We start from the raw sequence: 144,179 nt of genomic DNA on the forward strand, positions 1-144,179 counted from the left end.
GAATCGGTTTCATCTCGGGTTTTCACCCATTTTTCACTTGAAACCTCATTTTCTCAAGATTTTGGAATTAAAAACCAAGATTAAACCATAATAACATGTTTATACCTTATGATTCTTGCTTAAAAACTTGGGTTTTTGGATGAATGTTGAAGAGTGTTGAGAGAAATGTGGAGTTGGAGTGTTAAAAAAAGAAAATGATATGTGTGTATGCACCAAATGGACCGATCGGTCCATGTATGGTGTGGGGTGGGGCCCACATCTCAAACCTTGGCCACACATTTGGATTGTGTAATCCGGATAATGTTGTGGATAATCTGGTTCAGTTCGTTTTTCGGTTAAACACTTAATTCGGCTTAAAACGAGGCTAAAACGGTCGTTTTTCGGCTTAAAAATAAAATTTATATAAAACCGATTTAAAAACTTTAAAAAACTTAAACCATGACATTTATTGACTCAACACATCATATTGTCGGTCATTGTGCATCTTTTTCGGCTTGATCGATCTTCTCTTGCTTGGTTTGATGTTAAAGGTTTCGTTTATCGTACCGACGTACCAATAAATCGAAATCCTTTTTCTGTGCTATAATTCACTTATCCCGTAGCCTTAATACTTCGTAAACCTTACTAAACATCATATATTTCGTCTATAATGTAATCCCCGATTCGATCGGGTTTCAATAATCGTTCATCGGTTAATCGTAATTCCAATACGACTAGCTGTACATTCGAGTATAATTCATACTTGTGAATCTTAAATACTCGTATAAACACATTATAATTTATATATTCAGTATTAAATAACACATAAATGGTATATTCCGGCTAGGGTATACCTGAATCTGCCGGAATCGTTACAACAGATCCGGGCGGCTTTACGATTTGGAGATGAGACGAGGGATGACCCGACAGATTTTGTGGCTCCTTTCCGTGATGGAGCGTTTTTGAGGATGGGATACTCTGGTCCCTTGGGGGATACGCAGAGAAGGAAAGGGTTTTTGCTTGACCAGTGGCGCTTTCTCATGCATGTCATGATAGTATGCATGTCAGGGAGAAAGGCTGGAACTGATGGCATGGGCGCGACCATGCAGTCGGCGATGACTGCTCTGACTTACAACAAGCGATACAGCTTTAGTCAGATGGTCTTCTATGAGATTGATCGTCAGAGAAGGGCGATGGCGCGTGAGAGATTCATCATGTATCCAAGATTCCTACAAATAATCTTGAATCATGTTGCTCCAACGCTACCTCAGCGCCGTCCGATCAGATACGTAGAAAGTGTGAGCAAAAGGATCTTCGCCCAATGCATATCCTCCAGTGCGAGGAGCAAACCTGAGCTCCGTCCTCGACATACTCCACTATTCGGGTACTTGATCAACCCGGGGTATGTGCCTGCTCGAGGGGACGAGTTTCGGGACCCGGCACCACAACAGGCAGGAGCACCTCAAGCTATGCCTTCTGCACCTGTTGTGTCACCGGAGGAAAACGTGGACCTTGATGCTGAGTCTGGAGGTCAAGGCTACTATGATATGGAACGGGTGGACCCTGGAGAGTATGTGCAAGTCTCGGTTGAGAGGGTGTCGACTGTGAATGTTACTAGGACAGCTGCTACGGTGGCTGGTTCTGATGAGGCAAGAAGGATTTTGGTAAAACATGAACGGACTCATGGGAAAAGAAAGAGAACTGATGATGATAGCGAGTCAGATTACGAGCAAGAGGTACAACAGTTGATTCGGAGATCAAGAAGGGAACGGACAGGTACATGATCGGGAGCCGGTGAGAGCTCGAGGGTGGTACGTTTCATTCCACCCGCACTGTCTGGTATGACAATGGTTCCCTCATCATTACAGGTTACAAGCCAAGCGCCACGGACGTTCCCGTGGTAGCTACCTCATCTGCCTTTGGCCTCCCACCAACTTCATTCCAACTACCGACTCCGGAGATCGTTTCGTTGCCGCCTCCGACTGTTACTCGAACGGAGGTCGTGGCACACTTTATTGAGTCGACTGTTGTGGCCACTGCAGGGTTATCGGTGACGATACCACCTGCGGTTACGTCTTTGCCTACTTCTGAGGTCCCGGTGACATCAGAAATCCCTCCTCAGTACACTCAAGATATATCACATATGAGGTTTGATTTCGATGCAACCTTATCAGACTCAGAACCAATAGCAGCACTTGAACGGGTCGTGGCAGAACAATCAAGGATTAATCTTATCCAGACCCAGGCTATTCAACGCCTAGTTGCAGAGAATCAGATGCAGTCGTCCCTGCTGGTAGAACATGGAAAAATCATAGATGCTCTGAAGGAGTTCTTGGCATCTCAGGGGGAGACGAGCTGTAAAGGCGATGAGTTGAGGACCAAGAAGTGCAATGATAGAGACGATGATCCCAATGTATCGAAAGGTGCAGGTGGTGAGTTGCCAAGAACTGTACAAGCTCTTGGGACTTCCACAACTCAGGGGGAGTCGACAACTGCAGCTGGTGATGATGATGTGGTGGTAGTGGACGTAGAGGAGATGGATGATGAGTTGGTTGGTGATGATGATGTACTACCGAGTGATGAGATAGAAAAGATTGGTGAAGAGATAGTTATTGATAATGAGATTGAAGAGGGAGAGATAGTAGAGGAGAATGTGGAGCATGAAATACCAGAAGTAGATAAGGCAGATATGAGTCAACAGATTGGAAGTGATGAGACTGAATGGGAAGAGCAGCCTAGATGGAAAGAAGGCTATGCTCAATGGTTTGTAAAAACGAAGAAACCGGCGGTCCCTACAATGTTTAAGAAGAGTTACAACATTAGAGGCTATGCTGAAGCGAGAAAGGGGATTATTTGCTGGATATACGATGAGTAGTTGAGGCTCTTCGTGATTAAGAGATATGATGGCGTTCAGTACTTCAAAAGATTGTTGAGATCATTGAATACATTGCCAGAATGTGAGGTGAAAGACTTAGCCAGATTGGGATTGATAAACTGAAGTGATGATAATATGGCTAGAGTTATTGGGAAGATTGTTTGGAAGGAAAGTATAAAAGAGAAGAAGTTTGAGCTGTTGAAACCACAAAAGGGAAAACTTATCGAAGACAAAGATCGTGGATTGAGAGCAGATGGTAAACCTTGGATGATTATGAAGTATAAGCCGATCCGGTGCCTTAAAGAAGTGCCGATGAAACAGATGCCCAAGGATGTGCTCAAAGATCTAAAGTGGTGGTATGTTGATTGTGAAACAGCTGAAGCAGTGATGGAAGACGAAGATGAACAAGAGCTGCAAAGAGTTTATGATCCGATGCATCTAGTGAACTTGTCGCAAGCTGATCTGCAGGTGCTGAATGAGAAGAAAATCTTTTATATTCCTGCTTGGAAAGACGAAGCGAAGAAATATCAAAGAATTGTTTCAGTTTGTGTACGCGAAGGAGTTCTTGCTTGAAGATGAAGATGCAAGGTCGTTGAAGATTACAAGACACGTGCTTGAAGATAAAGAGATGAAGCTACTGCCAAGGGGGAGTCTGTTGGTACATGATGTCAGTAGTTCAGTGTCTAGTGTCTGTAATCGAGTCGTTTGGATTTGAGTTCGTATGTAAGCGAAGTTGCTAACAAGTTCGCTGATATAGGCGAACTTGTTAGACAAGCGAAGTTAGGGACAACTTCGCCTGAACATGCCAGGCGAAGTTGTTGTGATTATATAAACTTAGGTTACGGCTTAAGTTTAATAATTATTCAACGAGTTTCAGTTTTAGTAACGAGTCAGAGAGTCCTGTAATCAGTGATTGATATCACGTGTTTAAGGTTGCAATATAACGAGTATTTGTTTATTGTAACGTGTGTTCGATTGTGTTAACTCGTATCGTTTTCTACGCTCGTAACGTCTTACGTAGGGATTCCGCACCTACGTAGAACGAGATATCTCGTGTAGATCCGGCTGGGAACCTACACAAGTAATTTATTCAAGAATCCAATAGACACTTTGATGATGTATTCTATCATAATTCAAGTTAGTAACTCATCATCTATCAAGATCATATATGTTAAGCGTTCATATCAACTTAAAAAGCTCAACTATGCACCCAACAAAGTTTCCTTTATTAGAAATTTAACAATTCTCAACAATCTAACTTTAAGCATTGTCTTTAAACTAATAGATTATAAAATCTCTAAGATACAACCTATCATCAATATCAATTTCCAATTTCATCAATAATCAATAATCATCAACTTCTCCAAGTTATTCAAGTAAATCCCTAAATTGTAAAATTTCCAATTTATGAACAAACCCTTGCCTATTTCCATTTTAATGCTAGAAATTTCATAGATTATGTTCCTATTAACAATCTCATTGATCATCAACTACATAGAATCCATCCTAACATCAAGCTCATTTATCAAATTCATCCATAATTTCACTCAGTTTATCCAATTACTCAACAATAAAATCCCTAATCATTTTCAATAATTCAAAGGTGATCTTTATGATGAATGTATGCATGCATACATACGACCATATACACACACATGCATCCATAAACTTCAATCTCCAAGATCAATCTTAACCCAAGTACACACAATCTCACCTATTCAAACATAGAAATCAACCTTTAACTAGAACTTACTTGGATTTTAATGATCCTAGGATGACGAAATGGATGATATTTGTGTGTGTGATGCTTCCTTCTACTTGAATCTTCATCCTAGATGCCTAATTCCATCTTTGATCTTGATATAACTTATGTGTGATTAGTGAATTTGAATTTTGAATGGTGTGTCTGTGATTTTTCCGTGTATATATAGAGAGTGAAAGGGAGTAGAGTGATGAGTTGTTAAGTTAGAGTGTAACGTGGATTAGGTGATGGGTTTACACATCAATAATCTAGAGTTTGGGGGGTAATGATTAGAAGGGAAAGTTGGTGATAGGTGATTGGAAGAAAAAGAGGTGGAGGGGGTGAGGTGGCACAAGGGCTGGCCGGGGGGGGGGGGGGGGTGTGGTTAGGAGGTGAAGGGTTGGTTATAATGTAATTTGTATGGCGATTCAGTTTAACGTATTACGAGTTTTAAATAATCAATTGGATCTCGTTTTTAATAACTTTTGTCAGACTTTGAACGAAATCAAATTCCTGACAATATAGACTATAGAAACTAGTTTTCTGAAAATAGTTTGTGTCGGGTCCTTTCAATGTCTTGTACTGACTTTCGTTTGCTTATTTTTCAGTTTTTGCAATTCAACCCTTATAAAATTATGTTTATACATTACCTCTAATGTTTTAACATATATTTTGAATTTTCCGGGACATTTAATCATATTAGTGATTTATTTATTTTTTGGCCTGCCACCCAAGGTCATTCCACGTAATGCTCGTTACGTGGCAAAATTTGGACTTTTTGTTGACTTTGCAAAATCTTGAACCTTAATAAGGAAAAAATTTATTCATATAATGATAGTTTATTGCAAATTATTGTTACATTAGCGATAAATTTGTGCCAAGTGTTACATTCTTCCTTCCTTTAAGAAATTTCGTCCCGAAATTTAGGAAGTGGCACTGGTTTCAGATTCTACAGGAAACAGATGAGGATATTTTCGTTTCATCTGGTCTTGTCGTTCCTAGGTGAACTCAGGACCTAGCCTTGAATTCCAACAGACTTTGACTAATTTGATTCGATTTCGTCTAAGCCTTTTTATTTTCCAATTCATGACCTCTACGGGTTCTTCAACGAATAGAAGCTTATCGTCAACTCGGATATCCTCAACAAGAACAATCAATGATTCGTCGGATAAAGACATCTTCAAATTAGATACGTGGAACACATCGTGTATTCCGCTAAGCTCTAAAGGTAATTCGAGTTGATATGCTATTGTGCCAACTCGATTGATGATTTTGAATGGTCCAACATATCGGGGACTCAATTTTCCTCTTTTTCCGAATATGATTACTCCTTTCCATGGTGAGACTTTTAACAGCACATGATCTCCTACCTGGAATTCTAATGGTCTCCTACGATTGTCAGCATAACTCTTCTGTCGGTCTACTGCAACCTTTAACCTGCTTTTAATCTGAAAGACCCTGTCGGTGGTCTCCTGAATAATTTCAGGTCATGTTAGTTGTTATTCTCCAACCTTGGCCCAACAGATAGGGGATCGGCATTTCCTCTCGTGTGAAGCTTCAAACGGTGCAACTTTAATACTAGAGTGGTAGCTATTATTATAGGAGATTTCAGCTAACGGTAAATGGGTATCCCAACTCTTGTCGAATCAAGAACACATGCTCGCAAAATATCTTCCAACGTTTGAATGGTTCTTTCGCTTTGACCATCGGTTTTAGGGTGATATGCGGTGCTCACGACTAAGCGTGTGTCTAAGGATTCGTGCAGGGATTGCCAAAATTGAGAAACAAAACGACCGTCTCTGTCATAGATAATTGAAATGGGTACACCATGTTTAGCTACAATCTCTTTTAGATAAAGCCGAGTTAATTTCTTTAAGCTGTCTTTCTCACGAATGGGAATGAAATGAGTGGAGTCGGTCCAAAATAACCCAAATGGAATCATGGTTACTAGGGGTGGTTGGTAGTTTGGTCACAAAATCCATGGTAATATTTTCCCATTTCCATTGTGGAATCTCAGGCTGTTGTATCCAGATGGTTTCGGGTGTTCAACTTTCACTTTTGAACATGTAAGACATTTGCTGACATAAACTGCTATATCTCCTTTCATATTTGGCCAGCAATAGAAGTCTTGAAGATCCTTATACATCTTGGTTGATCCTGAGTCAATCGAGTATTTGGATTTGTGCGCTTCATCCAATACCAAATTATGCAGGTTCCCATATCGTGGTACGCAAACTCGGTCGATCAAGTATAGTGTACCATCAGAATTTTCTATGAATTCACACTCAAGACCTCACTATTTCTCGGCTTTTATGTTCCGAGGTTTCAAAGCTTCTCGTTGTGCATTGCGGATTCGAGTGGTAAGACTTGTCTGAATTGTTAGTCCCAATGCACGGACACAGAGTGGTTTTTCTTTTTTCTTTTGTACTCAAGGCATCGACTACAACATTTGCTTTACCCGGGTGGTAGCGAATGTCGCAGTCATAGTCGTTGAGCAGTTCTACCCATCTTCGTTGTCTCATATTCAGATCTTTTTGATCAGATATGTGCTGGAGACTTTTGTGATCGGTGAAGATCGTGCATTTGGTGCTATAGAGATAATGTCTCCAAATTTTGAGAGCAAACACAACAGCTCCTAATTCCAAATCATGGGTTTTGTAATTCTTTTCATCCACTTTGAGTTGTCGTGATGCATAGGCTATCACTTTATCTCGTTGCATAAGCATGCATCTGATTCCTAGTCGTGAAGCATCGCAATATATTACAAATCCATCTGTTCCTTCTGGAAGTGACATGATTGGTGCACTACACAACTTTTGTTTAAGTACGTGGAAAGCTTCTTCATGTTTCTCGGTCCAATCATATTTATTAACTTTCTGGGGTTATTGGGTTAAAGGTTGAACTATGGAAGAAAAGTTATCAATGAATCTACGGTAATAACCAGCCAAAAATTGTCGCACTTCAGTGGGTCACCTTGGTGTCTCCTAGTTCTTACTTGCTTCAATCTTTGTGGGATCAAAATGGATACCGTTCTCATTAATTACATGCCCCAGAAAATGGACTTCTTGAAGCCAAAAATCACATTTAGAGAATTTGGCATATAATTTTTCTTTCTTCAGCAACTCCAGGATTAGTTTCAAGTGTTGCTCATGCTCTTCCTTGGTTCGTGAATAAATGAGTATATCATCTATGAATACTCTCACGAATTTATCCAAGAATGGCTTACAAACTCTATTCATAAGGTCCATAAATACAGCATGTGCATTTGTTAGACCAAATGGCATGACTAGAAATTCATAATGGCCATATCGAGTTCTGAAGGCAGTTTTATGGACATCTTCTTCTAGAACTCGTAATTGATGATACCCAGATCGCAGATCAATTTTTAAATATTAACTGGATCCTTGCAACTGATCAAACAAATCATCAATTCTCGGTAGTGGGTACCGATTCTTAATGGTGAGTTTGTTCAATTCTCGATAATCGATACACATTCGAAAAGAGCCGTCTTTCTTCTTTACAAGTAAGACTGGTGCTCCCCAGGGTGAGAAGCTTAGTCTTATGAATCCTTTATTTCATAATTCCTGAAGCTGATTGGACAGCTCCTGCATTTCCGATGGTGCTAATCTGTATGGAGATCAAGCTATTAGAGCGGCATCTTGAACCAGATCGATTCTTAATTCAATCTGTCGCGGGGGAGGTAATCCAGGTAATTTTCCGTGAAAACTTCTTGAAAATCTTGAACTACTAGAATATCGCCTACCTTCCATTCTTTGGCTTCTGTACCAACAACGTTAGCGAGAAACACCGGGTATCCTTTGTGTAGAATCTTACGGGTTTTCATGATACTGATTAGTTTTAATTCAGAGTTACATTGATCGCATTGGATAGCCAAAAATTCATCATTTTGGATTTGTAAGCGAACCAGCTTTTCTGATCATACTATCTCAGCTCCATTCTTAGACAACCAGTCCATTCCCACAACTATATCAAAACTGTCTAATTCGACGGGTAATAGATCAATATTGAATTTATAGTTTGCTAATAGAATATTACAGTTACGGGCGATTTCACTGGTTTCATTTAACTTTCCATTAGCTAACTCGATAGAATATTTGGTATCTAACTTACTGGTTTTTATTCTTAGTAGAGGTTTGAATTGTTTTGAAACGAAACTTAAGTCGACTCTGGTATCAAAAGCACATAAGCATAATGATTATTGACAAGAAACGTACCGGTGACCACAGTTGAGTCCTTCCGAGCCTTTTTCGCGTTCATCTAAAATGCTTTGCCTTTAGTGTTTTGACCCTTGAGTTTAGGACAATCTTTCCTATAATGTCCTATAACACCTTGATGTGTGTCTTAAGAGTGTCTTTCTACAGAACTCACAACTAAGCTTTAAATTTAAAACGGAAACTCCTAATAACATCACACACAACCGGAAAATGTATCGGTCACAAGTAGCATAGACCTAAGAAGTCCGAGTATCAAACACAAGGACACGTGAGAACGCCTATGATCACTAAACCCTAGACAAGACCTTCCTAAGAATAATACTTTTTAGTTGGTTTTTAATAAATTAAACTACGTGAACTAAATTACTATAACTAAATTAATTAACTTAACCTACTTAACTGGACTTAACTAACACACTTAACGAAACTTAACGACTGTGACTAACAATGGAGAAAACGTCTACCTAGGTAAGAATCAAATTGACGGTCTAACAAGCAAATGGATTGAATGATCTCACGACACCGATACCTAAAGATGACACAACTAAGGCTCGCTCAAGAAAGCTAGATCACCTCTCGGTCTGACTAACAATCCCTAACTTACACTTAAATGATTTTAAGAACAAACCGTGAAACGAATGCTAAGGTGTTCTAATGTCGACTCTCCTTTATGACTCACCGACACACGAACCTAATGGAAACAAATAATACGCAACCAAGTATAGAGGACCAATTTGGTTTAACATTAACTAGACCAACTAATTGCTCACGAACCCAAACCCGACAATAACCGAACCCGCTCTCGCGCAATCCTAATCCTAACAAGCAAGAGCTATGAGATGACTTTACTTCCTATTACCTCTCGGTCTCAAAGAAAGTGCTTACCCGATGAATTATATCAATTAACAATCTCAACAAAACCCTACGGTTGTACCTACCGCAAACAAACTCTAAACACAAAGTAAAGACTTGGACATGCAACTATCAATCAAAACCAATTCTATTAATCGAAGCATGAGATTATGAGATAATATCTAAAATATGGCACCCACTAAACACAACCTAATTCATCATTGAACCAAACTTTCAATAGCAATTCAAGTCATATTAATCAGACAATCCATTTAACTAATAAAAAACGAACAATAATCATCTAACCTAGGTAGAACAAAGAAGTTTAGCCAATCATAATTTTTGGACAGCAGCAAACACTTAAAATAACAACCATAATGCTCAACCAAATCATAATTAAACTCAATCCACAATCAAGTATAATCAAACATGCCTCAATCCGTAACTCAAAGGCAAAACAAATAACTTTAAAAATCAAAATCAATATAGTTATGAACATAAAAAAGAAAGAAAAGTTTATTAGTGTTATACTATCGATTGGGGCCGAAGATAACTGATGAAAAACAACCCCGAGGTGCTGTCCCGACTCCCCTTGGATTCCTTCTTCTTCCTTTGATCTCACAACACTTGAAAACGAATTTCTTTTCTTGTGCTAGGGGCTGTCCGATCGGAAATTTAGTAAGGGTTATGGTTTTTATTTTTTTCTTGTTTGCTGCTGCTGGTTGCTACATATAATCAGCCCTTTTGCTTTCTTGTGTGTTATTGTTGCTGGCCGCTCACCAAGTTTGACTCACAAAGTAGGTTTTTTATTTCTCTTCTTTTCTTTTTTGAGATGATGCTGCGCACGGGAGTTATTTAGAGGTGCTAGCGTTTTTTTTGTTGTGTGTAATAATGACACATGTAAGGCTCACACAAATGGGCTTTTGGGTCGGGCTTTAAGTTGGTTCTTCAAACATTGATTATAAATGCCGATCATTTTCTCTTTTAAAACCCGTAACCTACGAAACATAATAAACTTTGTAAGATCATGTTAAAACAAGCCAAAACCATTATTTATTAGATAATTAAGCAATAACAAGATGATAAAAAGGTGCGGAAAACAAGTGTGTTTTACAACACATAAAACATCCCCACACTTAAGACTTTTTCGTCTCTGAAAAAGAAATCTACATAGGATCATAACCAAGTGAAAGAAACAAACCCCCAGATTATTTAACATTATCAAAACAATAGAAACTGTAAGTCCCCGGTGCGATGGTGATCGATACGAGATCCGCACGAGGTCTAGGAGTGCGGAATCCTTGTAGGCTCGTTTATGGTGTTAGAGACGAAGAACACGAATAAACACAAACATACACACGAATGGGATAACACAGATCTGCATATCGCTTTATATAATAATCAAAACACATTACATACCGAAAGAGAAAACAAATTACGGCGACCCGAGGTGAGCTCTACCTCGGGTCTGCCCACTCGACTCTCACTTTCTGTTTTTCTCTATGCAACTAAACAACTGAACAACTGAAATACCAACTTGAAACCCTAAACATGACACACATATATATAGATAAACAAACTCGCGGGCTTGGGCTTGGGCCTATAGGCGAAGTTTCTTAACTTCTCCAAGACAACTTCGCCTACGGCGAAGTTGTTCTAACTTCGCCTATGGTGAAGTTGTTCTAACTTCACCACATCACCTCAGCTGGTCGGAATTGCATAGCGACGGTCACAAAATGCACCAACAGACTCCCCCTTGACCGTTGCTCTCAATTCTGACTAACACTAAAGATCATCTGTTACAAAACATGCACCAACAGACTCCCCATTAACTGATGATCTTCTGTGTTCTTCTTCTGGTAGGACCCGATCTTCAAACATTGCATTGTGATCTTCAAGGTTGAACTTCACATATAAATGCAACATCAATCCTGTCTTCAATCAACAGTGTTTGAATCTGTCTTGTAGCTTCACAAATCTACCAATCACCTGACGTCTTCCATATCAGATCTCCCATTCAGTGTAAGCCCCTTCGAATTATATCAATCGAGATCTTTGACCTGCATCCCGGTGCCTAATCAATCATCTCAATCATTCGGTTAGTAATATAAGGTTCAATCTTCAACTACTCAACAATGAATGGTTAGTTTCATCACAAAACCATCTTGACAGAATCTAACACACATGCCCTGTAATAATCATCAAAAGCTTAACCAAGCCTCCATGATCTTTATTACCCGAGCATCTTCAATTTTGAAACCCCCTCATTTCCTTGCAAAACATGCCCAAATAACCAAATATTTGTCAATTTCCAGCTTCAATTAATATCCCATTCGCAACTTGAACTCCATATCCAAACGAGTCCATAAATTCATTTAAATGGCTGACTCGTAGTTGTTCACATGTAAGACCAAGAGATACCAAGTGTGACTCTTTGTCGGAACAACGTTTTCGGCCTAATAATAAACGTATAAACCAGGCCATTCGGACGGAAACTCCAGGAAAATATTATCACCAAATTTTTCCTCAATGATCCTCTTTTCATATGAATAACATATGAAAATTTTCGTTTAAGAAAATTTTTCGAAAATACTCTGATACCACTTGTAACGTGCCAAAAACACCAAAATGCAGATCTGTAACGTACCAAAAAACACCAAAACGCAGATCTCGAACCATAGCATAAGAGCCTAAGGCTCTGATACCACTTGTAAGTCCGCGGTGCGATGGTGATCGATACGAGATCCGCACGAGGTCTAGGAGTGCGAAATCCTCCTAGACTCATTTATGGTGTTAGAGACGAAGGACATGAATAAACACAAACATACACACGAATGGGATAACACAGATCTGCATATCGCTTTATATAATAATCAAAACACATTACATACCGAAAGAGAAAACAAATTACGGCGACCCGAGGTGAGCTCTACCTCGGGTCTGCCCACGCGACTCTCACTTTCTGTTTTTCTCTATGCAACTAAACAACTGAACAACTGAAATACCAACTTGAAACCCTAAACATGACACACATATATATAGATAAACATACTCGCGGGCTTGGGCTTGGGCTTAGGCCTATAGGCGAAGTTGCTTAACTTCTCCAAGACAACTTCGCCTACGGAGAAGTTGTTCTAACTTCGCCTATGGTGAAGCTGTTCTAACTTCACCACATCGCCTCAACTGGTCGGAATTGCATAGCGACGGTCACAAAATGCACCAACAGAAACAACTCGACATATTGACCGCTATTTCTGGTATATTGTCCACTTTAAACCCAACCACTAACCGATCAATCCCCCAATTGCATTAAGCGTTTTAAGTTCAAAAGCTATGGCTACGCCTACCCCAACTCAGACAAAGAGAGCTAGAAGAACTAGAGCCAAAGCTGACTGGTTCGAAAAATTACCATAAGCCAAGAACTCATTGATGGTACTAAGTGGATGCACTTGGTGAAATTTGATGGATGAATGGTCTTGTGGAGGCCGTACGAGCTATTCTTAAATATTATTGGACTTTGTCCTATAAATCCCTAATTTGATATTTATTAACTAAGAACCTTGAGCCCCAATATCGATAACCTCAGAGTCACCATCCCCTTAGCAACGTGTAAACTCTCAGCCCCGTCTAGTATGTGCAACTTTGGCATCTTTTACTATTTTTGGATGCTTTGTTGCATCTTTTATTCGTACCTTTTTTAATGTTTTTGCAAGATTTTTTTTCACTTAAATAAATATAACTATTTTCTAAGCTCGTAAAAAGATGGACATGTGGTGGTGTGCTGGTTTGTGTGCATCTAAGTCTTACCATCTAAAAGTTTTTAGATTATGGTAATCCTCCCTAAGCATCGAAATTCGGTTTCACCGTTTTTTCTGATTATTAGATATATAAAATTTGCTAAAGAAGATTATGAAAGCTAGTGGGCCTACCGACACATCCCAAATCAGATATGCTAACCATCTCTTTTTTTAATATTATTATATTTTTCAAAAGTTCTGAGAGCTTGTTAACACAACGGTAATAATATCATTTGCTGCTTAACGTAGAAGAAAAACAACTTTCAAGGGGTATTTTTCTTTAAAACTATTTAATTTTTTTTTTCAAATTCTGCTGCCCCAGTCACTTTCAGTTTTCGGGCCAATGGCTATCCCGTATGTCTACAGGTAGATAACAGAACCAAACATATACAAGTATATGTCCCTCGAACTTAAGTAGCCGACATAATTTTCTTTCAGCGAAAGAATTAAACAAAACACACAACAGTCGTCCCGTCACTTTCAGTTTTCATGTAAATGGCTATCCCGTATGTCTACAAGTAGATAACAGGACCAAACATATACAAGGATATGTCCGTCAAACTTGAGTAACCGACATAATTCTCAACGAAAGAGTGCAAAAATGTTAATATTATTCTTTTTTGTTTTTTAAAAATAATTTTTTTCTACAATTAAGTAAAATAAACTCTCATCCCCACACTTAGAACGAAATCATCCTCGATGGGAACAAGGAAAAGAAATAAAATAAAATAAAAATAAAACTTAATTTTTTCTAGAATAAAACAGAGAACGAGTTATTCCCCTGGTATATATGCAGAATCTTCACCAACTGTGTATCAATCGAATGACCATATAGCATTTTATTCGCGGCCACAACCTGGGGAGAACCAGTTCCAAAACGCCATCAGAGCTACCATGCGCATAATAATACCTGTAATAACTCAAACTCGCTCGCATGTAGCGGCGCACAAAACAGAAAACAAAAAATATAAGAAATAAACATATTTTTGTGTTTTTGTATTTTTTAATTTTTATTTATTTATTTGTTTATTTATTTGTTTTTTTTTGTAACTAGTGAGTGAGTCAAGGTAGAATACCTCGACCGTCTGATCAGCAACCGACTTGCCTATGTAGTGCTTTAACCTGTGACCATTTACCTTAAACTTCCCGCTCTTATCGTGTATTTCAATAGTGACATACGGGAATACCTCAGTGACTGTGAACGGTCCCGAACATCGGGATTTCATCTTTCCTGGGAATAACTTCAACCGAGAGTTATACAATAAAACCAGATCCCCACACTTGAACTGCTTATTACCCTTCAACTTTCTATCATTTAGTTCCTTCGTCCGCTCCTTATATCTGAACGATTGAGCATACGCGTGATCCCGTAGCTCCTCTAACTTGTGCAACTGGTGGAACCGAGTACCTTATGCGACGGATAAATCAAGATTAACCCTGTGAAGGGCCATGAAGCACGGTGCTACAACTCAACAGGAAGATGACAGGCCTTCGCATAAATCATCCGAAATGGTGTGGAACCAGTCGGAGTTTTGTAGGCTGTAAGGAAGGCCCACAAAGCGTCATCTAATTTGTCGGAACAATCCCGATGATTCGAACCAACCGTTTTTTCAAGAATACATTTGGTTCCAAGATTACTCACTTCCACCTGCCCACTAGTCTGTGGGTGGTAAGCGGTCGCAAGCCGATGGGTGACCCCATAGCACTGCAACGCCTTCTCCATCTGCACATTGCAGAAGTGATCACTGATTAAGGCTTTTAGGACACCAAAACGAGGAAAAAGACTCTTAAGAAAACAGACTACAACTCGGGCATCATTCGTGGGTAACGCCTTGGCCTCAACCCATATTGAGAGATAATCAACGACCTCGAGTATGTACTTGTTCCCACACGAAGATGGAAACGGTCCCATGAAATCAATGCCCCACACAAAGAAAACCTCACAAACCTGAATAGCATTTTGGGGCATTTCATTTAGCGATGAGATGTTGCTGACATACTGGCAACGATCACAACTCCTCACAAATGTGTGCCGCGTCCTTAAAAACCGAAGGCTAATAAAAGCCAGAATCAAACACTTTCTTCGTCGTCGAAATCGCACCTTGGTGACCTTCTGTTGGTCCTACATGATAATGGCTCAGAATTTGCCGTCTCTCCTTAGCATCTATACACCTCCTAATCAGCTGATTAGCACCGATACGGAAAAGATACGGGTCGTCCCATATGTAGAACTTAAAATCAGCAAAGCATTTCTTCTTTTGCTGGTAAGGCATCTTCGGAAGATACCCGTTCGCAAGATAGTTCGTGAAGTCAGTGAACCATGGAAACCCTCCTCTTGTGCCGTAAGAAACATGAGACTCTCTGTTGGAAAACGATCGTCGATCCTGACAATCGAATCTCCTAACTCTGCTCCCTCTAGATGCGAAAGATGATCGGCGGCCACATTCTCGGCCCCTTTTTTCACGGATCTCAATATCAAACTCTTGAAGCAACAGGATCCATTGGATAAGACGAGGCTTAGCATCCTGCTTGCTGAAGAGATATCAAATAGCAGCATATTCCGTGTACACGATCGTCTTGGACAGAACTAGATAGGACCTAAATTTATCGATTGCAAACACCACGGCTAAAAGCTATTTCTCGGTGGTCTTATAACTCTCCTGTGTACCATTTAAGGTCCATCTAGCATAGTAGATCGGATGGAAGTGTTTATCCTTCCGCTGTCCTAGAACCTCTCCGACTGCGAAGTCGCTCGCGTTACACATCAACTCGAATGGTAACGACCAATCGGGAGCAACCATGATCGGAGCGTTAACTAGTTTGTCTTTCAACAGATCAAACACCTCGATACACTGTTCAGAAAAAACGAATGGAGCATCCTTCTCCAGAAGTTTGGTCATGGGTCTCGCAATCTTAGAAAAATCTTTGATGAAGCGGCGGTAGAACCCGACATGACCTAGTAATTTCCGGATGGATCTCACAGAAGTGGGCAGGGGAAGATTAGAAATGGTCTCGACCTTCGATTGGTCAACCTCTATCCCCGCACTCAAAATCTGATTCCCCGGAACAATGCCCTTGCGAACCATGAAATGACACTTCTCCTAGTTAAGGACTTGGTTGGTGTCAACGCAGAGGACCATCATCGTCTCAATATTAGAAAGACAATGATCAAAGGAACTCCCAAATACATAAAAACGTTCATAAACACCTCCATGGAGTCCTCGATCATATCATGGAAAATAGCCACCATGCATCTCTGGAATGTGGCTGGAGCGTTACACAGTCCGAGCGGCATACGTTTATAGGAAAACGTTCTGTGAGGACATGTAAAAGTAGTTTTCTCCTGGTCATCGGGAGCTATAAGAACCTGGAAATACCCGGCGAAACCGTCTAAGAAGCAGTAGTACTGCTGACCTGCTAAACGCTCCAACATCTGATCAATGAAGGGTAAAGGAAAGTGGTCTTTCCTGGTGGCATCATTCGGTCTGCGGTAGTCGATGCAGACTCTCCATCTAGTCACAGTCCTAGTGGGAATGAGATCGTTCTTCTCATTGGTGACGACAGTTATTTCACCTTTTTAGGAACCACTTGAAGTGGACTCACCTAAGCACTATCAGAAATGGGGAAAATGATCCCCGCATATAGGAGTTTTATGATCTCCTTCTTCACAACCTCATGCATCTTCGGATTAAGCCGCCTTTGAAGCTGAACGACAGTTTTGAAATTATCCTCCATGAGGATTTAATGAGTACATAACGAAGGGTTCATCCCATTAATGCCGATAATCTTCCATACAATTGCCTCTTTGAGCTCTCATAGCACCCTCAACAACTTCTTCTTCTCTACCTCCGTCAAACCAGAGGAAATAATAACCGACAACTTCCTCTATTCATCTAAAAATGCATACTCCAGATGGGCAGGTAAATCCTTAATCTCTAAGGAAGAAAGAGGACTCTCGACGGAAGGTCGGTCCATCGGATCGTCTCGTATGATCCCACGACTGATCGGCCATGGAAACCATCTCAATCTCCAGAATCTCCATATTGAGAATCTGGTGTCGGAGGAAGATCCTCCACAGATCTCTCTGAAAAATTCCCCAACATGTTCCATGATGGTATCGATGAAACATAAGGAGTCAATAGCATACTTGGGGTGTTTCAGTGACTGTCGAACGTCAAAGGTGACGTTCTTATCCCCAACTCTCAAAATCAACTTACTCTCGCAGACGTCGATCAACACGTGTGCAGTGGAAAGGAATGGTCGGCCTAAGATAAGCGGGACACTATCATCATCATTCATGTCCAAGATGACAAAATCCACCGGGAAGATGAACTTGTCGACACGAACAAGCATGTTCTCGACAACCCCTCGGGGGTATTTCATAGAACGATTAGCAAGCTGGATACTCATCCTAGTGGACCTCGGCTCGCCTAAACTCAACTTGCGATACACAGAATACGACATGGGATTAATGCTGGCACCAAGATCCGCCAACGCATAAACTACCGTATCATAACTCAAGATGTAGGGAATCGTGAAACTCCCAGGATCAGACATCTTCAATGGTAACTTTCTCTACAAGACTGCAGAGTAACTAGCTCTCAATGGGATGGAAGAGACCTTAGCTAACTTCTCTTTATTTGGAAGAATATCCTCAAGGAACATTGCATATTTCGGCATTTGAGTGAGTGCCTCAAAGAATGGAATGTTAAGGTGAAGTTTCTTCAAAAGATCAAGAAATATGGAGTTCTGCTCCTATTTTCTATCCCTGTGGAGTCTCCTGGGATATGGAACTCTAGGTTTATAGACTCTTGCTGGTGTGCTGGGTAACTGCTGGTCCTCGGCCTGTGTTGTACTTCCTGGGCTGTGACTCTGATGCACCTTGGTTGGCGGAGACTTCAATAGAATCTCCTCATCTACCTGATCCTCTCAATTGACTGCAGGCTCCTCAATGACTCCTTTCATCGCCTCCTGACTCACAGGCTCGCTATGTGCCCCTGCACCGCTCCTCATCATCACAGCCTTCGCGAACCCCTTCGGGTTCTGCTCGGTATTTCTCGGAAGTGTTCCTTGGGACCTCCAAATCAAACGACTTGCTATTTCTCCAATCTGCTGCTCGAGATTTTGAATTGATGCTCCCTGATTTCTCATGAATGATTCGAGCTCCCGAAATTTTTCTTGGGTCTCTTTGTGATGGGGATCCTCTCGAGTCATGAGCTATGAAAACATCTGTGTCTGCTGTGCCATCATCTCCTCTAAAGTGGGCTTCTTCTCTCCGCTACTCTCTCCCTCACCCGAATCCTGGAATATACTCTGACCCTGCTGGAAGCCGGAATAATTTTCGTTCCTCCAGTTGGAATTTTGATTGCCTCTCCACCCCGAATTATAAGAATTGAAAGAATTTTGATTTTGGTTCGGATTACTAACAAAGTTTACTGCCTCCATTTGGAAACCTACGGGGCACTGAACAATATCATGCTCCCATATACAGATGTCTCACAACTTACTCTTCACATGCAAGTCCTTCACAATATTCGCTAATACCTCAACCTATGGCGCAAGTGCGGTGCTCGTGTCGACCGAATGCATGCCGCATGATAGGGATTCGACGGTCCTGGTGCTCTTGGCGGGTGGTCGTTGGTATCCACTCATGGCTAACCCGTTAAATAAAGAAATGCACTCATCTGTATCCTTCGTCGTCTACAAATTTCCTCTCGCCACCATGTCAAGCATACTCTGCGTCGCGTACGTCACCCCATTATAGAACTTCTCAACAACTGCCCAGTCTTGTAGGCCATGGTTCAGACATAAAGCAAGTAGATTTTTGAATCTCTCCCACTCCTCGTAGAAACTCTCGGTGTCCTCCATCTGAAAAAATGAATCTTATTACGCAAACGAGCAGCCTTAGCTGGAGGATCACATTTCTCAAGAAACTGGGTCTGCATGGTGGCCCAAGTAGCTATGGAGCCCTGTGGGAGGGACTCAAGCCACATACTCGCATGATCAACTAGCGAGAACGGAAAAACTTCGAGTTTGATGGCGTCTTCGGACACGCCGACAATATGAAAAGTGTCTTAGATACGTGTAATGCGAGTGAGATGAGAATGCGGGTTTTCATTGAGCAACCCGTGAAATTGAGTAGAATGTGAGATGGTTTTCAGAATGTTCGATGGAATCATCCAATTCGCGTTAACTGCGATGGCTGGTGGAGCAATGTTAGATCTTGCGCCCGCATAGACCGGACGGGCCCGGTCTGTAACTGTCCTCCTCTGTGGTGCGTCAGCCATGATCCTATCCCTAATGACGGATTCAGAAAAAGTAGGAGAAGAGGATGTATTACCAACAGAGACGGTCTGGTACGATGTCTCTCACGAAACTCTCTCTCGGGTTCTGAAAATTCCTCAGATTCAGGCGGTCCTAGAGATCGAGTACGTCGCATACAACTATTAAAATAAATGAAAGAAACTAAAGTTAGCTAAAATATTTTAAATAACAAACAAAGCAAAAGAAAACCAAGTAGCAAATAAGGTAGGTCCTAACTCGAGTCGTTCTTAATACGCCTAAAACCGTGTCCTCGGTAACGGCGCCAAAAACTTGATGTGTGTATCAAGAGTGTTTCTTTCTACGGAACTCGCAACTAAGCTTTAAATTTAATTCGAAAACTCCTAATAACACCACACACAACTGGCAAGTGTACCGGTCATAAGTAGCATAAACCTAAGAAGTCCGAGTATCGAACACAAGGACACGTGAAAACGCCTATGATCACTATACCCTTGACAAGACCTTCCTAAGAATAATATTTATTAGTTGGTTTTTAATAAATTAAACTATTTGACCTAAATTACTTTAACTAAATTTATTAACTTAACTTAGCTAACTGGGCTTACCTGACACACTTAACGAAACTTAACGACTGTGACTGACAATGGAGAAAATGACTACCTAGGTAATAAATCAAGTTGACGGTCTAACAATAAATGGATTGAATGATCTCACGACACTGGTATCTAAAGATGACACGACTAAGGTTCGCTCAAGAAAGCTAGATCACCTCTCGGTCTCACTAACACACCCTAACTTACACTTAATTGATTTTAAGAACAAACCGGGAAACGAATGCTTAGGTGTTCTAATGTCGACTCTCCTCTCGGACTCACCGACACAAGACCCTAATGTAAACGAATAGTATGTAACCAAGGAGATAGGAATAATTTGGTTTAACATAAACTAGACCAACTAATCGCTCACGAACCCAAACCCGACAAGAACCGAACCCGCTCTCGTGCAATCCTAATCCTAACAAGCAAGAGCTATGAAACAAATTTACTTCCTATTACCTCTCGGTCTCTAAGAAGGTGCTTACCCGCTGAGTTTTATCAATTAACAATCTCAACAAAACCCTACGGTTGTACCTATCGCAAACAAACTCTAAACACAAAGTAAAGACTTGAACATGCAACTATCATTCAAAACCAATTCAATTAATCGAAGCACGAGATTATGAGATAATATCAAAAATACGGCAGCCACTAAACATACCTAATTCATCATTAAACCAAACTTTCAATAACAATTCAAGACATATTAATCAAACAATTCATTTAACTCATCATAACTGAAGTATAATCATCTAACCTAGGTAGAACAAAGAAGTTTAGCCAATCATAATTTTTGGACAGAAGCAAACACATAGAATAACAACCATAATGCTCAACCAAATCATAACTAAACTCAATCCACAATCAAGTATAATCAAACACACCTCAATCCTTAACTTAATGGAAAAACAATTAACTTTAAAGATCAAAATCAATATAGTTATGAACATAAACAAGAAAGCATAGTTTATGAGTGTTATACTATCGATGGGGCTGAAGATAACTGATGAAAAACAACCCCGAGCTGCTGTCCGGACTCCCCTCGGCTCCCTTCTTCTTCCCTTGATCTCACAACACTTGAAAAATAATTTCTTTTCTTGTGCTAGGGGCTGTCCGATCGGAAATTTTATTAAGGGTTATGGTTTTTATTTTTTTCTTGTTTGCTGCTGCTGGTTGCCACATATAATCAGCCCTTTTGATTTCTTGCGTGTTATTGTTGCTGGCCGCTCACCATGTTTGACTCACAAAGTAGGTTTTTTTATTTTTCTTCTTTTCTTTTTTGAGATGATGCTGCGCACGGGAGTTATTTAGAGGTTCTAACGTTTTTGTTGTTGTTTGTTATAATGTAATAACACATGTAAGGATCATACAAATGGTCTTTTGGGTCAGGCTTTAAGTTGGTTCTTCAAACATTGATCATAAAGGCCTTTTAAGTCTTCCAAACCTGGTCCTTTTCTCTTTTAAAACCCGTAACCTACGAAAGATAATAAACTTTGTAAGATCATTTTAATACAAGCCAAAACCGTTATTTATTAGATAATTAAGCAACAACAAGATGATAAAAAGGTGCGGAAAACAAGTGTGTTATACAACACATCACACCTCATTCGAAACATGCCGGATTTTGAGTTCCTAAAACAGATGGTTTGGTCCTGGTGTAACAGTCACAAGTTACGAGACCAGACCAGTTGCTTCATTTGCATATCCAACATTCACCAGTGTTATTCTTCCCACACTTGTTGCAAAGAGGTGCATGTCCAAATTTCCCTCCAGATCCTCTTGCTTTAGCAACAAACATCCTTCCGGCACCTTGATTCTTCTTGAGTTGTTCACCTGAGTTTCCATTCCACTTTCTCTTGAGTCCACCGAGTTTCTGATTCACATTAGCTGGGGTTCGTTCGAGTACTCTAGTGACTGTATAAATACGTGAGGATGTATATATACCTTTAAACCCCTAAAACTTGGGTTTCGTTCGGGTTCTTTTATGTATATATACATAAAGGAATATAATAGATGGTAGGCATAAGTGAGGATGTACTTAGAATAATTACGGACTTAGTGTGCTAATGGGCCTAAGGTTCATGGGATTAGGGTATATATACACCTTAAAACCCCTAAAACCCTAGCCACTTTCTATTTATTACCAACACACACCCCCACCCTTCGTTTTTTCCATTTAGGATATTTGAAGTTAATATTGGAGCTCGATTGTGTGACCCCAAGAAACAACAAGAAGATTCATGATTTAGCTCGTGTCTAGATCTAAACTGAAATTTCTAAAAGTTAGCCATCCACAACTAAGTAAAGAGATTACCATTAGCACCGTACATAACCGAATCCAGGTGAGTTTCTAGCCCCTTTCTCTTTTACGTTTTCGGGGCTGTGTGCATACTGCGCGTCGAGTCGATAAATAATTATATTTTTTATAAATGCAAGAATTTATGAGAATAAGTGAGTATGTTAAGGTATGCCTGTTTATAGTGTGTATGCTTATAGTTATTCATGTGCAAGTGTTTGTAAGAAGTGAGTATGCGTGTATATAATTATTTGTGAAAGCGTGCAAGAAGAAAAGTTTGTAAGGTATATATACATAAGTATATGTATATATATATACAAATATATGAATGCGTATGAGACAGGGTATGAAGTATTTGTATGTCTTATATCTACAAGAATGTGAAGAAAAAGTGGATATGATCAACGGGCCTACGAGTGATACCTTATAAGTTAGGACGACAAATCCCTCAAACTCCGCGTAGGACGTAGACAGTATGTGGTGTGAAAAATAGAGAGGATTAAGCCTCTATATGTTAGCGTGCATAACAGGGTTAACTTAAGTACCAGTGAGGGCAAGCCTCTACGTGCTTTCGTGAATAAGTTGTGTGACGTAAGTGCTAGAGAGGGAAAACCTCTACGTGCTTTCGTAAATAAGTTGTGTGACGTAAGTTCTAGTGAGGGAAAGCCTCTACGTGCTTTCATGAATAAGTTGTGTGATGCCAATGCTAGTGAGGGCAAGCCTCTACGTGCTTTTGTGAATATGTTGTGTGACGTAAGTGCTAGTGAGGGCAAGCCTCTACGTGCTTTCATGAATAAGTTGTGTGACGTAAGTGCTAGTGAGAGCAAGCCTCTATGTTCTTTCATGTGTTACGGTGTAAGTATAGGAAAGGGAAAGCCTTTACGTACTTACGAAAAAAGCAAGATGACAAGTTGGTATATGTGGAAAAAAGAGTAAGTGGTATTATATAATATATATATATATACATATATATATATATGAAGTAGATTTTTCCTAAGAAGTGTAGAAAGTATGTTTTCACCATTGGATCTAATAAAACAAACCGCACAATAAACACACCGCAACTAAAATAAAACACACTGCACAATAAACACACTTTCCATATCCACCATCAGATCAACATATCTGACGCACCAGATTACTTCTTACACTTCTTTTACACACTCCACTTCTTATTTTAACCCCACCACACACACACACACACACACACACATATATATATATATATATATATATATGAGTATGTTAAAGGTGAATTATGAATCATGGTGTATTAAGTGGAGTCGTAAACTAGAACTCACTCAGCGTAGCTGAGTTTTTGTATTTATGTAGGTGATTTGAATGAAACAACTGGCTTGGGACACATGGCATTGTAGAATAAAGGCTGGCATTGGAAGAAGAAAGAATTATTTTACATTTTTATGTTTGAAGTTGTAAGACAAGTGTTGATGTTTTTGAAGAGTTTTGGATATTTGTAACAAATGGTTAAAGTTTTAATATTCCATGTAAGTTTTAATTCACTAAGATATTTAGAACTATGTTTATGAGTAAATCTGACGCCAAAGTAGTGCACCCGGGGCCTTCCAAGTTGGTATCAGAGCATAAGTTTGAGAGAAATAAGCATCCTATATGCTTAGACTCGAAAAGAGAATGAGACTTAAGTAAGAAAAGAAAGAAGATGCGAGTTTAAAAAAGTCACGTGTCACTCAAGCAAGCTGAGTAAAGGTATAAGTACATGATTAATTTCATGTATAATGTAGGAATTTATAAGAAAGTTAGCTTAAGTGCTAAAGATAGGGTTATGTGATCATATGAAAGGTTTGATTGATTGTTTAACCATTTAAAAGTAGAACCTAGCACAATTAGACTCACGAAAGGAAGTGTATAGGATACGGAAAGTAACGTGATTAGATAATAACAGCTGGCCATTGTTATTTCCTGTTTGCCTTACTATCCTTGTACTAAATAGTTCCTAGAGTGATGACGCTGTAGTTTCTTATAGAATACTAATGGTTGGCGCAAGGAAATCTCTTAGACTGGGCGATCGCACGGGACGCCATGGTAGAAAACGTGTTAACCCAATAACTTCTAAGGAACTTATTACTAACACACGAGAGGAAGGAAGAGAAACTAAGCGGGATGAAGTGTATCAACTTGATTATGCTGTTTAAGCTGCCATTGCCCAAGCTATAGCTGTTGCAGTGAAGAATTACAGCCTGAAGGGTCGGTTGGAGGCCAAGTCAAAACCACTGATAAGACTGGAGAGAAATCCAAGAAAGATGATGAATTGAGAAAGAAGAATAAAGTGAAGTTTGGTATGTGAAATTTGGTGAGGGGAGGAGGGGCCGAGGTGGGAAATTACAAGTTATTCAAGGGTTGACCCGCCGAAGCTGACTGGTTTGGGGGACACAATCGCTACTCGCCACTGGATAACCGCTATGGATAAGCTTATCTGAAATAGAGAGTGTCATCCTGATCAAGCTGTGGGTTATGCTACCCGGTCATTTGATGATGAGGTCATGTTCTGGTGGGAAAATGTGGAACTGAGAAAGACCCTTAAGGAGATTAAGGATATGGGATGGAATGATTAAAAGGAAATGGCTATGAAGCGGTTTTGTGCTAATGCTGAAGTTTAGAGGGTTGAGATAAAGATTCTGAATCTGAAGGCGAGGAAGATGACACACTGTGAATACACCACGGAGTTCAATCGTATGTCGAGATTGGTTCCTGACATGGTGAGTATTGGAGCTAAACAAATTAAGTTCTATATTAGGGGGTTGCCGCTAAACATCCGAACTTTGGCCATGGCTAGTAAACTAGCCACCTTTGATTCCGCTGTTGAGCTAGCCCAAATGGTTTATGATGACTTTGCGATGGATGATGTGGAAGTAGAGGTGAAGAAAGAAAAGAAGGGAACCACTCATGCTAAACAGTCTAGTGATTATATGGATAGTACAGGGGAATAGAAACATCGGATTGGGGGGAAAAGAGGCATGCAAGGTATGTGGTAAGTTGCATCTTGGAGAATGAAAGGCTGGTCCAAACAAGTGCTATAGATGTGGAAGGATGGGACATTACTCTCGTGAATGCATTGAAGACTAGAAATGTTACAACTGTGGCAAGACATATCACGTAGAAAAGGATTGTGGGGAAGCCAGAGCTGCGGGTGTGGGAAGGGGAAATGCGTAAATTAGGGTCTACCAACTATTTAGAAGATTGCAAAAGAATAATAATTACTTGCCATAAACTTTTTCCTTATGTAGGGGTGTTTAAAATGACTCATTATGTACGGTTTTATGTAGATGTTTGGACTTGTGTTTGTTTGATATGGTTATGGTACAAAAATTATCATAAATGATTTTATTTTTATGGCATGAATGACTTGTGTTTGATCAATGATCATGTGATGCATGATCTAATGAGTTATAGTAGGAGTAGTGTTAGAATAGTATGTTTCAATGTCATTATGGGACGAGACTTGCTATGTTGGGACACGAAGCGAATCATTGACGGTTTCATGAACTAGCTATCATGAACAACTAAAATTCATAAACCCAACTCGGTGACTGCAAGGTCGGGAGTAAGAAAGATAACCCGGTAAGCTAAGACGGTTCAAGAAATGATTGAAACTCTGTGTGCAAAAAGAAAAGGATAACCCGGTAAGCTAAAACTAGCGTCTTTAAGATTTTAAGGTTCCCTCCCACCATTGTATAGTGCTTTCATTTCCCTCTAGAAAATTTCAAAAATTTTATCTTCCCTCTTTAACTTTTAAATATGGCTTTCTACTCTCTCTCTCTCTCTCTCTCTCTCTCTCTCTCTCTCTCTCTCTCTCTCTCTCTCTCTCTCTCTCTCAATCCACTCTTCAAACTGCATCTGCGTTTATCAGAATTTGTTTAAAATGAGGTATACTTTGTTTATTGTGTTTATAATATTAGTTAGGATTTATGAAGATTGTTTTTGTTAAGTTAAAGCTGTAGATATCAATTTACTTTATATAACTTCTGTAAGGATTTGTTTATTTTGTGTTTATGTTTATCGATTGGAACATTGCTTATGTTTATTTTGTGCTTATGTTTATCGACTGGAATATTGCTTATGTTTACTAAAATTTTCAAAATCAACCGATTCGATATATTTTTTAAAAATAATATTGGGTTCGCTCGCCAAAAAAATGAGTTCGCTTGTTAATTTGATATTGTAGGCTATATAGAAAACCGAAAAAAGACCGGGATCGAACGATCCCGCTGGCTATAGTGTATCTCCGCCACTGTTAACGTGACAAGGAAAACTCAAAGATTCATCATTCATTTATATCCTATATACATGCGAATTTTGAGACAATTTGCACAACGATGTCGCTTGTTTACCTTTGCCCGTTTAGATGAAGTGGCCACCAACGGAACTAGATGTCATTTTAAACATTTTTCGTGAAATTCCATGGTTTTTCCGCAACAAAACCCACACTCATTTTCACGTATAATTTTTTACGTTTGTACAAATATATTATGGTCACTTTGACCACTTCATCACTTGTTACAAAGTTGAATGTGTACGCTGTTAAACATTCTTTGTGACTTAATTATGTCCCTCCATTTGAATGATACATTATCGGGTTACGATATTTACCTCGGCCCATTGCTAAAAAATCATTTCACGTTTGGTTAATCCATATAAATAATATATATAAATATTAAGTGAAAGTGGTAAAAAAGAATTATACAAAATAAGTAATACAAATAATCAAGTCGTTTGAAGCATCAACTCATGCACTTATGCTCTTGCTAAAACAAGCTCCTCAGGGCTAATCCATTTTTCTCGGTTGCTTTTCGCCTTTTTTTTGTCGATTTTTTCAACCTCCATCGAAGACGGTTGTTTCTTTTTGTGTTTTCATATAGTGGTCGTTTTTTGTTGTGATTGTGTACCGGATTTTGGTTGGGTTTCTTGGAAAATTCAAGCATTGGTTGTTTGTATTGGTTCCAAATGGCGTATTCGTTTGGTTAGAAGTTAAACGAATGCTATAAGCGTAGGCGTAATTAAAGAATTTGCAATATCACTACTACAAAAAGAGGTATTTGCTACGGCCAAATCTGTAGCAAATCTGTAGCAACACAGGGTTTGCTACGGGATTTGCCACATACTTGGTCCGTGGGTACAAGTCTCGTAGCTAACTTATTTGCTACGAGTTTTTGCTACGGAATCGGAAATTTTGCTATGATTTTAGATGCCAAATGAGACGTCGTTATTTTAGTTACATTAGCTACAGATTTTGTTACAAATTTGTTTGCTACGGATTGTTAGCTATGAAATATTAGCTACAGATTTTTGCTACGTTTTTTTAGCTACGAATTTTTGCTACAACATATAACTACATAAATTTGCTACATAATTTCTTTAGCTACAGAATATGCTACCGACTTTCAGTAACAACTTTAGCTACGAGAATTGGTTATGGTTTTTGCTATGAAATTTAGCTACAGATTTTGATTGAGTTTTGCTACGAATGTAGCTACATAAATTCGCCTGCTTTCGCAACATATTGATGAAGGTTTTAGCCACAGATTTAGTTATAGATTTTGTATAGAAGTTTTCAATATTTTTTTAATATTTTTTTTTTCACTTTTCCAGATAAAAATATAATCAAATTTTATAAAATACCATATCAAAGATAAAAATCCAAACCAAATAACATAAAATAACCAAAAGTACTACAATAAAAACTGAAATTTAGTTTTGCAATATCAACCCATATATCTTAACTTGGTCAAATATTTCTAGCCGATTTCATAACAATAGCTAAAGTTTCTCATTTATTTGAGCATATAATCTCTCATTTTCTTCAATTTTCTTCAACACGACATTTTTTTTTTGCTTTACGTTCCAACCTGCTCTTTATTCTCGTTCCAACTCAGCTATCTTTTCGTTCAACTCCGCTCTTTATCATGTGCAACTTTAATAGGATTGGGCTCCCGAGACTTAACACCATGATTATCCTTACTACCATTCATAATGTATACACCGACACACTACATACAAATAAAAATATAATAAGTTAAAAAATTAGCATTCGATGATACGAAACCTATAAAACATAACTAAACAATGACATTTATAATTAGACGTACCTTTAAATCGAACAACAACAAACACACCTTGTGAAGTTGGGGCAACTCGTAGAAAGTGCACCTGAAAAGCACAGTAAAACAAAAGAACCATGTGTCATTTTACTAATATTAAACCTGATGATGGGAGATCTAATATTTATATTTGTGACTTAGACAAACTTAAAAACATATTAAGTAAGCCGCCATATCCTATATAAGAAATAAATATCAAAATCCGTCGAGAAACTAATAGCCAAACTGGTAAATTGAAACTGTTATATCAAAAGTGGCATACAACTTATTCAAAGAAACCAGCCAATTCAATAAGTTTATAAACAACCAAAAAGTAAATGTAATGACTCACAATGCAACAAGTTTGACCGGATAACCGGTTTGTAATTATACTAGTGTCACAAGTGCCAATTAGTTCTAACATGTTTCATACATTATGTATTGGCCAAATAAACAAGCATCTCATCACAAAACACATGAGCAGATTCTGAATTCACAAGACAAATTTTAGCATGCAAAGGTGTATTTTATTACTTGAGCAAATAATGAAAATAAATTATATAACTTTTTAAAACGGTGATATTAATGGACTAGGTTTCTCAAAATATTTTTATTATAATTTTATCTTAAATAAAAAAATCAAAATAATTCAATCAATACAGATAGATACACACAGTTCAGCAGATTGCACAACAAAAAAGTGTTGACTTGGTTAAGCCACAATACTAATCCAAATCAAGCAAGACCAATTGGATTAAAATATTAACTCAAAATGTGAAGTTCCGTAAGTGGAAAAAACCTATTTGGACTTGTCATAAAAGGGTTATGATGTCGGGAACACAGACCAGAACTCGACTCCCCGAATTAGCTTTGACACATGTTTTTGTAAAATCATAAAAACCATTCAAAACCCGCCTAAAAATTACAAATCATAACTTTCTGGAAACTAGACTCGAAGTAGAACATCATGGAAACAAGAATAGATCGAAAAAATAAAGTATCATAGAGTTACAGACCAAACAATAAACGAGAACAGATCTGTCAGCCAACAGTTGTCATCAATATGCAAACCTAAACATGTTAATGTCATCTCTAGGGTTCTAATTCATCAATTAACATCATAATCATCAATATTACAGAGATTTATCATATATGGTTTTACAATAACTAATTAAAAACATGAAACCAATTCATAAAACTTACCATCTAGTGTTAGGAATGACGAGAATCACTTGAAGACACCACAAATTGCAAGAATTGAGGTTGATTGAAGATGATTACGATTTATTGGTGGTTTGGATCGATAAAGAGGGACGGAGGCAGATCGTAGATGGTGGGAGGGGGAAATAGGGTTGGGGTTTTCTTTTAATATTATTTTAATCGACATTTACATGAATAGTCCCTAACTAAACGAGTTTTGACTCAAATGATCAATTTTAACACCAAGCCGGATCATCACGAAAAATTATGAATAAACTACTAACCCAAGCTAATAAAATAAAGTTTCGTTGATATTTTTGTTAAATAATATTTTTTAAAAGCCAAACACGTACGACTTACACGAAATGGATTGCAATTTCATGAAGCAAGCTATGAACTAAACACATAATCATTTGGCATGTAATTCACATAGATAAATTTAAAAATATATGCCTGAGATATTATCTTCATATTTCACCAACGTTCGGGGTCAGATTCGAGTGATTCAGTAATTACCGAATTACCGCTATGTGAATGTTTGTGCAATAACCGACACACTTAATTAATCCTAATTAAGAAAATTGCATAAATAAATGTTTGAGATAACAAAATTTGCATTAACAACACTAAATCATAAACATAAATGAGTAAGCCAATAAAAAACATAAAAAATTTAAAAATAAAGGACAAAACACCGAACATTGCAGCGGCAAACCAACGCGATATCAGTCGGTATCGATAGTATCTGCACTATAGTTTATTTTATGAGGTTTTAAATATTTATTTTTTGATTTTGCTACAGATATTGCTACTTTTTTGAAATCATTTATATGATACGTGTTTTCTTAAGTTGTCTATTGATTTTACTACTAACTATATGAAGTTATTTTTATAATACATATTTTCTCTAGTTTGTAAAGGATTTGGCTACCAATTTTTTGAAGTCATTTATATAATACTTATTTTCTCATATTTGCTATGAATTTTGCTACCATCTTTATGGAGTCATTTTTAAGATACTTATTTTCTTAAGGGTTTTACGGATTTTGTTACGATTTTTTTCTTTTTGCAACGGAATATTCATAGAAAAATTGTAGCAAATGTGTCCCTAGCTAATCCGTAGCTAATTGTAGCAAAAATTGCGACCGATTTTTTCCGTAGCAAAAATCCACAGCAAATGCCTTTTATGTAAATCAGTTTTTTCTATTATTGAATTACTGGTTTTTTTCGTTATATGGTATAAATGATATATTTCTTTTTAAATCAGCCTGGACTATTTTTTTATCACCTTATCATTATGTATGTCAACTTGTGTTAAGGTATTCAAACACATGTTTACAATAATAGTTGTTGATAAAGGTCTATGTTATTTTGCTACGTGACAGATTTTGGAAAATTAGTTTTAAATTTGTTTTTTTTTTCCTACCATTTTGTAATGAATGTTATGTTAATATTTTTATTTTCTCAAATTTGCAATGAATTTTACTAAACTTTATGTTATAAAGTTTTAAATATTAAGTTTCTTTATTTTGCTACGGATTTTTGCTACCGGTTTTTTGGGTTTCATTTTTATGATACTTATTTTCTCAAGTATGCTATGGATTTTGCTACAAGTTTTAGGATTTCAGTTTTTATAATACTTATTTTCTCAAGTTTGCTATGAATTTTGCTTCCGATTTTATGAACTAATTTTTATAATACTTCTTATCTCAAGTTCGCTACGGATTTTGCAACGGGTTTTTTCTTGCAACAGAATATTCGTAGCAAAATCTTAGCAAATTGTGTCCCTAGCTAATAAGTAGCTAATTCGTAGCCAAAATTGCTACCGATTTTTTTCGTAGCAAAATATCGGTGGCAAATACCTCTTTATGTAGTAGTATATCAAAGTAAGAATCATTCTTATTATTTCTCAATAAATCGATTTATTACATTGTGGATCGAAAATATAAGAACCTAAATAAAACGTAGACTAATAAAATACTAAAACCTTTTTAACTATTATCACCAAGAAAATGATAAATCATAAAGAAATAAAAAAGATAAAACACAAGTTTTAAATTCACATTCCAATACTCTTTCTCAAATTGGAGTGAGAAGATCATGAGCATCCAACTTTTCCAATCAAACCCGTATTTGTTGACCACTTATAGGTTTAGTAAGAAGGTCTGCTATCTATTTTTTTGTACTCACATGAATTGGTAAAATATCTTTCGATTCCACTCTTTCTCTAACAAAATAACAATCTATCTCAACGTGTTTTGTACGCTTGTGAAAAACTGGATAATTAAGAATATGTTAGGCTGCTAAGTTATCACAATATAGAGGAGTTACTTCCCTGCAATAAACTTGAAAATTTTTTAACAGCCATCTGACCCATAACACTTCGCTAACTGTAGTACCCATAGCCTAGTACTCAGCTTCAGTTGATGATCGAGAGACTACAAACTGCTTTTTAGTCTTCAATGATACTGGTGCACCTCCTATCATCAATAAATAATCGGTTCGTGATCGACGTGTAAATGGAAAACCCAATAAGTTGGCATCACAATATGTAGTAAGAGTCAAGTCTCCCTCTTTGGGCAAGAAAATACCATGTGCCGGGGTGAATTTTAGATGTTGTAGTACACTAATGACGACCTCCATGTGCTCTTATCGTGGTTCAGAGACAAATTGGCTTAAAATATTGACTGAATACACAATATTTGGTCTAGTTTATGGTAAATATAATAGTCTTCCGATGAGTCTACGATATAGAAAAGCATCCACCTTATCACTTTCATAGCAGTAATGAAGTTTCATATTATGCTCCATTTGAAACTGGCTGGGGCGCCAACGATTTGCTCATTGTCTTCAAGAATATCCAACGTGTATTTTCGTGGGCTTAACACCATCCCATCGAACGAGCGTGCGACTTCAATTCCCAAAAATTATTTCTAAGGATCCAAGTCCTTGATATTGAACCAATCATTTAAGTATGCTTTGTACTTTTGATGTTCTCAACATTGTTTCTGCTAATGATAACATCATCAACATAATTCAAAATAGCTACAAATGAACCTTCGGAGACATGTGAATAAAGAATGGTTAACTTTGGATTGAACATAGCCGAAATCCAACAATTAAATGGTAAATTTATAGTACCAATTTCTGGAGGCTTGTTTTAGACCATAAATTGACCTGTGTAATCGACATACTCGTGCTTCATCTTTCTGAAATAAACCTTGGGATATTTTCATATACACCTCTTCTTCAGAGTCTCCAAGTAAGAATGCATTATTTACATCAAGCTGATGAATCATACAATCTATTTTAACTGCAACTGCGAGTAGGATCCTTACCGTTACAAGTTTTGCAACAGGGGCCAAGGTTTTATTAAAATCCGTCCCCTTTATTTGTGTAAAACCCTTTTACACCAACACGCTATATACCTTTCAATTTATCCATTTGGCTTATATTTAATTTTATATACCTTTTTTTGAATCAATAGTACGTTTCCTTTAAGTAGTACTTCCAAAGTCCGTGTTTTCTTTTTCTCAAGGGCTTCTATCTCTCTTTTCATAGTTTCTATATAGTTCTTATCGTGTATTGCTTGATGAGAAAAATTTGGCTCATTATTACAAGTAATGGCCGCCAAGAAAGCTTTGTGAGAGTTAGAAAATGTTTCATAAGACGAATATTTTTTTTAAGATGATGTACCGTGGAAGAAGAACGATTGTTTGTAGGACGCGAATGATCAATGGACGATGGTACTTCTACATCAAACCCTTCGAACCACTTTGGATGAGTTATATTTCTTTTCTCTCTCATGCGACTAGAAGTTTCTGTGTTAGCATTGACTTGTTCTCCATTTGAATTTATAGTCATTTCACATTGCTGTTGGTCGCAAAAAAACATGTAGTTCACTTGGGCCGTCCATAAAAGGATCATATTCTAGGCCATGAGCTGCAATATTAGCTCTAGATTATTCTCCACCATGCCTTGTTCTTGACTATGTGATGTATATAAATTTATAAATCTTTTTAGCATTAAATTATCTCCAAATACGCGTAATATCGGCAATTATAATAGAATAAATAACCACTAATGTTTACAATTTCTGTCTCTAGGTAAATATATCATAAAGAATAAAACGAGTTGATATACAAAGAAAAAACAGAGAAAACAAACTCAACACACCCCATGGTGAATCAAGGCATGACCGTGTCGAGAACATACAAAGAAAAGACAAATTCAAGAAATCAAAGCATGCCCATGTTAACCTCAACACACCCCATGTTGACAAATTCAAGAGAAATGACAAAATAGAAGATTTTGAAGCTTAACATGGCCATGTTTACCCTCAACACTCCTATGTTGATAGTGCAACAGAAAGACAAAAAAATGACCCTTCTTGACTCACCACGACCGTGTTTCGAGGTCAACAAGGCCGTGTTCTCTCTTCTGTTGTACCATCTGACAACGAGCATTAAATACAATAAGACAAACTAAATCAACACGGCCGTGCCTAACTAAACACGATCCGTGTTGAGTCGCCAACTCAGCTTATAAATTGAATGCTCATTCACCACATTCAATATACCTTGAAAAACAATAAATCCACTTCAACCACCTCCTTTCCCCATTATTAATAAGGGCATTATCCCATCCATCCAACCTTTGAAAATCAAGTATATTAAGCTATTGGAAGAAGTTATTAGCATCAAAGATTAGTCATCCAAATTGTTAGGTTGTTCAAATTTGATCATGTTTGTATCTATTACTTTGATGTATAACATTATACTTATCATTGGATAAACTTTCATAATATCATCTTGGTTTATAATGAATCTTATTTTAAGTTTAATAATGTTGGTTAAACATGTGATCGGTTTCTAAAAAGTAAAGGTTATGTTGTACTTATCACTTGATAAGGAATGTTAAAATACTTTTAAAAGATACCCCAAGTGTCGAGCTTGACGATAAGCCGGGGAAGTGACACTCTTGTGAGGCCTTAGATAATAAACTTTAAAAAAGACACCAAGTACCGAGCTTGATAATAAGACAGGGAACTACCATTCTTGTAAGGGCTTGGTTGAGAAGAAAAACATAAATCTCTAATATGAACATGGACCAAATGAAGTATTAGTAGTAATTGATCATCTTAAAATGAGAATGTTGAGATGTTGTGAAAACGGATTGTTGATGTTCATCCACTAAAATCGATTAATTACTTGTCAAGTAAGTGTGCAATATAACCTAATTAAAACAACTCTTGGATGGTTATTACATGAGTTTTATAATTGTCCAAGAGTTGTGTGGGTTAATACTTGGTAACTCAAGGTTAATCTAAAAATAACTTAACAAATCTTAATTGTTATTTTAAGCCTAATACATAGGTTATTTTTACTAAAATATCAAGGACAATTCACTTAGTAATTTATGGGATTGTCTCATCTTTAGAGTAAGTTATCTTATAAATACTTAATATAAACCACTTTCTTACGTAAAATGATGTTTTAGTGGAGGTCATGAAGTTATGAATATCTATTTCTTTAATTATCATGAAATAACATGACTTAGAAATAAAATGTTATTTCCACATTTAATTACCAAGGCAAACTTATGTCACATGTTTACCAATTAATTGTTAATCCAAGTTAAGAGGAGTTTTAACCAAGATAATACAATTTTATCCTTGATCATCTCTTTAAAAATATAAAAACCCAAAAATATTGTTTTTAACTTATACTTTAAAATTACTTGTCAAACTATGATGTTTACTTCCGGTTAAAATAAATACAATGATTTAGTAGTAAATATCAAACAAGTGTGTCCGTTACTTCGATCTTACCCATACTTTACTACATATACGATATGTACACTTCCTTATTTGTGTGTGGTCTAGTTAAGATAAAAATCATTTTATAATTTTAAAACTCTACATTATGTGAAACAAACCTTCTGAAAAACAAATAAGCTTTTCATACTACATCGCACACGCATCACTATTCGCAGTAGTCCCTATTTCTGGGTCATTGCCACTATTTTGAGGATATGTGCTATTATTACTGTTTTGAAAATCTGGAATTGTACCTTTATAAATCGGACATCACGGGATATAATGATTTTCCCGTGTTTCATGTCATAAATTTGGTTTCCTTTGGTACCTTTGAGATATCCTAAAAATACATCAGGCCTCCCCCTGATTTGAAACTTATCTCCTTGTATCTCTGTGCTCTAGTAGTATACCAAACATCCTCAAATCTTCATGTTTTTATTAGGAGCCTGTTTTCCAAAAACGACTTCATATGGTGTTTTCTTTTTGAGAGTTTTTGTTGGTAATCAATTTATAATGTATGCGGCTGCTTGTATGCTCTCACCCCAAAATTTTCTTGGAAAACTTCCTTAAAACATAAGTGAACGAGTTGTTTCAAGAAGATGCCGTGTTTGCGTTCCACAACACCGTTTTGTTGTGGAATGTGTAGACATGTAGTTTCCAATAAACTTCCTTCTAGAGAATAGAAATCCATCATCCGTTTCGATATGAATTCACCATCATTGTTACAATGTATCTTTTTGGTTCATTTCTTGAATTCTACAAGAACCATTTTCTATTAACTAGCATCACTTTTGTGTTTGCTGAGGTAAGTCCCACTGCTCTACTGAAATCATCAACAATGGTCTAGAAGAAACATGCACGTGATGTATAGGGTTTCCGATACTTTCTCTAAATGTCACAATGTATTAAATCAAAACAAGAATTACTCTATATATAACTTTTGGGGAAGTCAGACGAGTAAATTTAGCTCTATTGCAAGTACAACAAGTATCGTTCTTAAAATTCAAAAAAAATTATTATTAAAGAACCCAATTCGACATAGTTTTTCGTAGGATGCATGATCCAATATTTTGTGTCAAAATTTTTCATCTGTCATTAACATCATAGCTTTCTTCTCTCTAGCCACCATGCCCATGCGATAAGACCATTCATACGCTTACCCACTTCGGTGATCATCTTCGAATGTAATGAATGCATACAACATAAATCAGGAAAGAAACTCATAGCACACTGTACATCGGTTGCCAACCTACCAATCGAAAGTAAACTGCAATTGAAATCAGGTATATATTAGAGTCTTGATATATTTTTGGTTTGTTATCATGCATCCACCTGTTGCTGTCGCAGAAATATTATTTCCGTTTGGAATCATAACGGGTGCCTCGCTTGTGCATTCGGTGTATCTTTCAAGTTGGTTTAACGCGTGGACTATATATATGCTTGGTTAATCCAGAGTCTATAATGCCCTCGTCTTGTTGAGAATTACCTGACATGGCCATGTTAGTCTCAGGTTGGTGATTGCCTTGTCGGTATTCCTTGACTCCAGCCATTAGTATAAAACTGAGCAAAAGATGCGAGGGAGAAACCCAGGATGTGCGGTTCGTTATATTGACCGCACCTTTTGAGAAAGTTTAATTTTATATAAAATTGATAGTAGAAGGTGCGGATGAGGCACCCAATTTTAAGAACGTTTAATTTCAAATAAAAGAGATGACAGAATGTGCGATTAAATCTACACAACGAAAATATTAAGCCCAATTATTTCCCTTTTAAATTTTCACTTCCCCCCCTCCCCCACCCCAAACATTTTTTTACGTTTCTTTATCCTTCCTCATTTCACCAATATTAGGACCCTGAGTCTTATGCCCTAAAATTTTTACACCGTTCCAAGACGACCCTAATCGACTGCCGATGGGTCCAATCGGACCACGATCAGCATAATATTAGTCTTACCCACCGACGACTGGAGTTGTGACCCCTAATCGGACTAGTAGCAGGCGGCGATTTCACCCTTATACACAAGCACACAACACAGTAAGAATCTTCAATTCTTTTTGTTAATGTAAGTTTCAGTTGTTAATTGTTAAGGCCGTAGCTAGAGAACCACAGTACTTTTTTGTTTCAACTTCATTATGTTTTTTGGTTTGTTATAATTTGTTGCGTTATGATTCTTATGAGTATTTGACTTTCACTCACCATTACTCAAATATTCTGATTATATATACTTAACAGATGTATCTTGGCACTCAAATATTTTGATTTTGTTTTAAACGCAACAAGGGTCTGGTTGAGAAGACGAATCTTTAAATCTTTAACTATGTTGTTGAGTCTGGAGCTGCACAAATCTTTGAATCTAGTGGTTCAATTGTATCTTCAATGAGTGTTTAAACTTTAAAGCGGCTTTAAATATTGCAAGTGGTCTACATTAACACATTGCATTACAGTATATGAATAAGGGAAGATGGAAATTTCATTTAGATTGGTAAGCAGTCCGTTCCAAACTAAAAATGACCCTAAGTTTGAAGCCTAATTATATACCCAAAAATGAGAAATTAAGGTGATATAAATATTTGATCTTGAAAATCTTAACTTTATTTGTTTACTTTTTTCTTCTGTTTCTTCATATAGGTTGAAGAATCACCTGCATTGAGATAATCCATTGTTACATGCATCTTTTGAACAAATAATAAGGCACCCATTCTATGCTTTGAGCTACTTGGTAACCGCCTTTGATCATTGAAATTTAATATTTAGACAGTTTTAGAACTTAGTATAAAGATTGTTGCCACTTTGTTAGGTACAGCCTTCATTGTGATCTACCCAACTTGTGTTGAAAGTAAGTGGCTTATGTTCAATCTTTATGACAATTTTTCGACATATTCGTATATTTGTATACTTATAAATTAATTATTAACTTTAACTTAACGTTTTTAAACTTAGTGTTTGATTTTTGAGGGCTGGACATGACTCCGTTAAGGCGTTTCAAGGTTACTCAGACTTCCACTATTTAGCGTTTATTTATCAACTAGAAACTCGCTTATATACGACTACGAGTATGTTAATCGTCAAAAGAATTATCTATACTGAAACCATAAAATTTGGGATAGTATTTTTGGAATACCAAAGATTCAAAACCTAAGGAAACTAGCGATTAAGTAGATTTGTTTTAGGATATGAGTTATTTTTATAACTTCATCTCTTGCCTTCATTTTGTACAACCGTAAACAAATATAAACAATTTAACTCATTTATGTTCATTCATTGAATAGTTTGTTTATATTATTAATGTTCATACATAGTCGAACACAAGCGCGTTCATTTTTTTAGATGTAAGGCCCCGTTACAGGTGCCCTACTTTGGACGTTGGATTTACTCATTAATACAGTTCTATAATCAGAGTTAATTAAAACTTTCGCGGAAACGTTAACTTTTGATCATTCGGTATAAAACATTCGGTCTTTTCTTTAAAACATAAAATACAACATCATAATTAAAACATCGCTTCTTCCATCTACAGATGCCAGCCATTCCATCCATGCCATGTGCCCTCCTCATGCTAGCTCATTAAACATGTTTACCTGCGTGTATACTAAAATTCAGCTACGTTGAGTGAGTTCTAGTTAATACAGATAACATACAATACGTTTACATTCATATACATACGCATCCGAAGATACATATTATATTCTTAATCTACTTATCTTTCTTTCATACATACGTTCTTATATACTTTCTTTCATTCTTTCCTTTCTTTCTTACTTTTATATTTAATCTTACTTTACATACTTCTACGTTTTAAAGAGCATTACACCCTACTGCCTTGAGTATTATTAAGGCTCGGTCCCTTTTCTGCCTTGAATATTATTAGGGCTCAGTCCCTTTCTGCCTTGAGTATTATTAGGGCCAGTCCCTTTCTTCTGTGCCTATCCATCCCTTATATTCATGCATAACATGCATATATCATTCATGCATTTTATATAACATTCATATATTTAATTATAACCTGACAGTACATGCAATATCCGAAGATCGTTCACGTACCGACAAGAAATCATTCATGTCCTTCACATTAAACATATATGGCATACACTTATCAATTAGGATAAGTGTATTAACTAATCACATCGAGTATGCACACAACCCCGGAAACATAACAAGGAAATGAGGCTAGAAACTCACCTAGGTTCTGTTACGTTTTCCGTTAATCGTTGATCCTTTCCTTAACTGAGCTCTGCTAACTGTATATTAATTACATGTATTAATACGTGTCCTATTCATATTATTCATATTTCAACCAAAATGGCTAAGTCTGGTCTAATCTAATGGTCTTGTTTTAGATTACAATTTAATTAGAATATTTTCATACCTTGTATAATGATACATTGTAATTTAATTCATGAGTTGTAATCTAATGATCACATTGTAAGCTAATGATCACATTGTAAGCTAATGAACATTGTAAGCTAATGAACCATTGTAAGCTAATGAAGCATTGTAATCTAATGGATCATTGTAATCTAAAGAATCATTGTAAGCTAATGAAGCGTTGTAATCTAATGAATCATTGTAAGCTAATGAATCATCGTAATCTAATGAACCATTGTAATCTAATGAACCATTGTAATCTTATGAATCGTTGTAAGGTAATGAAGCATTGTAATCTAATGAGTCATTGTAAGCTAATGGATCATTGTAATCGATAGGCCATTGTAAGCGACTGACATATTGTAATCGATAGGCCATTTTAAGCGAGTTCATATTGTAATCGATAGGCCATTTTAAGCGACTCATTGTAATTGATCCATGCTATGTAAGCGAGTTCCCCATGTATTAGATAGGCCATTGTAAGCGAGTCAATACATTGTGATAGATTATGCCTTGTAAGCGACTCATGCATTGTAAGCAACTCATGCATTGTAAGCGAATAGCTCAAGTAATCAACTACACATTGTATGCGATTTTAAGAATGTAAGCGAATTGACACTTGTAATCGAATGTGGGCTAAGGTATGCGAGTGAGCTACACTTAACTTAGACATTAAGTCTGGGTTTGGTACCTTATTATCGTTATCTCAACTCGTTTGAACCCTAACACTTTAGTATGGCATGGTATTGACCCATAAACATCTCCTTAACCGTTTTTGGCCAAAACTTGACCCGAGTAACCATAAAGCTTGGATCTTTATGGCTAAAGATGTCTAAGACTAGATCCAGGGTTTCTTAAACGAGCCGTTCATGACCGTAAGTTCGTTAACTCCAATTTAACATCAACTTTGCTACTCTATGGTTCGTTTATACCCGATCTACTCTACGTTTAAGTTTCATGGCTAATCATTCATAAAAACATAAACTTTAAAGATCAAGAACGTACCTTTACTCGTTTTTAGGTCACGATTTAGCTTGGTTGTGAACAATGACCTTGTATCTTGCTTGTAGGGTTAAGATTTATCAAGATTTAGACTAGGTTTGATCTTGGATCTTCTTCTCCTTCTCACGACCTTAAGGATGGGTTTGTGTGTGTGTTTTGAGTGTGTAGAGATTAAGATGGATATGATGGATGGAAAATGGAAAGGCTTAGGGTTTAAGGGGTACTTATACTCCCTTAAGCCTGTGGACCTAAGGCCCGTCTTTCCTTTTTGGTCCATAATTAATTCCATCTACAAAAGCCTACTTATCCTTTCATATTTTATTACTATTATTATTATTATTATTATTATTATTATTATTATTATTATTATTATTACTCCACTAACTCAATTATTTCTCTCGACGCAATTAATATTTTAAATTTTATTCTCGAACTTTAGGGATGTTACATTAGAGAACTCACTTGCATATATCATATAAGCTTCATTTTGTTTATGTAACTTTGTGTTTTGTTAGCTGATTTTATGGTTTGGAGGGTTTCAAGATTGAAGACATTGATTATGCGTTGCAAGAATGAAGACATTGGTTTGGGTTGCAAGAATGAAAATGTCAGTTCGGGTTGTAAGAATGAAGACTTAAAAACACCCTTAGAACACTAGTATACAGTATATTTGTAAGAATTAAGTCCCCTATCTTTGTATGTTTGTTGTACAATGAAATGTTCTTTTTTATATATTATTTTATTGGGTTTTTTGAGATTTATATTGGAACTAAATATATTTCTGTATTATTTAATTACTGAAAATTAAAAAAAATGAATATAAATGTCAAAAGGTGTGGTCATGACACACAGTTTTGGAAATATTAAACATGGAGCAAAAGGTGAGGTCTCTTGCAAATATTAAAACTTGAGTAGAAGGTTCGGTTATAGGGTGCGGTTGAATAAACTCAAAAGATGCGATGCTATAAGGTGCGGTCCTGCTCTAGCACCTTCAGGGAAAAACACCGCGCCTTTAGGCCAAATCTGTAGTGAAGTGTTTAAATAAAGTATTGGTTACTCGCTTAATCCTCCAACTATTTTACTCAGATCCTTATCTCGGTTGTGTCCTGATTTTTCCACAATGAGAACATTGTTCGGTTTCAGTAGTGTGTTTCTCATCTTTTGGTCCTGCTTGTTTTTGTGGCTGAAGGTATGGTCACGTTTCCCTTAGAAACCGGTTTGGAAAGCCACTGTTTTGTTCTGCAATCTTTTAGCGGAAGCGACCGATTCTTTGCATGGCGTTCTTGCTTCGAGTGTTTTAGAATTTATCTTGGTTATAAGAGGACTTAGCTCTGATGCCATTAAGAATTTACAATATCATAGTAAGAATCATACTTATTATGTCTCAGTTAATTACATAGTGGATCGAAAATATAAGAAGCTATACAAAATGTAGCCTAATAAAATACTAAAACCGATTTAACTCTTATCTCCAAGAAAACGATAAACCATAAAGAATTAAAAAAAGATAAAGCATAAGTTTTGAATTCAAATTCCAATATTGGAAATATTTGAATTGAATAGGTTGCTTGGGTTGGGTTGTTATGAGGGTTAAAACTAGTGGGTTGGAAGATTAACAGACAAAAAAAAAAAAGAAACAACTTATGTTGGGCCAAGATTAATAGAGTAGTTCATAATAATCCAGATCAACCAATCCTATTCCTCTAAAAGCGGATCGTGCATGTACAAAAAAAGGTTAAAAAAGTTGGCGCCATGACTATCAAACTTGATTTTTGGATTCACAATCTCTGTTTGAGAGATCAAATTGTTCAATCTTTATATTTGATACTAAAGCAAATAAAGGTGTCGGGTTATCGACATGTATGCAATCCATAATGGCACCTAATGACCTAATGGTGAGAGTAAACTATAGGATGACATAATCACAAAGTAACGATGGAACCATACGTGTTCTCCAATTATATACACCACTAAATTGGGTGGTTCATCAATAGAAGAATTACATTGGAACACATGGGTGCGCCTTCTTTATAACTTTTTTTGTTTTAGATTCTGGGAGAACATGGTTTCTAACTATGGAAGCATCGTCTAAAAGAGGTATGGCAATTGATTCGGATCTTTACAAATTATTTGGGATATCATCTAGTTTGGGAATACGTTTAGTCTTGGCGAAATCTCTTGTCATTCTCAATTGATTCGGTGAAGATGATTGACACTCGTAACCAAGTTTCCCTCTCGAAGCCTTAGAAAGAAGCTCTATACCCAATAGTAAGAGGACTAACTGTTTGGTGCATTTGGTTAGTAAGGATTGACAAGAATTTCTACAATAAAGGTGCTAATCTATAGGTCACATATGAAAGGATTAAATCTTAAGGATTTTCATTGGGTAAACCAAGTGGCAATCTTAGTTCATCTTGTTTGGACTAATTTGTGTAAACTTAGAATTGTATCCTCCCGTGATCCGTTGTGAGAGTGTTATTGTTTGTGTTTCTCTGTCTAATTCATTGCTAGTTTTATAAATCTTCGATGCCAATAAAAACCACCATATTTTCTTTTTATATAATTAATAAAATAGATGATCATGAATTGTATTAATTTAATTTTATCAACATTAGTATTATAGGTATCATAAATCAAACAAAATGATGTTATCAAAACTCCTTCCGGCCTATACTTACAACTTTTAACTTGACACTAATTCATCAAATATACGAATTCTATAGCTTGATGTACAACTTTATGGTCATCCTTCATCCTTTTTCTTTTATGCTACGCCTCTTGCAAACAAACAGAGAAAGACTTTTTCTTTATGCTAATTGTTAAGCTATCCTTGGTTCCAAACTAAATAAAACCATGAAAGTTTTGCAGGCTCCGACGGAAAGCATAACAATAAAAGCAATTTCAAGGTGCTTGCAAAGCTTTCATCGACCGCTAAGAAATAAAGCATAACCCAAATCAATCAATTACCAATAAAACATAACTCGGGTACGATCCATTAGACAGGCCATACCCGATGAAGAAACACGGGACCTAATCCCCTAAAGGGCTTAGATCCGATGACTCTACAGGGTACGGGTCAAATACTATCCAATTAATGATACGAGTCCGATCTCCCAAAGTCCAATGACAGAAACCTGCAAAACAACCACCGTGAGCTCGTTATGGGAAGGAAAAGAGGGGGGGGGGAGGTCTTCCCGTAATCACCATCCTGCGTGAGAATAAGTACAATTCCGGCAGAGAAAAAGTACTTAAGTATTTAGAGTAGATAGTTGGGAGTGAATGGATACCTCATGGAGATTGTGAAGGTATTTATAGCCGAAGGATGTGGGAATGTGATTGGCCCAGCTGTCACTTTCCAGAAGATGCTCTCGTAACCGCTTGGACACGTGTCCTCATATGATAGGGTGAGCTATACGACCCATGTGCATGGTTGTAACAACCTAGTCACGTGTCCATATGTGACAGGATGAGCTAAACTTGGCCATGTGCATGGTTATAACAACCTGCGCAGCTGTCATTCTTCTATTGGCTGACGGGTCACGTGCTCTCCAAGAAAGGATCCTGGTAAATCTGTAAATATTCTAAAGAGAAGTTAGTTAATTACAGCTGTCCTATGACGTTGCCTTCTGGCCATCCTTGCGGGTGGAAACAGTACCCTGCGGATGACTTCTGAGGGCGTCCAGATCTTCCCGCACATAGTCTCTAGGATATATTGTTGTTCTTCTTTTGCTTTAAGTTATGCAGGTGATTTATATGTCCCGCGGGTGACATATGAGGGGGTCCCTTCTTACCCGCGAGCGGTATTCATGGGTATTTGGGTCTTTTTGGTACCCTACCTCGATAAGTCCCCCTCAGTCCATTGTTTCTTCCGCGTTAAGTTTTTATGCGAGTGAAATTTTGGACTTAGGAATTTTTTGGGGATTTTTGAGTTTTCATGTTGGAATGGAGATATTTTCTGTTGGTGTGGATAACGATGAAAAAGTACGAGGGGACGTTTTGCATGCTTCAAATAGTTGCAGTGACGTTAACGCCGACTGTTACTGTAACCGACTGTTCACCTTTTTACTTTTTCAGTTTTCCCGCGTGACATGGCGTTATCTGAATGGACCAATTCTTTCTCTCTTCACTGGCGACACTCCTATCGCATTAATTGCGATGGGTATTAATAAGGCGGTTATCCCTCTTTCGAAGTTTTATAGCCTTTGATTTCTTGTTTCCTTCTCAATTTTTTCTCTGATTTTCGATCAACTGTTCCCTCTTTCCAAAATTGCTCGTTGTTTCCCCTTACCGATAATGGCCGGTGAAAAGAAATCATCTTCTCCCACCGTAGAGAACATTGCTATAAGTTGGAAGCGTCCGGAGTATGAGAAACTTATTACGGCGTACGGGATTCCACCAGAATGGGAACCGGAGTTCCTGGCTGGCGGATCTACTGCGGACAAGCCCCCGGCCGGTAAGATGGCGGTGTACGCTGACTTTTTCTCCCATGGGAAACTGTGGTTTCCGATAACCAAGTTTCTGGGGAACATCTTGACCGGCCATGGGATGCACCTATCGCAGGTGCATCTCTTTAGCCTTATGCGAATTTGCCATTTTGAATTCGTATGCCGGGCAAACAACATTGTCCCAAGATTGACAAGTTTTCCGTGTTTTACAAGATGCATTGACGTGGAGGGCGGTACAACTGCGCCTCGGTGGCCAAGAGGGTCATTGGCACCGAGCCACCCCGCACCGCGTATGAATGGAGGACCAAATTCTTTTGGATGCAGGAGAATGTTATCCCCATCAACATGGTCCGACGGCCACGCAACAAAAAGCTTCTGGTGTCGGCGGGTTGCTTCCTTCGAAGGGCAGGAATGGTTCCGCACACTGATGCAGAAGCCTACGCCTATGCGGGCCATTCTTGAGGAAGCCCTGGTGTCGGCGGGTATGAGCCGCCTGTGGCCATATCCACACTTGGATCCATTCTTTCAGAACGTGGATGAGAGTAAGTGTTCACCCTTTTCCTCATAGTTGGATTTTATTTTGTGTTATTACTTTTGATTCTTCTGTTCTTTTACTTTTTTTATGTGAGGGATCAATGATTGACGCCCTGATAGATGACGGTGGTTGCCCGCAGAAGCGGATTCGCGATGCGGCTGCTTTGCCGATTCTTGAAAGGACTAGATATCACTTCCTCTTTCCTTCCGCGGTGCGTGACGAGCCAGTGGTTTTTGAGGCTATTTTCCAGATAGGTGCGTATCGTCTGAACCCTCGTTCCCTAAATGAATTCACCTACGACGAGAGGATTTTAATTTTATTCTCGAGTGACAATTCATCATCTTGCGAGGAGTATAATTCTAATGATGTGTCTTGAACTTTCTTTATTATGCGTGCATTAGCAGAGCTGTAACGCAAGAGGAAGCAACGGTCCTCATAGGCAAGTGACGCGGGCTCCAGCCACGTAGATGTCGAAGAGGGACCGATGAAGAAGAAGCACCGGGCACATGGCCCGAAGAAGCAGAGGGTCCGCCTGGGGGACTGGGTGAGATAGCTGATGATGGCCTCTGCACGTAAGTCATTCAATTGTTAACAAAATTTTATTTTGTTGTATCACGCCTTAGCTAAATTGCATTTGTTTTGTCTTTGTAGAAACTGTTGATGCACCTCAACATGATGTGTCGACGGAGAAGCTACCATCTCTTCCACCAACTATCGTAATATCTGATGACGCGTCTGGTTCTAAAGGGAAGGAACCGGTAAAGGACGCTGAGGATCCGGTGACGCAGGATGCGCCACATCAGTCTCCACCATCGCCTCCGCATTCTCCTCCCCATACTTCATTTCCTTCACCACTACGTCAAACGGGTGGTGGAGAGGTTTCTCATTCCCAACAATCTGCATCTGACTTTTAAAGAATGAGGAACCTTTGGGAGGATGATCACCTGTGCATCCCAGGATGGACCCTTGCGCAAGGGTCCTGTTTCATGGACCCGGACACCTGTGCTGCGTTCATCAGCCACAGTGTTCCTCCGGCGGAACGGGCCTTCCAGCGTGGTGGCTCCCGCCATGATCTCGGTATGGACTTTAACACTGTCCTGGCCAACACTGTGGCCAGTGGGCAGGAAATTTTACGAGAATGGCAGTCAATGGGAGAGAAGTGGGGGGAGATGTCTCGGGCCACTGAAGAGGCAGATAAGGCCGTGGAGGACCAACATCTAAGGGCTAACATTGCCGAGTGGAAGTTGAAAGACACTGGAATCTCCCTCGTGGCGAAATACGACAGGCAGGCTGCTGCCGCCCGCCAATGGGAGGAGGCGTGCAAGAAGCAGAAAGCCGTCCTCAAATCTGCCCAGGACGAAACCCAGAGGAAGGAGGCGGACCTGGCTAAGGCCCTCGAAGCTAATGTTGCCTTGGAGTCACAAGTTACCAACCAAGGTAACATGATCCAAGCTAATGAGGAGGAAACCAAGCTGAGGAAAGAGCAGGCGGGGGTGATGGAGAAGAGGGCGGTGGATATGCAAGCCGCGTATGATGCCCTCTTGAAAGCTCACGAGAAATCTGAAGCTCGTGTGGTTAAATTGTATGAAGATAACCTGCAATTTTCCGTCGGGTATCGTGAGTTGCAGGAGAAGGCTAAGCGGGCCGCGGTAGACCGGCAGTGGCTGCTGGACGAGGGTCTTGGTCTGGTAAGTTTTTTATCCCTCTATTTATTCCTTTCTTTTTATGTTGGCTATCTTGATGATCTTTACTTGTCTTTTTTGTTGATTGGTTATTAAGCATATCAAAGAGGGGCCGAAGTTGACGGATTGTTTCCATTGCATGAAGGAATATGATGAACTGTCATTTCCTATCCAAGCGATGCTCCCTGAGTTTACTGCAACGACGGATGACGTTCACCGCTTAAAAGAATATCTGCAAGAGTCCTCTGAGGACACTCTATATACACCACCATCATCTCCGAAGCCAGATACCCCATCTTTCAAGACCCAAGGCCCGGAAGTCACATCCACTCAAGCTCCATAAGATAGTATATATTTTTGTTACTTGGTAGATGTATCTTTTGTAATCCTCTTTTGATATCAATATAAGAGGTTTTTATCTTTTACACTTTGTTTTATGTATGTAATATAAGTGTTAGATTGTAGGATCTTCTTAGTCGTCAATAAAGGATTATCTAAATTTTATTCTAAGGGCACGGGGGTTCTTTCAGGTATGCAGGCCAGTAAAGTTTCTTTAAGGACACGCGGGTCCCTTCTGGCACGCAGGCCAGAAACTTTTCTTTAAGGACATGTGGGTCCCTTCTGGCACGCAGGCCATGAACTGTTCTTTAAGGACACATGGGTCCCTTCTGGCACACAGGCCAGGAACTTTTCTTTAAAGACACGCGGGTCCCTTCTGGCACGTAGGCCAGAAAACTTTCTTTAAGTACACGCGGATGCCTTCTGGCACGCAGACCAGAAACTTTCTCTAAGAACATGCGGGTCCCTTCTGGCACGCAGGCTTGGAACTTTTTTTAAAGACACGCGGGTTCCTTCTAGCACCCAGGCCATGAACGTTTCTTTAAGGACATGTGGGTTCCTTCTGGCACGCATTCCAGGAACTTTTCTTTAAGGACACGTGGATCTCTTCTGGCACACAAGCCAGGAACTTTGTTACATAAGACTTACACATAGGTTTAATCAAGTCCATTAATAAGAGAGGCACGCTGGCCGATTTATAATACAAGTAATGTCATAAGATATCATTTTAACTAACTATCAGGGCACACATGCCGAAAAGAAAAATAAATGTAACCTAAGTCTTTCTCAAATGTAACATCTTTTCAGTTGTGCAATGTTCCAGGTTCTAGGGATTTCTGTTCTGTCTAATTTTTCCAACTTTTAGGCACCCTTTGATAATAATTCTTTCACTTTGTAAGGACCTTCCCAAGTTGTGGCCAATTTACCCGGAGGTTCTTGACCAGATGCTTCATTTTTGCGGAAGTCGAAGTCTCCCACATCGAAGTTGCATTTTTTTAACCCTTGAGTCATAATGTTTATGTAACTGACATTTGTTTTTATACTCGCGGATCAGGGCCAATTCTCTCCTTTCTTCGAGGAGGTCTAAGTTCATCCACAGTTCTTTTTCATTATTATTATTTACCAACATTCTTGCGGATGGAACTCCAATCTCAACTGGGTTCATAGCCTCGGTATCAGATGTGCTAAAAACAGTCAATTAATTATTAACTAAATTAAATAAGGAATAAAAACTAGACCTAAGACTCAACTACATAAAGCACCGGCAAGTGAACTGATCAATTGTACTAAAGCCAAGTAAGTCTGGAATATCGAACCCATAGGACTCTATAAATTACGTTAATTAACTAATTAGACTCGACTTACGACACGACTATTTATTATTAATGTTTTACGGGGGTTTTTAAACTAATATTAAATTAAGAAAATAAATGAACAAATAAACTAGAAAACAAGCAATCAAACACAAGATCGAAACCAATAAGAGAAGGAATCTACCTAGCATAGTCATAATTAAAGACAAATAACTAAAACAAAGAAAACAAAAGAGAATCATGATAGATAGTGAACAAGAACAATGAAAAAGAACGAGAGAACCCGTCATAATCGACCCTTGAAAACCCGTATGAAAGCTCTATGATCTTCTCTCTTCCTAGTCTCAAAAACACCTTCAATCTTGTCTCTCTTTCTTCAAAAACGGTTGCCAACACTTCTCAACTCGTCTAGGTTTAGAACATATATTTATATAGTGCATAACGGGCTTGGAATTGTGAAAATTGGCTGACCAGAAGACCTAGGCACCACGCGGCCTCCTTTGGCCTCCCCGTCGCGCGGCGCGGCGCACACCAGGATGGGCTATGAATTTTTCTTGTTAGTTATTATATAAACATGCTAGATCTTGATAAATTTCTTTCTTGAACTCCAAGTAACAATGAGAACTTTCTAGAACTTCTTTTCCTTAACTCTCAAGCCATCATCTACATGAAAACAAATCAAAACTCTAAGTGAACTAATCATGTAACCATTGACGAAAACGAACTTAAACTTCACATGAAATGATAGAAAGAATTAAAGCTTAACATGCAAGACACCAAAAGATTTAAAACATGATAAATATAAAATACTTGACCCAAAACCTCAAATAACAAAAGAGAAACAAAACACGAACTAAACCGAACTCAAAACATTAAATAAACACAACTTTACAAGGGATTCGAGATGTATAAATAGATGTATATCAAATATCCCCACACTTACTGTTTTTTCTTCCCTGAAAAAGTCTGATGCAGTTGGATCAGAATCGGAAAATATAGTCTTAAAAACATATAGGTTAATTTTTAAGGCTTAGAAGAACGCAAAAGCAACGATCGCCGATGTTGTTGTCCACTTAAACCCATGCCTTAATCTTTACCGGGGCAAATAAGATCCGACAATAACATTACTCAGTGGTTTACACAATTAAAACCCGCTTATTTTCAGCTTTTACCGAACAAGACCACCCCAAAGTGACTTAAACCTCAAAATTAGCAGAATTAAGACTTTTTTTGCTTTATTTTTCATGAATAGTTAAGACGATCAAGGGTATTGTTTATCCACCTAAGCTTAAGCATAAAAGTCTACCAAGCAGCCATTAGATACATTATGGTTTAGTTAATCAATAGCTAATGTTCCCCACAACATGACATACCCCCGTTATCAAGCAATACCCCGAAACCATCACCATAGGTGAGCATGCAAAATTTCATCTGTAGGGCTTACACGTAGAGTGTCCTTTGTGGTCCGTTTCTTAATGGTAATGAGATGCGAGCAAGGGGACCCCACATGGCTAACAACGTGGATGATCAAGTCTGTAGTGTATTTGTACTTTTGTACTTTTGTGATCATGGTTTATAGACTTATAAGGGTTTGCTCTTTTTAGCTTTATTTAAATATCCACAACCCCACTTAGGAATTGCTGAAGTAGTCAAATAATTATTAACTAAAAATAAGCTAATCTAGACACTACGTAATACTCTAGACCCTTAAACTTAACTTAAACTACTAACCGGTAAGTGAACCGATCGACTCTAGTACTGCTAAGTAAGTCCGGATATCGAACCCACGAGACTCTTTAAATTACGAAATTAGCAAACAAGACTCAACTACAAGACACGACTATTTATTAAAAATATTTTGAGGGGGAATTTAATACTAATAATTAAAACTTAATAATAATTAACTAATGATTACTTTAATTAACTAATAATAAAATATTAAAACCCTAAGCCTAACTAATTTAATAATAATAAGACATAATCATAACCTTAAACTAATTAATTAATTAATAAACCTTAACCCTAATTAATTTTAAACTAATAAACAATTAAACACTTAGATTAATTCAGATGACGAAGATAACTACATAAGCTAGAATCCCCAAAGTTACGGTTATTAATTAAATGGAAAACTCAAATTATGGAACTGAGATCGTAAAATAGACCCTTGACAGAAAACTGAATAGGACCCTTGAACTCCAAGAAGACGCCTATGGATTTCTAACAAGTTTTAAGACTCACCAGTTTTATGAATTAAACTTCCTTACGGTTATTTAATAACTTATGTCTAGGTATCTTTATGACGAAAACCTACCTTACAGCGTGGAATTCAAAGATAGCCAATCAGACTCAATTAACTTAATAGACTAAGCTGACAATCAAACCTAGACGGATTCCTTACGAAGAACTAGATCTAGTAATCCCGACAATCAAAGATCTATCAATAGCCTATCACCTTACAGATTTTTAGACTAGCAACTCACTTTTATTTGTTCAATTGATTTTATTGTTGTTTTGGATAGAAATCTGCTAAGGATAATGTATCCAAATTCGTTTAGTGAGGATTAGTGCTAAGGTGATAAAAACAAGTATGTATCGATTACAAACGCAAACAAAAGGATTTGTTACGAGGAAAAGCCCTTGATCTGGTTCGGATCGCCGGCACAAAAACCCCGGGTGATGACAAATCGTTTATCACCACTTTATTAATTAAAAAAGGGTGGTACAAAGGTTGGAGTTGTTGATCAACAGATACAATGAATGCTATGTGTGTGTGTTTACAGATAACTTAGCAGCTAGGGTATGTGTGAGCGTGTCCTCTAATGTTGATCACGACTCGATATATAAAGAAAAAGAACAAGTAACTAACTAACAACTAAGTCCTATAAACTCGCTTGTCTTCCACTCTTCATCATCGTGCTCTTTGACCACGTGCTAACAGACGTTTAGTAACGAATTAAGTGGTGGACTAGGTCTAGGAGCCGTTGTTGATATTTAAACATCGGTCTTCATACAAAATTCATCCATTAATAGTTATGTTGACTAAGGATCCTGAATCCAGACTTCAGCTAGAGAATTCTCCACGAGGATAATTGGTCTAAGCACCTCTTCAAGGATAACATATCTTGTCTTTAGTACTCAGTAATCAATCTTATCATCTTGCTGCTTCTTGCTTCAACTTATTCTTCAATTTCATTCATGTGCTACAGATGCCTTGTAGTGGGATATACGGTAAACTGGATCATAAAGTTGTTTATACCTGGTTAACACATCACCATACTAAACGCAATCATTAGTAAACAAATAATACCGAGGATCATTGATCCTTCATAGCCTAATACATATCTTAAGGATAATTTATTTAACCCAAAGATTCTTCACCTTGACGGGGATTATTTATATCCAAACCATGCCGATGTTGTAGAGAGTTCTTCATACCATAGAGAGGATAATCGAAGAAGAGGGTGTCGAGTTTGGCTTAGCAGAGTTATCATACCTATACAATCTGGTTACCCATGGTTCCAAACGCTTCGTCTTCAAATCGAAACCCCACCAAGTGATCCCCATTTCCAAAGTTACTCTAAATGGTACCCTCTGGAGGAACCAATTTTTATTTGTAAAAAGGGATTCCATACCGGGTGGAACTGACCTTCCCAAAAAGTGGATACCAAAGGGTAGGATCTAGGATCCTTAGGTAACCAAGGTAGGATACTTTATTCTTTTGCTAATATGTTTCATTGCTTGTGTAGTTGAAAACTTTGATTTGCTATCTGATCTACCTGGAGTCGAAGATAGAGTTGAGAAGTTCCTATCCCTGGATCCTGCAATTAGAACCTTTCAAGCCAAGTTCATTGAAGCTTTTCTAGAGTCAAACTCAGAGTCAATCATGTCAAGGAAGAGTAATAATTTTTAATATAAAAAAGAGAAATAATTGAAAACTTATCTGTGAATTACTATTTACAGGTGCTCAAAAGTCAGGAAAGTCCGCTCCCAAGTTCTCCCTTGAGGATATCGATTGTATGTTTACCAAGAAAGAGACCCCGAAACCAACTCCTACATCCGAGCCTCGTCCAATCACAACTCGAGCCAAGTCAGGAGCTAAGAGGAAGAAGAGTTCAGATCCAGAGAACCCCTTTGATGCCGAGAAACAGCTTCTGGAAATGCTTTCTACTGTAAGGATCCTTTCAATCTTCACTGTCTAAGTATCCTTCTTAACTTATCCTGTTTTCTTGTTATAGGCTATCAACTCCGCTCGAAGCCATTATGAGAAGACTGTTGGAGAGTATGAAGAGACCCTCGCTGCAATGAGATCCATGGCTGCCGCCAAGGACAAAGCCCTCTCCAAGATGACCAAGGAGAAGAAGCAGGCAGAAGACCATGCTTCCACACTTGCAGTCAAAATGCAGGACGAGATCAACCGAGCCACTGAAGAGGCAAAGGTCAGGGCAGCTAAGTCGGTCCTCCAAGCTAGAATTAAATTGGTGACTGAGGCCAATGATCCATCCTTTGACAAATCTTCATGGGAAATGAAGAAGTGGAAGCAAGCTTTGATCGACTTGGGTGGAGGCGAGGATGAAGCTGAAGGTGAGATGGTTGATGCAGGTGAAGCAAGGATGAGCGGTGTGAAGGATCAAGATGAAGCTGAAGGAGGCAATGAGGCAACGGTGGAGGTGGAAGCAACCGCATGACCCGGCGATGAAGGATACAGAAGACAAGGCCCAAGCCCGTTTTATTTTGCTTTATGATGTTTTTATAAACAATAACTTTGGTTTGTAATAGACATTAGTAACTAGGGTAAAGGATCCATGATCCTTAAGACAATTTTCGAGGGTAGCAAAGGTGGATGGATCCTCTGTTTGTGGGGATGAAACCTTTGGTGCCCCTGTTTTTTAATTTTCCTGCACTAAAGAACAATTAGTACTACATACTTAACTCAGGTGGATGGTCCATCTTTTGCATGGTGAAGTCCGGGTTAAGGATTTTGGATAAGTCCTAGTGACTTATTTTAAATAACATAAAACTTTTAACTATTTGCTTGTTATTGTTATTTTGAAAGTTTGTTTAATTATAGCTTTAGCTTTATTGAAAGTTTGGGAAAACTAATTTTGAGTAAAAGATTTTTAGGATATAAAATCCTTATTAAAAATATTTAGGATAGAATATCCTTAAAGAACAAACCGTAGGATAAAGTATCCTTAAAAATTGAAAAAAAGTTTTTATAAAAGAATATCCTTAAAGGAATCATCCTTTAAACATTTAAAATTATCGCAACTAAGATGGTATAAATTTATTAGTCGAGATCATACCAGAAGGTCTAGGTAGACCTTAAGTTACCATAAATATTGAACCGTCAATGATCCTTGATGAAATAACCTTAGGATATTGAATCCAAAGGATTCTGTCTTCATGATGAACTTAAAAAATCTGTTGCAAACAACTTATAATGTTAACTGGGATCAAACCCATTAAGCTGGGGACAAGCCCAAATAATAAACTGAGGACAAGCCCTTGCAACTGGGGACAAGCCCGTGAACTGAGGACAAGCCCAAAACCGGGGACAAGCCCGTGAACTGGGGACAAGCCCAAAACTGGGGACAAGCCTAAATACGGATGTTAACTAAGGACTCGCCCAATCCGTGATTTGTCCCAAACGAAGATAACGTGAAAACGTTATAAACCGGTGGTATGGTACGTCTACCATAAATCGTAGGATCCTCCAAATAGCCGAAGACAATGAAATTGTCAGCCACTAAGCGTGTACTGGTCCCGCTGCCCCAGACTATACGTTGTATAACGTGTGCTCCAGGCGAGGGTATAGAAACTCTATTTATAAGAAAGGTGAAAACCTTTAAACCTTAGAGGATATGGCAATCGGGGATCATATCCAAACGTGGGCTAGGCCAAGGGAAATAGTATAGTACATTGAATGTAAAGGAGAGGTGGCCAACCTCTTGGTTATCACACATCTTATTAACATCCTGCATTGATACTTAAAACTTGGAAGAAATAAATTATTAAGAATATGTTATCCTGGAATTAATAATAGGAAATTGTAAAGAATAAGTAATCAGATAGATATTACCAATTTCGGGATCCTGGATCCTCTAAGGATAATGGATCCTCAAGGATACTTGATCCTGATCAGAAGAAATACTTCTTGAGGTGTATAGCATTACATGCTCTTGGTAACCTGTTGCCTTCCATTGTGAGCAAATGATATGCCCCCTTTCCTGCCTACGACTCGATCTGATAAGGCCCTTCCCATTTGGGTGCTAACTTTCTATCAGCCGAATTGGTAGTATTTTGGAAGGCTTTCCTCAAAACTAAATCTCCTTCTTGAAATCTTCTGATCCTTATATTCTTGTTGTATGCCCCAGCTACCCTTTGTTGATAAGCTGCCATTCTGATCTTGGCTAGGTCTTTGAGTTCTTCTATACTATCCAAGTCTTCAAGAAGGATCTCTTCATTGGCTTCAGGATCACGGATGCTCGTTCTTGCTGTAGGAACCACCATCTCTGTTGGGATTACTGCTTCTGATCCAAATACCAACGAAAAGGGTGTTTGGCCTGTTGCATTCTTGGGTGTTGTCATGTCGGCCCAAAGAACGTATGGTAGTTCCTCGGCCCACTTTCCCTTCTTGGATCCTAGCTTCTTCTTTATATTGTTGATGATGATTTTGTTGCTATACTCCGCTTGACCATTAGCTTGAGGATGTACTGGAGTTAAAGTAATAATCGTTATGCCCCAGTTGTCACAAAAGTTAGTTGTTCTTTTCCCAATAAATTGGGAACCATTATCGCAAATAATTACAGAAGGAATACCAAATCTAGTTATAATATTCCTTTTAATAAAATATATAACTTCCCTTTCTCGGACTTGTACGAATGCTTCTGCTTCAATACATTTAGAGAAGTTATCCGTCATGGCAAGCATAAAGACCTTTCCACCTGGTGCCTTTGGTAACTTACCAACAATGTCCATTCCCCATTTCATGAAAGGCCATGAAGAGGATATAGGATACATTGGTTCTGCTGGTTGATGAAGGATTGTTGCATGCCTTTGGCAGGCATCACACTTCTTCGAATACTCTACTTCATCCTTCTTCATTGTCGGCCAGAAGTACCCAGTCCTAAGTATCCTGGAGGATAATGCTCTCCCCCCCTGTGTGGTTGCCGCAATCTCCTTCGTGAAAATCTTTAAGTACTTCGTGGATTTCAGGATCCTCTATGCACCTTAAGTATGGACCTGCAAGAGATTTTCTGCATAGCATATTATCTAATAAAAATATATCGAGATACCTTGAGTTTGAAGGATTTCAGATTTTCTGTGGCTGGGATCTCTCCAGTTTGAATGTACTTCTTGATTGGGAGGATCCAGGATCCTTGGCTGACTGAGGATAATGGATCCCAAAGTACAATATGCTTATCACTTGTTATCTCCCCAACTTCTTGCTCTCCTATTGCTGGCAAGAGTATATGGATGACTGGGATCTTTGTATCTTCTGGAATTTTCAAGGATGAGGCTAAATTTGCTAAGGCGTCTGCCCCAGAATTTTCCTCTCTTGGTACCTGTACTATACTAAACATTTCGAAGGATTTTGCTAATTCCTTCATAATTTCTAAATACTTGAACATATTCTCACCTTTTACGGTATAAGAACCGTTAAAGTGGTTAGTTATAAGTAAAGAATCCATATAAACTTGAAGATACCTGATCCTCATGATTTTGGCTAAAAGTAAACTTGCGATGAGTGCTTCGTACTCTGCCTCATTATTGGTAGATTGAAACGCACATGCAATGGACTGGTGTATTATGTCCCACCCCTGTGGCGATTTCAGTAGTATGCCCAATCCTGTTCCTCTTATATTGGATGATCCATCAGTGAAGAGGATCCAAGGATCCTTGGTTGATTCTAGTTGCTGAACCTCCAAGGCGGCTTCTTTCTGCATGTCACTGCTGAAATCAGCCACAAAGTCTGCGAGTGCCTGCGATTTGATAGCTGTTCTAGGCTCATACTGAATGTCGTATGCACTCAGCTTTACAGCCCACTTAGCCATCCTACCTAACAATTCTGGCTTTCAGAGAACATTCTTAACAGGATAATTAGCTCTCAAAATAATAGTATGAGTCTCAAAATAATGTCTTAATTTAGTAGAAGCCATAATTAAAGCAAGGATTAACTTTTCTAAATGAGAATACCTGGATTATGTGTCTAAAAGACTCTTACTTACATAATACACTGGGTGCTGTTCACTTTCATGATCCTTGATGAGGACGACACTTACTGCATTAACTGAAACTTCTAGATATAGATATAAGGATTCTCCATCCACAGGCTTCATCAGGGATGGAGCTGAGGATAAGTACTCCTTCAAGGCTTTGAGTTCAGCCTCATGCTTTTCCGTCCATTCGAATTTCTTATTCTTTCTAAGAATGTCATAGAAGTCTTTGCATTTCTCGGAGGATCTTGAGATGAATCTTATTAGAGCGGCTATTCTTCCCGTAAGCCTTTGGACATCTTTGGCATTTGCAGGCGACTTCAGGTTGATAATGGCTTCAATCTGCTCAGGGCTTGCTTCTATCCCTCTTTTGGTCACCATATATCCTAGAAACTTTCCTGCCTTAACACCGAAATGACATTTTGACGGATTCAGTTTCATGTTATATTGGTCGAGGATATTGAATGCTTCTTCAAGGTCTCTAAGGTGATCCTCAGCTTTCCTTGACATTACCACCATGTCATCTATGTATACTTCCATCCTCTTGCCCAACTGATCCTTGAACATCATGTTGACTAGTCTTTGGTATGTTGCCTCTGCATTTCTTAGTCCAAACGACATAGAAATATAACAGTATATGCCGGTAGGAGTCATGAAGGCTGTATCCTCTTGATCAGATGGTTCCATCTGAATTTGTTGAAACCAGAGGAAGCATCCATAAAGGTAAGCATTTCATGTCCTGCCGTTGCATCCACTATGGAGTCTATATGTGGTAACGGGAAAGGATCCTTGGGGCATGCCTTGTTTAAATCTGTAAAATCGACACACACCCTCCACTTTCCATTCTTTTATTAAAAAACAACCACATTAGCTAGCCATCGAGGATATTGAACCTCTCTAATCATACTGGCCTTAAGAAGTTTTTCAACTTCTTCTTTTATAATCTTGTTCCTCTCAGGAGCGAATTTTCTTCGCTTTTGATGGACGGGTTTAACACATAAATCAAGGCCTAATTTATGAGTAATTACCTCCTTTGAAGTACCTATCATGTCTGAATGTTTAAAGGCAAACGTGGATTTTATTCTCTTTAAGAAGGATATCATATCCTCCTCGATCTCACTAGGGATACTAGATCCTCTTGTCATCTTCTAACCGGATGAATCTGAGTGCCCTGTTTCTGACTTCATTTAAAGACCTGCAAGGAGTCATCACAAGATCATCATAAAAGGGAGAGCCCCTCTGAAGTCCCATCTTGAATGCTTCAACAGCAATAGCCATGTCAAGATTAGGGATTTCTAGAGCTTCCCTGCCGAACCTCGTAACAAAATCCCTAAGAGATTCATCACTAGGTTGGATAACTCGGTATAAATCACTAGTTAACTTCTCGAATTTTCTACTACAGGAAATTTGGCTGTTGAACAAGTTAACTAAATTGAAAAAGAAGTAACTGAAAAGGGAGGAAGACTTAGCAGCCATTTTAAGACGGATCCTGTGAGTGTGGATCCGAAGCCTTTGCACAAGCAAGCTTCCTTGAGTCTCTCCGGGATAGGGTTGATTTCCATACGCTCCCTATATTGTGCAACGTGCTCTTCAGGATCGGTGGTCCCATCATAAGTCTTCAAGTTGGGGGTCTGGAACCGCTTCGGGATTTCAGCATCACAGATACGTGGAGCAAATCTGGATAACTTGTGACTTCCCTCAGGTATCTAGGGGATTGGTCGTATCACCCCGGGAACACTGGATATCATATCCTTGAGCTTCTGTAGCTCCTTGGCCATAGCTTGGTTAATACCTGCATCCTGCACGGGACCACGTTCAGCGTTAATGGATATAAGATCATATGGGTTACCTCTTTGCTGGGTGTAGGTAGGCATCCCAGATGAGTAGCTGGGATAAGAGGAGTCTGCGATAGGAGTTGGTCCTCCAGAAGCTATGGTTTGCATGGGGATTATATCTCCTTCATGGACTTTGGAGGATCGTTGATGTTGAACGCCTGAGGATCCTTGATCCTGAAAGAAGGATCCTTGAGGTTGGGAATTATAGGATCCTTGGTGATACAATCCAAAGGATCCTGGTTGAAGGATGGATGATCCTTGTGGGAAAGTTGAGGATCCTTGAGCTAGTTGACCCATGGATCCCGGTTGAAGGATAAATGGTCCTTGCTGGAAGTATGAGGATCCTTGAGTTTGCTGACCCATGGACCCTTGTTGAAGGATAGATGATCCTTGCTGAAACAGTGAGGATCCTTGAGTCTGTTAACCCATGGACCCTTGTTGAAGGATAGATGATCCTGGCTGAAACAGTGAGGATCCTTGAGTGTGTTGACCCATGGACCCTTGTTAAAGGATAGATGATCCTTGAGTGAACTAAGCCATGGATCCTGGACTGGTGAAATCCAGCATTCTGGGTATCAGGGGAGTGTGATCCTCCGCTGGCCTCTTAGTTTTCTTGAGATCTTCTATCTCACGAAGGATCCTCTGGTTGGTCTTGTTCTGCTGCTCCATGTATGCTTTATCCTGCGAAAACATAGATGAAACATCAGTGTTAGTACTAACCACCGGCGCAGCAGCAGCGGTTTTCGAGCTCTGGAAGATTGGTAGTTGTGTCTTGCTTCCAGCAGCAGCAGGCCGAGGTGCTCCAGTGATTGGCGGAGGCATCGTTGGCAACGCCCTTGATGAGAGAGGAACCGTAGAGGGCATGGTTGACGAAACAGAGGTTGATTGAGAGGCCATTGATAGTGATATGGGTATGAAAAAAATTGAAATTTTATAAGAGTAATATGGATTATAGCACCAATTGCCCCACGGTGGGTGCCAAATTGTTTTGGATAGAAATCTGCTAAGGATAATGTATCCAAATTCATTTAGTGAGGATTAGTGCTAAGGTGATAAAAACAAGTATGTATCGATTACAAACGCAAACAAAAGGATTTGTTACGAGGAAAAAGATCTGGTTCGGATCGCTGGCACAAAAACCCCGGGTGATGACAAATCGTCTATCACCACTTTATTTATCAAAAAAGGGTGGTACAAAGGTTGGAGTTCTTGATCAACAGATACAATGAATGCTATGTGTGTGTGTTTACAGATAACTTAGCAGCTAGGGTATGTGTGGGCGTGTCCTCTAATGTTGATCACAACTCGATATATAAAGAAAAAGAACAAGTAACTAACTAACAACTAAGTCCTATAAACTCGCTAGTCTTCCACTCTTCATCATCGTGCTCTTTGACCACGTGCTAATAGACGTTTAGTAACGAATTAAGTGGTGGACTAGGTCTAGGAGCCGTTGTTGATATTTAAACATCGGTCTTCATACAAAATTCATCCATTAATAGTTATGTTGACTAAGGATCCTGGATCCAGACTTCAGCTAGAGAATTCTCCACGAGGATAATTGGTCTAAACACCTCTTCAAGGATAACATATCTTGTCTTTAGTACTCAGTAATCAATCTTATCATCTTGCTGCTTCTTGCTTCAACTTATTCTTCAATTTCGATCATGTGCTACAGATGCCTTGGAGTGGGATATACGGTAAACTGGATCATAAAGTTTTTTATACCTGGCTAACACATCACCATACTAAACGCAATCATTAGTAAACAAATAATACCGAGGATCATTGATCCTTCATAGCCTAATACATATCTTAAGGATAATCTATCCATAAGATAGTTAAGGATTAAGGATCCTCATCATAAAATTAATGCCCTAACAATTGTTTCTATGATTTTAATCGATATTAATCACAAACTAGTCAAGAACACACAGTAAATGACCTAACAAAACCCTATCCTATGAAACAATCAACAAGGGCAATGTGAAACAATAAATCCAAGTAAACAAAACCAAGCAATCGTATGCATTAATTAAATCAAACTTAACAATTTACTTAGAAAATAAAATCCATAACGAAACGAAATTCAAACAAAATCAAACCGAACTAAGGTTCATCATGACCTAGGTAGTTTATGGAATTTAGCCTAGCATCATATAGTTTAAATCAAACAAAATAAGTAATACTGAAAATATAGTGAAAATCTAATAAACGAAAGATTAAAGGCGATAAAACCCATAATCTCCAAACGTGAACGTATAGGTCTTCACCGGTTGTCCTCTTGCCTTCAAAATCACCAAGAAACTCGAAAGATAGCTCCATGAACTCTATAAATCGGCTAGGTTCTTCAGGTTATCTTCAGGTTTATGTTAAAGATGTTTAAATACCTAAAACAAGGCCCAACATGTAGCAAACACGTAATAAAAAAATCCTCCAGCATTCCCTAGACGCCGCGCGACGGGCTTTGGCCTTCCCGGTCGTGCGGCGCGTCGTGCCTCACCAAGGGGGCCGGTCAGACCGGCCCGGTTTGACCGGTTCTTTGTTCTGGCTCCTTTCTGGCGCGTTCCGGATCTCTGTTTTGGCTCTTTTTAACTCGTTTTTCGTCCTTTTTATCACGATCAACTCCCGGAACCTACGAAACCTAAAAGTGTTAGTAGTATACAAATATTGACTAAAAACGAACAAAAACAATTAAAATATTAAATAAAATATACACGAGAAACATAAACATCTAGCATTATATCAATTGTGAATACTCAGATTGCATACAGACCCATCGTCTCCGGACCCGAAGCATCCCATCAATACAAGATTTAAGGTTATAAAATCATACGCCAATGAGGTGTAAAACACTAAACTAGCAGTTTAAGACTTATATCACAGGCTACACGGCATACTCCAACGTTAAACCTACCCAAGCATCATATGATAATGTATAGAAATTTTCAAACTTTTTAACATTTCCACCTTTTCATACCAAAATTTAAGACTTGAGTATGGCCCGACCTTTCATTACTTATCTTCCATGGACAAAACGCTTTACCCACAAAAGATTCCGTTTTAACCATTTTATCAAATTGCCCTTTCATTTTCAAGGATAAGCCGACCGACACATCTCAAGTTAAGTGCGTTTTCTTTTATTTATGTCATATTATTAGTAGTTTGAAAAACCGATTTCCGATAAAAATCATCATCTCCCACTTTAACGCAAAAAACTAAAATCAATGGACATTTTATATACATTTTTCAAATTTTTTTTGTTTAAACATAAACTCGATTTAAACTACAACTCAAATATCTTATCCCCACACTTAAATTTTGCATTGTCCTCAATGCAAGGATAAGGACGACTTAAAATAAAAATAAAAATAAAATAAAGCCGGACTACGAAAAAAAAACTAAAAACCTAAAAATTAAAAAAAAACAAAATAAAAAATTAACAAGCTAGATAATGGAAAAGACTTAGCTGGTAATATGCGAATGAAACATGATGCCAAGGTCTTCTTCCATGAATGTCTTCCAACTACGAACGTGCTCAGCACTTGGTAACTCCTTCCCTCATCCACGAACGTAAGCGGAAAAATCAAACAAACATGTCTAAAGATGTATCTTATCAAGCTGATAGATATTATGCATTTAAAATGTTTAACATCAATTGACAAATAACACATGAATAACTAGCACCAAATAAATAAATATAAAGTATACGGCTCCACTGCTACTCCATCCCCAGACTTGTTGTTTTCATTAAATTATTCCTTGGGGATCGTCTCTCTAGCTTACTCAATTTTCAAACTAGCAAAAACTAAAAAAAAAACACAAAACAAAGTCGAACTACAAAAAACTACATTAGTGACTCGATGACTTCAACAAGACTCGAACAACTAGACCTTAAAACATGACTCTAAATACAAAACTAAACACAAGGAATCACACACGAATGGCAAGGAATAATAAATAAATAATATAAAAAAAATTTTGCTTGTGCATACCTGGCCGCGCTGTGCGACCAGGGATAAGCTCCTGGCCGCGCGGCGTGGCATCCCTTTTCCTCATACCACCGTGTCGCATGGGGGGGGGGGTTCATGTACTCCGTCGTGCGGCGCGACGGGCACTCTTGACAGAAAGTTTTGAGGTGTTTTTGCCTCTTCTGCCTTAGAAAAATTTCCAGAAAATTACCAAGTCTTTGTTATGCCCATTTTATGTCATTTTTACGTATAAAACTTACCTGGCATCTCATAAATTCTCGTCAAAAACTCTCTTCATGATGGTGATAATTCCTTGGAACGACTCAACGGCGCAACCAAACTACAAAGACTAACGTTAGTGACTCAAACAAAATAAAAATAAAATGAAAGAAATTATACAAACTCTACACTTGAGTTTTCACACAAGAATCCATGTTTATGTGAATCACGTGGCGGACAGAGTGGAGCTTACTCCACCTCGGTAGAACTCCAATGCCCTCAAATATTTCGAATCACGAGCCGACCATTCGTCAACCTTTGTATTCTTCTTTCTAACTCCACGAACCCTTTCAATATTTCACTTACCACCACCTCTTTCTCCAACACACTTCACCATTTCCCGAGAACTCAAAACCTCTCGCTCCTTCCCCACACTAAATCTCACCGAACAGGAATTGTCAAGATGTGGATCCATGCCCGAGATCAATGATTCTATCGAGTAAACTGGGTGACATGGATCAATGAGACCGTCTTGACCACTCGGATGTCTCATGGACTTAGCCCAATAGGTGGCACTATCATCACCGGCTCTAAGAGTGATCTTACCTTCAAACACATCAATAATTTCCCTAGTAGTACGTAAAAACGGACGACCCATTATGATAGGAACTCTCTCGTCGGCCTCCATATCTAAAACAACAAAATCAGCGGGAAAAACCAAATTATCTACCTTAACTAGCAAATTCTCTATGACACCCCTCGGATACTTATGGAACGATCGGCTAAAGACAACGTCATACGAGTAGGAGTAATCTCTCCTAGGCCCAACTTTTCGTACAAAGAATATGGCATGAGGTTTATACTAGCTCCAAGATCAGCAATGCTTGACACGTCGCATCACTTCCGAAAACACATGGAATGGTAAAAACACCGGGGTCGGGTAATTTCTCAGGTACTTTATTAAGAACTACTGCAGAACACTTTCCATTTAGGGGAACAATCGAAAGCTCCTCCAACTTATCCTTTCTTTTAAGAAGGTCTTTCAAAAATTTGGCGTATTTTGGCATATGCTGGAGAACTTTGACGAACGGGAGGTTGACATTCAATTGGCTAAATATATTGAGAAAATGCCCGTAATCTTTCATATACCTTTGATTTTCTAGACGGGCGGGATATGGGACATAGGCAAGGTCAATGGTCGGCTTCTTCTCAACTTGTGGCTCAATAATTGGTGTTGTACTTTGTGGCTTTCCCAGAGCCTCTATCTCTTTCTCCTCATCCACCAAATCGTCCTCCCCATCTCTCTCAATTTCTATACTAACTCTCTCCGGACCGAAAACCCTACTACTATAAGTGGATATGGCTTTCAATTGAGAAGCCGGATTAGTTTGAGGAATACCCGAAAACTGACCTGGAGGCCTTTCTTCTAAACGACGAGCAATATCACCAACAGTCCTTTGAATATAAGAGTAGCAGATTGTTGATTCTTAAACAGGAGGGCATGCTCGGAGAACTTCTTTTGTGTAGCTTGGTCTCTCTCCAGGATTTTCTTCATAATTTCTTCCAGACGCCCAATTCCACCATTCGAATCCTGCATATTATTTTGAACATTAGTACCATCGGTGTTATTATTATTGAAATACTGACCTTGTCCTTGATTATAAGATTATTAAAATCCGGGTGAGGCACCCGACGGATGCCAATTAGCATTATTCTGATTCGGGTTCTTGTAGGTGTTCCAACTCTGACTGTTGTTATTATAGGTGTTGGGAAACCTATTCTGACCAGCAACAAAATCGACCTGTTGATTCATCACCGGGTACTCCAACGTACCATGTCTACCCCTACAAAACTCACACCTGTCCACCTTGGCTTTCAGCTCCTTAACCTCTCTAGTTAGTTATTACAAAGCAGCAGCCACACTAGTATCTAGATTAACATGGTGTACACCTCGAGCGGGCGATGATGTACTAGTGACGGGAGTGGAATTCCCGCGATGTGGCTCTTTGGCATAATCGGATTGAGCAAAGCTCTCAAACATCTCGTTACATTCGGTGACATTCTTCTTTGCCAGTAAACTTCCTCCCGCGGCCGTGTCGAACCGAACTTGGGTTTCGTAGTTCAACCCATTGTAAAATTTTCCACGAGAGCCCATGGTGTGAGACCATTCTGTGAGCAACGGGCTAGCATGTTCTGAAAACGCTCCCCAGCATGGCAATATTTCTCCCCCAGTTCCATGTGAAAAGAATGAATTGGATCACGAAGAACAGCCGCTTAACAGGTGAGAAGTACTTCTTGATAAAAGCTGAACGTAACGCCTCCCAAGTAGTGAACGTGCCAGGTGGTTAAGAGTCAAGCCAAAGAGCAACTTTACCTGTAAGTGAAAACGGAAATAGATGTAAGAAAATAGCATCTTCAGTAGCACCTTGTAAATTAAAAGTTTTCAAAACGCGGTAAAGTCGGTTAATGTGAGCAGGTGCATCCTCGTCATCACACCCATGAAACTGATTTGTTTGAACGATGTTGTTCATGATGTATGACAGAATTTGCCACGAGTTGGGATTGTTGATTGCGGGAATGACGATGCATGACTGGTTTCCAACTAAACCATCGAAGGCTTGAGTAGCAATTGTTCTATCGTCGGCCATTTGAACGTCTGGTTGACTTCTCGGACTTTCTGGTGGTGAACTGTACGGTGATGACTTTGGTATAGAACCAACTTCTGACGGTTGTTTCTCTGCTGATGAGCTGGCCTCGGTCTTCAACGAAGAAGATTCTAGATTCTCCAACGGTGGCCCTTGCGAATGAAGATGTGGCATAAACCTGAAACACACAAAAGACCAATTAAGTAGACTAAAAATAAAAACTTAAACAAAAATAAACTAAAATTTAATTAGACTCCTACGACTCAAACGAAAATAAAACAAAAAGCACGAATGTAGCAAATAAGTCCAATTAACGCTATGAACACAATCGCCAAGAGTCCCCGGCAACGGCGCCAAAAACTTGATGTGCTAAAAACAGTCAATTAAATATTTACTAAATTAAACAAGTAATAAAAACTAGACCTAAGACTCAACTACACAAAACACCGGCAAGTGAACCGATCAATTGTAAGCTAAGTAAGTCCGGAATATCGAACCCACAGGACTTTATAAATTACGTTAATTAACTAATTAGACTCGATTTATGACACGACTATTTATTATTAATGTTTTACGGGGGGTTTTAAACTAATATTAAATTAAGAAAATAAATGAACAAGTAAACTAGAAAACAAGCAATCAAACACAAGATCGAAACCAATAAGAGAAGAAATCTACCTAGCATAGTCATAATTAAAGACAAATAACTAAAACAAAGAAAACAAAAGAGAATCATGATAGATAGTGAACAAGAACAATGAAAAAGAATGAGAGAACCCGTCTTAATCGACCCTTGAAAACCCGTATGAAAGCTCTATGATATTCTCTCTTCCTAGCCTCAAAAACACCTTCAATCTTGGCTCTCTTCCTTCAAAAACGGCTGCCAACACTTCTCAACTCGTCTAGGTTTATAACATATGTTTATATAGTGCATAACGGGCTTGGAATTGCGAAAATTGGCTGACCAGGAGACCTAGGCGCCGCGCGGCGCGGCGTACACCAGGATGGGCTACGAATTTTTCTTGTTATTTATTATATAAACATGCTAGATCTTGATAAATTTCTTTCTTGAACTCCAAGCAACGATGAGAACTTTCTAGAACTTCTTTTCCTTAACTCTCAAGCCATCATCTACATGAAAACAAATCAAAACTCTAAGTGAACTAATCATGTAACTATTGACGAGCAAAACGAACTTAAACTTCACATGAAATGATAGAAAGAATTAAAGCTTAACATGCAAGACACCAAAATATTTAAAACATGATAAATATATAATACTTGACCCAAAACCTCAAATAACAAAAGAGAAACAAAACACGAACTAAACCGAACTCAAAACATTAAATAAACACAACTTTACAAGGGATTCGAGATGTATAAATAGATGTATATCAGTAACATACGTCAAACTAAAAGGTGTTTCAGAATTGCTTGATTTTTTATAGGTACGGAAAGCCCAAAGTACATGGGGCAATTCATCCACCCATCCGGTTCGCTTAGTTCCCAACCGTGCTTTGATTCCATCTTTAATGGACATGTTAGCTATTTCGACCTGACCATTGTCCCGCGGGTGGGCTACAGAAGTAAACACTTGGGTGACCTGAAGTTCTTTCAGCCACGCTTGTAGCCCATTATCGGCGAATCGGGTTCCATTATCGCTGATTAATTCATGCGTGAGGCCAAAACAGCAAATGATGAACTCCCACAGAAATTTCTTGATGCTTGATGCGGTGATGAAGGCAACTGGTTTAGGTTCTACCCACTTAGTGAAATAATCAATTGCCACAATAAAAAATTTAACACGTCCCGTGGCTTCTGGGAATGGACCCATGATATCGATTTCCCACTTTTGGAACGACCATGCGGATGTTACCGGCACTAACTCATTTTTTGGATGCAACGTATTTGGAGCATGGCGCTGACATGAATCACATTTTCTGATTTCTTGCACTGCGTCCATGTGCATCCCCGGTCAATAATACCCCACGTTCATAAGTTTGGCCACAACCATTCTTGGTCCCGCATGAAGACCACAAATACCCTCATGAACTTCCCTTATTAGATAATTTGCATCCTCAGCGTCCACACATCTCAGGAGTAGGCCGGGGAAGGATTTGCGGTATAGGATACCATCTTGCACTTGATAATTTAGGGCTTTGTGTCTGATCTTCCGGGCTGCAGCTTTTTCTTTCGGGAGAACCCCTAATGTTAGATAAGCCATAATCGGTGTCATCCAGGATTCAACACCGGTTTGTATGACCAGTACTTGATGTCGCGGGACAGATGGATGATCAAGGACTTCTACGCGGATGTCTTTTGCAAAATGTTCAAATTTTGTTGAGGTTAATTTTCTAAGAGCATCCGCTGACTTGTTTTCACTTCGTTTAATGTGGATGACTTTGCTAGATGAAAATTGTAAAATCAAATCTTTTGCTTGCGAGAGGTATGAAGCCATCACATCGTTTTTTGCCTCGTATGTCCCGTTAATATGTCATGCGATTAGCATTGAGTCCACCAGTGCTTCCAAGTGTTTTTCCCCAAGCATTTTGGCTATCTGCAGGCCTACTAAGACAGCTTCATATTCTGCCTCATTGTTGGTACTTTTAAAGTCCAACTTTAGGGCATAAGTAAATTCGTGGCCTTCGGGATTAACCAATCTGAGGCCTGCGCCTAACCCTTCGTTACTTGAAGCTCCATTCGTAAATAGTGACCAAACATGGTCTCGCTCAGGATGTATCGGAGTTTGCTGTTCGATCAGGCACTCTTCTTCTTTGTTCTGCGGGACTTCTGTAACGAAGTCCGCTAGCACTTAGCCCTTGATCGCGGGTCTGGGTTTGTACTCAATCGCGTGTTCTCCCAATTCTATGGCCCATTTTGCCAATCGTCTGGACAGTTCTGGTTTACTCAGCACATTTTTCAACTTGTACCTTGTTAGCACATTGATTGGATGGCCTTGAAAATATCTGCGGAGGCGCCTGGTGGCATAAACCAGTGCCAGAACCAGCTTTTAGAGCATTGAATATCTAGTTTCTGAACCTGTCAACGTTCTACTAACATAGTAAATCGGTGTTTGGAGATTTTTTCTATCCGTCAGTAGCACGGCCCCAATGATAATATCAGATGCTGATAAGTATAATGTCAAAGGCTCTATCGCGTGCGGTTCTGTTAGGGTAGGCAATTTCATCAAACACTTCTTAACTTCTAAAAATGCTTTTCTGCTTCCGCAGTCCATTTGAAATGTACTTTCTTTAGACAATTCCTTAGAGTTGATACAAATGGGTAAGACTTGGCCGCGTGATTGGCCAAAAATTTGTTTAGAGCAACGAACCTTCCGTTTAGTGTTTATACCTCTTTGAGCGAAGAAGGTGAGGGCATGCGTGCGACTACCTGGATCTTATTCGGATATTCTTTAAAACCCTCACCCGTGACGATTACGTATAAGAATTTTCCTTCCTCCATTCCAAAGGAACACTTACTAGGATTGAGATTCATGTTGATCTTTCTTAGAGTATCAAATATTTCTTCTATGTCTCGTAACATCTGATCCTCTTTAATGCTCTTTATAACCAAATCATCCATGTAAACTTCCAGGTTTCGCCCAATCTGATTTTTGAAAGCTTCATCCATCAAGCGCTAATACGTAGCACCCGGGTTTTTTAATCCAAACAACATCATTTTGTAACAGAATGTGCCCTGATCAGCGCGGAATGTTGTTTTTTCTTCATCACCTGCCGCCATGTGGATCTGGTGGTAACTTTGTAGGCATCATGGAAACATTTAAACTTGAACGGGGCTACTGCATCAACTTTGAGATCAATCTCAAGCAATGGATAACAATCCTTTGGGCGTGCCTTGTTTAAATCTTTAAAATCTATACACATCCGCCATGTTCCGTTGCTCTTGGGAACGATGACTGGGTTAGCAACCCAAGTTTGGTACTGTATTTCGCGAATTATTCTAGCGTTTAACAAGTCTTGGACTTGTTAATTCATGTATTTGGTCTGCTCTGGACCCATGTTACGCTTCTTCTGGACAATCAGTGTGAATGCCGAATTCACCCGTAACTTGTGTTCCGCAGTCCTTCGCGGGACACGAGTCATATCAGCGGGTTTCAAGCAAAGATGTCTATGTTTTTTGTTAACAATTGTTTCAGAAATGTCCTTACTATCTCGGAGATAGCAGGCCCAATTGTTATCGTTTGATCCGGAAACTTCTTGTTCAATACCCACTTTTCTGATTCGGTTCTTTCAATTTGCTTTGGTACCTTACTTGGCTTTGAACTTTCCTTTGTGAAGCAGTGAAGGTTTATGTGGATGATTGCTATCCCTATGCGGGTCGGAACCCCTACCGCACCATGAAATGTGGAAGGGTGAGCATTGAAATCATCGATTGCTTCACGCCCTAAGATAATATCGTGTTTCAACATAGCCGGTAAAACCAAGAATTCGACGTCTTTAGTATGTGAATGTGTTCCATCACTAAGCGTGACTGGAAAAGAAATTACCCCTCGCGGGTGCATCACTTCACCTCCAAAGCCAGACACAGGTGCGTGAATTGGCTTCAGCCTCACCTTGTCTTCCTCGTCAAGTTGTTCAAAACACTGTTCATACATTATGTCTGGCGTACTTCAAGTATAAAAGAAGACATAATGTGAACGGTAATGAGCTATGAGGGCAGTGCTTATCAGCGGGTTTTTGTTGCATGGGCCCCCTTTGACTCGCGGGAAAATTACGGGCTCATTCTTCCATTCTTCCTCATAAATCCCTCTCCTCTTGTTACTATATATTTTCCCTCCTTGAATTATGTGAACATTCAAGCCTCTGACCTGCTTTTTAGGCAGGCCTTGATTTTCATGCGTGGAAGCTTTGCCAGATCCTTGTCTTACATTTTTTACTAAGTGTCCTAGCTTTCCGGACTTGACTGCTGCTTCAATTTCACCCCTCAAGGTCATACATTCGTCTGTGTTACGAACGATGTCATCATGGAACGAGCAATGTTTCTTGGGGTTAAGGAATGTTCTTTTCATGATTGGCTGAGGTTTCTTGAACTTCACGTTCTCAGTGGTCAAAATTTCCAAGGGAGTCTTTGTCAGTGGGGTCCAATTGTTGATGGTCTGTGTTGAGGTGCCTGCTTTGTTTTTGTTGCCTATCAGTGACCTTGCATCAAATTGCTTCGATGTATCCGCGGAAGTTTGAATCCTTGACCAAATTGATCCCTTGGTTTGTCTATTTGGCCGCGGATTTTAAAATTCTACCCTTGGAAACTGTTTGGGGCTTTCTGATTCCATAGTTTTTTTAGTTCGTGCGAACAGTTTTGCGGCAGACATTATTTCATCCCAGGTCTTAGGCATTCCATCTCTACCAGCTAAGGTGCGGATCAAGGTGTTACTCCGCACATTCTTGCGGAAGGCTCCCCTCAAGATGTCTTCACTGATTCCTCCAATGTTAAGACTCTCGTCAATAAACCGAGAAATGAAGTCTTCAATAGACTTATTGTCATGTCTAACGACGTCCAACATTTCAGAAGGATCGCGGGTGCGCTTCTTTTGTTGACTAAAGTGTTGGGAGAATTTAGCCACTAAGTCGTCCCAACTCTTGATTTGCCCATCCAGCAATTTTTCATACAATTCGCGTGCCGCTCCAGTTAATGCCAATGCGAACATGTGGCACCAGTATGGAAGAGTCCAACCACTGACTCCACCTACTGCCACAAAATTCAATAGGTGATCGCTAGGATACGTCATCCCATTGTACTTTCCTAATGACGTAGGGATTTTCGCATTAACTGGGAATGGAGCTGTTGCAATACGCGCTATGAATTTTGATTTCTCAGCAAAGGCTGCGGGAAGATATGGTTTTGTGAAGTCTTCTTCCGCATCACTGTGGTACTTACTATGTCGAACTACCGCACGAGGGCGACTAGTTCCCTTTCGTCTATGAATTCTGCTATCTCCGCTGAGATAACTGACTGCACTTGGACGGTAAGTTGGATCATAACTTTCATATTCATCTCTGTAGGAGGGCTCGTGCATGACCATGCAAGGACGGTCATGCCTCCTCCTTTCAAAATCATATTCAGTAAACCTCTCCATCTGAAGGCTATCACGCACCTGAATCCTCCGCGCCGTTGTGGGAGGAGATGGAGATCTCCTGGGAGTCTCGTCATAAGCCAAAGTATGGGCACGGATTTGCTCTTCACGAACCATGCGCTCGTACTATGCTAGGGCATTTTCTGCTGAATTCGTAACCAGTCCTCAGGGGATTGAATTCCTCCAGCTCTGGAGTTACGACGGTGATATCTCTCCAGCTCGGAATTATCAGATCCAATTTCCAGACCTAATTCCGTGCGGGCCCGGCGAGTTTCCGCCATAACACGTCCTAAGTCACCCGGAGTTGGGCCTCTAGGTGCTTCAACATCAACAGTACGTCTAACAGTTGTCGGAGTTTCCGTCAGCCCTTCGAGAGATTGACTCTTATCATTCGAACCAACAAAAAAAATTATCGCAATTCGAGCACAAACACGGATGACGCCAATAAAGAAACACGGGACCTAATCCCCTAAAGGGCTTAGATCCGATGAGTCCACAGGGTACGGGTCAAATACTATCCAATTAACAATACGATTCCGATCTCCCAAAGTCCAATGACAGAAAACCTGCAAAACAACCACCGTGAGCTCATTACGGGAAGGACAAGATGGAGGGGGGTCTTCCCGTAACCACCCTTTCGCGTGAGAATAAGTACAATTCCGGCAGAGAAAAAATACTTAAGTATTTAGAGTAGATAGTTGGGAATGAATGGATACCTCATGGAGATTGTGAAGGTATTTATAGCCGAATGATGTGGGAATGTGATTGGCCCATCTGTCCCTTTCCAGAAAATGCTCTCGTAACCGATTGGACACGTGTCCCCATATGATAGGGTGAGCTATACAGCCCATGTGCATGGTTGTTACAACCTGGACACGTGTCTATATGTGATAGGACGAGCTAAACTTGGCCATGTGCATGGTTATAACAACCTGGCCAGCTGTCACTCGTCTATTGGCTGACGGGTCACGTGCTCTCCAAGAAAGGATCTTGGTAAATCTTCTAGAGAGGAGTTAGTTAATTACAGTTGTCCTATGACGTTGCCTTCTAACCATCCTTGCGAGTGGAAACAGTACCCTGCGGATGACTTCTGGGGCGTCCAAATCTTCCCGCACATAGTCTCTAGGATATATTGTTGTTCTTCCTTTGTTTTGAGTTATGCGGGTGATTTATATATCCCTAGGGTGACATATGAGGGGTATTTGGGTCTTTTTGGTACCCTACCTCTATACCCGAGTTTGACAGTTGACAAGTTAGAGGTAAAACATAACATGCGTTTGACGGTAGACATGTTAACTTGAAATGAATAGAACTAGCAACCGGCCCGTTAAATTATAATAAGGTCGGGTATATAGAGGTTCTCGCGGGTCAGGTTTGGTCTCTGGACCTGTTTTATTTAGCAAACATCAAAATAATTACTAACCGGTTTCACAGGTCTTCTTAAAACCCGTTGCTACAACCAGACCGTGTATACATGTAATGCCCTCGCGCATGGGGTATAAAATCTATTATCTTGAAAACCCAAATAAATCTCGTAATAAAAAATCTAAATCATTTCAAGAGAATGATGATTTTTTTTCTCCAACATGGACAGGCCTTCTTTTAGGCCCGGGGTTGCCCGGGACCCCTTCCCCGTTTTTTTTTATTTTTTTCGTAGTAGCGTAAATGTACACATTTTCGTTCGAGAATTTATACATGTAGTATAAATTTATACGTTTTTCCGAAAATTTTGAACCCCCAAAAACTTCGACACTAAACATGAATATGAGTTTCGTGGGTCACATTTAAATTTAACTTGTGATCCTTTAAATCCAACCTCTACCACAAACAATAGTAGACGAGCATGTACAATTGCATCCTATGATATTAACGTTCTTTTTAAAATTTTAACTTATTTTGGTAAATGATTTAATACATTTCAGCTAGTGAGTTTATTAAAGTTGTTGCCTAGTACCACAAATGCATTAATGGATCAAAACCTAAAATAAGAAAACTCTTTTGGTCCAAGTCATAAATTTTGACATGCAACAGAAAATAACAATCAATCTCTAGGCTGTGTTGTGGGGACCTTACATAATATTGTAAACTTAAACGTACCAAAGACTAAAACTGTTACTACACGTAACATCAAAATGTGGTGACCGTGCAAGGTCATGTATAATATTTTAACCTAATATTTAATACGACGTGCACTAAGGATATATAAAACATATTATTTACAAAAGAATTACACATGTAAAATAAATAAAATTACATACATTTACTTTGTTCGATATTCGAATTTCAGAAAGAGAAAAACTAACATACCCCACCGTTGTCAAAACACCTTAACCAAACCTCAATTCTGGGTTTTGCGAAAGCATAGAAAAAATAGAATGTATAAAGAAAACTGAAAACAGAATAGATATTTGTTGGGTCTGACGGTGTGGCAACTTTGTGATCAATAGGAGCTGGATGAGAACTCCATGGATGACTAAAACCAATGTTTTCAGACCCAACCCGGACGTTGACCCGGACACCTTACCGGGTCAAAGGTCGGACCGACCCGGAAGGGCGGACCGGACATTGACCCGGATAGCATGATATATATATATATATATATATATATATATATATATATATATATAAAATAACCAAGTGCTATAAAAAAACAAGTAAACTTCAAAACAAGAATATAAAACAACTACACATTAGAACAACATTAGAACAAGTATAGGGTTAAGTTTAATAAAATTATTAACTTTTAAGGTGAAAAATAGAACTTACTAAAAATATAAAAGAAAATTAACCTAAATGCCTAAATAAGTTAGTCAGACCTGCATTCCATCTCATTTTATCAAACCCTAAATTTACACAGCCGCCGCCCCCACTCAATTGATTGAATCATCTCAAATTCTTCATCTCCATCTCCTTCAGACCCATATTCCTATTTCTCATTCACATTTCCATCTGTTTTTAGGGTAATTGGAAGTAGTTCGGCCGAATTGTGGCCGGAATTACGGCTGGATTATGTTACAAACTGGTTAGAATGTTAGATTTATTATGTTTTACCGGTTCACCGGGTCCGGCCCGACCGTAAACCGCAAGGACCGGCCGGGTTTTTAGAAAAAGGGCTAAACCCATGACCCGAACCGGTGTTTGTAGCGGGTCCCGGTCGGACCGGCCGGTCCGGGCCGGGTTTCAAAACACTGACTAAAACACACTTTTGTATTACATAGTTGAAAGATATGGATGAGAACTCCATGGATCCATGAAGGGTTAGTGAATATGTGATAATAAAATTACTATTCATTCAAAATTTTTTCATGTTTTTATCTTTATAGACCTAAAAAAGATCGTTCATTAAATTATACCAAATTCAACTCCTATACTAAAATATCTCTCTCTCTCCTAGTGACGATGGTGGCCAGCGAAAGCAAGGTTATGATGGAGATGAAACTATAGAGTTGATACTTAAGTTTTGCTAAAATTAATTATAGATAGATTAATACATAGATATGCAATATACATACATATACTAATCAATATGTAAATAAAAGAATAATATGTTAACAAATTGATTAAAATTGGGTCTAAACTATTATGGTAAATAAGAAAAAAAATATAGAGAATAAAAAACTATTTTGGCATATACTTTCTAAATCACCCTTATTGATAAATAGTTTTTCTCCATCACTCATTTTGAAAAACAAAAAAGAAACAAAAACTCGTTGATAATCAATTAAGCAATACTTTAACATGATTATAAGCAAAACAAGTAGTTGTCAGATATACATTTAATCTATAAATGTCACGTAATATCTTTTTAACACATGTATTATAAGACTATGTATTGTGGTTTAGTTAGTTGATGCATCACATCACTTTCATGTATGCAGTGAACTTTAACTATCTAATCCTTTAACAAAGGTGTTGTGGGTTATGTGGAATTAAAAAAAACAAAAAAAAATATGATTGTTTGAAAGGGAGTGGACCCCACCTTTTGACCTCTCTTAGGCGTTTTTGGAATGGCAAGTAGCGCCAACAAGTTTGGCACCGAAGAGGTGTTATGCTGCAAGATATGGAAACCATTATACCGATAAAAATTTTGATGTGGCAGGTGGTGCCGGCGGTGAACACCACCCCGTTCAATTAGGCACTGCCGGCGATGAAGCTTTGGAAGTAAAATTGCTGTTGAAAAGGCCGCTAAGATGTGAAAATTACAAAAGAAAATAATAGTTATTTACTCCTATGATCCTATCACCGCTTAAAGTGCAATAGCATTTGACCACTTCCAAAAAGAAAAAAAAAGTTTTTTTGTTTCAGATCACCGTTGTTAAACGGTTAGTTTATTTATTTATTTATTTTCTTTTTCAAATTAAATATAATTAAAAAACTTACTAAACCATATATAAACTTACCAAAACTTACATCCAATGACGGGTCGAGTTTTGACTCCTTTTTTCCGAATAAAAAACTTACAAATCTCTCTCAACTAAGATGGATTTTTCATCCGATGACGAGTTGACTTTGGTCGTTCCACTTTTTATTCACACGATCGTGTCTGCTACAGCCGCAACAGTAACCAACGAGTGCGAAAATTCGACATCGAAAACGAGAAGATCGAGCTTCTTTGAACAAAGACCGTGAAGCGGCTCACGGGCGCCTAGTAGCTAATTACTTTGACGAAAATCAGGGAATATGATGAAAAAATGGTTTGTTGGAGCGTCTAGTAGCATTGGAGGCGTTGCAAGCTCAAATCGCCAACACATTTGTTTTTTTTCTTCTTATTCTACGTTTTAAATTAAGTAATTTTTATTTCTTGTTATTTTTTCAATGAATGCAACTTTATTTTTATTCAAGTTTTAATTTTAGTTTTATTAAACTAATTTTAGTTATTTTAAATTATTTAATATAAATATTATTATTTTATTTGAAAAGTGAGGGAAGTGGTGAATTGGTGACTATCTCCATGGTATTGTGAAAGATAGTGGGGTGAAGTGTGGCATTATGTGACGCTGATGTGACACTAGAAAGTTGGAAGCAAAATGACATCCACATCTAAGACCCACCGTAATCGGCACGTTATGAATGCGTTGTGGAGTATAACGCCAGGGGGAAACCCGCCCCCACCGGTGTTTTGGGTTTTTTTTGCCGGCGTTTTGTGTATAGCGTGAGGTGGCTCGAAAATTAAAAAAACATTTTCAACCCTCCCCAACAGTCATATGGCCGTTGTAAAAAAATTGTTTTATATATATTAACCAACTTCATCCCAATCAAAACTCACCAAATTTATAAATATTTCTGTCTACGTTATATTTCTTCACACCAACTTCCCTATGAATGAAATCTCCTACTTCTCTATATAATCAATTTTTCGGGCCCGAACGACAAGCCGAAGACGACGCGGAGGAAGAGGCAGTTACGAGTGCGATTGTCACACCCCATCTTGGGCCTTGGCGTGCGACCAACAATTGATATCGTTTTTGTAAATAAATCAGAGTTACGGCTTAATGCGGAAATATTTTCGTGGATTAAAATATTAATGTTTAAAGAACAAAACCCGGCATTATAAAATACCCGTTTAGTGTTTGCAAAGATTAATTGTTTTATACAAAACCACCATTCAAGTTTTTAATATTAACAAAATGATCTGAGCCATCAAATCGCCTAGTGAAGACTTCGATTCTTCAAGCGCGTCTATCCTTTTATTACCTGTAAAACAGTTTGAAAATACGCCAGCGACACATGCTGTTGAATAAGCTGACGCAAAAATATTCTACATACTTAATTACCCCTCAAGACATAACTTAGGTCTCGACCCATCGTGGCTTAGGAATAATCAAGTTAAACTTTAAACACAATTATAAACTTAAGCTCTACTCGAAACCGCTCAGAAAACACCACAGCGTTCGAGATTACTTAGCTACCATCAGTATATACATGATTACCTCTCTCGGACAAAACTTAGGTCCGACCCTTCGTGGCGGAGGCATATAACCAGGTATGGCGCAGTGTACCCACCGTCTAACCATATATGTAGGGATCCAAACAAACGTACACGACAGCCTGAGGGCCAACGATTACTTTTGTTCAACTTGAAAGGATCAACTTCACTTCACTGATCGATTAGTCTTTCTTTAGCTATCTCGGACCTATAGTACGAGTATAACATTTTGTTATTACTATAAAATAATCTAGCTTTAGACCTTTAGTCTATTTTTGTATAATTTTACCTCATTTATATTTTTCTTATTCAAACCTTTAGTTCAAAATCATCATTTATATTTCTAACACTACGTTTCTTTTTCTCGAAGAACGTATACTTTATTTATTTATTATTATTTAAAATCATTTAAATAACAATTAATACTTTATTGATAATAAAGAATTTTATTCATATCTTTATCTTTTATATTTTCTGTGTTTCATATTTTCTTTGTTTAATTTCGAGGTATCGAGTATACCCTCGACGAGGGTCTAAGCCTTTTAATATTATATTAATATTTTATTCGGGCATTGCCCCTACCTTGGTTGGCATATAGATTTCTAGACTTTCAGGCAGAAACTCTACTCTTGCACGTTTATCGAAAAACCCTGTCACCACTTCTTGCATAAAAATCGAGGCATCTTGGTCGTCAATCTTCTTTGGCACGTACTTAGAGATGAGGTGCCAGGTCGTTTCGGGTGGCACGTTCTTCAAGGAAAGATCATCGGCGTATGATACGTAATTCGAGGTAACTTTGGTTTTTGGGCACAAATTACGAGAAGGGTCGGGGCACGCTTATAGAGGTAGTGAGAGAGAGATTCTAGAGTGAGAGTGAAAGGTGTGAGAATGAATGAAGGGCTTGAAGCCCTATTTATAGAGTTGAGAAATCAACCCATCGCGATACGCAATGGGTCTTGAAAATGATCCATCGCATATAGCTATAGATCTGTGGCAGGTTATATGAAATTTTATTCGATGGCGATACGCGATGGGTCCTATGGTAAGCCATCGCTTATCGCGACTAGCTTTGTCGTGTAAACACTAGCATTGTCACGTGTTCCACGTAACGGGACACGTGGTGCCACGTGGTGATGCGTGTCCCGGGTTGTCAGACCACGTCATTGTGATACGAGATGATGTAGGATCTTGAGACGATAACGTATCGGTACGCCGTCCCTTTTTGGTTTCTGTGACATACCCATCGCTATACGCGATGGGTTGTTTTCTGATCCATTGCGTATCACGATGGGTCAAGAAAACAGATTTTCACTTTTGGTCCTTGAACTTTGAATACTTGTTAGTTTTGAACCGAAATTTTCATGATGTTACAACGATTGTGCTCGCGACAACTTTTGTGAATTCTGTTAGCTCTCCTCCGTCCCATGTTTCAAAAAGAGCATATATCGAACGAGATCGTATTGAAGCCAACAACTGGTTGATGTTGGATTACTTCGGCGACTCGCCGAGATACAAGAACCTGAAGACCTTTAGGCTTCGCTTTCGGATGTTTAAAAATTTATTTATGCGCATCACCAATGATTTAGAGTGTGAGCTTTATTACTTTAAACAAAAGTCGGACGGTCGAGGGACGCTAGGATTCACGACTGACATACGCGTGCTCGCCTACGGAAACACGAGCGACATCAACGACGAGTATTTAAAGATGGCCAATAAAACAACCCGGGACACCTTGAAGTATTTTTGTTACGGTAATTTTCATTTTTAAATAATTATATCACTTGTTTACTTTAATCAATTATTTTATAAAAGTTGTGTAAAATATAGGAATACTGAAACTATATGGACCCTTTTATCTAAGAGAGCCCAAGAGGAATGATCTACAACGTCTTTACGAGGCCCATGCAAGGGTGCATGGTTTACTCGACATGATAGGGATTGTAGATTGCATGCATTGGGAATGAGCTAATTGTCCAACTGCATGACGAGGTCAATACACACGAGGTGACCAAAGGGACCAACGGTCAGCCTTCAAGCGATTGCTTTATACGACCTTCGGATTTGGCCGGCATTCTTTGGTGTTCTCGGTTACAACAATGATATAACCGAATTTTAACAGTCGCCTGTGATGGATATATACATATCTGGGACCGTTCCTGTCGCATCGTTTTGGGCTAACGAAAACTTTTACCATCATGGGTACTATCTGGGTGATGGAATATATCCAGAGTATGCGATTTTTGTGAAAACATTCAGAGACCCGTTTGATGAAAAATGACAGTATTTTAAGAAAGTACAAGAGTGTGGAGAAAGGATATCGAGAGCTGTTTTGGGGTTCTTCACCAACGCTTACATTTTGTTAAAAATCCTTGTCGTTTATGGTGTTTAGAAAGAATGAAAAGTGCTATGTATGTGTGTATCATAATGCATAACATGATCATCGAAGATGAAGGAAGAGCAATATGTCGAACTTTCATACCTTACTCGGATCCACCACGAACTCCAGCAAGTGTGGAGCAAAGACTTGAAAACTCGGATCCACCACCCCCTAGTGCTTGATCAAAATTTTAAGAAGCAACAAAGCTTTGAACTTTAAGCTTATTGAAAGACACCAGCATAAATTATATACAAACTTAACTAAAACACACATTTTTTTAATAACAAAAATAACAAATGCCTGTAAGTCCCGAATTTGGATCGCTACAGTAAGACAGTAAAATATTTTTGGTGATCAAGACACTAACGGGCTCGTGTATGACTGGGTAATTGCTTTTCTGCCTATCATCCGGAAAGATGTATATGTTGGTGCATAATGCCAGTAGTTCATTTATCTCGTGTTTATTTGTGTCTGTAATCGTTATACTGTTTATTGTGTTGAACTTTTTAGTTTGCGTTTTTGTTTAAGCGAACTTGGTGGTTAGCGAAGTTAGGACAACTTCGCCTAGTATGTTAGGCAAGTTGTCGTGTTATAAGTACCCTAACTTCGGCTCTTTTGATGTAACTTGATGGCTGAGTTTTGGTGACACTCTGGTGTTACGTGTTTGGTCTTTGGTTATTGTCTGTGCAATATGACAAGTATTCCTTTATATTCGTGTGTTTACATGAGACTTACGTGTTCATCGTTTTAGCACTCGTATCGTATACGTAGGGGATTTCGTACCCTCGTGTTACGAGATACTCCTGTGTTGATCCGGTTGGGAACCTTCAATTGGTATGAGAGCAATTATAGGTTCTTTAATGTATTTAACTGCTTCTAGACCTGATATTATGTTTGCAGTTTGTCTTTGTGCTCGTTTTCAGGAAAACCCTAAGGAATCACATATGAAGGGAATGAAGAGGATTTTGCGGTATATTAAAGGAAAGCCCAAGTTGGGTCTCTGGTACCCAGAAGGAGGAGAACTGTATTTGGTAGCATACACCGACTCTGACTATGGATGATGTAATCAGAACAGGAAGTCAACAACCGGTGGATGTCAGTTTCTTGAAGGAAGATTGGTATCGTGGCAGTGCAAGAAGAGACCTCTGTAGCCATATCCACCTGCGAAGCAGAATACATGGCAACATCGAACTGCTGCTCCCAGGTTTTATAGATACAACAAAAAATGCGCGATTATGGTCAGAATTTCACTCAAACTCCTATTTGCATTGATAATACTGCTGCTATCTCAGTAACTAACAATCCCGTTAAACACAGTAAAACTAAACATATTGACATTCGTCATCATTTCATATGGGATAGTGCTAAGAAGAAATTAATTGTGCTTGAAAAGGTTGATTCACTGGATAATTTTGCCGATCTTTTTACAAAAGCATTTGACCGATCCCGTTTTCAAAACCTTGTTGAGCTTAATGGGTTGATCAATCCCGAGTAACCTTGTTTTCCTTGTGTTTTTATTTAAAAAAACATCACTATCGCTGAAAACAATGTCGGTAGCTTAAGTTTGAAGGACATATTCCTGAATATGTTTGGTCCTTACATCTACGTGTAGACTATAAGGATAGCCATTAACCTAATAACTTAAAGCGACCGGGGCGGTTATGATGAGTTTTATTCCTTCGCTGAAAATTAGTCGATCATACTTAGTCGGAATGACACATATTTATATGTGGTTGGTCCTGCTGATCCACCGGATCTTCGGGATAGCCGTTTACTAAAGACTTTGACTTGATTGGGGCGTCTGAATTAAAATTATTTTTGGGGGAAATGATATATTTTTTTCAGTCTATAACTTCGCAAGAAGTTTCAATATTGGTGTTAAGAGTGAAAATTGATCCAACCTTGGAAAGTGATAGATAAATTGATTTTGTGTGCCTAACCGGAGAAGTTCTTAGGCCTAAAAGACTCTAGAACAGTCATTGTTTGTTATGGTAGCTTTCTATGGTGCGTAAAAGCAGAAGTGATACAAACTAAAACTACTTGATTTACTGTGGAGAGTCATTTTGAAATGTGCATGTCTCCACATATATCTCTCCGAATGATAGGCAGAAAAGTGATTACCCAATCATACACGAGCCCGTGAGTGTCTTGATCCCCCGCCAAGATTGTGTTAGTTCTCTGCAGTGATCCAGATTCGGGACTCGCAGGCATTCGTTATAGTTAATAAAAAAAATCTTATTATTGTTAAGTCTTACGAAGATTATTTGTTCTCAAATATCAAAGACATAGCATCAACTGAGTCTTGTGACAACAATTTGAAAGTGTCGAAGAGACGACTCGTGCATAGTAATTGATCAGACACTACGGGTCGAAGTAAAATCGGGGTGATCTGGGAAAGCCAAATACGCTTTGAGAATAGATAGGAGGCATCACAATTTCTCAAGTGATGTCCATCTAAATTTTGAGCTTAACTGAACTTAATCCGTATCACTGAAGCAATGAAAACCATACTAAGTCATATACCTGCCTACAACCTGTTTCTCTATGTCATAATAACGCTGAACATGGATCTGTGTGACAGCCTTTTAATCAGTATGATTCCTGTTCGGATCTTTTCTAAAAACATGCTGGGTTTCTACAAGACTGAAATTTGATCACGTTCCTTTATTTAATATTGGTTATGATGTTTGAATTATGGTTTATCTTCTTTAAAATCTTGGTTACTCGTTTTGATCTTTTTATTTCAAATTGTTTTAACACTAACTTCGCTGTGGCGAAGTTATCAAACAGGCGAAGTTACTATAACTTCGCCCCTGGGTTTTTCATAAATAAGGAAGACATTGGTCAATGTTGGTCAAACTAAAACTCTAAACCCTCGACGAACTTATTCCTCTGAATCAACTCTCTTATAATCTGCTTTTTGTCTGATAATAAGGTTCGTCGACATCTATTGATTCATAATTTACCAGTTGCCTTTGTTAATCGGTCCCCTAGTGTCCGATTCTGATCGGGTTTCTTGAATAACCCTAAAAACATTAATATTCCTTGGTTTTGGCCCGTTTTGATGATAGCTGGACCTCCGTAGCCCTAATCGATCACTCCTATATCAGTTTTCGGTCCTTGATTGTTCTCATTTACAACTGAAAAGAATCTGGTGTTAGACTCTGTTTATGTAGCGAAGTTGCCTATTATCGAAGTTATCTCTAACTTCGCTCACTCAATAACTTCGCTGCTTTAAACATATTGATCACAACTTTGCCGACACGTTAACTTCGCTACTCACTTGCTAAGCGAAGTTACAACCTGAGTAAACATATATCTAACTTAGCTCGTTTGTTGTGCAGATATGGCTGCTGTGGCAGGTGCTGGTGGCACTGGTGGTGATGAAGGCGGAGATGATAAGAGACAATTTTTCCCAGGTCACAACATGTATATCACCTTGGATCCGGATGGTCGTGGAACTGTTGGCTTTCGTGAGATCATTTCGTTTCTCATTCGCTCACGTATCTTTCATGCCATTACAACTACTCTATCGATACCTCTACCAAACATTGAAGATTTCTGGAGGACAGTTGAATATGACTGTCGGTTTGAACCTCCCGTGATACGTTCTACTGTTAACAATCAAGTGGTACAATTCTCGGCTAATCAGATCAGGGAAGCTTTATAGTTTGGGTTTTAGACGACTGAGGACCCTACTGAATTTTCGGCTACCTTCAGACATGGTGCGTTTGTTCGTATGGGGTATTCAGGTCCTTTGGAGGATTCTCAGAGGTGTAAGGGGTTTCTATTGGATCAGTGGAGGTTTTTGATGCATGTGTTGATTGTGTGTATGTCTGTTCCCAAGGCAAGTTCCGATGGTATGGGTGCGACAATGCAATCTGCAATGGCTGCTCTGACTTACAACAAGCCTTATAGTTTCACTCAGATGGTATTTTATGAGATCAATCGTCAGCGACGAGCAGTGGCACGGGAAAGATAATGTATCCACGATTCTTACAGATGATTCTTAATCATGTTGCTCCCAATCTGCCACAACGTCGTCCTATCTCCTATGTGGAAAGCATCAACAAGAGAATTTTTGCTCAATGTAGGTCCTCTAGTGCTCGGAGCAAGCCTGAACTTCGTCCGAGGCACACTGCTCTATTCAGGTATCTTGTAAACCCTGCTTAAGTTGCTCCACCAGAGGATGAGTTCAATGATCCGGCTCCGAAACAAGTTGATATTCCTCAACCACCTCCTGTGATACAACCACCACCCGTGGTACAACAAGCACCTATGGTTGATCCAGTTGCAGCTCTTGTAGAACAGGTTGATCTTGAAGTTTCCTTTGGAGGGCAAGGTTTCTTTGATATGGGTACGGTAGATCCTACTGAACTTCAAGCTTCTATAGCTGCAGTTTCTGGTGTGAATGTGGGTCCATCTGTTGCATCTGTGGAGGATTCTGAGGGGTCTTTATCTGATTCCTCCACTGATGACGTTGTTGAAGCATAGCGAGTTCTTGCCAGACAAGAACGAATCTATGGCAAACGAAAGAAAGACTCAGATGATAGTGAATCAAATTATGAGGAGGATTTTTATAGTTTGGTACGAAGATCAAAGAAGGCAAAAGTTGGTGAAAGTTCAAGGGTTGTCCATTTTTCCCCACCATCGTTATCTGGTGTGACTATGTTACCTGCTTCTTCGGCTGTTCCATTGCCGGTGACCTCGAGTGTACCTCTGGTGCCCGTATCTTCACCATCTAGTATAGCTCCATCTTCGGTCCAAGTTTCAGCACCGGAGGTTGTCTCTTTGCCACCCTCTACTATTACTCCATCAGAGGTGGTCGCTAGGTTTGTTGAGTCGACATTGGTAGCTACTGCCGGGTTGTCTGTTTCAATTTCACCCTCTGCTACTATACAGCCTACTTCTAATATTCCTGTAAGCTTGGATATTCCTCCACCGTATGCTCAGGATACCTCTCACATGAACTTTGATTTTGATCCAAATTTGTATGATTCTGAGAGGATTGCGGCTCTTGAAAGGGTGGTTGCTGAACAGTCAAGGGTAAACGTTATTCAGACTCAAGCTATTAATCATCTGGTGGCAGAGAATCAACTTCAGACTGCACTGCTTGTTGAGCATGGTAAGCTGTTTGATCAGCTGAAGCAGTTCTTAGCATCTCAGGGGGAGTCAAGTGTTGGTGCATAATGTCAGTAGTTCATAGTCTAGTGTCTGTAATCGAGTCTGTAATGTTTAATTGTGTTTTGTATGTTTAAGCGAAGTTACTGACAAGTTCGCTTAACAGGCGAACTTGTTAGTCAAGCGAAGTTATGGACAACTTCGCCTGAACATGCCAGGCGAAGTTGTCGTGTATTTATATACCTAGCTTACGGCTTGGTTAGCTTAATCGTGAAGTTGTTTGTTTCGGTAGTTCGAGTTCATTTGTAACGTGAGGACGAGAGTCTGTAACAGTGATATTACATCACGTGTTTGAGTTATAATATATAACGTGTGTTCGTGTGATTCGTGTTCTATACTCGTAACGATCTACGCAGGGATTCCGCACCTGAGTTGATCGAGATATCTCGTGCGATCCGTCCAGGGAACCTACAAATGGTATCAGAGCTTTTGCTCGATTGTGTGGTTCGGGATATTCACGCGAGTGTAGAAATCGTCCCGTTTCGACTATTCGCGGGACGTGTTTTCTGTGTTTTTGAGTCAATCTTACCTCCTACTATCGTATTCAAGCCTTTGCACCGTCAAAAACCTCGTAAAATCCATATTTCAGATCTGCAAAAACATCCGTGTTCATCAGGCGAAGTTGCCGTCAGGATTCGTAGGGTTTCGGCGAAGATATAAGGTTAAGCGAAGTTATCCACAACTTCGCCTACCTTCTCAAGTTCGCCTAACTCAGCGAAGTTCTCTCCAACTCCGCCTACCTCCTAAGTTCGCTTACCTTAAGCGAAGTTAATCATCTGCGAAGTTCTTCAGCGAAGTTAATCAGCGGCGAAGTTAAGGCTTAAGCGAAGTTATCCGTAACTTCGCCTACAGTACTTTTCAGAAAATTTTTTGATTTTTTTCGGGTTTCTTACTTTTCGGGAAAGATGTCGTCGATTAACATCTCTGAGTTAGTGAAGAGGGAAGTTGAAGCAGGGTCAGCTACTAAGGCCCCAAGATTGATGAAGGGAACCGATTTCGTTGCATGGAAGGATCGGTTCATACAATACGGCAAATACCAGGATGCGAAGATGTGGGTATGCATCCAGGATGGTTATATTCCACCAGTTATGGAGTATGAAGGTCGTGATCAAATCAAAAAGTATAGCAAAATGGAAGAAGAAGAGAAAAAGATGTATGAGGCCGAGAGCAAGGCTCATGCTTCTATTACTATGGCTCTTCCACAAGAGATCATTCATACGTTTAGAAAGTACACGTCAGCAAGAGAGCTTTGGGAAGCTCTTGAGAACAGATTTGAAGGGAATGTAGGAATCCGTGCTTCAAAGATAAAATTGCTCAAAACCCAGTTCTCAGTCTTCAAGTATTTGAAGAATGAATCTTTAGATGATATTATCACTCGATATTACCATCTGATGACTGAATTGAGCAACTATTCAATTTCCTACCGAGAAGAAGAAATAGTTGAGAAGCTTCTAGATGCTCTCCCACCAAAATGGGAGATGTACACTGTGCTGATGAGGGAAGACAAAGACTTTCCCACATATGATCTAGAAACGGCAGTTAACAAGCTCCGAACCTTTGAGCTTAATATGGTCAGAAAGGAGACACCTATGGATCAGGTTCAAGATCCAGGTATGTATGGAGCTAAAGTCAACACTAGCTCAGGATCGAAGACTGAATCTGCTGCCTACTACTCGAAGGGAGAGTCGGGCGCAAACTCATCACATGAGGGTCATGTGTCAGTCAACACAAATGGTGATGTTTGCTATGTAGCAGGTGGATCGAGTGGTTCTCAACCCCAGGTAAGCAAGAGTAGTTGCTCTCCAAGTATTCCCAGCAACAACTACTCCAAGATGCCTATGAGTGTCAAGTCTGCTGAAGAGCAGTTTGGTCTCTATGCTTCTTTTATTGCTTCCTATGAGAACTACATTCAAGGGAAAGTTGTTGATCCAGCTATGTTGGATGAAGACTATGACCAGATTGATGCTGATGATCTGGAGGAAATGGATCTGCAATGTCAGATGGCTATGATCGTAAGAAGAGTGAAGCGGTTTATGAGAAAGACCGGGAGAAAGTTTGTCGGTGTAAAGCCAGGGTTTGACAAGACGAAGGTGAGATGCTACAATTGTCAGCAAAACGGTCACTTTGCAAAGGAATGCAGGAATGAGCGTGTGGAACGAAGTCAGGGCAGGTCTCCACAGCAAAGTGGGGGTTCTAAAGATTATAGTGCAATGATGTCCAGAGAAGATGGTGAATACAACTGGAACCTGCATTCTAAAGAAACTTTTGAGCAGGCAAATTTGGCGAAGGTTGAAACTAAAGAAAGTGAGAAGGTTACCGGAGAAGAAAAAACTTTTATGGCAGATGTTAAAGACCAGCTCTCCGAGGTATGTTCTAAACCTACATGTTCTAAATGTGAAAACTTGTCTGAGCAATTAGCAACTATAACCGATCAGTATGTTAGGTTGGATGCTGAATTTAAAACCCTAAAAGAAGATCATCATTTTACAAAAGCAAGAGAAAATAGCTATAAAGTCAAAATAAAAGCCTGTGAAAAAGATGTTAAAAGTCTAAAAACAAAACTTGCTGAAAAAATTGAAGTGATTGATTTAAGCTATGAAGTTTTGGAAGAAAAAAACCAAACTAATTGCTGATAAAGAAAAACAGATTGCTGATCACCAGGTAAAAGTGGTGGAACTGAATAGAAAACTAGAGCAGTTCAGAAATTCCTCTGCTATTCTTGATCACCTTGTTAGTGATCAAGGTTCCTCTGCTAAGAGAGGAGGAATCGGTTATCATGAGGTTCCACTACCTTATAATCACAATTACACTTTTAACCCTAGTGTACAGAAATCTGTTGACTTTGAGGTTGCTCAGACAGTACCAGTTAAAGTAACTTGTAAAGAACCAAATGTTAGTGGAGGCGAAACAAGTTCGCCTGTTTCAAGTGTTAAAATTTCTGATCCAAGTCCAGTCTCATCGGATTCGGATAAGTCATCCGAGTCTGGTAAGGCAAAAGAGGAGGTGGTATTACCCAATGGTGGAGAGAAAGATAAGACGAATAAAAAGAGTACTCCACTAAACCCGTACGTCCCACCATATGTGAGACGAACGGGCATTAATAAAGCCTCGACATCTAAAACACCGGTTGATAAAAAAGTTGAGCATGGGTGTTGTTTTAGGTGTAATCAATTAGGACATCTTGTTGCAGATTGCCCTCTGAAGCAGCGATTCAGAGGTGTAAGGCCTACTAAAACTGAGAATAAGCCTAATAGTAATTATCATGCTGCTAAAAATGAAAACCATTTAAAATTCAAAAATGTGACTAATTCATGTTTTCATAGAAACAAATCTCAGTTTTACACTGCTAATAACCAAACCACAAGCTATAATTCTTTCAATTCACAAAGGTTTGGAAGGCCTCACAATCAATCTTCAAGGAGGTATCCTAATAGGACTTACAGGAATTATCGAGATACTAACTTTGGAAAGCCAAAGTTTGGGATGTATAGATCCAAGACCAATTGGTCTTGGGTCCCTAAATTCTAATCTTTTGCTTTATTGTGCAGGAACAGTTGAACAGGGCTGCCAACAATCTTTGGGTTGTAGATAGCGGCTGTTCCCGGCACATGACGGGTAACAAATACTTGTTACACGATTTGAAACCTGTTCAAGGAGGGAGAGTGAGCTTTGCCGGTGAAAGTGGAGGCAAGATTACAGGAATGGGAACGGTGTCGAATGGAAAGATGACATTGGAGAAAGTTAACTTTGTGGAAGAATTGAAGCACAATCTGCTGAGTGTGTCGCAGATCTGTGATAAGGAGTACACCGTTCATTTTACAAAGAATGAGGCGATTGTGTTGCAACCTGGTTTTCAGATACCAGAGGAGTGGATTGTGATGAAGGCTCCACGTGAAAGGAATACATATATTATGGATATGAGGTCGACTGAAATGGCCACGGAAGAATCATGCCTTATGACAAAAGCGAGCGAATCGGAGTCCGAATTGTGGCATAGGAGAATGGGGCACATTCATCTTCGGAAGATGAACAACATTGTCAAGAATGGACTTGTGCTGGGCGTTCCCTTGAAGAATTTCAATTTTGAAGATAAACGTATAGCGTGCAAGAAGGGAAAGCAGCACAATAAATCCATCACACCAATAAGGTCAATTCTATTGTCAGTACTCTAGAGTTGCTTCACATGGATCTCTTTGGTCCCGTGAATGCAAAAAGTCTAGGAGGTACTTCTTATTGCTTGGTGATCACTGATGACTACTCACGATATTCGTGGGTATATTTCCTGAAATCAAAAGACGAAACGGCTCAGATGGTGAAGAATTTGATTACCAAAGTTGAGAACGTTATGGATAAAAGGGTTAAGTTCATCAGGAGTGACAATAGATCGAGTTCAAGAATTTTGAGATGGAGATCTTCTGCCTTCAGAAAGGGATTGAACACCAATACAGCGCTCCGTATACACCGCAACAGAATGGAGTGGCTGAAAGGAAGAACAGAACATTAATTGAAGGAGCCAGAACAATGCTGGCTGATTCGAAGCTTCCTGTGGTGTTTTGGGCTGAAGCTGTTGCTACAGCCTGTTATGTTCTGAATAGAGTCTTAACTGTTAAAAGACTTGGTAAAACGTGTTATGAGCTTATGCATGGGAGAAAGCCCAACTTGAGTGGTCTTGAACCATTCGGGTCCCCTTGTTCGATTTTAAAGACAAATTCTAAATTTGGTGAAGTAGCCGATGAAGGAATCTTAGTCGGTTATGTTGTTGGGACTCCCAACAGACGTGTCTTTAATACATCGACCAGCAAGGTTGAGGTGGTGTGTAACACCGATATCACAAGTTACCAACCGCCAAAACCAAGCAACGGACCTGCTGAGTTTTTCGACTATGTTAAACTTTTTAAGTCTTTTAACATACCGTATTTGGATATTGCTGAAGAAGAAGAGAGAGTTGCTACGAAGATGATCCTTGATGAGGAAGAAAACCTATTGCAAAGACAGCTGATCGATAAATGTCAACCTTCCTCATCAAATGCTGTCGATACCCCTGCTGCCTCGACTGAAGAAGAATTTTTCAATCCATTTCACTCTCAGCATGAAACAACCATTGACGAGCTCTCTTCTAACTTGGAAGACAATTTGCATGTTGGTTCTGTTCCGACCACGAGAATTCATAAAGATCACCCTTTGGAGAATGTGATTGGTGATGTGTTCTCCGGTGTACAAACAAGACGTAGCTTGAATGAGCACACCTGTGTTTACACAAGCATCAAGGAGACAGGGATAATCAACGAATGCTTGTACACCTGCTTTATCAGCCAGATTGAACCGAAGAATTATCAAATGGCTCTCAAGGACAGCTCGTGGGTCGAAGCTATGCAAGAAGAGTTGGCTCAATTCAAGAAAATGGAAGTTTGGACTTTGGTTGAAAAACCGAAGCATGTGCATGCGATAGGCACAAAATGGGTGTTTAAGTGCAAGAGAGATGAGAAAGGGATTATCATAAGAAACAAGGTGAGGCTAGTCGTTAAAGGTTTTAATCAACCAGAGGGGATTGATTATAATGAAGTGTTCGCTCCTGTCGCAAGGTTGGAAGCCATTAGATTGTTTTTGGCGTTCGCTGCTTATAAGAAGATGAAGGTATTTCAGTTGGATGTGAAGAGTGCGTTTCTGAATGGGAAAGTTGATGAGGTAGTGTATGTTGAGCAACCTCCGGGTTTTCCTGACCCAGACTTTCCTGATCACGTGTACAAGTTAAGCAAGGCATTGTATGGACTACATCAGGCACCTCGTGCCTGGTATTCAACTTTATCAGATTACTTGCTTGAAAATGGGTTTGAAAGAGGGAAGATAGATAGCACGTTGTTCTTCAAGAGAGATGAAAGCGACTTCCTGCTGGTGCAAGTCTACGTGGATGACATTATCTTTGCTGCATCAAAAGTCTCCATGTGTCAAGATTTTGAGGCCGTCATGAAAAGGAGGTTTGAAATGAGTGCTATGGGTGAACTAACTTTCTTTTTAGGATTGCAGGTTGATCAGAAGAAGGATGGGATGTTCATTCATCAGACCAAGTATGTCCATGATGTGCTCAAACGCTTCAAGATGGAGGACAGCACTCCATTCGACACTCCAATCTGCGTCAATCACAAATTGGGTGCTGAGTCAGACGGTGATGCAGATGTGGACCCAACTCAATATCGGGCTATTATAGGTTCTTTAATGTACTTAACTGCTTCTAGGCCTGATATAATGTTTGCTATTTGTCTTTGTGCACGCTTTCAGGCAAACCCAAAAGAATCTCATCTGAAGGGTGTGAAGAGGATACTTAGGTATCTCAAGGGCAAACCGAAGCTGGGGTTGTGGTACCCGAGAGGAGGAGACTTGGAGCTAGTCGCTTACACAGATTCTGATTATGGGGGGTGCAATCAGAGTCGGAAGTCAACAACTGGAGGATGTCAGTTTCTTGGTGGCAGATTGGTGTCGTGGCAATGCAAGAAACAGACTTCGGTCGCAATTTCAACCTGTGAAGCAGAATACATGGCAGCATCCAACTGCTGCTCCCAGGTTCTTTGGATTAAATAACAGTTGCGCGACTATGGTCTGAATTTCTTACTTACTCCTATTTGCATTGATAACACAGCTGCTATCTCAGTAACTAACAATCCCGTGAAGCACAGTAAAACTAAACATATTGACATACGTCATCATTTTATACGGGATTGTGCTTGAAAAGGTGGATACGCTTGATAATTTCGCTGATCTTTATACCAAAGCGTTTGACAAAACAAGATTTCAAAACCTATCGAGCTGAATGGGATGATCAATCCCGAGTAACCATGTTTTTCATGTTATATTTAAAAAAAAAAAAAAAAAAACGTCACTATCGCTTAAAAATATGTCGGTTGCCTCAGTTTGAAGGACTTGTCTTTGGATATGTTTTGGTCCTCATTTTCTACTTGTAGAATTTGAGGATAGCCATTAACCAAAGGACTGAAAGTGACCGGGGCGGTTTATGATGAGTTTTCATTCTTTCGCTTAAAATTAGTCGATCATACTTAGTTAGAATGATACATACTTGTATGTGGTCGGTCCAGCTGATCCATTGGATCTTCGGGATAGCCGTTTACCTGAAGACTTTGTTTTGGTCGGGGCGATTAATGTTAAAATTTTTTTGAGGGAAATGAAATTATTTTTCAAGTCTGCTACTTCGTAAAAAGTTCGTTTGCTATGTTTAACAGAAAATTGATCCAACCTTGGAAAATGATAAATATACTGATTCTGTGTGCTTGAAGTTATTAGGCTTAAAAGGCTTTAGGACAGTTATTGTATGTCATGGTAGCTTTTTATGGTGCGTAAAAGTAGATGTGATACAAACTAAATCTACTTGATTTTACGTGGAAACTCCTTACGAGTTTTGCATGTTTCCATATATATATTTCCGAATGATAGGTAGAAAAGCGATTACCCAGTCATACACGAGCCCGTACGTGTTCTGATTCCCGTAAAGATAGTGTGTGAAGAAACTGCAGTGATCCAGATTCGGGACTTGCAGTTGTTTACTACTCTGAAGTCTATGTAAATGTTTATCATAAAAAAAAAAAAATTAGGAGTTATTGAAACATTCTATAGCTGAAAATGTCAAGACTTCTCAATCATGGAGTAAGAAAGAGAACGGGAACCAGATGAAGAGTACTTACAAACTTAATCAGACACTATGGGTCGAGGTCAATTCGGTGTGACTTGGGGAAAGCCAAATACGCTTTGAGAATAGATAGGAGGCATCATAATCCCTGAGTTGTTGCCCACTTAAATTTTGAGGCATAATTGAACCTAACTCGTATCACAGAAACGATGAAAACCATCTTAAGTTATTTACCTGCTTACAACCTGTCTCTTTATGTCATAATACAGCTAAACACGGATCTATGTGACAGTCACGTAATTAGTATGATTCCTGTTCGGATCTTTTCTAAAACGTAGTAGTCCCTATCGAGACTGAAATTTGATCCCTTATACTTTAATTTTTAAAAGTTTTTTGTACTTAGGTAGTTTTATGATTTTGTATATGGTTACTTGGACTTGATCATATCATTTAATTCTTAAAGGGAAGTTTTTAAAAGTTAATTGAAAAATGTTCAAATTATAAGGTTTGATTTTGTAAATATAGGCGAGGTTGTTAAACAGGTGAACTTGTGAATAACTTCGCCTAGGCGAAGTTAACCGTAACTTCGCCTGTGTAACTCCGCCCCTATATAAAGAATACTTAAGGTCATTCGTTCAGTATTTTCAAACTCAGCGAACTTATACTCTCCGTTTATTCAGCGAACTTATCGATCTTATCTTTCGATCTTCTTTGTTATCTTTCTTCGATTTCAATCAGTATTCAAGGTGTGTTTGGGTTCTTAAATATGATAATCGATGTTCATTGATGTTAATCTGAGGTCGTTTCGACCTGTTTCGTGACCTCGGTCGATCGACCTTTATTACCGATTTTCATAACTTGTTTTTACGTGTTCATAATCATTCTGATCGTCTACATATCCTTAAAATCTTGTGTTTTAGAGTCCTCAATCGTCAATCTAACCAAAACATCAGATTTTCCGGATTTTAATCGACCTTACTGTCGCCGATTCAGATTCAGGCGAACTTAAGGTTTGGGCGAAGTTATCCGTAACTTCGCCTGAGGCTTAACTTCGCCTGAGGCGATGTTGTGGTGAGGCGAAGTTAACATTAACTTCGCCTGGACCTTTTAACTTATTAGTTATCAGACGAACTTAAAGATGAAGCGAAGTTGTTCCCAACTTCGCCCCAACTTTAACTTCGCCTATACAGATTTTATCACAACTTCGCTCATGGTAACAAGCGAAGTTGTGTTATGCTTTAACGTTTATCTAACTTGATTCGTTTGTTGCAGATATGGCTGCAGTAGCAGGTGCTGGAGGAGATGACGGAGATAATCAGAGGCAATTCTTCCCGGGTCACAATATGTTTATCACCTTAGACCCGGAAGCGAGTGGTGTGGAGGATTACCGCGAGATAATCACATTCCTCCTTCGCTCGAGGATATTCCACGCAATCACTACGACTCTGCCGATTTCCTTACCCAATATTGAGGATTTCTGGCAGACAGTGGAATACGATTGCCGCGTTGAGCCCCCGGTTATGCGAGCAACCGTCAACAATCAAGAAGTTCAGTTCTCGTCTGAACAAATTCGGGTGGCTTTACGTTTTGGAGAGGAGACTAGGGATGACCCTACAGAGTTTGTTGCTCCGTTCCGCGATGGAGCACTTCTACGAATGGGCTATTCTGGTCCATTGGGCGATACACAACGGAGGAAGGGTTTCCTACTTGATCAGTGGCGCTTCCTCATGCACGTAATGATTGTCTGCATGTCTGGGAGGAAGGCGGGCACTGATGGTATGGGTGCGACCATGCAGTCAGCAATGACTGCTCTGACTTATAACAAACGTTATAGCTTTAGTCAGATGGTCTTTTACGAGATCGATAGAGAGAGAAGAGCGATGGCCCGTGAGAGGTTCATCATGTATCCAAGATTCATTCAGATGATCTTGAATCATGTTGCTCCCACGTTGCCTCAACGACGTCCAATACGATACGTGGAGAGTGTGAGCAAACGTATCTTCGCTCAATGCCGAACATCCAGTGCGAGGAGCAAGCCTGAACTGCGTCCAAGGCATGCTCCACTCTTTGGGTACTTAATAAACCCGGGGTATGTGCCAGCTCGTGGGGATGAGTTCAGAGACCCGGCACCACAACAGGCAGGAGCATCTCATGCTATACCTGCTGCTCCTGTTGTGTCACCGGAGGAGGAAGTGGACCTTGATGCAGAATTCGGAGGTCAAGGATTCTTCGATATAGATCGGGTGGATCCAGAGGAGAAAGTTCAGATCCCAGTTGAACGTGTCTCGGCTGTGCGTATTACTAGAGCAGCTACGACGGTGGCTGACTCAGATCTTGATGATGTTATGGATGAGGCGAGAAGGATGTTGGTGACTCAAGAGAGAACATTTGGGAAGAGAAAGAGGACAGTTGATGATAGCGAGTCAGAAGAAGAAGAGGATATTCACAAGTTGATTAGACGCTCAAGACGGGAAAGGACAGGTGCAGGTATGGGAGCTGGAGAGACTTCAAGAGTTGTACGTTTCGCTCCGCCCGCACTGTCAGGTATGTCGATTGTTCCTACATCACTACAGGTCACAGGTTTAAGCGCCGCGGATGTTCCCGTGGTGGCTACATCATCAGCTTTTGGCATCCCAATCACTACTATCCAGCTGACGACTCCGGAGATTGTGTCTTTACCACCTCCAACGCTTACTCCTTCAGAGGTGGTTGCACAATTTGTAGAGTCCACAGTCGTTGCAACTGCAGGGTTGTCGGTCACGATACCACCTGCGGTTACGTCCACAGCTGCTTCTGATGTCCCGGTTTCATTCGAAATCCCTGCTGAGTATACTCAAGACACATCTCACATGAGGTTTGATTTCGATGCATCCCTCTCAGACTCGGAGAGAATAGCTGCACTTGAGCGGGTCGTGGCAGAACAGTCAAGGGTGAATCTAGTCCAGACCCAGGCTATTCAACGCCTTGTAGCAGAAAATCAACTACAGTCGTCCCTCCTGGTTGAACATGGGAGAATTATAGATGCTATGAAGGAGTTCTTGGCATCTCAGGGGGAGACAAGCTGTAAAGGCGACGAGTTAAGGACAAAGAAGAGGAATGACAGAGACGATGATCCCAATGCATCGAAAGGTGCAGGTGGTGAGTTGCCCAGAACTACTCAAGCTCTTGGGACTTCCACAGCTCAGGGGGAGTCTGCAGGTGCGGCTGGCAGTTCTGGTGGTGATGAACTGGTGTTGGTTGATGATGAAGAAATGGGAGATGATGTGATTGATGCTTTGAAAGAATTAGATGATGATATGTTTAGTGATGATGTGTTGTTTGATGATGATGTATTTCCAGTCGAAGAGATTGAAAAGATTGGAGCTCAGATTGTGATTGAAGAAGATGTTGAAGAAGGTGAAATAGTTGAAGAGAATGTGGAGCATGACATTCCAGGTGTGGAGAAGGCAGATATGGGTAATGAGACAGTAATCGATGAGACTGAATGGGAAGAGCAGCCTAGGTGGAAGGAAGGCTATGCTCAGTGGTTCGTCAAAACGAAGAAACCAGCGGTCCCTACAATGTTTAAGAAGAGTTACAATATTAAAGGCTATGCTGAAGCGAAGAAAGGGATTATTTGCTGGATCTATGATGAGCAGTTGAAGCTCTTTGTGATTAAACGGTATGACGGCGTTCAGTATTTTAAAAGAATGTTAAGGTCGTTGAATACACTGCCGGAATGTGAAGTGAAAGACTTAGCCAGATTGGGGTTAATCAATCGAAATGACGATAATATGGCTAGAGTCATTGAGAAAATTGTATGGAGAGAGAGTATAAAAGAGAAGAAGTTTAAGCTGTTGAAACCGCAGAAGGGGAAACTTGTTGAAGACAAGGATAGAGGTTTGAGAGCTGATGGAAAACCTTGGATGGTCATGAAGTATAAACCGATCCGGTGTTTGAAAGAAGTACCGATGAAGCTTATGCCCAAGGATGTGCTTAAAGACCTAAAGTGGTGGTATGTGGATTGTGAGACAGCAGAGGCAGTGATGGAAGACGAGGATGAACAAGAGCTCCTAAGAGTTTACGATCCGATGCATTTGGTAAACTTATCGCAAGCTGATCTGCAGGTGCTCAATGAGAAGAAAATCTTTTATATTCCTGCTTGGAAGGACGAAGCGAGGAAGTATCAAAGAGTTGTGTCAGTTTGTGTTAGAGAAGGAGTGCATGCGTGAAGATACAAGATTGAAGATTACAAGACAAGTGCTTAAAAATCAAGATATGAAGCTACTGCCAAGGGGGAGTCTGTTGGTGCATAATGTCAGTAGTTCATAGTCTAGTGTCTGTAATCGAGTCTGTAATGTTTAATTATGTTTTGTATGTTTAAGCGAAGTTACTGACAAGTTCGCTTAACAGGCGAACTTGTTAGTCAAGCGAAGTTATGGACAACTTCGCCTGAACATGCCAGGCGAAGTTGTCGTGTATTTATATACCTAGCTTACGGCTTGGTTAGGTTAATCGTGAAGTTGTTTGTTTCGGTAGTTCGAGTTCATTTGTAACGTGAGGACGAGAGTCTGTAACAATGATATTACATCACGTGTTTGAGTTATAATATATAACGTGTGTTCGTGTGATTCGTGTTCTATACTCGTAACGATCTACGCAGGGATTCCACACCTGAGTTGATCGAGATATCTCGTGCGATCCATCCAGGGAACCTACATCAAGTTGCAAGGGTGATGAGTTAAGAACGAAGAAAAGACAGGACAAAGTTGATGATCTCAATGCATCGAAAGATGCAGGTGGTGAGCTGCCAAGAACTGAACAAACTCTTGGAGCTTCCACATCTCAAGGGGAGTCTGCTGGTCCATCGGGCAGTGCAGGTGATGAGACAGTGGTTGTTGATTATGAGGATGAGTTGAGTGATGATGTGCTGACTGTTAGTGAGATTGAGAAAATTGGTGAAGTGATAGAGATAGATAGTGGATTAGAGGAAGGAGAGATAGTTGATGATAGTGTTGAGCATGATATTCCAAGTGTTGATCAAGAAAATGTGGTTCAAGATGAAAATGTGTCGGGTGATTCTGAATGGGAAGAGTAGCCAAGATGGGAAGAAGGCTGCGCTCAGTGGTTTTTCAAAACTAATAAGCCGGTGGTACCCGCGATGTTCAAGAAAAGTTATAATATCAAGGGTTATGCTGAATCGAATAAAGGTATTATTTGCTGGCTGTATTATGAACAATTAAAGTTGTTTTTGATAAAGCGATATGATGGGGTTCAATATTTTGCTAAGGAATTGAGATCGCTTAACACTTTGCCTGAGTGTGAAGTGAAAGATTTGGCTCGGTTGAGATTGATAAATAGAAGTGATGATGACTTTGCGAGATGGGTTGGAAAGATCGTGTGGAAGGAAAGTGTGAAAGATAAAAAGTTTGAGCTTCCGAAGCCTCAAAAGGGGAAGCTAATTGAAGATAAGGAACGTGGAATGCGGGCTAATGGCAAGCCCTGGATGGTGATGAAGATACAAGCCGATTCGTTGTTTGAAAGAGGTTCCTATGAAGCTAATGCCCCAGGATGTGTTGAAGGATCTCAAGTGATGGTATGTTGATTGCCAAACCGTTGAAGCTGTGATGGAAGATGAAGACGAATAGGAGATCCTGAGAGTGTATGATCCAATGCACTTGGTTAATTTGTCTCAAGCTGACTTGCAGGTACTCAATGACAAGAAGATTTTTTATATACCTGCGTGGAAAGACGAAGCAAAGAAGTACCAGATGGTGGTCTCTGTCTGTGTGAGACAGGGCGTTCATGCTTGAAGACGGTGGGTACGTGATTTTTGGATTACAAGACACGAGAAAGATGTTAGAGATATGAAGCTACAGCCAAGGGGGAGTCTGTTGATGCATGATGCCAGTAGTTCATTTATCTCGTGTTTATTTGTGTCTGTAATCGTTATACTGTTCTTATTGTCTTGAACTTTTTAGTTTGCGTTTTTGTTTAAGCGAACTTGGTGGTTAGCGAAGTTAGGACAACTTCGCCTAGTATCTTAGGCGAAGTTGTCGTGTTATAAGTACCCTAACTTCGGCTCTTTTGATGTAACTTGACAGCTGAGTTTTGGTGACACTCTGGTGTTACGTGTTTGGTCTTTGGTTATTGTCTTTGCAATATGACAAGTATTCCTTTATATTCGTGTGTTTACGTGAGACTTACGTGTTCATCGTGTTAGCACTCGTATCGTATACGTTAGGGATTCCGCACCCTCATGTTACGAGATACTCCTGTGTTGATCCGGCTGGGAACCTTCAGTGTATGGAGACATGCACATGTCTTCAAAATGACTCTCCACAGTAAGTTCCACATATTTAGTTTATATTACTTTTACTTTTACGCATCATGGAAATCTACCATACAAAATCAATGACTGTTTAAGCTTAATAACTTCACCCGTTAGGCACACAGAAACAATTTATCTATCATTTTCCAAAGGTTGGATCAATTTTTATTTGAAAATATTTTGAAGCTTTTAAAACGCTGTTAACTGAATAATTATATCACTTCCCAGAGTTACAGAAGAGACACACGTTAAGAACTCAGTCACCCCGGTCATCCTTCAGTTTTCAGGTAAATGGCTATCCCGTATGACCACTAGTGGTTAACAGGACCAAAACACATATGAAAATACGTGTACCTCCAACTTGGAAAAACCGACATGATTTTAAGTGAAAGAATTCAAAACACAAAAATACACATCACAATCGCCCTAGATGCTTTCAGTCTTTAGATAAATGGCTATCCTGTGAATCTACAAGTAGATCATCGGACCAAACATATACAGGTATATGTTCTTCAAACTTGAGCAACGACATCATTTTAAGCGAGAGTGAATTTTGAAAGACGTGAACAAAACTTTTAATTTTTTTTTAAATAAAAAACTCACACACTCTTTTTGGATTTTTTTTTAATTTTCTCCCTCTAAATTTGTGCAAGAATAAAATATGTATAAATTTACCCTAAAAAAGACTCAATCCTCGAAACGGAGTATTTTAAGAAAACTCACAAGCACATTAAATTTGGCTGTTATGACTGGTTTTGTAAATAAGTCTCCCACATTATTATCAGTATGAACTTGTTCAAGATGAATCAATTTTCGGCCGTAACAGTCACAAATAAAATGAATTTTAATGTCGATGTGCTTGGTTTTAGAGTGTTGAACCGGATTCTTAACAATTGCAATAGCAGCATCATTATCACAAAAGATAGGGGTGTCAAGAAATTCCAAACCGTAATCCAGCAATTGGTTTTGCATCTAGATAACCTGTGAGCAGCAAGCTTATGCAGCAACATAATCCGCCTCGGCAGTCGAAGTGGACACCGTTTGTTGTTTCTTACACTGCTATGAAATGAGACGATCTCCTAAAAACTGGCATCCGGCAGATGTGGATTTCCTGTCAATGTCATCTCCACCATAATTTCTATCAGCAAAAGCATAAAGATCGAATTCTGAGTGTTTCGAATCCAAAGACCTAACTTCGGTTGTCTCTTCAGATATTTAAAAATAAGTTTAACATCAGTTAAATGAGAGAGTTTAGGGTTAACCTGAAAACGAGCACATTGACAGACTACAAACATGATGTCGGGGCGACTGGCAGTGAGATACATCAGAGAACCGATCATTGATCGATAGTTCGTTTGATCTACAGGACTCTCTTCTGGATCAGATGACAGTAGAGGCCTTTCCGGATGGGAGTGTTAGCACTCTTGGAATCTTGAAACTCAAATTTTGTGAGCATATCCTCAACATACTTCCCTTGATGTAGTAAAATTCCCGCCGAGCTTTGGCGAATCTGTAACCCCAAAAATGAAGTCATTTCACCCAACGAACTCCTCTCAAATCTTTTCTTCATTACTTTTTCAAATTCCGCACGTAACTCAACATTGGTGGACCCAAAAATAATATCACCCACATAGATCTGGACTAGAATCAAATCTTTTCCGACGGTTTTACGGAACAAGGTTTGATCAATGGTCCCTCGCTTGTAACCATGATCTAGAAGATGTGTGGTTAGTGTAGCATACCACGCCCGAGGAGCCTGATGAAGCCCATACAATGCCTTGTCTAACTTGTAGACGTGATTTGGTTTCTTGGAGTCAACAAAACCCGGTGGCTGATCCACGTAGATCTCTTCTTTGACTTCGCCGTACAGAAATGCGGTATTAACATCCATCTAATATACTGTGAACCCCATGAATGACGTGTAGGCCAGAAAAATTCTGATGGCTTCAAGTCTAGCCACTGGAGCATAGACTTCATTGTAATCTAACCCTTCAACTTGACGAAAAACACAAACTACCAATCGTGCCTTGTTTCGAACAATAACCCCGGTGTTATGTTGCTTGTTTCGGAAGACCCATCTCGTATCAAGTGCTTTCTTTCCTTCTGGTAACTCAACCAATTTCCAAACCTTCAACTTATCAAACTGACTCAATTCTTCACGCATAGAATCTACCCAACTTGGTTCCTGAAGGGCCATTTCTACGGTCTTTGGCTCAATTTGAGATATGAAACAGGAAAACAAACAGCTGTTTATGTGCCCTGTCTGACTTCTGGTGGACACGCCCATTTCAAAAGGACCTATGACATTCTCAATTGGATGATTTTTCTGAATCCTCGATGGAACTAATTGATCGGAAACATCACCGGTAGAGTGCAAGTTTGACAGATTTATGTCTATATCAGCAAGAGGATTCTTCCATCCAGATGCCGTTGTACTATGTGAGCATGAGGTTTCGGCGACATATTCAACTGGGATGACATCAGAAAATAGTGTGCTCTCGAAAATCTGACGAATAGGACTCTCCCCCTCAACTGTTGTAGCATTCTCAGACGAATTTTGTTAGTATTCAGTTTCTGGAACTTCTTTTGGGCTGAGTGACAGACGCAGGTGTGTCGTCATGAAGTGGTTCTGTGACATCATCATCCAGAAGTGGAGAGATGTGAGATACTGCATGTGGGTAATCTTTCTCAGCATCCACTGTAGCACCACCTGAAGGTTCTGCGTTGATGACCGGAAGCACATTGAACGGTTTGAAGAGTTCATTGTAGTCGAATAACCAATCCGGACCAACACGAGCATCAGTCTCATTTTCTTCCAACCAACGAACATCATAGGACTCTAAAATTTGCTTGGTTGACTTATTGTAGACCCTGTAGGCGGTATGGCCCGCGTAACCAACAAAGTAACAATCATCAGCTTTGGTCCCGAATTTCGAAGTAGACTCGAGATTCAGTAGAGTGCACGGACACCCAAATGCTCTGAAATGTGCAACAGTAGGCTTGTGACCATAGAAAATCTCATATGGGGTTTTCATTTGTGATTTGTTGATTATCACCCGATTCTGAACATAACAGGTCGTATTAATGTCTTCTGCCCAGAAGAACAATGGCAGCTTAGAATCGCACAGCATAGTCCTTACCGCTTCGATAAGAGTTCTGTTTCTCGTTTCAGCCACACCATTCTGTTGTGGTGTCCTTGCTGAACTATACTGACGGAGCACCCCCCCCCCCCCCCTTCTGAACAATAATTCAATGATGCATTCTTGAATTCCCTACCATTATAACAACGTATTCCCTTCAGCTTCAAATTCAGTTGGTTCTCCATAAGCACAATAAACGTCTTGATCAAATCTGTAGTTTCACTCTTATTTGACCAGAAAAACACCCAAGTAAAATGTGAGTAGTCGTCAGCAATAACCAGACAATAAAAACTGCGTGAAAGACTCCAAACATGAACCGGACCGAAAAGATCCATAAGAAGCTATTGAAAAACAGATGAAATGGTGTTAATCAATTTTGGTTTATGAGTTTTTCGATGATGTTTACCCAAAGCACAAGCCACACATTTTTCAAAAGTCACAAAATCTTTAATAGATAGGCCACGTACCAAATCATTTTTAGCAAGACGATTCAAATTATTTGTATTAGCATGACCAAGACGACGATGCCACATCATGGCATTATGTTCTAACACTTTTGAAAACATGCATGTTATTTCATCAGGAACATTTTTGTTCATGTCGATCACATAAGCATTGTCTTTTCGTTGTGATCGAGCAAGAATCCAGTCTTCTGGTATGATGATACCATGTTTTAAAATTAAACACTCCTTTTTAGTAAAGTGAGTTGAAAAATCTTTATCGCAGATTTGAGAAACGCTCAACAAACTGTGCTTCAATTATGGAACAAAATAAACATTTTTGAATTTTGAGAACACCATTACTTACAGTACCCCTTTGTGTAATCTTCCCTTTCTCTCCTCCCGCAAAGGACACATACCCACCATTAAAGGTTTGAATGTCATGTAGTTGGGAAATGTCTCCTGTCATGTGCCTGGAACAGCCACTATCAACATACCAAGATCTGATGATATTCCTCCATAGTTGTCCCTACACAAAGCGGGGGATTAATTAGACTTTGGTACCCAGTCCATAGTTACACTGGGTAACCCTGACTCATCCAAAGTTGTCACGGGTTGCCATGACATGTTCTTTTGATCATCAAACGTTTGGTTTGAAGACTCTTTTACCTGAGATTTAGGCAACCATTTATGTCTACCATTGTAAGATTTGGCATTATAAGTATGAATGGTTGACTTCATCTCCGGTGTTTTTGGGTTAGATGGACACGAATTTGTCTTCTCTACCTGTTTCGGTTTATAATGCGCGTTCGGTTTTGAAACCAAAGCACCTTTTCTCCTAAGTACTCTGTGTACACCCAACTCTCTAGTTGGTTGTTTAGGGTCCGCCTAACAACTTTTGCAACCTTGCTGACAGACACCACAAATTTTATTTTTTCGTGTTTTCCTATCTACCAAACAACACAAAGTAATAATTAATTCTATTCACAAATAGTAAACAAACAAAATAATAGATGATAATTATCCATTTCAATTCATTCATTTGTACATTCTATTGCCTCGTTATTTAATTCTTTCGTTAATTTATTTAGCCAACACCACAATAGACCTTAAATCTTTAATCAAACAATAACACGTATTACTTTAATGTTAATAAATCCCAAAAAGAGTTTTCTAATCAAACAGATCATATATCAAATTTGTACATGTACTTGGTAAGTTTTCTAAGTTTTATAGTTTTAACAAAACAGAATCATACAAATGTAGCTTTTATATATATCATACCATTAAGGTTCTAATTGTGAGAATCAACTAAGTAATTATATAACTAGTTTATAATGTAACTAGGTTAAAACCCGTGTAATACACGGATTGGTGAAAAATAAATTAATAAAGGATTATAATTTAATTACCGTAAACCATCAAAAAAATATTTTAGATTTTATGTTAGATAACATTTTTCTTTTTGAGTAATTTAATAAATCCCAAAAAAAATTCCGAAATATCATGAGATTCAAAACTGAAAAGGATATTTTGCCATAATATATTCAAAATTAAATATTTTATCTTGAATGTAAATCAAAATTACGCATATATTAACTTAGATTTCTTTACATTATTTTTACTTTCATAACTTTCTTTCTTTGTTTCCATGTTCTAGCATCAAATGGGTGCTAAAAGAAAACAATGCCAATTTTAGATTCTATCAATGACACCTAAATGAAAGTTATTTTTAAAGCTATTATATAATATTTAAGAATAAAATACGTAATTCTCTCATCATTCTACATTCTAACATTTAATAATCATATATGTAATCCTTGTTTTCAAACCTTTTTCATTATTTTTTGTTACATAACTATTGCCATACAGCAGCTTAATACTTTACTCATTCTAAAGGTTAATGAATTCAACAAAGTAAAAGTGAATAAGTGATTAAAATTATACTTTGGTGCATATTAGAATGCAATTATTAACACCTTAAGTTTTAAACATACAATGTGTAATTACCAATGTGTAGTCGACTAAAGCTGATGGAAGCTTTCATTTCGGATGCAGTCATAACCCCATTAAAAGCCGGAATGAACTGATAACCAATTCATAATGTGACATCACCTTTCTCCCATAAAATATCTCTCAAGTCCTTCATATGTTCTTGAAGTTGTGGATTATGAAGTGCACTAACGAAACAATTTGAACACCAACCAAATCAGAAATTTAAATATGAAATCTACGTCAAAATATAAATTATCAATTTGAACACCAACCAAATCAGAAATTTAAATATGAAATCTACGTCAAAATATAAATTATCGTTTGTTTGGTACCTAAAAACTTGATAGTGGAGCAGTTGATGAAATTTGGTTGTCGTTACAAAACCAGAAGATCACTACAGTAGTTTAGTATCCAAATCCATAAAAGATGATTAATAACTGGTTCGGACGATGGATGAGTAATAACGATACTGTAAATGAAATCTTGGGTCAGTAAGAATCAATAGCATATTATAATGCTTCAAATCGATGCATATTAATCCCTTTAATGTTAAGCAATCGATACACAATGGATGATCTGCTATGAATGATAGAATGCGATCGACTGCTAGTGTTTACAAAACTTGATTAGAGCGATTGAAAAGAAATCGCGTATCTAAAATGACATACAAATATTAAGTCATTAACTAACCGAATTACCAACAAAAGAAATGGAAAATCTGGGCAAATACTAAAACACATACACTTGATCTAATTGACCAGAGGCTGGACGCACATGCATTAATTAAAAAGATAAATATTTGTCCATTAGGATTTACTTCAAGCTTCTGCATTTATTCAAAAATCTTCATTATAGAAACAACAAATGATTAAAACTGCACAATAATATCATATTTAAGCCATTATAAACACTGTTTATCAAGGCATGATAACGATACAAAGAAAAAAAATACCCGTGTTACTTCAATAGATTTCTTACATTTCCACATGTTGAGATCATGACGCTGTACAAAACAAACTATAACAGTTTAATAAAGCAATGTCACGGAACAATTAAGGGTAAGAAACCAGTTGAGGAGTAATAAAGTAGACTACCAACTACCACTATATGAGTTGCAAAGCAATATAGATGAAAATTAAATAACACAAAGCCCAAAAGGTGAATCACAAGTTGTGAATAAACATCAAGTAAATATTGAAATATCAAGTGTTATATGTCTTAACTTAAGATTATAACAAAAATAGATGTTGCTGCTCCCGTGATCATACATAAAAAAAAAAAGAAACAATTTTAATAACAATTCATAAGCATACGCAAAACAAATCACTAAAGCGACTAAAAATAAACCCAATAAGCACAATTCGCAGCAAACAATAATTATCAATTCTAGATCTAGAGTTTCATATGTTAATCGATTTTAAAACAGGGATTACCAATTACTATTTTAAATCGAATTAAATCGAGCAGATGCAATTCAAATATACAGTAATAAACTGAATAGAACAACACTGAATCAAACCAAACTGAACAGTTTGACAATTGCAAATCAATTCGATAATTCCAATTAGTTCAAACAAAACAAATAACTAATTAGATATTATACGCAATAGAATTGATGCACGAAAAAACAATTCAGAAAAAAAGATGTACCCGTTTCAGATATGGAAGGATCTAAGCAAGATGAATCAATTGTTGGATGAATATGGAGAATGAGGATGCCGACTACTTCTAGGGTTATGATGAAGGATAGAATTGAGTTTTCCAGAGTTGCAGTGAATATTTGGGATATATTAATTCGGTTAACTACGATTTTATGATTAGTAATTAAAAAGAAAAAAAATAATTAGAAAATGTCATGTGACAATTTAAAAGGATTTGGTGAAAAATCCATTGGTTTATTATGTAGGGAGATTAATTATTTTACTCTACTTGTGTATATAATTACTCTACTTGATTCTTACAATTAACACGTTAATTTTATTTGTAACTTTGTTAGTAATTCTATAAATGGTAATATTATTAGTTGGCATCCTAATTGAATGACATGTGAAAAAATAGTTTTGCTTTAATAGTATATATATATATATATATATTTATATATATGATTGATGAATATCATTTAAGAACTAGTAAATTTTTTGAGAACTTTATGAACCATTCTTATCCATTTGTTGATTTAACCAATGGCTAAAATACATAATGACAATTTTGTAAATACATAAAAGATTACGGAGATTAAATAAATATATATGGGTATTGTTGGAACACTCAATATGTAACCGACTACTTTTCTTCACACATCCCCTAAATGTAAAAATCTTCATGTTTCTCTCAAATTACTAGTTTGAATGAAAATGTATAATTTACATTTCAAAGATGGAGTAATACTTTAGTTTTGTAAGTTCATCTTTATTAATCGGACCAACAATTAAATTTTGGCTAAATAACTAGAATATTCAAGAATTTATATAATTACATATATGTTAATAGTTTATTTACAAGTTATGTTGAACATTTACATATATGTAAATAATTACACTTATGTAAAACAAAGTTAATACTACAAATTAAATAAATTTAGATAAATAAGAAAAGAAATAATTAACAAATTACATATATGTATATTAAACAAATATATAAAATTGCAAATTTACGTATATGCTTTTACTTTATCTTAAAGAAATTCATCATTTTAATATGTATTTTTGATGAACTTTAAATGAAAATTTCACTAAATGTAGGAAGGTATTTACTTTAAAAGATACACATGTGAATTTAATTAAAAAACAACGATCCATATTAAGTAGTTTTGAAACCAACATCATTGTTTCGGTCAAATAAAAATAAGATAATTATATTAGAGAATTAATGAAATTCAAATTATTGGGAACCGCCAATATTAAACAATTGGATACTTGACAAAAATATCCTTTTTTATTAAAAAGAAAAACAAATAAAAGAAATTAAATGATTGGTTGTATGGTGTTTTGGTCAAAAATCGGCTAGGATAATGTAACTAAATTCTTGAGGTCTAGTGCTAATTTGATGATAATAATAATAATGAAATTATTGTAAGCACGAACACGAGGATTTGTTGCGAGGAAAATCCCTTGATCTTGTTCGGATTGCCGGTACAAAAACCCCGGGTGATGACAAATCGTCTATCACCACTTTATTAATATGAAAATCGGGTTACAAATGTGGAGTTCATGATAAACGAATACAAAGAATCTAAGTGTGTGTGTTGCTGTTTACAGAGAATCTTAAGCTAGTGTTTACGAATGTGAGCTAGTGAGTGAGTCTAAACCTAGTTGATCATAACTCGTTATATAAAAATAACAACTAACTATATCTCCTATAATCACGCCACTCTTCCCATTAGCCGTTCCATCTCTTTGACCATGTGCGGGAGTCATCCAGTAGCGCTAAAATAGGAGGACCAAGTCATCAGGCCGTTACATCTTGTTGGGTCCATATTTGGTGATTTGTACTTAGTTATGTGTTTATTGGGTTTAGTGTTGGGATATGTATGTAAATCGAGATCACTAACTATATCTCCTATAATCACGCCACTCTTCCCGTTAGCCGTTCCATCTCTTTGACCATGTGCGGGAGTCATCCAGTAGCGCTAAAATAGGAGGACCAAGTCATAAGGCCGTTACATCTTGTTGGGTCCATATTTGGTGATTTGTACTTAGTTATGTGTTTATTGGGTTTAGTGTTGGGCTATGTATGTAAACCGAGATCACTAAGGGATCTCGGTGGGCTTTGGGCTTTACTTTGGACCTGATTGTTAGCTTCCCTATATATACAGAATACATGTATAGGGTTTAGGGTTGCTAGTTGAGTTCATAGAAGTATTGGATCAGTTGGTGAGCAGTTATTGTATACTCTCATAGCCACCATCTAGAGAGCAATACGGTTTTGTGTAATCACGTGTACCAGACGGTTTAATAATATAATCGTGTGCTTTTGGAGTATTACGTCATGTTCATCATATTATATTAGTTCGTATTATTGTTCTTGAATCACCACTGTGTTAGGATTCTGCACTAACATCGTGTTCGGGTTGATATCATATTGTAGTGATCCAGATTCGGGACTTAAATTGGTATCAGAGCTTTTGACGAATTCAGGCTCGTTATAGTGATATCAACGGATTCAAGTTATCAAGTTTTTGTGGTGTTGTTAAAATTCTGGCAACTCACTGGTCGGAGAAGAAGATTGACTCGTTTTTGGGTAAAGATTGGATTTGATTTGGAAAGTAAATCAAATCCCACTTTATTTGGGAGTTGTTACAACTCTGTTAAAAAATTGGTGTTCTCGGCCAAGAAGATTTCGGCTGCTGGTAGTTTTCGGCCAAGATTTGTCAGTTTTTGGTAGTTCTCGGTCAAGACTGGTCAAACTTGGTGTTCTCGGTCAAAAACTGGTCAACTCCTGGGTTCTCGGTCAAATGTTCTAGTTCTCGGTCAACACAGGTCGTTCTCGGTCAACGCAGGTCGTTCTCGGTCATCTGAGTTTTCGGCCATATCTGTTCTCGGTCAAAGTCAAGCAAAGAGAAGGGTTCTCGGTAAAAAAAAATGGCGGGAAAAATTTTCTTGAACGAAATTTTTCCAGAATACTCCTTATTAGTAAAAATCCATCCTTGAAAATTTTGGCGAAAACAATTTTTTTCGGGTGATTATCGGTGAAATTTGGCGGGAAATTCGGAAAATTTTGTGTTGAACGAAAATTTTCCTAGACACTTCTCTTGACTGAGACATTCTTCTTGAGAATTTTGGCGATCATATTTTTTCGAGCAATTTTGGAGGGAAAATCAGTTTAATCTGATTAATTACTCAATGGATTCTTCACAACTCGTTTTTAAATCATGTTCCTTAAATTGTGGTGAGAAAATAGAAATGTATAAACTTCATAATGACAGTCTAAGTAAAGATATGGAAAGAATAAAATCAGAGAGTTTCAAACTTAAGAAAAATGAAAAGGGATTTTTAGATAAAATTGAATCTCTTAACAAGGAAATTAAGAAACTTAAGTCTGATTTTAGCATAAAGAGCTGTCACCATCATGATGCTAAACAAGAAATTGCTGAGTTAACTGCTAAATTGGAAACTTCCAAGTTAGAAATCTTAAATCTAACTAGTAAGTTTGAAAAGGCTGAACTTGATTTTAAAAAATTCGAGGGTTCTAGTAAAGTAGTTAACTCGATGATTGAAAACCAATTGTGGTGGAAGGAAAATGAAGGTGAGGGAATAGGATAAAGTCAAGTTCCCCCACCTTACAACCACAATTATGTCCCTACCCCTGTTACCAAAGAACATGAGGAAAAGATAAAAGACATGAAGTATGGTAAACATGGTCAATATGAAACTGTTGGATCAGGATCCCTAGAGAAAATCAAGCCTGTTTTTAAATGTGTGAACAATTTTGATGCTTCTACTTCATGTGAAGATATAGTAAATGATGTTGCTTCTGATAGTAAATAGGTTCAAGCTAGTGAAAATGACTCTCATTCTAACGTGTCATCAAACTCAGATGACACCACAACTCAAAATTGTACTAATAATAATACACAGAGTCGTGGCAACAAAGGGAAGGAACGTAAGAAATCAGCACAACAAGGACATTCTCGTCCTCATAGATCCTCTGGATGTCCATGTGTTGATAAATCATCGGGTGCTAATTATATTAAGAGGCAAACATGTTATCACTGTGGCACGCCAGGACATATAGCCAGAAATTATGTCCATCGTCTATATGTTCCCTATTACAAGAAAAATCAGAAAGCTGTGCCAAGGGACAAGAAGAATGGAAAAACCTTTCCTAAGAAGGAATTCCAACACGAGGCTAGTTCTTATGTTGACATTAGAAGAAGGATGAAAGCGTATTTCGTCTGCGGGAATGACAGGCATTTGGCAAAGGAGTGTCACTACCGTGTTGTTAATAGACAAGCCCCTCAGGTGAAAGGTAACAAGTTTCAACCGAATCCAGTGGTTAAACAAAATGCTTATTTTAGAAAACCACGAGTATCTGTACAACGGGTCACAGATACTCCAGGATTCAAAGCTAATATGACAGGTTTGCACTCAAATGATTTAGAAACTGTTAAAAGAAAAATAAATTTTCAGAAATCAAAGAGTGTTGAGAGTTCTAAGAATTAGAATTCGAATTGCTCCACTCCAAAGTCTGTTCTTTCAAATTTCACTAAACCAAGACAGACTTGGAAACTTAAAACTCAGCAACCAGAATCTGTCATAACAAATGATTCTGTTAAAGATGGGAAAGATATGAGTTGGCAAGAGGTCACATATGTTGATGTTCAAGGGAACCCCAAGACATTTATGACTTGGGTTCCTATGTCCAACTGATCCCGCTATGCGTGTAGGAACAACCACAAACTCTTTGTTTATTATATGGGTTGTTCCAGGCACATGACAGGGCAAATATCCATTGTTTTTAAATATTTAAACCATAAAATGAATTATTTGTTGCCTGGACGGGAATTTAGGGTGATAGAATGTTTTTAATCTGCTCTCTAAGTGTGTAGGAACAAATCAGGGAATACATTGTATATTAAAAGGTTTGTTCCAGACATTCAACTCGCAAGGATGCAGAATCTCAAAACAAGCTTATTCCTAGGGGAGATTCTCACAAATGAAAGATGATGTCTTGAAGATAAAAGGTAACCGTATCACTTTGGTATGAAAGATTGATTAGTCAATAAGATTTTAAAATTTTAATTTGTTTTCACATATAGTTTTTCAAATATAGCCTTTTATTTTGTTATATTTAAAAATGAGAAAATGACTTGAACGTACATGAGAAATGATAGTACATCAGTTGGCTGACTATCACACTTCATTTATTTTATTATTAAAAGCTAAGTTTCGACGATTGAGTCTTTTTGAGTTTAAATTTGCACATAAAAGTTTTTGTACAAATTTAAGGGGGAGAAAATTAAAAAATTCAAAAAGAGTGTGCGTGTGTTTAAAAAATATAAAAAATGTCTTTCAAACTTCACTCTCGCTTAAAATTATGTCGGCTGCTCAAGTTTGAAGAACATATACTTGTATATATTTGGTCCGGTGATCTATTTGTAGATTCACATGATAGCCATTTATCTAAACACTGAAAGCATCTGGGGCGATTGTGATGTGTTTTTGTGTTTTGAATTCTTTCACTTAAAATTATGTCGGTAATTCGAAGTTGGAGGGACACGTATTCTCATATGTGTTTGGTCCTGTTAACCACTAGTGGTCATACGGGATAGCCATTTACCTGAAAACTGAAGAGTGACCGTGGTGACTGAGTTCTTAACATGTTTGTCTTCTGTAATTTTATGGGAAGTGATATATTTATTCAGTTAACAGCTTTTCAAAAGCTTCAAAACATTTTCAAATGAAAATTGATCCAACCCTTTGGAAAGTGATAGATAAATTGTTTTAGTGTGCCTAACGGGTGAAGTTATTAAGCTTAAAAGGCTCTAGAACAGTCATTGATATTGTATGGTAGCTTTCCATGATGCGTAAAAGTTGAAGTGATATAAAATAAATTTGCTAAACTTAATGTGGAGAGTCATTTTGAAGACAGGTGCATGTCTCCAGATACATCTCTCCGAATGATAGGCAGAAAAGCAATTACCCAGTCATACACGAGCCCGTTAGTGTCATGATCACCAAAAATATTGTGCTATTATGTATTATGTTTATTATTATAAAAAAAGATGAAAAAAAAGGAAAAGATGAAAAAAAAGGGGAAAAGATGAAAAAAAAAAGGAAAAATGAAAAAAAAGCTTATTATGAGTATGTATATAATTTGTGTTGTTAAAAACTTGGTATTTCAAAAACTTAAAGGGTCAAACTAGAACTACAGAGATGGGGGCGCACAAGTAAGTCCTGTCATGTCTCGAATGAAAGGCTTGTTAAAAACTTAGTATTTTAAATTTGATTTTATATAAAAATCTTTTGATCAAGCACTAGGGGGTTGGAGTCAAATTGGGGTGATCTGGGGAAAGCCAAATACGCTTTGAGAAGAGATAGGATGCATCACATGTCCATGAGTGATGTCCATCTAAGCTTTATGCCGAACTGAACCTAATTCATATCACTGATGCAATGAAAATCATGCTAAGTTCGTTATACCTGCTATCAACCTGTTTCTTTATGTCATAATAACGCTGAACATGAATCCTTGTGACAGCCTCTTAAACAATATGATTCCATGTTCGGATCTTTCATAAAGGCGGCATTTTTATCAAAAACTAAAATTTGATCCCAATTTTTAGCTAAATTACAAGAAGACCGGGTGATTAAATTTGTTTTATTTGTTGTTTTTGGTTTTATTTTATTTCATTTATTTTATTTTTACTTCTTGATTACTCTTGTCGAAACAAATGTGTTAAGAAATTGTTTGGAAGTTTTCAGCTCATGAAATATGATATTGGTTATTGTATTATAGTTGGTTTAGCTGGTATAATCTCATTTCAAGTCTTTTCATGAAAATTAAAATAAAAAAATAGAAAAACATAAAAATTACAAAAATATGTCTTTCTTATTTTGTTTTACTTAAATTGTTTTCAAAAATATTTTGGTTGATCTTTCTATCAAAGTTGATTGTTCCTTCAAGACTGATTTCTTGCAACGGAAGCATATGAAGTATCTGAGATTCAAATTGGATGATGCTATCAAAAAGGGGGAGATGGTAGAATATTGGATGCAGATGCTGAAGTTGCTGATCATATTCAAGGGGAGATGGTAGAGTATTGGATGCAGATGCTGAAGTTGCTGATCATTGAAGTTGCTGATTATGTTCTAGTAAAGATTCTGAAGATCCTGAAAGCATCAGTCTAAGGGCAAGATTGTTGGGTTATAATTTGGTTAGACTGACGCATATCAAAAGGCCACGACATGATCAAGACTAAAGTGATGTAAACGAAGACGAGTTGAAGAATTGCATTGGTGTAATATCGAAATCCTTATGGATTTCGGTTAGGCTAGTCTGAAGTGAAATAAACAAGAACAAAGCTACAAACCAAGGGGGAGATTGTTGGGTCCATATTTGGTGGTTTGTACTTAGTTATGTGTTTATTGGGTTTAGTGTTGGGCTATGTATGTAAACCGAGATCACTAAGGGATATCGGTGGGAATTTGGGCTTTACTTTGCCTGATCGTTAGCTTCCCTATATATAGAGAATACATGTATAGGGTTTAGGGTTGCTAGTTGAGTTCATAGAAGTATTGGATCAGTTGGTGAGCAGTTATTGAATACTCTCATAGCCACCATCTAGAGAGCAATAGGGTTTTGTGTAATCTCGTGTACCAGATGGTTTAATAATATAATCGTGTGCATTTGGAGTATTACGTCGTGTTCATCATATTATATTAGTTCGTATTATTGTTCTTGAATCACCACTGTGTTAGGATTCCGCACTAACATCGTGTTCGGGCTGATATCATATTGTAGTGATCCAGATTCGGGACTTACACATCTATCAAACACAACACCATTCAAACAAAATCATTAGTAAACATATAATACCAAGGATCCTTAATCCTTTGCAAGATAGAACATATCTCAAGGATATTCTATCTATAAGTTACTTAAGGATAAAGGATCCTTAGCAGAAATTCCATGCCCTAACAATTGCCCCCAAAATGGCGAGTGTTTATGCAATAGAGCTGTCATTTTGAAATTTGAAATCCCTGCAAGAGATAAAACGATTAGACGGTTGTCAACAATAATTATTATCAATAAACTCAAGGTTATCCACCGCCAATATATGTTATTATCTATAACCCTTTTATAACCACATGATTCAGCGTCCATTCAGGTATCCTTATCTCTCTCTCATTTTTCTTATAATATTCTTAAAGATGCATGTCGCTTCTTCTTTTTCTCCCTCTAAACATTCTGACCAGTCCGATCGTTTCGAGTTATCAGAGATGCAACCACAGAACCTTATCACCAATCCGTCCTTTGAAATCTGTAAGTTCACCGACCCTGAGATTGATGAATTTCGGCCACTATTCCCACCGGAAACCGTTTTCCGTCCATACGACTCTCTACTCCGATGTGATGTGTATTCAAAGATTTGGGTTTGCATTCCCGCCTATCCTTTTCTTATTGGCTACACATATCCGTTCCCTTCCTTTACCCAGAGTTTCTTTGAATCCACTGGGATGTCTTATATCTAGGTTATGCCCATGAATTGGAGGGAATTAGGCACTATTGAAAGAATCATAGAGGAGGAGAAGATCGATTTAGGCGTTAAAGAGTTATCACACCTCTATAACCTAACTACCCATGGCTCGAACCGATTTTTGTTGAAGTCTAAACCTCGACAGCCTAATCCGATTTCGAAAGCAACTCAAAACGATTCCTTCTAGAGGAATCAGTTTTTCTTCGTGAATCGAAGTTCCATACCTGGTGGGGCTGATTTACCTATAACATGGGTTAAAAATGGTAGGATCCTAGTCCTTGAAAGAGGAATAATTTAGGATAACTGATCCACATTTTAACCTTCCTCTTTGTTTTCTGTTTAGTGCAGTCGATAACTTTGCTTCCTTGGCTAAGCTACCTGGAACAGAAGAAAAAGCAAAAAAGTTTCTTACCCTGGATCCCGAAGTCAGGACTTTCCAAGCCAAATTTGTTGAGGCTTTTTGTGACGTTTCTTCGGATTCCGACATGTCAAGTAAAATTTGTATTTTTATAACAAATAGAACAAAATAGAATACATATCTGTTTCTTGATTTCTGCAGGTGCTCAGAAATCTCACAAATCCGTCGGCAAGTTTTCTCGGGAGGACATTGATAGTCTGATCACTCCTCAAACTGTCAAGAAGGAAGCTTTGAAGACAGCCACCACTTCCGAGCCAAGGACCACAACTACCAGGGCCAAATTTAATGCTTCCAAGAGGAAGAAGTCCTTGGAACCCGAGACCCATTTTGACATAATATTTGCTATAAGTAACTATCATCTTAGTCTCCTTATTTTGATAGTCAAGAACTGTTCTAATCCTTATATAATTGTTTGACATAGGCTGTGAATGCTTGCAAAGAACATTATTACAAGGTTGTGAGCCACATGAGTGATAGCCTCTCGAGAATGGGAAGTGCAGCGGTCACCAAGGATAAAGCCATAGCCCAGCTCACCAAAGACAAGAAGCGTTTGGAGGATCTGTTATCCACCACAGAAGCCCAAGACCAAGAGAAAGTGAAGCAGGCCATTGAAGAAGCGAAGATGTGGGCTGCAAGATTGGTGTTGCAAGCTAGGATCAATATGGCGATAGAGGCTGGTGATCCTGCTTTCGATAAGGCTGCTTGGGATGTAGAGAAATGGAAGGTGGCTTTGGTAGCTCTTGGTGGTGAAGAGGATGTGGTGATGGCTGATGGGAATAAAGCTGGAACGAGCAGGATGAAGGAAGCGGTCGAGGTTGAAGAAGGGAAGGCAGCAGCGGAGGGTGACGAAACTGCTTGAACGGGCGATGAAGGATATCAGAGACAAGGCCCGTGCCCTTTTTTATTTTGTTTGGTTATGTTTTAATGGATAATGGTTTGTAATGGATAATAGTAACTAGGGTGAAGGATCATTGATCCTTAAGACAATTTCAAGGGGTAACAAAGGTGGATGGTCCTCTGTTTGTAGGGATGAAGCCTTTGATGCCCCTGACTTTTATTTTTCTGCACTCGGTTAAACTGTTAGTAACAACTTACTTTAACCCGGATGGATGATCCATGTTTAAATGGTGAAGTCCGGGTTAGCTTTTGATAACTTTAAGTAAGTTTTTAATAAACAATATCTTTTGGCTATTTACACGTTATTATCTATTATTCTGAAAATAAGTTTAATATAATCTTAGTTTTATTGAAAATTCTAAGAAATATCTTTGAGTAAAAAATTTTAGGATAGAATATCCTTGCAAAAATGTTATATCCTTAAATTATAGAGTTTACAAAGATCTTAACCAAACAAATGTAAATTGATAGATAAAAATCATACCATAAGGTCTGATTAGTCCTAAGTTACAATAAACAGTGGTCCTTCCGTGATCCTTGTAAAAACAAGTTAAGGATCTCGAATCCATAAGTGTTGATCCTCTCATAGTTAAACTTAGGACATCTGTTACAAATAAGTTATAAGATCAATTGGGATTAGACCCATCAAACTGGGGACAAGCCCATAAATTAAACTGGGGACAAGCCCGTGTAACTGGGGATTGGCCCGTGAACTGGCGACAAGCCCAATAATACGGATGTTAACTGGGGACTCGCCCAAACCGGGATTTAGCCCAAACGAGAGATAACATAAAAATGTTATAAACCGGTGGTATGGTACATCTACCATAAATCGTAGGATCCTCCATATAGCCAAAGACAACGAAATTGTCAGCCACTAAGCGTGTACTGGTGCCGTTGCCCCGGACTATACGTTGGATAACCTGCGCTCCAGGCGAGAGTGTAGAAACTCTAATTTATAATAAATGTGAAAACCTTTAAACCTTGAAAGATATGACCATCGGGGGTCATACCTTAAACGTGGGCTAGGCCAAGGGAAATAGTAAAATACTTTTAAACGTGAAGGAGAGGTGGACAACCTCTTAGTTATTAATCCTCTAACTAGAATCCTGCATAGTTATTTAATACTTGAAAAAAAACGTTAAGAATATATTATCCTTAAATTAAAAAATCTTAAATAAATAAGTGATCAGATAGATATTACTGGATCCTGATCAGAAAAAGTAATTATTGAGATGGATAGCATTCCATGCTCTTGGTAACCTGTTGCCTTCCATAGTGAGCAAATGATATGCCACCTTTCCTGCCTCCGACTCGATCAGATAAGGACCTTCCCACTTGGGTGCTAGCTTCCCATATGCCGGATTGGTTGTGTTTTGGAAGGCTTTCCTCAAGACAAGATCTCCTTCTTGAAATCTTCTGATCCTTATACTTTTGTTGTATGCCCCAGCTATCCTTTGTTGATATGCTGCCATCCTGATCTTGGCTATATCTCTCAGCTCTTCAACTGTATCCAAATATTCGAGAAGTATTTCTTTATTGGCCTCAATATCACGGATGCTTGTTCTAGCTGTAGGAACCACCATATCTGTAGGGATTACAGCCTCTGACCCAAACACCAATGAGAAGGGTGTCTGGCCCGTCTCATTCTTTGGTATTGTTCTATCAGCCCAAAGAACATAAGGAAGTTCCTCAGCCCACTTGCATTTCTGGGATCCTAGTTTCTTCTTCAAGTTGTTGATGATAATCTTGATGCTTGATTCTGCTTGGATGTTAGCTTGAGGATGAACCGGTGTGTGTTAGGGCACGGAAATTTGACACTGTGGATATGTTAGCCTGACATATAATATGGATCAATTATCATTAAAATATATTGCAGATCCTGTCAGGATCAATGATCCCCAGTACTTATTATTTATTAACGATTTTCCTTTTTTATCTTGATAATTTTTGGTAGGTACAACGGCTAATAACCAAGCCCAACCTATAATCTCGCAATCAAGTCAACAAACCGCGTGGATAATAAAGGAAACAATTACAATGAAGTAATGGCTTGATTCAAGGCTAAAAAAAGGATATTTGTTATTATTTTCCTATTTAAATGAGTTTATGATCAATTAGGTAGGGACAACACATCATACACGACTTACAGACTTTTCTCTGTAATTCTAGAGCAGAACACACGCATTTAGCATTATTGTATTCATTGATCATAAACTCCACCCATTGTAACCCGATCTTTACATTAATAAAGTGGTGATAGACGATTTGTCATCACCCGGGGTTTTTGTGCCGACGATCCGACCAAGATCAAGGGCTTTTCCTCGTAACAAATCAAAGTGTTCATCTCTATTTCGTTCATATATTCATTATTATCATCATAGCACTAATCCTCATATAACAGATTTGGATACATTATCCTTAGCGGATTTTGGTCCAAAACAATTTGGCGCCCACCGTGGGGCAATTGGTGCTATAATCCAGAAAATATCTTATCAATATTCAACCTTTCATACTCATATCACCATCAATGGCTTCTCAACAATCTTCTGCTTCATCCACCATGCCTTCCTCAGTTTCTCACCCACCGATATCCTCACTACCAATGCCTCTTCCACTTACGGGAGCGCCAAGGGCTATTGCTGCTGGAAACAAGACGTAATTACCAATCTTTCAGAGCTTGAAAACCACTGCTGCCACTTCGGTGGTTAACTCTAACAATGATGTTTCTGCTATTTTTTCACATGTTAAGGCATACATGGAGCAGCAGAACAAGACTAATCAGAAGATCTTTCGTGAGATAGAAGATCTCAAAAACAAAAAGAGGCTACTGGAGGATCAGACTCCTTTGGTGCCTAGGATGCTGGATTTCACCCCTCCAGGATCCTTGGCTCAACTTGCTCAAGGATCATTTATCCTTAAACCAGTATCTATGGGTCAGCATGCTCAGGATCCTCGATTTTCCAGCAAGGATCTTCTATCCTTAAACAGGGATCCTGGGTCAGCAAACTCAAGGATCCTCGTTCCTTCAACCAGGATCCTCTGGGATGTATCACCAAGGATCCTTCAACTCCCAACTTCAAGGATCCTTTTTCCAGAATCAAGGATCCTCAGGACTTTAACATCAGAAGTCCTCGGAGGTCCATGAAGGGGACATCATCCCCATGAAAACCATTACCTCCGGTGAACCAACTACCATGGCAGATGCTTCTTATCTTGGCTACACTTATGGGATGCCAACGTTCAATCAACCGAGAGGTAACATGTATAATCATATATCCTTAGACACTAACCTGGGCTCTATGCAAGATACATGTATCAACCAGGCTATGCCTAAGGAACATCAGAAGCTTAAGGATATGATATCCAGCGTGCCAGGAGTGGTCCGTCCAATTCCTGAAATACCAGAAGGAAGCCACAAGTTGTCTAGATTTGCTCCACCTATTTGTGATGTTGATGTCCCAAAATGATTTCAGACCCCCAACATGAAGGTGTATGATGGGACTACTGATCCGGAAGAGCATGTGGCTTAGTATAGGGAAAGGATGAAAATTAATCCAATTCCTGAAAGACTCAAGGAGGCTTGTCTATGCAAAGGCTTTAGATCCACTATAACAGGATCCGCACTCAAATGGCTGCTAAGTCTTCCTCCTTATTCTGTTACTTCTTTACGCACTTAGTTAATTTGTTCAATAGCCAATTTTCTTGTAGTAGAAAATTCGAGAAATTAACTAGTGATTTATATAGAATTATCCAACTTCGTGATGAATCCTTAATAGATTTTGTTACAAAGTTTGGAAGGGAAACCTTAGAAATCCCGAATCTTGACATGGCTACGGCTGTTGAAGCGTTCAATATGGGACTTCAAAGGGGCTCCCCATTTTATGACGATCTTGTGACGACTCCATGCAGGACTTTAGATGAAGTCAGAAACAGGGCACTCAGATTTATAAGGCTAGAGGATGACAAGAAGATCCAAGAACGGTTAGGAGCTCCAACAAAACAAGAGTCATCTAACCAGAAACAAGGATCCTCATTTAGGAACAACGACTCAAAGACGTACTCCAAATTCAACAATTAAAATGTCCAGGCACTTGAAGAAGGAGAAGATGATGAGGACTACCCAAGTATTTACGAGTATTGCTTCTCTGTTGATACTCATGGTTTGATTTGTGCCATGAAGGATCTTAGAGAGAAAGCAAGGCGGCCTCGAAAAAATGAGAAAACAACATCCTTCAAAGACAAATCCAAGTGGTGTGCATTCCATGAAGACTTTGGCCATTAGACAGAAGGTTGTGTTGGTTTAAGGAGGGAAATTGGATACCTCCTGAGCAAGGGCCATTTCAAGAGCTCTTGGGAAGAAAAAAGTCTAGGATCCAGGATCCTGAAGATGCACCACAGAAAGCAACTCCGCCCCCACTAGACGCACAAGTAATCAACTTCATCTCCGGTGGCTCAGATATATGCGGTACTTCTTTCTCTTCGGCAAAAAGACACGCCAAAGAAACTAAGTTGGAGAGCAGAGAATGACCAGTCACATCCACTACTTTGACGACTGACAAAAGAATCTTCTTTGATGAAGAAGATAAGACAAGCATCCAGGATCCTCACCACGACGGTTTGATTATAACTTTATTTATTTCTAACCATTATGTGCGCAGGATCCTAGTCGATGGTGGAAGCTCGGTCAACATCATCCAACATGACGTGCTGCAGAAAATGAAGATCCTGGACTCAGAAATCATTCCGAGAACGTCGGTGCTAGTAGGTTTCAGTGGTGAAACCAAGAAAACATTGGGGGACATCAAACTCCCAATATACATCGAAGGGTTAAACTCTTACCAAAAATTTTGTGTTATTGACAATCTTTTTGTTGCAACGTTATTCTTGGCAGGCCTTGGATACATGGGATGAAAGCAGTGGCCTCTACTTACCATCAATGCATCAAACTACCAACTCCTTGGGGAGTGGTAAGGATAGATGGTGACCAAGTCGAAGCCAAGAACTACTACTCCTCATCAATGAAGCCGACAGCTAAACAAACGATAGCATAGCAATTACAGCAACATCCTAGGGACGTGCTGGAAGCTCGGGAGCGAGACACAAAATAAGTATCTTTAGATCCTGAAGATCCAGATATGAAGGTGTTCCTAGGATCCTGTATCCCTGACGAGATCGAGGAGGATATAATATCCTTCCTAAAGCGACGAAAATCCACATTTGCCTTCAGACATTCAGACATGACATGTATTTCTAAAGAGGTAATTACTCATAAGTTGGGCCTTGATTATTCTATTAAACCCATCCATCAAAAGCGAAGGAAATTTGCTCCTGAGAGGAACGCGATCATACAAGAAGAAGTTGAAAAACTTCTTAAGGCCGGTATGATCAGAGAGGTTAAGTATCCTTGATGGTTGGCTAATGTGGTTGTTGTTTCAAAAAAGAATGGACAGTGGAGGGTGTGTGTCGATTTCACCGATTTAAACAAGGCATGGCCCAAGGATCCTTTCCCTTTACCACATATAGACTCCATGGTGGATGCAACGGCAGGACATGAGATGTTTACCTTTATGGATGCTTCCTCTGGATTTCAGCAAATTCAGATGGAACCATCTGATTAAGAGGATACAGCATTCATGACTCCTACCGGCATATATTGTTATATTGCTATGCCCTTCGAACTAAGAAATGCAGGGGCAACATATCAAAGATTGGTCAATATGATGTTCAAGGATCAGTTAGGAAAAACCATGGAAGTCTACATAGATGACATGGTAGTGAAGTCGAAGAGGGCTGAGGATCACCTCAGAGATCTTGAAGAAGCATTCAATATTCTTGACCAATATAACATGAAACAGAACCCGTCAAAATGCCATTTTGGTGTTAAGGCTGGAAAGTTTCTAGGAACATGGTGACCAAAAGGGGAATAGAAGCTAGCCCTGAGCAGATAGAAGCCATCATTAATTTAAAGTCTCCTGGGAATGCTAAAGATGTCCAAAGACTGACGGGAAGAATAGCTGCCCTCAACATATTCATTTCCAGATCCTCGGAGAAGTGCAAAGACTTCTATGATATCTTGAGGAAATATAAAAAGTTTGAATGGACTCAAAGGCATGAAGGTGCACTAAAGTCTCTTAAGGATTATCTATCCTTAGCGCCTGCTTTGATGAAGCCAATAGATGGTGAGCCGTTGTCCTTATACTTAGCTGTGTCAGGAAATGCAATCAGTGCTGTTCTAGCCAAGGATAATGAAGGACAACAACACCCTGTATATTACGTAAGTAAAAGCATGTTAATGCAGAGGTCAGGTATTCTTACCTTGAAATATTAATTCTTGCTTTGATTATGGCCTCAACCAAGTTGAGACACTATTTTGAAACACATACTATTATTTTAAGAACTAATTATCCTTTTAAGAACGTGCTTAGAAAACCAGAATTGTTAGGAAGGATGGCCAAATAGGCTGTGAAATTGAGTGCATATGATATTCAGTATGAGCCCAGAACAACCATTAAATCACAAGCACTTGCAGACTTTGTGGCTGATTTCAGTAGTGACATGCAAGAGGAAGCAGATTTGGAGGTTCTGCAACTGGATGAAACCAAGGATCATGGATCCTCTTTACTGATGGAGCATCCAACGTAAAAGGAACAGGATTGGGTATCTTACTGAAATCGCCACAGGGGGGCATAATACCCCAGTCCATTGCGTGTGCATTCCAAGTCACCAATAATGAAGCGGAGTACGAAGCTCTGATCGCAGGTTTGCAATTAGCTAACATATGAGGATCAGGTATCTTCAAGTATATGTAGATTCGTTATTGATGACTAACCACTCTAATGGCTCATATGTTGTTAATGGTGAAAAACTAATCAAGTATCTAGATGTTGTGAAGAAACTATCAAAGTTCTTCGATTCTTTTGGTATTATACAGGTACCAAGAGAAGAGAATGCTGGGGCAGATGCCTTAGCAAATTTAGCTTCATCATTGAAGATTCCAGAAGATACGAAGATCCCAATCATCCACATACTCTCACCAGTAATAGGAGAACAAGAAGTTGGGGAGATAACAACTGACAAAGAGATAGTGCCTTGGGATCCATTACCCTCAAGTAATCAAGGATCTTGGATCCTCCCGATCAAGAAGTTCCTTCAAAATAGAGAGATTCCAGCCACAGAGAATCCTAAGTCCTTAAAACTTAAGGTATCACAATACATTATATTAAATAATATTTTGTATAGAAAATCTCTTGCAGGTCCATACTTGAGATGTATCGAAGATCCTGAAATTCAAGAGGTTCTCAAAGACTTTCACGAAGGAGATTGTGGTAATCACACCGGAGGTAGAGTCGTATTCTCTAGAATTCTGAGAACAGGATACTACTAGCTAACTATGAAGAGAGATGCTATGGAGTATTCAAAGAAGTGTGACTCATGTCAAAGACACGGCAACATTCTACATCAGCCAGCAGAGCCTATGTATCCTATATCCTCATCATGGCCTTTCATGAAGTGGGGCATGGATATCGTGGGTAAGCTACCTAAAGCGCCAGAAGGAAAAGTATTCATGCTTGCAATAACTGGTTACTTTTCAAAGTGGATAGAAGCAGAAGCATTTGTTCAAGTCCGCGAAAAAGAGGTAATATCCTTCATTAAAAGAAATATTATTACTAGATTTTGTATCCCTTCAGAAATTATTGTGACAATGGTTCCCAGTTTATCGGGAAAAGAACCACTAACTTTTGTGACAGTTGGGGCATCAAGATGAGTACTTCTACACCAATTCATCCCCAAGCTAATGGTCAAGCAGAATCAAGTAACAAGATTATCATCAACAACTTGAAGAAGAAACTAGGATCCAAGAAAGGCAAGTGAGCCGAAGAGCTACCATATGTTCTTTGGGCTGACAGGACAACACCAAAGAATGCAACATGTCGAACACCTTTCTCATTGGTGTTTGGCTCAGAAGCTGTAATCCCTACGGAGATGGTGGTTCCTACTTCCAGAACAAGCATCCATGATCCTCATGCCAATAATGAAATCCTTCTCCAAGATCTAGATACTGTTAATGAGCTCAGAGAGCTAGCTAAGATCAGAATGGCAGCATATCAGCAAAGGGTAGCTGGGGCATACAACAAGAATATCAGGATTCGAAGATTTCAAGAAGGAGATCTAGTTTTGAGGAAAGCCTTCCAAAACACAACTAATCCAGCGGATGGAAAGCTAGCACCTAAGTGGGAAGGCCCCTACTTGATCGAATCAGAAGCAGGAAATGGGGCATATCATCTACTTACTATGGAGGGTGATCGACTACCAAGAGCATGGAATGTTATCCATCTCAAGAAGTACTTTTTCTAGTCAGGATGAAGTATCCTTAAAGAATCAAGCATCCTTAAAGGGTCAAGGATCCTAAAATTGGTAATATCTATCCGATCACTTATTCATTTCAGATTCTTATTAGTTTAAGGATAATATATTTTTAACGTTTGTCTTTTTCCAAGTTTTAAATAACAATGCAGATTTCAATAAGAGGTTCAATGTCTAAGAGGTTGGCCACCTCTCCCTCACACTTAAGGTACTTTACTATTTCCCTTGGCCTAGCCCACGATTAAGGGATGACCCCAGATGGTCATATCTTCCAAGGTTTAAAGATTTTCACCTTTCTTACGAACTAGAGTTTCTACACTCTCGCCTGTAGTGCACGCTATCCAACGTATAGTCCGGGGCAGCGGGACCAGTACACACTTAGTGGCTGACAATTTCGTTGTCTTCGGCTATATGGAGGATCCTGCGATTTATGGTAGACGTACCATACCACCGGTTTATAACATTTTCATGTTATCTCTCGTTTGGGCTAAATCCTGGTTTGGGCGAGTCCCCAGTTGACATCCGTATCTTTGGGCCAGTCCCCAGTTTGGGCTTATCCCCAGTTTTTGGGCTTGTCCCCAGTTTTTGGGCTTGTCTCAGTTGCACGGGCTTGTCCCAGTTACACGGGCTTGTCCCCAGTTGCACGGGCTTGTCCCCAGTTACACGGACTTGTCCACAGTTACATGGGCTTGTCCCCAGTTGCACGGGCTCGTCCCCAGTTTATTTTATGGGCTTGTCCCCAGTTTGTTGGGTTTAATCCAAGCTAATATCATATGTTATTTGCATCAGGTATCCTAAATTCAATTACGAGGATCACAAAAAAATCAATACTTATGGGAGAAGGATATACAGCCGGAAGGGAAGTTCCCAAGGAAACTCCATTATGACCAGCTTGTCAAATCTAATTTGTTTTGCAGGAAGTTTGATTTCAAAGGCAAAATGACAGCTGTGATCTTATCACCACCGCCATTTTGGGGGCAATTGTTAGGACACGGAAATTTGACACTATAGATATGTTATCCTGGCATATAATATGGTTCAATTATCCTTAAAATATATTGCAGATCCTGATAGGATCAATGATCCCCAATACTTATTATTAATTAACGATTTTCCTTTGTTATCTTGATAATTTTTGGTAGGTACAACGGCTAATGACCAAGCCCAGCCTATAATCTCGCAATCAAGTCAACAAACCGCATGGATAATAAAGGAAACAATTACAATGAAGAAATGGCTTGATTCAAGGCTAAAAAAATAGGGATATTTGTTATTATTTTCCTATTTAAATGAGTTTATGATCAATTAGGCAGGGACAGCACATCATACACGACTTACAGACTTTTCTCTGTAATTCTAAGCAGAACATACACATTTAGCATTATTGTATTCATTGATCATAAACTCCACCCATTGTAACCCAATCTTTACATTAATAAAGTGGTGATAGACGATTTGTTTGTGCCGGCGATCCGACCAAGATCAAGGGCTTTTCCTCGTAACAAATCACAGTGTTCATCTCTATTTCGTTCATATATTCATTATTATCATCATAGCACTAATCCTCACATAACATATTTGGATACATTATCCTTAGCGGATTTTTGTCCAAAACTGTGTGGAAGTAATCATCTTGATGCCCCAACTGTCACAAAAGTTAGTAGTTCTTTTCCCAATAAACGGGGATCCATTATCACAAACAATTTCAGATGGGATACCATATCTAGTTATAATATTTCTTTTAATGAAGGATAAATCTTCCCTTTATCGGACTTGTACGAGTGCTTCTGCTTCAATCCATTTAGAGAAGTAGTCTGTCATAGCAAGCATAAAGACCTTTCCGCCTGGTGCCTTTGGTTGCTTGTCAGCAATATCCATTCCCCATTTTATGAAAGGCAATGAAGAGGATATAGGATACATTGGTTCCGCTGGCTGATGAAGGATGTTTGCATGCCTTTGACAAGCATCACACTTCTTTGAGTACTCCATTGCATCCTTCTTCATTGTTGGCCAGAAGTATCCAGTTCTAAGTATCCTGGAGAATAATGATCTTCCTCCTATGTGGTTGCCGCACTCACCTTCGTGGAAGTCTTGGAGTACCTCATGTATTTCAGGATCTTCGATGCATCTCAAATAGGGACCTGCAAGAGATTTTCTACATACAATATCTTATAAAAAATGATGAATTGTGATACCTTCAATCTGAAAGCTTTAGGATTTTCCCTTGTAGCGATCTCTCCATTTCGAAGGAACTTATTAATTGGAAGGATCCAAGATCTTGCTTTTTGAGAGGATGAAGGATACTTAAGCTTTTCTGTGCAATCCACTGTTTTCTTTCACATCTTCCTGTTCTCCAATTGCCGGAGACAATATATGAATGATAGGTATCTTTATATCATCCGAGATCTTCAATGATGATGCTAAGTTTGCTAATACATCTGCCCCAACATTTTCTTCTCTAGGTACCTGCATGATACTAAACGACTTGAAGGATTTTGCTAATTCCTTCCCAATTTCTAAATACTTGATCATATTCTCACCTTTCACGGTATAAGAGACGTTAAAGTGGTTAGTTATAAGTAAAGAATCTATATAAACTTGAAGATACCTGATCATCATCTGTTTGGCTAAAAATAAACCTGCAATAAGTGCTTCGTATTCTGCCTCATTGTTGGAGGCTTGAAATGCACATGCAATGGACTGGGGTATTATGTCCACCTGTGGTGATTTCTGTAGGATACCTAATCATGTTCCTCTTACGATGGATGCTCCATCTGTAAAGAGGATCCAATGATCCTTGGTTTCTTCCAGTTGCTGAACCTCTAGATCAGCCTCCTTCTGCATGTCACTACTGAAATCAGCCACAAAGTCTTCAAGCGCTTGTGACTTAATGGCTGTTCTGGGCTCATACTGAATATCATATGCACTCAGCTTGACAGCCCATTTGGTCATCCTTCCTGACAATTCTGGTTTTCTAAGCACATTTTTAACAGGATAATTAGTTTTCAAAATAATAGTATGTGTTTCGAAATAGTGTCTCAACTTGGTTGAGGCCATAGTTAAAGCAAGAATTATTTTTTCAATGTGAGAATACATGGCCTCTGCATCTAAAAGGCTTTTACTTACACAATACACCGGGTGTTGTTGTCCTTCATGATCCTTGGCCAGAACAGCACTGACTGCATTACCTGACACGACTAAATACAGGGACAGAGGTTCACCATCTATCGGCTTCATCAAAGCAGGCGCTGAGGATAGGTAATCCTTAAGAGCCTTTAGTGCATCTTCATGTTTTTGCATCCTTTCAAACTTTTTATTCTTCCTCAAGATATCATAGAAGTCTTTGCATTTCTGCAGGGATCTGGAAATGAATCTGTTGAGAGCATCTATTCTTCCCGTCAGTCTTTGGACATCCTTAGCATTCACAGGAGACTTAAAATTGATGATAGCTTCTATCTGTTCTGGGCTCGCTTCTATTCCTCTCTTGGTCACCATGTATCATAGAAATTTCCCAGCTTAACACCAAAATGGCATTTTGACGTTCAGTTTCATATTGTACTGATCCAAGATATTGAATGCTACTTCAAGATCTCTAAAGTGATCCTCAGCTCTCTTCGACTTCACCGCCATGTCATCTATTTAGACTTCCATGGTCTTGCCTAACTAATCCTTGAACATCATGTTGACCAATCTTTGATATGTTGCCCCTGCATTTCTTAGTCCGAACGGCATAGCAGTATAATAGTATATGCCGGTAGGAGTCATGAATGTTGTATACTCTTGATCAGATGGTTCCATCTGAATTTGTTGAAATCTAGAGGAAACATCCATAAAGGTAAGCATTTCATGTCCTGCAGTTGCATCCATCATGGAGTCTATATATGGTAATGGGAAAGGATCCTTGGGGCATGCCTTGTTTAAATTAGTAAAATCGACACACACCCTCCACTTTCCATTCTTTTTAGAAATGACAACCACATTAGCTAACCATCGAGGATACTTAACCTCTCTGATCCTACCGGCCTTAAGAAGTTTTTCAACTTCTTCTTGTATGATCGTGTTCCTCTCATGAGCGAATTTCCTTCGCTTCTGATGTACGGGTTTAACATATAAATCAAGGCCTAATTTGTGGGTACTTACCTCCTTAGAAATACCTGTCATGTCTGAGTGTCGGAAGGCAAATGTGGACTTTCTTCGCTTTAGGAAGGATATTATATCCTACTCGATCTCATTAGGGATACTGGATCCTAGGAACACTTTCACATCTGGATCCTCGAAATCCAAGGATACTTTTTTTATGTCTCGCTCCCGTGTGTCCAATACGTTCTTAGGATGCTGCTGTGGTTGCTATGCTATCGTCTGTCTACCTGTTGGCTTCATAGATGAAGAATAATAATTCTTGCTTTCTACTTTGTCACCATCTATCCTTACTACTCCCCAAGGAGTCGGCAGTTTGATGCACTGATGGCAAGTAGAGGCTACGGCATTCATTCCATGTAACTAGGGCCTGCCCAAAATAACATTGCAACAAGATAGGTTATCAATAACACAGAATGTTTGGTAAGAGTATAACCCTTCAATATATATTGGGAGTTTGATGTCCCCCAATGTTTACTTGGTTTCGCCAATGAATCCAACTAGCACCGACGTCCTCGGGATGATCTCTGAGTCTGGGATGTTCATTTTCTGGAGGAAATCGTGTTGGATGATATTGACCGAGCTTCCACCATCGACTAGGATCCTGCGTACATAATGGTTAGGGATAAACAAAGTGACAATCAAACCGTCATGAGGTGGATATTGGATGCTTGATTTATCTTCTTCATCGAATAAGATCATTTTGTCAGTCGTCAAAGTGGTGGATATGACTGGTCGTTCTCCATTTTCCAGCTTGGTTTCTTTGGCGTGCCTTTTTGCTGAAGAGAAAGAAGTGTCGCGTATATCTGAGCCTCCGGAGATGAAGTTAATAACTTGTGCATCTGGTGGGGGTGGAGTTGCTTTTTGAGGAACCTCTTTAGGATCTTGGATCCTTAACTTTTTTCTTCCCAAAAGTTCCTTAAAATGGCCCTTGCTTAGGAGGTATTCGATTTTTCTACTCAAACCGATGCAATCGTCCGTCATATGGCCAAAATCCTCATGGAACTCGCACCATTTGGATTTGTCTCTGAAGGTCGTTGACTTCTAGTTCTTTCGAGGCCACCTTGCCTTCTCTCCTAGATCCTTCATGGCACAAATCAAGACATGAGTATCCACAGAGAAGCAGTACTCTGAGATGTTGGGGTAATCTTTATCATCGTCTCCCTCTTCAACTGCTTGGATGTTTTGGTTGTTGAATTTGGAGTATGGCTTCGAGTTGTTGTTTCTAAACGAAGATCCATTATTCTTATTGAGGGATTCTTGCTTCGTTTGAGCCCCTAATCGTTCTTGGATCCGTTTGTCCTCCTCCAACTGTATGAACCTCAGTGCTCTGTTCATTACTTCATCTAAACACCTGCAAGGAGTCATCACAAGATCATCAAAAAGGGGGAGCCCCTATTTAGCCCCATATTGAAGGTTTCTACAGCCGTAGCCATGTCAAGATTAGGGATTTCTAGGGCCTCCCTGCCAAACCTGGTGACAAAATCCCTAAGGGATTCATCATTAGGTTGGACAACTCTATATAAGTCACTAGTTAACTTCTTAAATTTCCTACAAAATTGGTTGTTGAATAAGTTAACTAAATGTGAAAAAGAAGTAACAGATAAGGGAGGAAGACTTAGCAGCCATTTTAAAGCAGATCCCGTTAGTGTGGATCCAAAACCCTTGCACAGACAAGCCTCCTTGAGCCTCTCAGGAATTGGATTGATCTCCATCCTTTCCCTGTACTAAGCTACATGCTCTTCGGGATCAGTGGTCCCATCATACACTTACATGTTGGGGGTTTGAAAGCGTTTCGGGATCTCCGCGTCACATATTGGTGGAGCAAATCTAGACAATTTGTTGCCTCCTTTCGGTATCTCAGGGATTGGACGGATCACCCCTGGTACGCTGGATATCATATCCTTAAGTTTTTGCAGTTCCTTAGCCATAGCTTGGTTGATACCTATATCCTGCATGGAACCACGATTAGCATTTAAGGATATAGGATCATACATGTTACCTCTTTGTTGCGTGAACGTCGCATTCCAGAAGATTAGTTTAGGTAAAAAGCGTCTGCTACAGGAGTTGGTCCGCCAGATGCGATAGTCTGCATGGGGATAATATCTCCTTCATGGACTTCGAAAGACCTCTGATGTAGAATCCCAGAGGATCCTTGATTCTGGATGAAGGATTCTTGAGGATGGAAGTTATAGGCTCCTTGGTAACACAACCCAGAGGATCCTGGTTGAAGGATCGATGATCCTTGATGAAAGATCGAGGATCCTTGAGTCTGCTGACCCATTGTTTATTTATAAGACTAGTTAAAAAAGAAATCGTTATTATATATATATATATATATATATATATATATTAAACGTATTTTTAGTTTAAAATAAACATTAAAACGATCACTTTATATAATTTATCAACTTATAAATATCATTTATTCGAGTATTGTACTTATAATTATGATTTTGTATAATTAAAATATGCTATGTTCTATAAACCTTGATAAATTTAAGTACTAATAAATTTATGTAATGTTTAACCTTTGAAATAACATACTCGATCATCAAATCTCGAACCTCTATCTAGTTATAGCTTCTTTATACCATCCATATTTATTTCCTTAATTATTATAATTAGGATTCTCGTTGGTATATCCTTAAGAGCTTGACTTACCGCTTTCTTACCTATTCATTATCTCTTGCTTAATCGCTAAAGTAAGTATCACTCTCCTTTTTACTTATTTTAAATCTTTTGGAGACATATGCGTACTTTATCCATTTACCAATTATTTAATACTCAACTTGCAGTTGTTAGTCTTGTGGGTTTAACAATTTATACCTAACGTGTTATATGCTTATATGCTTTACTTGAATACATGTCGGAGAGGTCCAGCATATTCTCAGTCTAGTATGATCATACGTCTGTCGTGTTAGCCATCGTTTAGTTCATAGGCATCAGGCTTACTGACATCATTATTTACTTGCTTATTGGTCAAATTGTTTATCTCACTTGACACAGATTGCATTTTTCTATATCTATTATATATTATATTATATCTCACTTAACTGATGTTTTACTCACTCAGCATGTGTTGTTGACAAAAATTTTATTTTATACGCATATGCAGGTTATCGTAGAAATTTAATGCAGGTTGGTGAAAACTTAGTGAAGAATTTAGTTAGAAGAATATTTTAATTAAGATCATTAGAAATATAAAATTTGTATTGTTGTATTTATGGATTATGTACTTGTTTGTATTTGATTTATTTGAAAACCTAAATTAATTAATAGATATTTCCATTTAATTATTGCATGATAGTACCTTGAGAGCTGCGAGCAATCAGCTAACGCCCCAGCATTTCCGCCGTAGGTTGGGATGTGACAATGTGTTAATTGTGAGAATCAAGTAGAGTAATTATTAACTAATTGTGAGAATCAAGTAGAGTAAGTATGTAATTACATCATAGAATAATTACTCTACTTAATTCTCATAATTAGCACGTTAATTTTATTTGTATTTGATCTAAACCCTATATATATATATATACATATATATATAGGGAGGGAGAGAGAGAGAGAGAGCAATGTTATAATAATAAGTAGATGTTTCCTAAAAATTGTAGAAAGTGTGTTTTCACCATTAGATATAGTAAAACATAGCGCACAATGAACACACTTTCCATATCCACCGCAAGATCAACATATCTAACGCACCATATTACTTCTTACACTTCTTAGATACACTCCACTTCTTATTATAACTCCAAGAAGTGTTTTCGAAAGTATATTTTCTTTACTTGATTACCCCTCGAGACATAACTTAGGTCCGGCCCTTCATAGCTTATGAATAATTAAGTTAAAAGAAAACCACAAGTATAAACTTAGCTCTACTCGAAACCGCTCAGCAAACACCGCAACATTCGATATTACTTAGAGAGAATCAGTATACACATGATTACCCTTGCTCGGACGTAACTTAGGTTCGGCCCATCGTGGCGGAGGCAAATATCCAGGTGTGGCGCGGTGTGCCCACCGACTTACCACATATGTAAGGATCCAAACAAACGTACACGACAGCCTGAGGGCCAGCAGTTACTTTTTTTCATAATGTTTAAGAGATACGTAATCTCATGTAATCAATTTAAGTTGACTCAATTAAACAAGTTTATAAAGTTGGGGGTATTCACGCCCGTAAAGAGTTTAGACGTATTCACCTTGTTGACGATTCAGCTTCACTTCGTTGATAGACGTTTCTTTCTTTGTTATCTTGGACCTATAGTACGAGTATAACTATTTGTTATTACCAGATCAATTATCTGGCTTAAGACCTTTAGTCTTGTTTGTATATTCTTTACCTCGTTCTTTTCTTACTGAACCTTTAGTTCAAAAATACTTTTCTTTTTCTAACATGTTTGAACCTATAGTTCAAATCATGTATCTTTTATTCTTATGTTCGGACCTTTAGTCCAACATGTTTTCTTTTCTAAAATATACGTTTTCTCAAAACGTATACTTATATATATATACATTATTTAGTTTATATTAATAATATAAACAGTATATATATTCATTTACTTATTTGAAATACTTTTAAATAATACTTTTATCTTTAATTAATAATAAAGATTATTTCATTTATTTTCTTTATTCATTTTATTTTATTATTCTCTATTTAAATAATCAATCATACTTCATTTATAACAAAGAATTATATTTCTATCTTTATCTTTATATTTTTTTTGTTTTTTTTTTCGAGGTGGTGAGTATACCCTTGACTAGGGTTTAAGACTTTTAATATTTTATTAGTAATTTATTCGGGCATTACTCCTACCTTGGTTGGCTTAATATTTTCTAGACTCTCAGACAACACTTCGACGTTTGCACGTATATCGTGAATCTTGATCAACACATTCCTTCACGTAAAACGATGTTCACCAGTCTTCAAAACTTGTCGGCACACACTTCGAGACGGGACGTCGGGTCGGCACGTATTTCAATACATCTTCGGGATTGGCACGATTTACGAGGTATTATGTCTGGTTTTTGACACGGAAAACGAGGAGGTCGGTGGCCCGTTTATCAAGGTAGAGAAAGTGTGTTTTTAGAGGGAGAAAGTGTTTGTGATTTGTGTGATTGAAAATGAGGGGCTTGATGCCCTATTTATAGGCTGAAAACGGGTCTTCATAGTGATACGCGATGGTCCAAGAGATGGTTGTCGCGTATCGTGACTAGCCCTGATGAATCACAATGTAGGCTTACCACGTGGTGCCACGTGGTTGACGTTGTGCCATGTGGTGACATGTGGCGGGACACAGTGCCACGTGGTGACACGTGGCGGGACGTATGTCACGTTGACAGACCACGCATCACGATACGCGATGACGTTAAGACTTGAGTCGTCGCGTATCGCGATCGGCAAAAAAATCAGAATTTTCAACTTAGTCCTTGGACTTTGAAACTTGGTAGTTTTGACCCGATATTTTCGCGATGTTACACCACGCCATTGGTTTACCTCAATTTTAAAGTTTCTTTATTTTATTTTTTGTCTTAGTTCCGGTACAATACCGCGTAACCGAAACCAACCGAATACGCGTCGACTTACCGCATCAACGCCTGAGACCAACAACACTTGCATTTTACTTCCGCTCGCGTTGCACCGTAAAAAAACACTAGTTGAATATAATTCATGGGTCAAGTTATTCTAAAAAGGGGAACAAAAATAAGAAGGATGAGAAGGATTTTTAGCCACACAAAAAAAACCTCTAAAAAATTTAAAAAAATAATTAAAAAAATCATAACTCAATATTTAATAAAAAAACAAAAAAATAAAAACACAAAAATGTTTCCACCGTCTTTCTCGTTCTCATAATGAAACCAATGTAAAGTGAAAAAGTCATTGTGTCTTTTTGTTTATCATTATGTTTTGTGTTTATTTTCGTTATTGATTATGTCTTTTTTCCTTGACATTGTGTCTTTTTTTCTTTATATTGTGTTATATTACCCAACATTGTGCGATATTTTATTAGGGATTGTGTTATATTTTGCGATGTATTGTGTCTTTTTTAGTTATAATTGTGACTTTTGTTCATTTTCGTCATTGTGTCTTTAATCACATCATTGTATCTTTTCGTCAATTTTTTAATATTTTTTTTAAAAAAATTGAACGGGAATGATGACGGAAACATTTTAGTTTTTTATTTTTTTCGTTATTTTTGTATATTATTTTTTTTCGAACGGTGACTTTCACAGTTAAGCTAGCACTGCGCGACCAAGCCGCGCCCCACCACCCCACTCAGGCCAGCTATGTTGACATGATCGGGATCCACCCTGACATCCAAGTTTGGCTTGGCATTCCCGGTAAAACCCAGTTTGCTCACCCCGCCCGAAGGCACGACAGGTTTTAATGCTCTGGAAAAATCCGGTCGGAATCAGGATTCGAACCCGGGACACCCGGGTCATCCATCATGTTCCTGGCCATTGGGGCAAGCCCCTCTGGTTTTTTATGATTTTTTTTATTTATATATTGAGTTATGATTTTTTTATGATTTTTTTTTAATTTATTTTTAAGGGGTTGTTTTATCAAAAATTCTTCACACTTCTTATTTTTAACTCCCTTTATATTTTAACTTACCCTATAATTCATATCCCATTTGGCCGGATTAATTAGCTTCAAAGAAACGCCACTATCGCTTAATAAAGACCCACAACTTTTATGTGTAGGTATCATATTCTTGAAAATCTAATTCCACAAAATCAAGTTTCTTATACCAACTTATCAATACCTGCTTCATATAAACATTTTAGTTGAACAATTACATCAATCTTATAAAACTATCGAGGTTGCAAGTGTTGCAAGTCACAAGTTTATATGAAAAGTGGTAAAATAACAATTCGTATTTAGATTCACATTAAAATATACATTTTTATAAACTGGACATGCGTTTGAATCCCTTTCATGACATTAATTTTCACAAATTGGTAGGGTTTTTGATATGGTTGATTCGAGATAACTACTCTTCAAAAATATGATGGATTAAAGAATAAACTAAGACATTTTTATTCATCCATTCTTTCTATAGTTCATATTACAAGACTATAGATACAAAAATAAATTTACTACTATAATAAAAGACTATCAATTTGTGACACTTATCACCCTATAAGCTATTTTCATCTTTTTTTAACTTTTTTTTAAACTATGAATCCTTCATTGGTCATTACCCCACCCAATTATATCAGAATTATAACAATAACCTGGTTTGTTTTTATTCCAACACATAACCCTAGGTATGCTATGTCCCAAATATTATTTAATATTAGTTTTTGGTAAAAAAAAATTTACATGTTTTATGTGTGTTTTAAATGGTTTCTTTTTCGATACCTTGCAAGAGATGGATCAATTTTGACAAAATTATGAATGTGTATGCAAAAAACGGAGGAAAAAAATAACAAAAAAAAACAAAACTTCGTAGAATTCGAATTTTATATGTGCCCTAAAAATATTACTCAAACTTTGAGTTGATATGAAATATAATATAAATTTTTGTAAAACTTTTTAGAGTTTTATGTTTGTGTTAAATGTGTTTTTTTTTTTGTTTTATTTGAGGTTGATTTCTTGAACACAGGTTACATAGTGAAACTGTTAAAGCATGTAGTTGTAATTAAACTATTAGAGTGATCTGTGTTTTGATCTATCAGTTGTTGATTTCGTTTGCTAATGAATCAAAGTTTGGATGTAAATTTCTTAACAACACTATACTTTGCAAGGAAAAAATCATTTTCTACAAAATTGAAATTTGGGAATGATTATGCATAAAAAGAAAGAAAACAAAACATCTTTCTTGAGACGTATCATCTAAATTTGCTCACTATCATGTGTTTTATTTGCAACAAAACCTATCTTTTTTTCTTTCAAAATTCTCTCTTTTTTACTTTTCTAACATATTCTTGAATTTTTTTTTAATTTCTTTTACAGGTTCTAGAAGATTTTAGCCGTATGTTGTAGCCACACACCATGCACTTCATCAACATCACAGAATTTTCAAGCAAAGATGTAAGGTCATATGCAGTGGGTGATGGATTGGGGCGAGAAGGGGCGACAGGGGCTACAACACCGCCCCGTGGGCGATTTTTGGGTCGATTTAGGCGGGGGCGGATTGTTCTTATCACCTGGAGAAAGGGGCGATGTATATGTGCTGTGTGTGTATTGTATCTATGTATATATATTTATATTATTATTATATGTTTGTGTGTAGTATATATATATATGTTTAAGTTCATGAGAGAAATCAATTTATTGCAAGAAGTGTTAGAAGTCAATCTAGCCAATCAAAATTTTTCTTTTCTTTTTCATTTTTAATTAAATGTAGAGGTAGGATGGTAAAATCTCATGAGAGTTTTATATGAAAACTGTTATTATTGTATATGGAAAATTTAATATGTTTATATAATTATTTAATTACTTTTAAAACCCATTGACAAGAAAAAGAAGTATCCTTAACTACCGTCTAATTTATTATCTTATATGTTTTCAATCTTTCATGTACTTTCATATATTTTCCAATACATTGACATCCTACACACACACACTAAACTAGCTACTAAATATAACCTGATCCAAGCCTACACAATAAGCATATGATCCTACACATAATCAAATACCTACATAACAACCATTCAACCATAATATAATACACAAAAATATTCAGTTGCATTTATCCTTAACTATCATCCTACACATCTAACAACGAAGTTCCTACACACTAAACATACTATCTTACACACTATTTATATACGATTCTACACAACTAATAATAGAGTTCCTACACATTAAACATATTGTCTTACACACAATATTATAATACTTTGTGCTTTGTATTCCATGTTTTACTTTATAATTCACCATGATCATATAACCAAAATAAGAAAATTAAACATAACATTTAATTTAGAAAATGCACTATTGCATTAAAGTGTAAAGTGTACACACTCCAATTTACATCCACAAACATGAAATCATGTATAAAATTAAGTTGCAAATAATATCATGAGATGTACTAGTGCAACATGTCGACTAGAACTTTTAGTATAGTTTATTCTTTTAATTATAGTTAATTATGGCGTAAACAAGGAATGAGTAAAAAGTTAAATGTTTCTTTAATTAACCTTACATACAAAAGACTAATCTACCCTTTTCACTTAATAACATGTATTAATTATCTCTTAATAATTACAAAAATGCCATAATTAATGTAGGCCAATGATCAATGTTAATCAAGGGCAATAAATTATTTCTCGCACTTCTCACAATAACTTGACTTCTCTCCTGAACCATCCCCTATATATATATATATATATATGATTGATTTTTTTTGAGAACCGCTTTAAGTTTTAAGAACTCGAAAGAACTCAACGTAACAATTTTTTTTTTAAATTTTTTTACATATGTGTAATACGTAAGTGTAAGTAATGTACAAAAAATTACCGTAATTTTTTACATACCGAATCGACTTTTCACACATGTGTAACTAAAGTTTAAACTTGTGTAATCAATAAAAATATTTATTCTCTTTCTTGATTCATTTTTTAATCAAATTTAATCTCAGCCACATATTCTAACTCATTTAATTAAATGTGTGGTCTAAAATTGAGTTCTTAAAGTTCTTACAACTAATCAAGTTCTCAAAATATACATCCGTTGTGTATATATATATATATATATGTATGTATATTAGCCTACAATACCATTACACCCCAAAAACAAATTCCACCATTGCTGACTGGGCGCCACGTGTCGCAATTCACCCCAATTTGTAGCCCCTCCACTACACATAGCCTAAGTTGAAAGTTAAAACTTAGTAGCAAGTTAAAGTTAAAACATTTAGTTGGTTATAGACCATGTTTGGTTATTACATGAGTTAATTGTGTTAACAAGAAACAAGGGTTATGTAACGGTACTAGACTACAGATTATAACTTTAGATACTCGTGTAGTTGAAGAAAAAATTATTTCAAGAACTAACATTAGACATGAAGTTTTGATCCATAGATCACCACCGACTCCAACAAATAGCAAAATATCATAAAATTTCAAAGACAGCAGTTTCCCCTTGCAGTATGTTTCACGATGACCATAAACAAAACCCGTGTTCTCACATGGACCACTATATGTCGCCTTGTCAAGTGTAAGGCCCCATTACCGGCAGCCATACTTTAGCGTCGGATTTACTCATAAACACAGTTCTACAAATCAGAGTTTATTAAAACTTTTGCGGAATATAAAACTGTAACCGTTTATTACAAAACATTTATTCTTTTCTTAAAACCAACTTAAAACATCATATTTTAAACATCGTTTCTCCCATCTTCAGATGTCAGTCGTTCAATCCATGCCATGTGCCAACCTCATGCTAGCTCTTTAATCATATTCACCTGCGTGCATACTAAAAGTCAGCTACGCTGAGTGAGTTCTAGTTAATCAGACGCCATACAACACATACACATACATACATATCCAAAGATACATATCCATACTTAATCTGTTACCCTACTACCATACATACATACATATCTACAATCACTAACCTCTGTCTACCGAGAGTACGTTCATAGTCCGCCGTCTATACCTGTACTCAAGATCGTGAACACGTAAAAGGTCTGCAGTCCTTACCTATGTTCACAAGTTTTGGTACGTGCAAGGTCCGCAGTCCTTCCCTGTACCATCATATTATAACAACACGTACAAGGTCCTCAGTCCTTCCCTATGTTGCACCTAAACCATAACACGTACGAAGTCCTCAGTCTTCCCCTATGCTACCAGAACACAAGTATAGCACATATAAGGTCCACAGTCCTTTCCTGTGCTGACGCCTATCTACAATACGCATAAGGTCCGCAGTCCTTATCTACGTTGGCATCAATTACCTATAACCATAACACGTACGAAGTCCGCAGTCTTCCCCTATGCTACCACAACACAAATATAGCACGTATAAGGTCCACAGTCCTTTCCTGTGCTGACGCCTATCTACATTACGTATAAGGTCCGCAGTCCCTATCTACGTTGGCGTCTATTTCCTATAACAAGTATAAGGCCCACCGTCCCTATCTACGTTTACATCTATCATCTACATCACATATAAGTCCCGCAGTCCTTAACTACGTCATCACCAGCCGAGTCTAGGTCCAACAGAAGTTAGAGGGATTTGCCATCCTAACTTACTATGTCGAACGTAGGACTCACATACCAGTAGTATACCTGTATACACATACTTCACATATACAATAATTACATTATAGCATAAGAACACTCTAGGCGTTCTTTACATCATTCATTTAACAACCATACCCCTTGTCGACACGTGCAATATCAGAAGATCGTTCACGCCCCGACAAGTGTTCATTAGTAATTTTCATACATCTTCCATATATAATATTCGTACCTTTATTTATAACCTGACAGTACGCGCAATATCCGAAGATCGTTCGCGTACCGACAAGCAATCATCCATACCTATCACATATATCACATATGGCATACACTTATCACTTAGGATAAATGTATTAACAACACATCGAGTATGCACACAGCCCCGAAAACATAACAAGGAATGGGGCTAGAAACTCACCTGAACTCGGTTACTTCTTCTGCTAACGGTAACTCCTTCTTGAGCTGTGCGCGTCTAACTGTTTAATAATTACAGTATTAAGTACCGCTCTAGTCATCTCATTGCTACTTAATTAGTCTTACACGCCTAAGCTGTTTTACTTCATTAAATCATTACCTGGTTAGTTAATCGTTACTCATTAACCTTTAAAGGTATCTTTCATAAATTGCCAAACTCCAAGGGCTGTTATGTAATTATATAATTCTTTTCTAAGTCCAGGGACCATTCTGTCTTTACATTAAACTCCTAGTTCGTTACTTTGCCCTTAACGAATTGGGTAAAGAATCATCATCTGATTCGCTAAGCTCCCATAACGAACTAGCTAACGAATCACCCTCTGATTCGCTAAGCTCCCATAACGAACTAGCTAACGAATCACCCTCTGATTCGCTAAGCTCCCATAACGAACTAGTTAAAGAATCACCCATAACGAATCACCCATAGTTCTTATCCAGACTTTGACTCAAGGGTCAAAGTCAAAATCGTCAAGAACAGCAAATAGACAACAGATCTTAGATCTGCAATTAAACCTTCGTTTCTTAACCAAATATCACGAATTTGGTATCAACCGAATCGTCTGACCAGCGCCTACAAACCCCAACCATCAAATCGGCCTAACATCGATGTTTAAGGGGTGCGATTTAGGCATATAGGTTACGGGTTCTTTTAGGTTAACAATTAACCTATCAAATGCTAATCAATTCCAGTAATATTTGTTGTTTTGGGTTCGTTTATAACAAACTAACACAGATCTATGATTTCCCAAATCAAACCGAACCTATACGAATGATTTCTAACTATAAACGTACCTTGAACGAGTCGAACTACGAACATGGTTAAGCCTTGATGTTGTTTTGGTCCGTCACGACGTTCCAGAACCAACAAGCTCGGGTTTTCGCCGTCGGATCTTGGTTCGGGTTATAAGATGGTGTTGTGTGTGTTTTCTAAGGTATAGGCTAGTGTGTAGATTAGGATAAAAATGGAAAGGATTAGGGTTTAAGGGGTATTTATACTCCCTTAAGCCCATGGACCTAAGGCCCATCTTTCCCTTTTGGTCCATAATTAAGTCCATCTAAAAGCCTACTTATCCTATCATATTTTATTATTATTATTATTATTACTATCCGAACGAAAAATTGGGATGTTACATCTAGGACGCTATAGACAATATGATTCCATGTCGTGATCTTTCTCACCAAAAATAAGTAACATAGAGTTTTGTAAATTAATCAGTATATCTAATATAATATTAATTTTTCTATTCATTTTATTTTTAAAGTTTAGTTATTTTTAATTTTTTTTTAATTTACACGCTAAAATTAGTTTAACTTTTATTAAGTATGATTCATTAATTAAAATAAGCATTCTACACCAGTAGAAATATTCACCAAAAACAAGTAACATAGAGTTTTGTAAATTAATCAGTATATCTAATATAATATTAATTTTTCTATTCATCTTATTTTAAAAGTTTAGTTATTTTTAATTTTTTTTTTAATTTACACGCTAAAATTAGTTATTTTTTAATTTTTTTTTAATCTACCTGCAATAATCCTAATGTGCTTTTTTAGTGTGGTCCACCGAAAGTCTACGGTAGCCCATACTATTTAAGTAGCGAACGAATTGAAGTCATCCCAATTCCATTATATAATAAGTATTTGTAACATATCTTTTCCATCTCAAATTAATATTATATTAGATATACTGATTAATTTACAAAACTCTATGTTACTTGTTTTTGGTGAGAAAGATCACGACATGGAATCATATTGTCTATAGCGTCCTAGATGTAACATCCCAATTTTTCGTTCGGATAATAATAATAATAATAAAATATGATAGGATAAGTAGGCTTTTAGATGGACTTAATTATGGACCAAAAGGGAAAAATGGGCCTTAGATCCATGGGCTTAAGGGAGTATAAATACCCCTTAAACCCTAATCCTTTTCATTTTTATCCTAATCTACACACTAGCCTATACCTTAGAAAACACACACAACACCATCTTATACCCCGAACCAAGATCCGACGGCGAAAATCCGAGCTTGTTGGTGCTGGAACGTCGTGACGGACCAAAACAACATCAAGGCTTAACCGTGTTCGTAGTTCGACTCGTTCAAGGTATGTTTATAGTTAGAAATCGTTCGTATAGGTTCGGTTTGATTTGGGAAATCATAGATCTGTGTTAGTTTGTTATAAACGAACCCAAAACAACAAATATTACTGGAATTGATTAGCATTTGATAGGTTAATTGTTAACCTAAAAGAACCCGTAACCTATATGCCTAAATCGCACCCCTTAAACATCGATGTTAGGCCGATTTTATGGTTGGGGTTTGTAGGCGCTGGTCAGACGATTCCGTTGATACCAAAATCGTGATATTTGGTTAAGAAACGAAGGTTTAATTGCAGATCTAAGATCTGTTGACTATTTGCTGTTCTTGACGATTTTGACTTTGACCCTTGAGTCAAAGTCTAGATAAGAACTATGGGTGATTCTTTAACTAGTTCGTTATGGGAGCTTAGCGAATCAGAGGGTGATTCGTTAGCTAGTTCGTTATGGGAGCTTAGCGAATCAGAGGGTGATTCGTTAGCTAGTTCGTTATGGGAGCTTAGCAAATCAGAGGGTGATTCGTTAGCTAGTTCGTTATGGGAGCTTAGCGAATCAGAGGATGATTCTTTACCCAATTCGTTAAGGGCAAAGTAACGAACTAGGAGTTTAATATAAAGACAGAATGGTCCCTGGACTTAGAAAAGAATTATATAATTACATAACAGCCCTTGGAGTTTGGCAATTTATGAAAGATACCTTTAAAGGTTAATGAGTAACGATTAACTAACCAGGTAATGACTTAATGAAGTAAAACAGCTTAGACGTATAAGACTAATTAAGTAGCAATGAGATGACTAGAGCGGTACTTAATACTGTAATTATTAAACAGTTAGACGCGCACAGCTCAAGAAGGAGTAACCGTTAGCAGAAGAAATAACCGAGTTCAGGTGAGTTTCTAGCCCCATTCCTTGTTATGTTTTCGGGGCTGTGTGCATACTT

Source organism: Bidens hawaiensis, unplaced genomic scaffold (genome assembly GCF_021521415.1).
Source record: "Bidens hawaiensis isolate Kalapana, Puna unplaced genomic scaffold, B.hawaiensis_p1.1 tig00018673_1, whole genome shotgun sequence".
NCBI classification, from domain to species: Eukaryota; Viridiplantae; Streptophyta; class Magnoliopsida; order Asterales; family Asteraceae; genus Bidens; species Bidens hawaiensis.